General features: G+C 42.0%; 6 protein-coding genes across 10 annotated transcripts; 2 read left to right on the top strand and 4 right to left on the bottom strand.

Annotated features, from left to right (window-relative positions):
• Window positions 1-68,595: 68,595 nt before the first annotated feature.
• Window positions 68,596-100,382, bottom strand: galt (galactose-1-phosphate uridylyltransferase). Of its 2 annotated transcripts, none has more exons than XM_086187478.1 (11): window positions 100,247-100,382; window positions 99,518-99,687; window positions 98,981-99,056; window positions 98,223-98,271; window positions 91,531-91,660; window positions 91,174-91,230; window positions 85,706-85,828; window positions 80,098-80,230; window positions 79,289-79,372; window positions 73,688-73,842; window positions 68,596-72,972 (listed from the first exon to the last, which is right to left on the bottom strand). In XM_086187478.1, exons 1-11 carry the CDS (start codon window positions 100,281-100,283, stop codon window positions 72,907-72,909), a joined length of 1,080 nt encoding a protein of 359 aa, XP_086043604.1. In that variant the 5' UTR covers window positions 100,284-100,382; the 3' UTR covers window positions 68,596-72,906. The 2 variants fall into 2 exon arrangements, with proteins under 2 accessions (XP_086043604.1, XP_086043605.1); XM_086187479.1 differs by lacking the exon at window positions 68,596-72,972 and adding an exon at window positions 73,021-73,111.
• A 315-nt stretch (window positions 100,383-100,697) lies between these two features.
• Window positions 100,698-103,729, top strand: sigmar1 (sigma non-opioid intracellular receptor 1). Its single transcript, XM_086187199.1, has 5 exons — window positions 100,698-100,966; window positions 101,108-101,159; window positions 101,416-101,564; window positions 101,646-101,738; window positions 101,952-103,729. Exons 1-5 carry the CDS (start codon window positions 100,822-100,824, stop codon window positions 102,179-102,181), a joined length of 669 nt encoding a protein of 222 aa, XP_086043325.1. The 5' UTR covers window positions 100,698-100,821; the 3' UTR covers window positions 102,182-103,729.
• Window positions 103,730-105,071: 1,342 nt separating this feature from the next.
• katnal2 (katanin p60 subunit A-like 2) lies at window positions 105,072-111,955 on the top strand. 2 transcript variants are annotated; one of them, XM_086187815.1, is made up of 16 exons: window positions 105,072-105,208; window positions 105,717-105,787; window positions 106,078-106,244; window positions 106,342-106,378; window positions 106,479-106,575; window positions 106,655-106,744; window positions 106,883-106,933; window positions 107,910-107,987; window positions 108,337-108,435; window positions 109,177-109,240; window positions 109,311-109,429; window positions 109,636-109,727; window positions 110,206-110,316; window positions 110,410-110,572; window positions 110,691-110,793; window positions 111,282-111,955. In XM_086187815.1, the coding sequence occupies exons 1-16, from the start codon at window positions 105,158-105,160 to the stop codon at window positions 111,443-111,445; spliced, it is 1,557 nt and encodes a 518-aa protein (XP_086043941.1). In that variant the 5' UTR covers window positions 105,072-105,157; the 3' UTR covers window positions 111,446-111,955. The 2 variants fall into 2 exon arrangements, with proteins under 2 accessions (XP_086043941.1, XP_086043943.1); XM_086187817.1 differs by having other exon boundaries at window positions 111,306-111,953.
• A 44-nt stretch (window positions 111,956-111,999) lies between these two features.
• hdhd2 (haloacid dehalogenase-like hydrolase domain containing 2) lies at window positions 112,000-116,822 on the bottom strand. Its single transcript, XM_086187818.1, has 9 exons — window positions 116,731-116,822; window positions 114,733-114,842; window positions 114,369-114,471; window positions 114,054-114,159; window positions 113,748-113,832; window positions 112,925-113,090; window positions 112,749-112,799; window positions 112,519-112,582; window positions 112,000-112,406 (listed from the first exon to the last, which is right to left on the bottom strand). Exons 2-9 carry the CDS (start codon window positions 114,831-114,833, stop codon window positions 112,303-112,305), a joined length of 780 nt encoding a protein of 259 aa, XP_086043944.1. The 5' UTR covers window positions 114,834-114,842; window positions 116,731-116,822; the 3' UTR covers window positions 112,000-112,302.
• Window positions 116,823-118,298: 1,476 nt separating this feature from the next.
• On the bottom strand, window positions 118,299-119,789 carry ier3ip1 (immediate early response 3 interacting protein 1). Its single transcript, XM_086187501.1, has 3 exons — window positions 119,621-119,789; window positions 119,316-119,417; window positions 118,299-118,986 (listed from the first exon to the last, which is right to left on the bottom strand). Exons 1-3 carry the CDS (start codon window positions 119,709-119,711, stop codon window positions 118,931-118,933), a joined length of 249 nt encoding a protein of 82 aa, XP_086043627.1. The 5' UTR covers window positions 119,712-119,789; the 3' UTR covers window positions 118,299-118,930.
• A 559-nt stretch (window positions 119,790-120,348) lies between these two features.
• Window positions 120,349-133,091, bottom strand: skor2 (SKI family transcriptional corepressor 2). 3 transcript variants are annotated; one of them, XM_086187498.1, is made up of 9 exons: window positions 132,415-133,091; window positions 127,938-129,921; window positions 127,110-127,170; window positions 126,371-126,448; window positions 124,054-124,119; window positions 123,379-123,477; window positions 123,114-123,181; window positions 121,914-121,977; window positions 120,349-121,656 (listed from the first exon to the last, which is right to left on the bottom strand). In XM_086187498.1, exons 2-8 carry the CDS (start codon window positions 129,897-129,899, stop codon window positions 121,921-121,923), a joined length of 2,391 nt encoding a protein of 796 aa, XP_086043624.1. In that variant the 5' UTR covers window positions 129,900-129,921; window positions 132,415-133,091; the 3' UTR covers window positions 120,349-121,656; window positions 121,914-121,920. The 3 variants fall into 3 exon arrangements, with proteins under 3 accessions (XP_086043624.1, XP_086043625.1, XP_086043623.1); XM_086187499.1 differs by lacking the exon at window positions 132,415-133,091 and adding an exon at window positions 132,003-132,113; XM_086187497.1 differs by lacking the exon at window positions 132,415-133,091 and adding an exon at window positions 131,833-132,044.
• Between the last annotated feature and the right edge of the window lie 11,088 nt (window positions 133,092-144,179).

The following is a 144,179-nucleotide window of genomic DNA, read 5'->3' as shown; positions in this document are numbered from 1 at the left end:
AACTGACCATTATTGTTGGGACTGGCATCGCAGAATGTCAAAATATTTGGTTCTCATCAGAAAAGGAAATCGTGTTTCTGAAGCATCGTTCCTGTAAAACGATGCCAGAACCTGAGGAACCCCAAACGGCCAATGATGTAGTTCAGAATCATTTATCTGAACGGTTCGGATGTATGGATGACGCGTCTGCTCCACTGTAATGGCTTCACGGTCCTGGATCAGGACCATCATTCAAATATTCTTTTTGAAAAATATTTAATGTACTTTTTTTTTTTTTGAATAAAGAAAATCAGTGAACATTCCTATGGTAACAGCAGGCTCCACCAATCAGAGACCCACGGCTATACTTTGGTACCGTCTGCAGTGTGGTGAATCATTGTGAGATTGCTAATAAAGGGTTAGAGTAGCGTCACGTGACCACTCAATAAATACACTGGGATTTAGAGGCGATAACCAAGTAATTAAGACGTAATAACTGGGTAATACCATGTTATTGCTAGATAAAGGCCTGGAATTAACAGTTGGTATTTATAATATCTGACTGATAGAGCTGGTAATTAGGAGCCAAAATAAAAGACTCATAATGGGGAAACACATTTAAAAATAGAAGAGAGACAATATTATTCATAAAGTGATAACTTGCTAAGAAAAAGAAAGAAAGAAAATGCTGACCCAGTTTAGTACTTGAGTTAAAATGGCAATATACTGATATTAAGGGTGTAATAACCTGATAATGAAGTGAGGCTATTATATTTCATAAACTTTCTGGAAAGTGAAAATTAGTTATCACGATATTATATTGCTGGAATTCATCCTTCTTTATGTAACAGGGATTTGTTCAAAGGTAACACTGTTGTACTTCATGACCTAATTATTACCCCACTATTACTATGTTATTACCAAGCTTTCATGTAAATTTCCATCAAAACCTTTTTTTTTTTCTTAATATAATTTTGATATAATACAAATTTAAAACTGACAAAGCAAACCTGCTTGCTGGCGGTCAGTCTGCCTCGGGTGTTTACAACATCATCACCAATTTTAACTTTCAGAACCACACCGTTGAGCTCCAAATAAGGAGTTATTGACGGCAGATAAAAGGAAAAGGGTTTTCTTTTATTCTCGATCAAAGCTTATAACAGATCTACAGATGTGGCTAACACTACTTTGCGTCTCTTTCTCTCTCTCACACACACACGCACACACACACACGCGCGCGCGCGCGCCAACTAATCTGGGAACACACAGACCAGGCTGGCATAATAATTCACATTTGATTTTTGTCTTTATTTGGACTCATTTAGAAGCAGCCAGCGCTCAAACCGAGCTCCGTTTATTAGCTGCGGTGTGAAGATCTCATTCAGTCTAAATTCATTTAAGAGGAACTGACTGCTGTGAGTCACCCGGGAAATCAGGGATTACATTAAGGTACCTGCGTATTCCTGAAGGGGGGAAAAAAGTAACACATTACAGAGAGTATTAACAGGCTTGATGAAGGAGCGGGCCTCAGAGACGGAGACTTATAATGTGTTAGGAACACATCTAGGGACACACACACACACATATATGTCCTTAAATACCAGCCGAGTGGCTCTCAGAGACAGTGAGACAGTGACAGAGGGGAAACAGTCAGACCAGGACCTGATACACACCCTCTATCAGTTACTTTTTCTAACCTATTGAATACGTGTGAATTCAACTAAAATGTAGTCATTTACCATGTTACATTTTTAATATAAATGATATTATTGATATATCATTGTATTAGCTATTTCCTGTTCTCCTGTGGGGATTATGATTCAATGCGAGTCTGCTTCAGCTCCCTGATGTCAAGAGCACACAGAAGATTTGCAGTACAGGAAGTAGCAGAGGCATCTGCCAGTGGGAAATGGAGGAGGTCTTTACTTTTGGTTTGAATTTTTCAGTTTTGCTGAGTTGTACTTGTTCTTTGATGCCAGCTTGTATCAGCGGTGTCTTTTCTGCAGAGAGACTCGGGCAAATTTGGGGGACATCAGGGACGATGAAGACAGTAGAAACATCTGGTCGGTCCCATGAGCTCAAGACCTGCTACTCTGCAGTTTATCCAAAAAAAAAAAAAAAGCCGGTTTCCATCTTCCATCCTGGTTTCCAAACTGTTTTTCCTCATTCCCCTAAAACGAGGGCAAAAACATTTACTGAATTTAGAATTTCACTGTTTCCATCTGTAATAATCATAATAAAATTGGTTTATTTTGTTTGGCACCTTCTCTGTGCAAAGAACTAAATATAACAAGACCATAAAAAGGTCAAGCAGGAGCAATAAGGCCATTAGAACAAAAACAAGGCAAAAAAGACTGTAAAAAGGTTAAAAAAAAAAGGAAAAGAAAAAAGAACATAAGCCCAAAGGAAACAAAACACAAGGACAAACCTCTCCAGGTGAACCAGTTCAAACGGGCACCTTCTCTAATGCCGGACTTGAAAGCTGCATGAGATCATGTTTTAATCGTTAAATATTCATCCTGTGACCCAGTGAATTTATTATCATGGAATTTTAGTGTACAGCAGAAGTGAGACGTGCAGCCTCAGGACCTAATAGCTAAAAAAAGTGAATATTTAACAAACTGCACCTTTAAAATGTGCATGTGAATAAGCTGTTCCTCTCAGGTTTCTGGTCAAGTCTCAGCCCTTCACAACCAGATGGATCCTTGGAGATGGACTGCTTCACTACCCCTTCATCCTTGTGAGACATTTTAACAAGCCAGTATCATCTTAGCTGGAGGCCTGGGGTCTGTTTGACTCTGGAATAGCAACATTGTTGTGTTTAATTCCCACCAGGCTACGATGAGGAAATCTCTCAGGTTGAATAGAAACGGAGGTAGCAGGGTGTTTTGTTATAGCCCTGAGCTTGGAGAATGCTTGATTCCTTTCTCAGTTCATCGGTGGCGTCTGCAGATGAGGCAGGATGCAGCTGGATTTCCTCAGCCAGGTGGAGCCATGATGAAAGGATCAGACTCCAGATGGCAGACATCAGCCGGAGATTCTTCATAATCAGACAGCGTGGTGGGAGCATGGAGGGGACAGCGCTGACAAGAGTGACGGCTCTATCAGGGCGCCGCAGCAGACGACCGCGAGTGTCTCGGGTACGCCGGGGCTCGCTAGGCACCTCTTCACTGCAGGAGAGGCAGGTTTGTCAAGCTCAACCCTGGGCTGAATTTGATCAAGATGGTCTACTGTCACAGAAACAGAGAAGCGGATAAATATCTGGAAAGAGACAGAAGCGGCGGTGCAGACTGGCTGGGTGAGAAACAGTTTTATAGGACAGGAAGAATTACGCCCAGAGAGAAGAACTTAATGATACAACAGATCCAACAGCATCTAAATTCTATGAAAGGCTTGAAAAACAATAAATGAACAGATTCCAGCCACCTGTAGGCAGAGCCCTGAAAACACTGATGTCAGCCTTTCTTCATGCTCTCATCCCTGTGTGTGAACATGGATTAGTGCCAGATCCTTTCACAGTCTTTATAAAACCACCATCTGCAGTGGGATTAATGCCTGCTGTAAACTGGGGTTATGCCCATTGCATCATAACAGATAAAGGTTTATGACACCCACCTGTGCACCCAACCACCCACCTGCATTCCTCCAACACTCTCTGTCACTTAAACAATAAGTAGACACATCGGAATCTTGACAGGTCCAGTTTTTTTCCCCTTTAAATCCATTTTTACAGTTTTGAGTGCAGTCAGAGATGAAAAATCCATATTCTACAGACATCTACAATTAAATCCAAGTGTGTCCATGTTGTCAATTTCCCTACCGAGGGTCCTCAGCTTGGTGGCACAGTGGTGCAGTGGTCAGCACTGTGGCCTCACAGCAAGAAGGTTCCAGGTTCCAGTCCCGGCTCCATCACAGGATCTTTCTGTGTGGAGTCTCCATGTTCTCCCTGTTCCTGTGTGGGTTCTCTCTGGTACTCCAGCTTCCTCCCACAGTCCAAAGACATCAAGAGGGGACGAGGCTGATTGATACTCTAAATTGACCGCTGCTGGGATTGGCTCCAGCCCCCCCACGACCCTTAACAGGATAAGCAGTAGAAAATGGATAGATGAAAGGATGGATTGATGGATGGGCCCTCAGCTTTTGTTTTCCATTCCCCAACCTTTTTTTAAAAATTTTTACTGAATGTAACTGTTACATTCAACTGTTCAGGCTGAAATTGGGGTTTTCCATGCTCGAGAGACGTGAGACTAGACTTGCAAAAACTTGCAAAACATGAACTTTATGTGGAAATCTAGTCAAGCTCAAATGACAGAAACCTCATTGTGTCATGACCCCGTTTGAATGTTGATGAAATCTGATAGATTACAGATAAAAGTCAGGTGATGAGATGAAGTTCAGGGTTTTTTGGCCTGTGGAAATGGAGGTTTTAGTGTGTGCGGTGTGTCACGCAGGTACCGGGGATGAAAAGATTGCGCTACATGCATATAATGGTAATAACTGACATAGTCCCCATCAGATTACTTGCAGTACTGTTAGCTCTATTGCTAGCAAACAAAGAATAATATGGTGACTTTGTGTGAGTGTTCACCCTCATGACTTGGGTCCATTGAGTTCTCAGCTTGACATCGTTCTGCTGCAGCCTGTGTCTTCGAGGGAGGAGGTCACAGAGGTCATCAGGACAGTTCTGCTGCAGGCTGGGAATCTGCTCTCACATCTTTGGGACTGAAGTATGAGTATGCCAACATATGCTTGCTGTCCTAATAAAGTCTACGTAAAGTCTAAATCAACTATAGGAGAGTGTATTCCCGACTGAGATGACCTCTACCAATCCCACAGAAAAAAAAACAACCTTTTTGTTACTACATTAAACGGATCTAGCTCAAGATATAATATGCTCCTCCTTGGGCCACGCTACACCCCTCCAACAAGGGTGGTGAAAGTCAGCTTCATAGTTTTTTCATAATCCTGAGAACACAAACTGCACCAACAGCATGGCAGAGGCAACAAAACCATCCTTTTAATATGCAGATGCAGATCATCTTCTCGTCGGCTCCTCCCTTTCTTCTTGCTGTTTAGATGAGGATCTGAGGCCTTAGCCTCCTGATGAAGTGATTTCCCATCACAGAAAGTTGAAAAATCTGTTTGTTTTTCTTTAATGTTTCACATTTATTTGGTCCTTCATGTTAATTTCCTTCAGACCACCATTTGATAGGACTGAACACTTCATGCAGACAGGATTTAAAGTATCTCATTTATTTTAAAAAGAGGAAGAGAGAGAGAGAGAGAAAGAGAGAAAGAGAGAAAATGAATGCTCATTTTCATTCACTATTCATGTCCCCTCTTCAAAATGAGACATTAATTGGCCATTAGAGGTGACAGTACTTTGTCACAGACTCCAAATCTTCTTATTGGACTAAATGGATTCTCTGTCAAATGGCTTCATCCCTTAAATGAGAAAACCTACGATGTCTATGTCTCATCCAATCTCTGACTGAACACACACACACACACACACACACACACACACACACACACACACACACACAAAGCAATAATTCATTATTGGGCATTTGATTAACTACCCTTTGATTGCTGATGGGTTGAAGAGGTAAAGAGAAAAGAAAATGCCGATGATGCTGGGAAGAAAGAGACTGAATATGCGGCTTCAGTAAACAAATTGATAAAACATTTTTACAAGATATCGCACAATTCTCACTTATTCTGCAGAAGGAGTTTTTCATATATTAGAAGATGAATAAAGCAAAAAGAAACTAGACTGGCACAAAAACACTTGAATCCTTATCTGGAAAGTGACATTGGTGTCGCTGACATCAATGAGTCGCATCAATGTGAAACCTGTAATTACAGCAAAGAGCTGCCTCATGGACATTATTCCTGAAATGGGACTCTCTCTCACTCTCTCTCTCCCTCTCTCTCTCTCTCTCCCTCTTTCTGTCATTCTGTCTCTCTTTTTATCTTTCGCCCCTCCTGGTGTGATATTAATTTTTGCTAATTAAATCTATTTTGTACAGTCCGCACACACGCGGCGAGACACAATGGCTGAAGCCATCATTTTGTGTCTGCCGCTGTCCTCGTTCATGCATTTGTCCTTGAATTCTCCTCACTGTTGTTTGTTAATAAAACAATTAAAATTCAGAAGGGAAGGAGAAGAAAGTAGCTTTATCTTATTCTTACACATCAGTGCACACACATATACACAGATAAACACACACACACACACACACACACACACACACACACACACGCATAAACATACACCTTTGCTCACTGAAGGTGAATAATTCAGATTTTCCAAAACTTCGGATCACAACAACAGTTATTTTATTAGGCTGCAACAGCTGTCCAATACTAGAGAAAAGAAGATGAATTTCACACACATTTCTGAGAGCTCGAGAGTGTCTATGTGTGTGTGTGTGTGTGTGTGGGGGGGGGGGGGATAGCTCCTTGTCTTCCTACTAGTTGGCATCCGCTGCATGATACTTCTCCCACTGACGACTCACATTTAGTTCCACTCTGGTATATTAAAATACCACATTTTGAAGATCAAGAGCGATAGCCGTCAGAGGTAACTGCTGTAGCAGCTTCCAGATAAGTGTTGTGGCAGCAGACGTGCAGTGAGAGGATGTGAATCAATCACACACTCAACTTACTGCGATTTTACTTATACTCACATGTACCTGACTTCATCGATGTAATTACTTACTTTTTATATATTTGAAATTAACCAATTTAGACCTGATGTAGCACGTGGGTTTCCTCCCTGTGAGATGTGAGGCAGTTAAAATAGGTGTTCCTCATCCAACCATCCATCCATCTTCAACCACCTATTGGGCTCGCGGAGGTAGCTTCTCCAGCAGAGAACCCCAGACTTCTCTTTCCCCTGCCATGTTGACCAAATCTGACTGGGGGATCCTGAAGTGTCCCCAGGCCAGCGTGGAGATGTCCACCCTCCACCCGGACCCCAGTGTGCAGCCTCCTCCCAGCTGGACGTGCCTGGAACACCTCCCTCGGTAAGGAGCACCAGCTCTACCAAGTCCCTCACTAATGAATGAGCCTCTCAACTCCTCGGTGAGGGAGACTCCAGCCACCCTCTTGAGGAAACCCATTCCCCCTCATGTTTTCCCAGTCTTGATCAGTGCTCAGCTGTTTTTCATCAAATTGGTGCGGTAGAACGAATGCGAAACTGCTCCCTCCATTTCTCCAGTCCATCTCACGCTCCGTAGTCCCCTCACTCGATAACAGGACCTGGAAATACTTGGACCCTTTCACCTGTGCTACGGACTCGCTCCCTCCCTGAGGTGGACGATCCATCCACCATCTTCCTGCTGAGAACAATGTCCTCAGAATGAGAGGTGCTGATCATCATGCCAGCCACTTCCCACTCAGCCAAGAACCGATCCAGAGAGAGCTGAACGTCACAGACCAATGATGTCTTCTGGGTCACATCACCCATGAAATCTCAGACTGAGGAGGGACAATCTGGATTGTGTCTCAGTTATGGAACAACCAAGAGAGAGTCTCTGGATAGCAACAACAAGAGTTGTGCTGTTTTATGATTTTTAAATGTTTGTTGAACAGTTGGGCAAAGGTGAGTCATTTTACGTGATTTTTTTTTGTTTTTTGGATGCATTGTGGGCCACGGTCATCGATCCATCCCTACAGTCTTGTTTATAGATTATCCCAGGATGACCTTGAAAAGATTTTGATGGTCACAAGGTCAAGGTCAATCACACGTGCCATGATAATTGTGTCCCCTTCTTCTTAATGAAATGTTTAAGAAACACTTTGAGGGGTCTTCTTATAATTTGTAATTTGTCACAAATGTCCACTGGGATCCGAGGATGAACTGAAACAGTTCGATGGATCCCAGTGACCCACACACATCACCAGGGCCTACAACAACAAAACAGCATTTTCAGCTTATACGTATCATCTCTGTAACTGCAGCCAAGACGGAGAAATGCAGTTTTTCATAAAGCCTTAAGCCGTATGATTTTCGAGGCATTTTTTAAATTTCTAAGTTAAGGGCAAGTTTAAGTGAGCGAGAGAATGAAGGAAGAGAAGAATAAATACAAGCGACTGACGTGAGAAAGGACAAGCAGACACTGTGGACAAAGACGGGGCCGGGATGCACGGAAATGATAAATAGACAGCAGGACCCTGGGGGGGGGGGGCAAGAAAGAGAGAGACACTGACAAGAGAGAGAGTGCAGATCAAGCTGGAGCCTTGAATATGTAATAAGCTCATGATGGACGGCTGGTCAACAACCACATCTACTGTGTGTTACTTATGCATGCCATTAATTCAGGAGTCAACCAGCGCAGCAAAGTATAAACAATTATGATGAATGCGGACGGACAGTCTGGCAGGTAAAAAGGCAAACAGGGAGACAGACTCATAAATATGCTGGCAGGCAGAGCAGGTCAAATAATAAGGGACACGGGACAAATGAGGCAGGCTAATAGATTGGTGCGGCGTTCGCAGACAAATTTACCAAACAGCAAATTAACAATCATAAACTTAACATTTTACATGAAGTCAGTCAGACAGAGAGGAGTCTGGAGTCATGGCGGTGCATAAATGAACCAAAACGTGGGGAAGAATTCGAGCTTGTGCCCATGAATTCATCTAAATGTGAACAAACTGAAGCTCAAGTGCTAAATCTAGTAAATTGTGACCATCGCAGGGCTCTGTATTTTTGATTGTTGAAGCTTTTGACACATTAGAGGAATCATCTAAACTAGTAAGCATTGTTGAATATTCGTTTCCCTGACAGGGATTTCAGTGAATCGCATGAAGAAACATCCGTGGTAAAACTCCATAAAACTTTTTTAATGTTTGCATGAGACAGCAAAGGTTGAAGCAGACACTAATTGTCACCATGCAGAAGACAGAAGAATTGTAAAATTAGCTGTGGTGAAGCCATGAGTGTAGTTTTGTTTGTAGCAGAACGTTAGCTTTGCACTGTTAATGACAGCATTGTGCTTTAAGAATGGCGTTCATTTATGAAGACAGGGTTTGAAAACACAATATGTCACTCTCACAAACCTTTGTTTGCCACAGAGCTGATTTCATTAAATATCAAATGTAAAAATACCTCTAGATTTAAGTCAAAGGAAATGTGGGACAATGCTAATTTCTGTCATTGTCACTGCAATGACACTCTATGGTGCAGTGATATTTTAGAAAAGCATAATGACTTCATCTGTTCCTTTTCTGATGAAGAAAGTTGAAACTTTACCAGGAGCCCAGAGACAAGGCTGCAGGTAGCTGAGACAGATGGAAGAGCGCGTAGAGAATGAAGACGGACAGGTCGTCAAAAAGAGACCTTTGGAAACATTCGAAGAGCAACAGAAAAGTAAAACAAAGCAGTCTTTTAGTTATCGCTAAGCTGACAGCAGTGTAAGCATTTCAGTAGGCTCTGCAGGGTGTGTGTGTGCGTGTGTGTGTATGTATTACAGGTGTGTAGGTTGCTCAAGATTCACGCGTGCACACACATCATCCTTCTGCGTGCATAATTTACATGTATGAACCCTCTTACTGCCAAACTTTTATCAAGTATGACAAATTTGGATCAATAATGTGTGACATCAACATAGTTTGTTGTACATCTTATTCATGGTTTCATCATTTGTGGTGCTGCTGATAGATTCCACCAGACCTTCCTGCTAAGTACGTTCACGTGCTTTAGGAAATTCAACTTCTTAAAAAAAACAAAAAAACAACAACATCAGATTAGAGTCACATGGATGTGGATGTAATGGCTGGGCCAGCAGATCAACTCACAACACTATAACACCATGGTTATTAATAATTGATGAGTGGGGGGGAGGGCGGTAGGAGATGTCCCTGTGGGGTCCAGCTTCAGCCTACGACTGTGTAATCACACAGTAATACACAGTACAATGTGTCATGGGTGTGTGATCGCCACAAGTATAGAGACACGGAGTGTACCTTCAGATTTAAGGCATTAATTATTGAAGTCTTAGAGCTGATGGATCGTTAGTGTCGATGAGTGTTCTGTGTCCTGCACATTCAAAAGATTGGGTTGGTAGTTATTGTCCCCACGCATGACAAACCATCTGTCTAGCTCCCTCAGGGATGTGGAATATCTGGGGTTTTAATGTGTGTGTGTGTGTGTGTGTGTGTGTGCATATGAGTGCGTGCTTGCCAAATACTCCCACCTTCTCATTATCCAGTATGGTCAGTTTCACAATTAAGTCTCTGTATTATTTCTGCAATAATAACTTTGACTTGATACTGAAAATGCGGCAACAGGTAACGATTTTGCTCTTTTAATGAAAGAAAGCTCCATCTTATATTGACAGCCTGCAATTGAAGTAGTGGGCGCATTTACAGCTGAATTTAAGTGGGGGGGGGGCCTCCTGGGGGCTTGAAATTGGCTTTTATACACACACACACACATATATATATATGTATGTATATATATATATATATATATATATATATATATATATATATATATACATATATATATATATATTTACAAGCGAAATTCAATTAAAACTCGATTGAGGGGAGGTTTAAGACAGCGTGTTGCACCATGCACAGTTACATCGTTAAATAAGCACCAATCCAGCAATAGATGGCTTTTTCAACCCGCAAACTATTTTTTGTTGGGTTTTTTGTGTGTGTGTGTGTGTGTGTGTGTGTGTGTGTGTGTGTGTGACATTCCAACTTGTTGGAGAGTCAGAAAAACATAAACAAGCAACACCCAACGAATGCACTAATGAGTTTTTCTGCATGAACAGGAAGTAACACTGAGAGAGAGCATCATTAGTGAGGCAAGCGTGTGGTTCACCTTTGTTGTCTGCAGCCTTGTTGAACAGTTCACCATAAAGTTCATTTTTAGCACTGCTGAAAAACGTAATCAACAGCCGTTTCTGTGTGTGTGCTGTAACCTGTCATCTAATCATCAGTTTCAATGCATATTGGATTCTTCTCTCCTTTTACATCTCCACAAAGGCATCGATTCATCCTAACGGCACTCTGCCATCTGGTTAGAAAACTCTAGGAAGCTCCATCCTTTTTATTGTTGATATACTTTTAAATCACTCTGTCAAAATGGATATGCAGCTTCATATTTAGGCTCTCAGCCAAACTGAATCACTGTGATTCACTTGAAAAACTTGACAGCTTAAATAATAAATATCGCGCTTCCGATGGGCTTTTTTTTTTTTTTTCAGAAAATTGTGAGGCGTCGTAGCAAAAATGAAACATCGTCAGTGTTTCAGCCAAATATCTGTCATTAAAAAAAAGAGAAGTTGACAGAGAAATTAAAGCGATGAAACCAGAGAATTATTGACTAGCGGTTAGTTGATAAATGTTTCCAAAGCGAGGCCAAGTTTAGATTCTGGACTAGACTGTTGTGATTTAAAGACACTCACGACATTGATTTACTGTGTCAGTCTTACTAAAACTGGACTGATGCATAAACACAATCTTTTCAGATGGAGACTAAAACATCTCGATGATGCGGTTGAGGGATGGGTTTCCTCCCGACATGTGCGCCCATAATTGTACTAGAGATTCTTCTCATGCTGCATGTACAGAAGGTCCCGCTGTGGTATTTAACCCAGATGTCAAACAGCACACTAGGGTGGGTGCTTGGTCCCAGATGAGGCATTTCTGTACGCTGCTCTAAAGATGTATTTCCTTTTTAATTTCCTGCTTGCTAACTCGTTACCTATTTAGTATGAGACAGAAAGTCTGAATGCTACCAGCTTTAAGGGAGCATGACTCCAACCACCACTCCAGTATTCCAATTAAAGAGCCCCATAAATTCCAGCTCTGCATCTAATCCCAGAGACTCATTCAATCCAGCAGGATTAGAAACATTTATTTGCTCAACAATGACGCTTCGCCTGGCTGCAGTCGGCGCTGCATTCTAGGTTCCTTAGCACGGTCGTGTTCTCCAGGTTCTGTGTGTTGTTCTCTCGCGAGTTCGATCTGTTCTCATCAAGCTCATTCTGAGTCAGGTCTGACTGTACTCTGGTCAGGTTTAGACCAGGTCTTTCTGTCCTCGGTTCTATTTCTGATGAGATTTTTTTAATTGACGAATTTATGCATGTTCGGGTTTCTCTCCAGACATATTTGTTCAACCGTTCAGCCTCTGATCATCAGCTGCCAACACACCAGCTCAACTCTGATAGGACACGCTGTGCGGTTTACGAACCAGTGAAACTATGAATTTAGGGAAGAAACAGTCAGTGAATCTTGTTTCTCGTTGCCATTTATTGACACTCAGCGGGAGTTTATTAGTCCCCTAGTGAAAACAAGCTACACTCACTCAAAATCATCCATTAAGATTTGTAGGTGCAGATATAGTTACAACCCTGGGGAGCTCCTTCATATTTCATATTTAAAGAAGAAGTATTACAATCAGAGTTGAAGTATTTGGTTCTAAATATGTCACAGAGTTCTTTAATTTCTTGTATTTTGGCTGTCGGTGTTTAAAGAATCATGATTATTCTTATTTGATACAGCTCTGATTTTTAAAAAAAAACGTGGGTTTCTACATGCACACACATAAACAGCTTATGCCTGAGGTCAGTTGTTTTTGATTGGGACACGATTAAATAATTACTGCAATGAACAGCTGATATAGAAGCTATTGTTTGCCAGCCGAGTGCATCGACTCAAAAAGCTAATGAGGGGTTTTGCTAACAATCAACAATGGAGCTTTTAAATGAGGAAAGCTAATGGATGCTGATGGAGAGATGCAGTACATGGCGGGCGTGGCATCATTGATTTCAGTAAATACATATTTGCTCTCTAACAGTTTATGTTGATTGCCAATAAGAAAAATATAAGGAGAGCAACAGAGCATTCTTGATGTGAATATATGAAAAGGCCTTTAGTAGTCTGGCTAATGTGTATAGGATTTAGAAATATACACTTAAGTACTGCAGTACTCAGGCCCTCATCACGGTGACTAGTTGGTTAGCATTAGCAACTCAAGCTCTAGCCAAACTCTTAAAGATCTTCTCAAGTTTTTCACATCAAAAGTGCACAAGTTGCTTGTTACACACTCTACAAACTTCACGGTAAGGACTGCAGTTATTCAGTAATACGGCCGGTTTGTCTGTCCGTACAGGAAGTTTGTGTGGCTTGGATCTAATAATAATTAGAACTGGCACTAACCAACTGACCTGGAAGCAGCCAGGCAGTCAAGCATACACCTGGGTGATATAAATGTGGTTGCATTGAAAAGAAGAATGGAAGCTGGACGTGGCTTCTCAGCAGGACCTCCCTCTCTCTAAAATCAGAGCCCCGTTAAGCGAGAGGGGCCCAGGCTGGCTGCTAGCAGATGCAGGGTGATCAGGGGGAAGAACATTTTTTTGGGGGGGGGGGCATCGACAATGACAAAGGTTTAGAAACACTTTCACAGTTGCTAACAGAAGACTCAAGCCCAAATCCATCCAGACATCCCAAAAAAGGATGTTTCAGTACATTTAATTCAAATCCCACTGTTCTAAATGAATGGATGTATCATTACATGCAATCCACAGTAAAAACAAGCCAGATGCTGTATGTCATTTTCCCTCCATTTGAGTGATGCAACTGTTTGTGCCGCTTGTACTAAACACAAACTGCAGCGGGTCAGTAATAAACAACCTCAGGATTGAATACGCCGTAGAAAACCATTTAAAGTGTCATCAAGCAGACGTGCTCATTGCCTTCCACCAGCAGTTGGAAATGGTTAAAGGAAGGCAAACAGTAGTAACATCTGTCATTAAAAGGCTCAGCCAATATGAATTTGGCCCCTCCAAAATGGAAGTCCTGGAGCTGTGCCTGAAGAGGAGGAGGAGTTGTAAAAAGGGACAGCCTCTCATTGGTAGCCAAAAGAGAGAGACTGTCTCACATTTAAATCCGCTGTGCACATTCGTACGATCTGTCTGTGGGCGGATTTTGAGAACGGGAAGGGACTTTTATCAGTTCCTTAATTTCATCCCTTCCTCTTCCTTTTTGCAGGGTCTTCGCATTGTGAGGGGGACTCACAGTGAGAATTTGCAACAAACTCTGAATTAGCAAGCTAGTAGCATCATACACACCAATTCTGTAACTTTTGCCCTGAAATTACAGAATAAAGATTGACAAAACTGGGTGATACACAAGTCAGAGATTGAAGGGACAGCAGGGATGGATGGAGTCAGTCATGAATCTAAAGCAGGGCTGCCCAAAGTGGGGTCTGGGTGCCAAATTTGCCCTTATAAGGTTGGTTTAGCCTTTGAATGTAAAAATAGACAATAACAAATAAATTCAATATGATGTAAATCATTTATTCAGTTGGATTTTTTGTTATGACTTAAAAAGCTCTTTAAATATGCTGGATCCCCCAATCGTAGCATGTCAGAAGCAGAGACGGACGGACACGAACCAAAGGCATTTCAACAACACACGATGTGTTCGCTGTTGGTCCCCAGCCCTCCTTACCGTGAAAGATCGGTCCCTCCAGAGACAGTTTGGGCCCCTCTTATCTAATGTGACTTGACACAAAATGTTGAATATTCCAGTTTTGACCATCAAGAATCCATTTCCAAGTGAAATTTGAACCGGTAATTGTGTCTTAAACAGGTTTACGCGAGATCTTCTCAACAGACAGTTTGACAAATGCAGTAACGCCATTCTGGTGATATGATGCCTCTGTTTGCAGCTTTGCAGCAATCGTTCCAGTTGTAGCTGGGAACCCTGCACTGCTCTGCTGCAGCATACCAAACTTGAGTCTGGGTGTAGAAACACACACAAGCCTCTTGTTTGGGATATGTTTGGTATTTGCAAGCTAATGGCCCAGAGTGTCCTCGGCAAGTGGGTGAAAAGGTGTCGATCATTATCCCGACAGATGTTCCAGGTCTTGGTGGAGGGCTGTGAGCGCGTCCCACAGTTAACCTGATTATTTATTCTGTCCTCCTTAATACCCAGAGCTGTGGACTTCATACAGAGTAGCACTCCTTTGAAGTGCTGGTGAGGAGAGACCGCTAGACCAGGAGTGTGTGCCCTCGGAGCTTGTGGTGAGAGAAAAAGAGCTACATAATGCATTTAATGAGGCCGGAGGACAGCATGTGCACTAGAGTCCTCACCAGCAAGGTGCCGCAGACAACAGAGACGCCAGACATCTCTGAGTGTCAATGTTCCACATAAAACTCTGTTGTAAGCCTAAACTTCTTTCAGACAACATAAACCAGGGAAACAGCCTGAAAACAGGTTCCCGTGACACAGTTGTCATTTTGTCGCCGTGCAACTAAGTTGTTTAACTTGCAAACTCTCCTTCACCTGTCTGTGCACCCGTGGGTGTTAGTGGTGTTGTCACTGAGGCTTATCTTGAGCAAAGCGCTTGTGCACAAGCTCTAAAGTCTATTGTACAATATTTTCCTGCTATTTAAAGGCCATGTAATAGTCATGCCAATGAACAACATAAAGCAAATTTGGTTGGACATGGTAGTGCTAAACTTGACAGGAGGCTCGAGTGAAGAGCAAACTTTCCAAAGGTGAAACAAGTTCCAAGTAAAAGATTTAGCTTTTTGGACTGACAGGAAAGAAAGTTGTTTCCTCATCAGAAATCGCCGGGTCCTTCACTGAAACCACCATAGGGCACCCGTAAAGGTCTCTGTGACACCCACAACACACCCGTGATTAATTGGGAGACCTTTGCACCTTGTTCCGGACACAATAGCATTATATCAATACAACTGGGGTTTTTGGTTTGAAAGGTTTTCTGAAACTGTTCGAAGTCTAAGTAAACAAGCATATATTTACTTTCTTTTCCGCATTTGAACAGCCCACTTCCAAATCAGTGTTTTATTTTGTTGACATATGAGAGTCAAATGTTCCTAGAGAAGGATTATAGTTGTATCTTTAAAAATCCATGAATCAGACAACACTGTCACCAAAGAAAAATCTATTTCTACCATTTTTTTTAGGGATAAAATGGAAATCAAACCTATGCTGTGAAATATATGTGAACAGACCCCATCAGAAGAAAGATTAGGAGTAAAACTGGAACATTTGTGCTACTGCAATGCAGATTTGTGGCTCGGAGGATTAGAAATAAACAAAATGATCACATTTTAGTAAATACCCAAACAAAGCGTAATCATCCAGATTAATTGTGAATACGGAGCCATGACCAAAGGTTTCACCAGAGAACACATTTTGTTTTTTTAAGATCACCGCTCGTAGCCCCGTAGGTTGTGGGAGGCCTCGGGGCGACAGCCTGCAGGCAGAGCTGAGAGGTAGGGCTGCACGTCTCTGAGGTCATCCACCTGCAGCAAAGTGACGACTCCAAAAAGAAGCATGAACAGTCTTGCTATGGTTTTTATTTCAGATTGAAACAGGATTACAGAGACAGAAACTTTGATTTCTAGTTTAACTCTAAATATCCAGATTGACCAGTGCATGACTGGGAATATCTATGTGAGAGTTGATTTGTTCTTGCATTTTCAAGCAGATGAGGGATTTAACAGTAACAGATGGACTGTAAAGAAGTCGCTGTAGCCAAGCTGAACCGAGTGCTATGTGTTGGCACTGCTATACATTCGGATTTTTAGCATTTCTCTCGCTCTCTCTCTCGCTCTCTCTTTCTTTCTGCTCCACATTCACAGATAAACGACTGAGCCTCTTTTTCGTGTCTTCCTTGTTTCATGGTGGTCCCAGTCTGAGCCCAGTCTAATTCATTATTGTAAAGTCCATCCAGTTAATTTAACTGGGAGCAGTTGAGCTGTACAGAAAAGGTTTGTCTAATTGTTGGCTCGTCGCAGTCGGTGCCACCGCAGGCACTCAGATGGAAGAGAGGACGGGCCAAAAGCTCCCCACAGAGCTCCTGCTGGTGTTGTCAGCTGAGACAAAGCAATTAGCAATTAGTCTTCGCCGCTAAAGTGAAACTAACAGCTCCTGCTTCTCTGCTGCACCGAGAAAGTCTATTGTTTGGATTCAGAGGTGGAAGAAATACATTGATTAGAGTAGATTTTAGAGGCAGAAACACACAGTAATTAGCTTTTGTCTCTAAGCTAAACAAAATTGACACACACACACACACACACACACACACGCGTGTATGTGCGTGCGCATACGTGTGAACGCACATACACGTTTTAAGAATGACGTGTCATAAATAGAGCTGTGAAGAAATGTCTTGGTGCATCTTTTTTGTGTTTTATTTAAACTATTGTACAGAGCTGGATTAAATATATATTATATTCATTCATATACACACAAATGTATAAATGCATATGTATATACATGCATGTACATAAATATGAATATATATATTAATGTATATGTATACATATATGCACATATATAGATAAATATACATACATGCATACATAAATATATATGAATGTGACTTATTCTTAAAGTTCATTGACTAATAGTGTTTTTCTACTTATTTATATTTTCATATAATGAATAAAGGGTTATCTTATCTTACAATATTGTAAATAACCTGCATTTTTGACGGACTTGAAAAAAACCAAATAGTCTACTTAGATATATTGTTTACCTTCTTTTCTGGATGTACAATGTCAGGATACAATACATGCCTCACAATACACTACTACCATGATGTGATGATTTACTGTGATATTCTACAGGTTTGGTGTGTTGCTTGGTGAGTTTGCACATTGGCTGTTTCCTGAATCTCCAATAGCACCGTGACAAGGTTTACAAGTTTCTTTTTCCTTGTCCGACTCTTTGTTTTTATTCCCTCTGTTCACTTGGAGGCCAAAGTGCCTCCAAACGTCTGCTTTAAAGTTTCCAGGTGTTTTAAACTTCTCTGCTTCCTTGACTGCCTCGTTCACCACTACAGGAAATCCACCTACTCAAAACTGTATTGTATTTACAGTCTGTCTAAAACATGAATTACTATTTGAAGGAAATCAATATTAAGAGCTGGAATATTGATATTCCATTCATCCATCCATTTTTCTACCATTCATCCTGTTTAGGGTCACGGGGGGGGGGGGGGGGGGGGGCTGGAGCCTATCCCAGCAGCCTTCAGGTGAGAGACGGGGTTCACCCTGGACAGGTCACCAGTCCATCACAGGACCAACACATAGAGACAGACAACCATTCACATTCACAGTCACACCTACAGTCAATTTAGAGTATCAATCAGCCTCGTCCCCTCTTGATGTCTTTGGACTGTGGGAGGAAGCTGGAGTACCAGAGAGAACCCACACAGGAACAGGGAGAACATGCAGACTCACACAGAAAGATCCCGTGCTGGAGCCGGGGCTTGAACCCGGAACCTTCTTGGTGTGAGGCCACAGCGCTGACCACTGCACCACCGTGCCGACATACTGATACTGTATAGGATAAAAAAAGTATCCCGATGCGTCACACTCATGTTTTTCCCTGCCCCCATCAGGATTTGTATGATTTCTTTGTTTTGAAAAAGATGATGACAACATGTTTTCCGGTGTGTCTCTGTTTGCTCACATTATACCTTCTCATCCTCTGAGTCAGAAATCGTCACTCTAATACTGTCTCTGCGTACCACTTGTTATGAAATGTAGTAATTGAGTGGAGTTTTAGAGCAACTTCCTGTTTGCAAATGTTATCTTCATACACGAAGCTCAGTGGTTTATCCTTCACAGACGACACGCGGAGCTGAGCCATGAACACTGTGTGCCGCAGCGTGTCAGTGCAGTGGTTAAAACCGTTGAACGATTCAGTGAACCAATTATGATGAACGGATCTTTTAGGTAAATGAACAAATTAAACAGATGCACATGCACTCGTCTATCAAAGCCGTCAGATTCCAGGGTTCCAGGGCTCAGCAGATTTGTTTTTCTTTATTTGTTTGTCGGTGTAGTGTTTGCATGTACCAGTCATGCTACTGAAGTTAGCATGTCTTAGTTTCCTGTAACTTTTGCTGCCCTCTGGTTATTGGGAGTGATAAGTACAGGAGACTAACTTAATATGATTAGCAACAAATTCAACTTCCTGTGTGATGATGACTTGATCACCCCCCACCCCCATGCGTCTTGCAGCGTCCCCCTTCTTTCCACTTACCTTCTAATTTACACCACTAAAGATTCATCTGTCATGTAGATTCATCTGTGGAATTGTGATTGATCCATTTTGCCTTTCAACTCTGCAAAATGAATCATTGGCGAGTGACTCATTATCATTCGCAGCCAAACTCACAAAAGCTCCTATACAGGATAATCGGCAATCACAGGCAGAAAATGCCACTCCTAATTTAAAATGCTCTATTCCACAAAACAATAAAGCGGTAAAACGTTGTGTCATAGTGTATTTCATATAACAGTATTTAATGCCTATAAAAATGCTAGAAAAACCAGCTGGAAGGCCATGCATAATGACGACAGGGCTCTCTGATATTTCAGCATGTTCGTGGAGGACGAGGGCTGTTTCTAATGCAAAAGCAAAGGGACCAGAAGCCGCAGAATGTTAACTTTTTGCTGTTGAATACTACAAAGGTGGCAGACATGTTGAAAGTTAAATTAAAAACACAAATCACTCATATGATCAAATATCAAGCCACGTACAGTCGCCTTCTTAAAATAATCACCTCAGTCATTTTATTTCAAGTTTTTCAGAAAACACAAAAATAGGAGACAATACATCATAAGGAGTTGTTTTTGGCAAAAGCAATTTGTCAAAAAATGACTTGAGGAATTATTTTAAGAAGGTGAAAATATATGTTAATCAAGTTGATTGTTTAGGGGATTTTTAAGGTCTAATTAAAGCTGTTTTTCATGGCTGCCATGTCATTATTTTCTCTACCCACAGGTTCTAGTGTCATGATTCCTAAATCAGGTGTGTGTACTCCCTGGGTGTGTGTACTCCCTGGGTATGAGTACTCCCTGGGTGTGTGTACATCCAGGTTGTGTGTACTCCCTGGATGTGTGTACCCCCAAGGGTAGTTGTGTGTTCAAAAACATCTGTAGTATCCTCTCAAAATACACAATAAATGAAACTATTGTTTTTTTGTGAAGACCTCTCCTCTTCCTCTAATTGGACCTGATCCATCTCCCTTCACCTGCCTAAAATACTAGCCAATCAGAGGCAGAGTGAGGCAGTGGGCGGGTCCTCTGAGGATGAGAACCCAGTTAGACGCTGCCACTTTAGCATCCAGTATCTTGCCTAACAATCTGGCCCCAGGCCTGTGGGAGCAGCGGAGACTGTCAGCGGCCGCAGAACAACAGCTGGAGACTGAGTCTTTACTGCTCCAGAGCTCCCAGTACCGTGTCTGACAAAGCCACTGGTGGTGCTCGCACCATCTCTGGAGGTAGAGTGGGAACAGCAGGAGGTGGAATGTTTCTGAAATGAAACCCAGTTTTCCAGCAGTCGTATGTGGGCCAAAGCAGCTTCTGAGAACAGCGTTGAAACTGTTGGCCATTAATGAAGCCGTGGGTGTTTCAGTTGTCAAGTTTGAGGGTTTGGCAGGACTGCGAGTTAATGAGCCAAACCACAACAACTGTTCAGCATCGAACCCAGCACAGAGCAGCAACACAACAATATTCCAAATAAATCACCAATAATAAGCGACGCCTCTGAAGATAAGTTCCCCCATAATGATAATTTATCCAATTAATGTAAGATTCATTCTGTGAGCTGTCACTGCAGGGATGATGTCTTTTTTTGTGGGCCAACCAGGAAGTTAGCATCTCCATCAGTATGGTAGCTCTGACACAGTGAATCTGTAACTCACGTTGTTGGCCGGACATTCATACGTCTGGTGCAGCTCTTCTTCTACTCTACAGACTTGTTTCATGTTTCCTATGCCGCCATCTTCTGCCCACATTATGTGCTAGACATGGCACTTTATTCGTTACAGACAAGTCGACGTGAACACACCTAAGACACATTTCTTTTTCGTGACATTTCCATAGTTTGCTTAAATTCACTTTACAGTTACGTGGAAACATAACTAATGACTATGTCTTTGGAACTACGTGGTGATGCGTGACAGCTGAACGCCTTCAACCTGCCTCATGGCAGGTGATTTCATGGAATTAGAATTCAATTCCGCCCTCAGGCAAAATCCTGAGTGTGTGTTGAATCTTCTTAACTGCTTCTTCCACTCTTCATTCCTTGTTACATCCTCCTCTTCTTTTCTTCTCTTCTATCTCCACAACCTCTCCCCAAATGCCCTCGTCATCATTTTCAAGCCTTTTATTACGTCCCCTCTCATAAATTCTGTCCTTTTTTCCCCAGCTACTGGACTCAGACAGGCTCCTTTCTCTCCACTTCCTCTGCTGTTCTCAGGGCTCGCATTATCTCCTGAGGTTGACAACTTCTCAGAGCAGGAGTTTTATAATTAGATACGGAGAGATGTTCGCTCGCTGAGAGTCGCAGAAAACCTTGTTTTTAAATACTGAAAGTCACAATCAATGAAGAATCCCTTTTTCTTCCCTCGCTGTCTTTCACTTCTTTATCTTTGCCATTTCTCTCACTTACCTTTCAGTTCTTCTAATTAGACTGCTGCTGACACATTTCTGTAGTGTTTGCGTTGTATTCACAGACGAATCTATTCACTCTGTGTGCATCTGCAAGTGTTAATTGCCATCAGCGTGTTTCGTTAAAGGAGAGCACAGACTGTGGTGTTGACAAGCCAGCTAATTAGCTGTTTGGACAACAAATGTGTCACTAACAAGACTGTACTTGTGGTGGAAGCCCGCTTTTAGCAACACAACTTTGACAAACATTCGGAATATTGGAAGAGATAAGAAGAATTTTGCTCAACTTTGATTTACAAGGAATTCAAAAGGAAATCAAAGATGAGGTGAACGTGCCAAAAGTGTGATGGAGTACCACAGGTGCAGCGCAGCGGGGTAGGTGCTGTGTTCCGAAAACATACAGGTTGTGTACTGTCTGTCAGTATGTGAGTTCTGACCGGTCACTTCCTGAGTCCTGAGTAAAAATGAGCTGGTTTTGTTTGTTTGTTTCAAAAGCATGAAGTATATATTATCAACTAAATCTGTGTTTAACCCTATAGGTAAACTTCATTCCAACTCACTATTACAATTTGTCTGTTGCTTGATTGAATTTATTACCAAAAGATCTAATTTAAACAAAACTAAACTGAATTATTTTTAATGAGCTGGAAGTTCAAGGTGACCATGGACAGAAACGTCCAGATGAATTTACATCAGTAATGAATTGTAATGAATTTTTAGCTCGTGGGAATTAACGACGCTCCTGCCATAGTAAACACCATTCACCAGCGTTTCCAGATATAAAAGAATCATCAGCGCAAACAAACAGCCAAAAACAGTCCAAAATTTTTGATGGAAAACTATCCACTCTGGCAGCATTTAGCAGATTTGGGATCTTGTCTGCAAAACTATTGTTGAGAGGAGCCAAAAGGAGGACAGCTACTGTCCTGTTTTCAGCCAGTCCAACCTGTGGGTGGCGCTATTGTGTCCCTCTGGCAGTTTAAGAAGTCCTTCATCCTAAGGTTTTAATGTCTAATTGGACCCTGTCCATGTGTTTTTATGTTCTAACTTTAACAACTGAAACACCTTTGGGGAATTTTATTCCACATATCTCATGTTCAAAGGCAAGTGATTGTAAAAACACGTTTTTCATTGGATCAAATCTTTAAGGATGTTTTAGTTAGACTCAGCACGGATCAAATTTGTGAAGTGTCAACAGTTTTTGTGAGGTTTCAGCTATTTTTGAATGTTGCAGTACCACATTAGGTCATTCCAAATGATGTAAACACTGAGTAGAGGTTAGTATCCATGACTTGAAGAAATAACAATAATTCTATATTTCTATACCCCGCATGGCTTTAATTTACACTTCTAAATTAATTCAGTGGAAAGTAATGGAACATCTCTCCTCCATGAAAGGCTGATATGATAAAAGCTTAAATTAAACATTCACATTTCCATTCTTTCGTGTTGTATAAAGATGATCTAACACTTAATTACAGGCCGCCGGGTGATGCTGGACCACAGCAAATCTGACTCATCATTTCCAAAGAAGTCGGAATAGAAAAGTTGATTAGAAAGAGCAGAGACATGCTCACCAACAGATTTCAAACTCATTTAGCATTGTAATGACAGACCATAGTTAATGGGTCTGTTTTTGCACTGGGAGTTAATTTGCCTTTGGACCACCAGAGGAAATGAAGCTCCATCTTCTGTGGATACATTGTTTTTTTAATTCTCTCCAGGACCACCATGATTGGGACTGTTGGGAGATGGACACAGACTTAAACCAACCACTTAGTCCACTTAGCCGCTCTTGAAAAATCAAAACACACTTCGACAATACCTTTACAGATAAAACTTACCTTTTGTGGGGCTTGTGAAAGATTATTTTAGGGGTGGGGAGGGTGCTGACAGCACCCTTGAGACTTTCCAAAAGTTATCAGACCAAATGAATCCCATTCTGACAGTGAAACGAGTCATTTCGAGGGAGTTGTTTATATTAATATTAATTTCTCTTTCACTTTTACACCTGCATAGAGTCAGAAGGCAACGGCAAAACCTGTGACATAAGCATGTCAGCAATTGTTTGTAGTAACTGTCACTGCCAGAAGATGGAGACAACGGTGCCATGCTCAAGCTTTAAAAACATAAATGCTAACTGACAAAAGGACGATGAATTTTTAAATACTCTTAACGATATGGATTTTACTCAACACATCATGCAACCGCCTCACAACAGAGGACACACCCTGGACCTGGTCACCACCTATTGGCTGTCTCTGACCACTACTGTGTGTTTTTTTAATATCATGGTTTTTATCCAGCTGGAGACCTCAGTGAGAACTGTGGGGAAGCGTCATCTCACCCTTGAAGCGGCTGCAAGTTTATTCAGATTTTAGAAAAATTTCCTCCAATTGTTTTACCTGCAGGGTGGCACGGTGGTGCAGTGGTTAGTCGAAAGACATCAAGAGGGGACGAGGCTGATTGATACTCTAAATTGACCGTAGGTGTGACTGTGAGTGTGAATGGTTGTCTGTCTATGTGTTGGCCCTTTGATGGACTGGTGACCTGTCCTGAACACTCTCGTCCAAAAGGCGTTGCCATAGGCTCCAGCCCCCCCCCCCCCCCCCCAACCCTTAATAGGATAAGTGGAAGGATGGATGGATGGATGTTTTACCTGCCCCTTGTGATTTTATCTTGGATAATTTTACCAGTAAACTTAAGTGTGCTCTTTTAACTTAAGTTGAAAAAGGCTCACTCTAAGTCCAGAGCCCCGTGGAGAACTGAGGAAGTCAAAATACTGAAAAGAAAATGCAGAGCAGCAGAAAGACAATGGAGGAAAAGTCAAATTACAGTTAACTTTCAAATATACAAAGAACATGTAAAGGCCTACAGTTACGCAGCTAGAAATGCAAGAAATTCATACTTTGCCAAACTTATAACAAACCATAAAAACAACCCAAAAGTTCTGTTTTCCATCATTGATCTTTTTTTAACCCTGATTATATGAAACCTCAAATAACTCCTACAAACATTCTCTGTGAGGAGTTTGCAGCATGCTTGATGGGAAAGATTAGCGCTATCAGACGGGACACAATTCCAGTTGAACCACTGCTTTTAACAGGTCTGAGCGTCTGTCTTTACCTGAGGAAACACTGGACAGTTTTGTTGTGGTTAATGCTGAGAAGCTTGATGAAGTCTTCTCCTCAGTGAAGCCCACCACATGTCTTTTAGATCCAATTCCAATATCATTTTTAAAGTCATTTTATAGAACTTTTAGAGAAGAGCTTTTAAACATGATAAATTACTGTCAGTCTGGTTTTAGGGGAAACCATAGTACAGAGACTGCCTTGACAAAGATTTTAAATGATTTGAGATTAAATTATGATTTTATTTTATAATGATTCACAAAAGGTGACAGTGTTGGTTCTGCTGGATCTAAGTGCTGCCTGCAATACAGTCGACCACACTATTCTTTTAAATAGATTGAAACATCTGGTCGGCCTCTCTGGTACTGTACTCAAATGGTTTACTTCCTACCTCACAGACAGAACAGTCATGGTTGGCACATGCTCCTCCAAAGTCCGTAAAATCACATGTGGTGTACCCCAGGGTTCGATTTTAGGCCCTGTGCTTTTTAACCTGTACATGCTCCCTCTTGGCTGTGTCATCAGGAGACATGGAATCAACTTCCACAGTTATGCTGATGATACGCAGCTTTACATCTTCATGTCTCCTGATGACACCAGGCCTATGAATGCCCTTTTTAACTGCATTTTCAATGTCGGATCCTGGATGGCAGAAAGCTTTCTCCAGCTAAACCAGGATATACTGAAGTTTTAGTCATCGGTCCCGAGGCCCAGAGAGAGAAACTTTCCCCCAAACTGCAGGCACTGTCTTTCAACCCATCATTTCATGTGAAAAACCTGGGCATAATTCTTGACTCTGAGCTGACTTTTATTCCACACATTGAGAACATAACAAAAATTGTTTTTTCATCATCTAAAGAACATAGCCAGAGTCCACCCCATTCTCTCTCCGGCCAACATAGAGACGCTGATGCATCTTTTATCATTAGGATCTCCGGTGTTTCCTCCAGGGGAGCCCTCTGCACCCTGGGAGCGGTGGCTTTCTGCTCCTGGTGCAGGCGGCTCCTCTGATGGGCTTTCTCACTTTCTTGGCTGGTTCATCTGTACTCAGCCTCTCGTACTCAGCAGAATGTCCTCTATTTTAGTGTTGTGTTTGAGTGAAAGTGCGTGTGTGGGTGAACTGTGGCGTGGTTTGAGGGAATGCTTTTAATTGTTGATGTTATGCAAAGGTTAGGGTGGGTGGTGGAGTTTGAGGGAATTCTTTTATTTTTTTGGTCAATGTACAGCACTTTGAGTTACATAGATGTATGAAAAGCGCTTTATAGATAAAGTTTGATTGACTGATTGTAAAGATGGATGCACCATAATTAACAGAGAATCACCTGTAGTCCTTTTACAATAAAAAGTAAATACACAGGACACAATCAGAAATACACAATACCAAATACAAAATGCAACGAAAAAAAGCAGTGGCCATATTTACAGGGACCAGCAGTAAAGTGGTGCAAAGACTGTAAATGTACACCTAATTGTAAAGAATGTAGTTTGACATAGCAAGGCAATAAATTACCTAATAAGTCAACTTTCTTTTTTCTTTTTCTTTTTCTGTGTGCATATTCCTTTTTATTGTAGAATTTTCTCCGCCTCTGTACGTATTTGTTGCAGCAGCAGTGCTGGGTGGTGAGGGACTGACAGGAGAGATTAGTTAAGTGAGTCGGTCTTCAGCCCATATCACTGCAAGGACCCGGCAGGCAATGCAGCCAGCTGAGCCGCGGGGGTCCCAGGAGCTGCTCGGGAAAGTACAGGAGTCGTGATATGCACACAAAAACACACGAAAGGACACATGAGGAAGCTTATACAGACATACACACTCTCATGGGTTGCATCCGTCCTACGCCTCCTCTTCATAGGAGCTGTCTTGTTTTGACGAAGCTCATTTACCACCGCCCGAGGCTATCAGCACCACCCTTACCCACATCCACACAAATCCTCACACAGCACTCCTATCAGTTCCCCATCCACACACTCCCTCTTTTCCCTTTTTTCTTCACACATCCAGCCTCTGTATGAGCTCTGATTGCTCCAATTACACCAGACATATGCCTGGAGTCTGTAATGTTTGTATAACATACTCAGTTTGATAGACAGGCCTGCTGATTGGTTTGTGGGAGGCTAAATTGATATTTTTTTCAGCACCCAGACATGTCGAAAATCTTCAGAGATCACATAAGACTGCTGTTTAGCTCTCTTGTAGCTGCTAGCTTGTTCTGGGAGCACACTGTCCACGATCTGACTCAAATCACCAAGTAGGATATTATTTGTGGAAAATACTGGACTGGAAAATAGATGAAGAGTAGGAACTTGGAAATGACGTCAGGCGGTTTCCACTGGAAATGAGTTTACAGACTCCAACCATACATACAGTATGTGGAAACGAGGCGTTAAGTCAGTTTGTCCGACAGACTTTTTGCTTGTTATTTGTTTTAGTTTTGCATTTCATTTCTCACAGTTTAGCCAGACAGATTATTGTGCAGATAAGACATGTCCTTTTGATTCCCAAGTGTGAAGATTATAATATTAATTCTACCTGCTCTGCACACAAAAAATGAAGGATGATGGCTGTTCCCAACGGAAGTCTGAGGGGAACAAATGGTTTTCAATGATGATGACATGAAAGTCTTATATGTCTTATCTGTCCATCACTTTACTTTATTGTTGTTGTTCAGATGTCAGAAAATACTTCCAAAACTATAAAAAGACAGAAGCTGTCCAAACACAGAAATGGATGACAGGTTTTGTTTCAGTGGGAAAAAGTATAAGGCAGCACCATGCATTTTTGACTGGCGCCTGTGATGGATTGTCTGGCTTGATGCAGTCTTAGTACATCCAAGGACATCCATAGGAGGAGAGGGGTTTTATTATTATCATTATTATTATTATTATTATTATTATTATTATTATTATTATTATTATTATGTTTGAGTCTTTATATTTGCACAGATGCACAAGTTGATGGTTTACAGAGCTTTTTGTGCAAAATAGAGAAATTGTACATATTCATATTCCAATTTGGGACAGATTGTAACTCTGAAAAGAGATTTAGACTACTTCTACTGGAGCATGTAGTCCCTTTCTCAACAAACTCTGTAGGGGTTTATTCAGGTGCTTGTGTAAGCAGTAAACTAGCGTAGACCAAAACATGATGTATGAGACCACCTCCTCTAATTCATCTCGGTCTGTTGCTGTCACTGTTGCAGTGATCCGACTCCAGGAAGTCGGCCAAATTCACTCTAGATTTGAACAAAACAACAGGTCTGACTGACTTGGACTTGCTGAAACACACTGTTTGCTTGACATCTGGGCTGCAGAGTTCGCATTGTCAAGAACTGTATTCACACCCCTCGGCAAAGGTATTTTCTAAAATGTGCTTTGACACACTGTGAAACTGAGCCAAACTGAACTGAAATTAATCAAATTTAATTTGATTTAGAGACTATAGCTGTAAATGCGTCCTCAAACAAGTTTTTCATGCTGCAGAAAACACACTTTGATGTACACATCCAGTAGTTTCAGACACTGCTCATTAAATGTTAATGAAGAAACTGTCATTAAATATGTCATTGCCCTTGTTCTTATTTAATGAGAGAAATTTGCTTGAGCTGTTTTTGTGCCAGCTGATAATTAATGGAAATGTTTGGGTTTAGTCTATGTTGAGCTATTTATTATGCTGAGAGGGAAATTAATGCATTAAAATCCAAAATTACATCATATTGATCCAAACCATCTGTGGTAATACTTGAGCCTTTGTATAAAACTTACAAAAACCAACCTTTTATATTCACATTTTTTGGTCTTTTAGATGAAAGTTGTACCAATAAATTTGGAATATTGAAACGCTGCCATTCAGCTGAAGGCATCCTTGTTCTAAATCCCATGTTGGCAAATGCCTGGTAAAGTATCCTTGACTATGGCGCAGCTCTGCTGCCAGCTCCTCCTCTCCTTCCCCCTGCGCTTGCAGTGCAGCCTGGACCGAGAATCACGGATTGTGAAGTATTCTCCGTGTATAATACGCCACCTTGTTGGCCCACTTACTCTGTCCTCCATCCTACACCTCCAGGCTTTGCTGCTGTAATGACTCAATTTCCCCTCTGCCATGCCCCTCGGGGATCAATAAAGTTAATCTTATGTTGCCTTACCTTATCTCGTCTTGGATCCCAGCCTCATTAAGACATGCAACTTCTGCCATATGGGGGCTGAATAAAAGTAGGCATGCGGCCCAAAAAATAAGTGTCTGAGGCTCAGTTCTTGTGGCAATGTGGTTTAATAAATTGAGATCTTAGACTTGTGGGAGGTGAATTTCTTATTTGTGTCGCTGAGTGAAGGAGTTTTAATAACCCTGAGATTTGTGCGAGCCACGGGGCTTCCAGTCCATCTGTCAGACAACTGTTCATATAACAAAAGTTAGCTTTAATATAAGCTGGTACCAAAGAAAATAAATTTAGATCTTGTGTCATTAAATCCACCTCTGTCTTGGTATCCTGACAGGTAGTGACATATTCTTGTACTTCTCCTGCGTGTCAGTCCAAAAATTACAGTCCCACTCACCCCAGAGGCTGAGAGCTACAGCATCAGTAGTGGTGCAGACGCACAAAATCTCACAACCACAGGAAAGCCAGTCAGGAGAGGGGATGATCCGACCACACAGTGCATGATGGCTATGGCAGGTTGAGGTCACATATTTGCATAATCATGGTTCAGCATCAAATTCATTCAAATTAATGATCCTAAAATTTTGACATGATAACAATAAGGCTGTGTAAAAATGATGTGCATGTGTGGCTGAGTCAATGTTTACTTTATGTTTTACCTATTGGTTTATTTCTTGTTGTTATTATTTATTAACTTTTTTTTTCACTAAATTAAGATGATCATTCGTGAAGAGGCTGAACAGATGCTTTAGAATGCTGGTTCAGTATCAGAAACCAACTCTGCCCATCCTGATGTTGTGATTGTCGGCTATGGAGGAACTCAAGTCAGGCCCAAATCCATTCATAACCCGAAGATGGAAGTGTAGGGGTGTACATTCAGTGGTCCTGGGGCAGAAAGATCAGTTGGTTTTGGCACAAATGTCATTAAATATCTCTTGAAGCACTTTAAACCATCACCCATGTCTGGCAAGTGCTGTGAAAGCCTCAGCCTACAAATGCACCAGCGATAATGTTGTTTCTTAAGATGTTGTCTGGTATCAACATATGGAAAGGTGGCACTGTGCCAGATTTTATCTGGACTGTCAAGCTGGTGCAAGCAGTGACCCTTCTTCCAAAGCGAGAGCACCTGGTTTGGGGTAAGTTACCTGCAACCTCACCCTTCCCCAAAGGCAGCGCTGTTCTGGTTGAACCAACAAAAACCCAAATCTACACAAAAAACATCATTGTCTGTTGTTTCTATGAATGGTGAGAAATGGATCCCAATTAGAATCTTGAACACGTCTGACAAGGCTGTCACATTAAAGTGCCAAACCACGGTGGCAGATGTGTCCTCCTGCATTGCTACTGAGGATCTGGATGTGGCCTCTGAGCAACCATCAACTGCAGGGGTCAGAGTGCAGAACCTAATGTGCTGGTATGTGGTGAATCAGCTCACAATTCAGGTCCTCTACCATGTCTCAGCTTTTGTGACAGCCTGTGTAATGTGGGACTGGATGTTCTGGATATGGATTCATGAGAGATGGCAGACCACTGGCAGTCACAACTGTTGCAACTGATACAAAAGTATGAGGACATCTTTTCAAGGAGCAAGATTGATTGTGGGGTGGCTAAGGATTTTCTCCATCATTATCTATTTGTCTGATCAGCGACCGTTGAGTCTCCCATATCGGCATGTTCCACCAAGGGAAAATCACAAGCTCCAGCACGTTCTTGCAGAGATGGAAAACCGTGAGATCATTCGCAAGTCCATCAGTGAGTGGGCCCATTAGCGCTTATATGGAAGAGGAATGGGGATCTCAGGATCTGCACACACAGCCAAGGATGCACGTCTTTTGCCCAATCAATCTGACTGTCTAGCAGCTCTGGGAGGTAACAGCATTTTCAGGTCAATGGATCTCACATCTGGCTTTTATAACATTGCCAAGGCAGAAGAAGACAAAAACTCTCACAGGCTTCACAACACCTATGGGGCTTTATGAGTTTAATGGGCTCCTGCAGGGTTTATGCCTCATGAGACTCATGATGGACACATTTCAAGATCAGAACTTTGTAACTCTACTCTAGTACTTGGATGATGGACTTGCTTTTGCTCCAACCAAGCTGAAGCTCTCAGGAGGCTTGTGACAGAATTCGGCAGACTCTTTGTTCATGGATTAAAGCTAGCTCCCAAAAAAAAATGTCACCCACTGAGGAGAATTGTGATATTCTTGGGTCATATTGTGAATTAAAATGGTGTGTCAACCAACCCAAATAAGGTCAAGGCAATCACTTCCATGTCTGAGTCTGACCTCATGATGGAGGATGGTGCTACACCAGAAAGATCAAGTCATTTTTGGGTATGATCATGTACTATCAGCAGTTCATTTCCGATTGTTCCTGATAGATATTTGCAAGGCAAGGCAAGGCAAGGCAATTTTATTTGTATAGCCCGTTTTCACAAACAGTTTGTCTCAAAGGGCTTGCGCACCCTGATTCCAGTTGACCATTCATTCTATGTGCTGATGCCTCCCAGGATGGCTTAGGCACTGGGATATCTCAGCTCCGGGATGACGATAGCAAGGCCCATCCTTCTGCCTTCTTCAGTAAGGCACTGACCCAGGCTCAGTGCAACTATCCTGCACACTGCCTAGAGTTCTTGGCATTGAAGTGGTCTGTCTGTGACAAATTTAGCCATTGGCTAAAAGGGTACACCTTTACTGTTTGGACAGACAATAATCCACTGATGTACATCCTCACAAAATCAAAACTTGAGACATGTGAGCAAAGATAGGTAGACAAGTTGTTGCTCTATAACTTTGACATCAAATACATACCTAGCAGCAAGAACGTTTTTGCTGATTCCCTGAGCAGGCAGCCATTCATTCAAACCCATGTCAGCAAAAGTCTCTTGAAGAAGCCATATGCTGAGCTTTTAGAGGAGCCTCAACAAGTTCAAGAGGGTGTTGTTCAAGAGGTGTTCAGAGCGCTGCTCTATGACTGATGGTGAGGTTCAGAGCAACTTATCCCACCAGGCAAAACCACCCTGCCTGTCTTCTCACTTCAGGAGCTCCAGGATCAAAAGAGAAATGATGACACGCTGTGGCAGGTCATCCTGTTTGTCACCTGTGCAAGGCAGCCTTCAAGGAGAGAGTGAACTGGATTGTCAATATGGGTGCTTAAAACTCTGAAACAGTGTCATAGATTGAACATGCTTGATGGCATCTTAAACCAAGTGTGTAAGGATACAGTAACTAGGAGAAAGCGCTAACCACCTCTTTGGTCAGCAGTGTTCTGCGTGGCATTCACAATGATGCTGGCCATCAAGGTCAGAGCAGGACCTTGTCTCCGGCACAGCAGAGGTTCTCTTGGGCTGAGGTGGAGCGCAATGTCAGAGAGTGCATCAAGACTTGCAAGCGTTGTGTTGTCAGCAAGACCCTGGAGCCTGAAGGAAGAGCCAAGCTGTGTCAGATCTTCTCTTTGAAACAAACATGGACAGCAGCAGTAGAGCAAGCAGCAGTATGGCAGAGACTGGGCAAAGTAGTGTACAATCAGGAATAGGCGACAGTCAACCAAAGAGTCAAACAGCCAGGAGAGAAGCTACGAGACTAGCCTTAAAACCTGATGGACTGCCACCAAGTGACTCAGTGGGCCATATTAGGACAAGAGCAGGCAGGATTATGAGGCCAGTTAACAGACTGATACAGAACATGACACAGAGAAGCACAGGCACATCATATAGTCTCAGGACTTGCTAAAGCTAACTAAGTTCACCATTGATGTGTTTTTTTATGTGTAGCCATACAGTTAGGGTTACAGTCATCTAGTGAGCTACATGAGATAGTGTATGAGGCGCTTCCTTAAGCAAGGGGACATTAAAGAAGTCTGGCCAGCTTGTTTATGTTGCTTTCCCTTCTAATTGGGAGGCATTCATTTACCATCATTACCATCATTACCCATGTGCTAGCTATCATCCTATGCTGGAGCTGTTTTGAGAAGTTGGGGTGTGTGTGTGTGTGTGTGTGTGTGTGTGTGTGTGTGTGTGTGTGTGTGTGTGTGTGTGTGTGTGTGTGTGTGTGTGTGTGTGTGTGTGTGTGTGTGTGTGTGGCTGAGGCAATGTTTATTTTATGTTTTATTTATCTCTTTATTTATTATTGTAATTATTTATTTAGCTTTCTACTTAATTAAGGTGAACATTCTCAAAACTTGGTCAAAGCTAATATTATTTGAAAGGTTAAAATTGTATGCATTGCTTTATTTTGGTTCTATTCTTGAGCTCCGGTTCACCTGTAGCAAGGGGGAGCTTTATAGAGGTAACGCATGAAGTGGGCGCGTGGGTGACGTTGGACCAAAGTCCCGGGACTTTGGCTGCTCCTGTTGTGGAGGCAGACTGTTCCTACCTGCAACCCGTGTGTTTCCTGACACTTCTGCCCTGTGCTATTTTTGCAGAATAATGAATAATAAATTCCAATTCCTGGTGTGGTTATCCTTGAGTCTATACACAACCATTTAACAGCTGCTACACATGCACAGTCTTTGCAGCACAATAGCAGGGAATGAATATGAGATTTTGTGACAGGAAACTACACGAACTGCCAAAACAGATGGATGGATAATGTTCAGTATTCCGAGGGGATCACATGCCTTTTCAAGGAATCAAGGAAGATTACGATGCAGGCATTTGTGTTTACATGACCTGATATTCTTGTTAACACAGAAATATGCCAGTTGATTGATCCTAATTAATAAGGTGTTCATGTAAATGTAGTCAGTGATGATCTAGATTTAAATCGAGGCTGATGAGGCGTGGAATGTGGGTCTTAAAGGAGAAAACTAAAGCAGGTGCAGTAACAGCTTCTCCTTAGAGAATGTATGAAGGCTCCGTGCATGTATCAACTAAAAGGAACCAATAGTTGCAGAGCTCTCGAGTTCTTTAAGTCTTAAGGTCACATTTGTCTTATTTATTTAAGCTGCTCATTTAAATTATCTGAACATTCTTCATACAGGCTTTAAACAATCAGTGGGAATGGAAATTAAATTGAAGTCTCTGACTTCTGTTTCTAAAATTTGTGTGCTTGAGTTTCCATTTCGTTCTTGCATGTCTTTATAGAGCTACATTGATATTGTTGGGCCTTGCGTCTTTTACTCTGATCCTTGCCATCCCAGTAATCCATCAAGGCGGCTAATTAACCTCCCACATGCACACATCAAGCTCACAATACATGCTTGAGTCAACCCATCAACATGATTGCTGTCTTTTGGATACTAATGTGGGTCGGCGTTCCTCTGAGGTCAGCTGAACTTTGCCATGCTGTCTTGGTGCCGAGTCAAGCAGGCTGATCTCCAACCTCCAACCTCCCCAGAAAAGTCAACAGCACTGGCTGCCTCCTTCATTTACCTTGTTAGCTGACAGGGGGCTGTCTGGCCCGCAGCTTAAAGGACTTAATGAGCAGAGAGCCTTGTTAGCGCTGTGTGGATGGTGAGAGACAAATTAGCTTGTTAAGTCCAGGCTATACATATTCTTAATTAGCCTTTTGTACTGAGTTTGATAGCACACTGCGTTTTGTGTCAGACAGTAGAGGGGATGCGTGTGTGTGCTGCAGTGAAGACCTTAAAATACCCCTCCGTGTGGTTGTGTTTGTATGACAGAGGATGTAATAAAGCTGGATGTGATTTATTAAAATACAAATGCAGCGCAAACACACTGAAATGAGGCCATTTCAGACAATATGTGCAAACACACACACACACACACACACAGAGCCATTTATGCATGCAAGCGATTAAAGGAAATGCTGCAGAGAATATGAGCGACTCATCTGTGTATCCTATTTACACACGCAGACTCATTCACACACAGTCACTGGATCATGGTTGTCTAGATCAGTACTCTTTACCGCTAACCTTGATACATTTAGCAAACCAGTTAACATGCAATATTCATTTAAAGCTGAGCCCAAATGTTGTGTCTCTCTATTCAGGACTCACCTTCTTTAAAATGCTCCAATTTAATATAAATGCAGGTCAGCAAGTTCACACCTGCCACCATCTATGAGCAGGCTGATCCAGCATATACATAAGTGGTAATGTGGAGCTCTGAGGTGTCCAGTGCACAAACCGTGCATAGTGTGTAATCTGGAATCTCTAATGGAGACGAAGAGCTGGTGCTTGTAAGGCCCAATGAAACTGGTGTTAGAGTGATTTTCTTTCAGCATATTTATTTGTTAGCAGTAAAAATAGGAAACAAGCCAGACCAAGTGGATGAAAATTCAGATTATGTCACAGGAGTTGTGGAACACTGAAAACAGTTTATCCACAGTTTTATAGCTGAAACCACACATTGTTATGGTGAAACAATGGATTCAGCTGCTTCCTGTCGCTAACCTGAATGTGAAAACATAATTGATCCAATTCTGATCGTGATATGATTCATTTTGTGGGGTTTTTACATTTGATCAGCCGTCAATCAGACGCCTCTTTCACTATGTAAGTCAATGGGAAAAGTGTTTTGGGGCAGAAATGCATCATGTGATGGATGGGGGAGGATAAAAAACAAAACAGAAAACAAATATAGAGAAAAAAATAGAAAGGTAAAATAGAATCAACTTCAAATGAAAAATCTCAAAAAGATTTTCCACTGGATGCCAAAGCACAGGCGTCTGAGAGCAAGATGACTCATCAGATATCAGCGTTTTGAATTTATTTGCATATTTCCATACGTTGGTCCACGTGTGCCGGATCCTTAATGAAGAATTGCTTTAGTTGAAAATTCATCACTGCGCGTCCGCTGTCTGTCGGGCATCTTGGTAGGAGAAGAGGTCGTCTCATAGTGGAGGAAGTGGGTCGAGCTGGAGTTGTATCACATCTGCAAGAGGATCAAATCAAGGCCGGCTGAATCTCATCTGCTGTATCGACCCGTTTGGAGGAGGGGAACCTTGATAAGAACAGAACAGAGAGCAAAGAGGCAGGGAACCAACAAGAGAATCATTCCTTGTTGTAAAAAGACTGACCTGCAATTTGACTGTTTGTAATTCATAATATACAGACTGAGCATTTAACGAGCCTTTGTGGATTCGTCTCCAGTCAAAAGTTAAGTTTGAACTTAGTATTTATTTGTATAATGTGATTATTTTACATAGAGGATTAAATTCTGCTGGCATCTGTATTATTGGTGGGATTCAGACTTCTAGCACTGTGACTGTAAAGCCGTGTTCACACCGGACGCGAACGCGAATTTGACGCCGGATCATTTAGTGTCCATTTGTGTCATTCGCGCGAATTCGCTCAACTGCCCGACTAGCGAGTAATTCCGGCAACGTTTCCTTCCGCCATTTCACGATGAATATTCACAGAACTGTTGCCTTGTACCTGCCGTGGAAGGCAGAAATACGTCGGAAAACTAAACGCTGTCGTATCTGAGTTATCAACACCATCCAGAGGCGAGCTCAGCTCGGTGAATTTCCCCACTCGATTAACCGAGCTCCTCCAGAGGCTCCGTCTGGATAACCGCCTAACCGCTTCAAGCAGTATTTTCGGATTACGACTGGCCAGTTTAATGACCTGCTAGCTCGGATCGGTGACAGAAAGTAACGAATGGACACCAATTTATTCAACCGGTTCTTGTCATTTTGACACGTAGTGTCATATAGCAACGGGTTCCCACACATAACCACAATCAACTTGTCCGCCATCTTGTCAGTCACAGTCAGTCAGCCGTGACGTCGGGACATCCCCAACGCTGATTGGCTGTCTTGACGCGAATTTTTCGACCAAGTTCAATATTTTCAACTTGCGCAAATGGCGAATATTTAACCTCGTGAATTTCGTGGCGCGAATATTTCGCCTCTTGAATATTTCGCCTCTTGAATATTTCGCGACGCGAACTTGCGCATCCGCGTCATTCGCATTCGTGCGTTTGCATAGACTTTGAATGGAAACTGTTAAACACAGGGTTAGAGCACCTGGACTTCAGAACAGCCTGAGGAAATTAGGCTTGCAAATTAAATTCATCTTTTAAAGGGATTTAAAAGATGAATTTAATTAGGCTTGCAAATTAAATTCATCTTTTAAATCCCTTTAAAAAAAAACTCACTTTATAAACACATGAACCACTGAAGGTTGTTTATTTTCTGATGTGAGTTTGGTGATTTTTTTTTTTTTTTGGCAGAATTACATTTCACTGTGTCATGTCCCAATGAACCTGTCCAGGGTGAACCCCGCCTCTCGCCCGTTGATGCTGGGATAGGCTCCAGCCCCCCCCCCCCCCCCCGCGACCCTTAATATATAGGAATAAGCGGGAGATGACGATGGCTGGATGTCCCAATGAAATGTCCGTTTTTTGGGTTTTTTTTGGGGGGGGGGGTACACTTTGCAGGCTGATGTCTTCTCGTGGAAGATTGATTCAAGATTGGTCAGAAGCACTTTGGTCAGAGCTTGGTGACATTTCAGTATGAGAAGAACGAAGTCACATCTCTTCCAAACTTTTCCACAAATCTGATGAGAGTCCTGACCTGAAGACGTCGACATGCTGAATTTCGGTTGGGGGGGGGGGGGGCATCTATGCATAATACAGACAGTTCTATGTATCAAATCCTGGTCACTTAGGTGAAGCAACATCATCAGCAAGTCCCCAGAGGTCTGCTGGATTTGTGATTGACGTTTTCAACGGCAGAGAAAACGTGCGTCAACCGATTCTCTCGAGCTTCATTGTCCAGCAGCCTGACTTGCCTCTCCAACACCAGCAGTCCGTCCCTGCTCTGTTCGGTTCAAGCCAGGCTTCACGGCTCCCTACAAATGTAACTTGAAAGGTGCAGTAAACAGCGGCGAGCTTGATAGGAGTAAATTCATTTTCGCTTGTGTTTATTGTCAGCGAAATGCCTCCTGCTGTCTTCTTATCAAAGAAAATAACGCAATCCAGCATGTTTGACTGTCCACAGCATGTTTTTTATCTGCACAGGACCACCAATTAGCTACTTACGAGGATTTAAAAAAAAAAAAATTTCAGCCCGGTCTTTGTTTTGATGGCGATTAAAAGTGAAAACTTCAGAGACGTGTTTATTTATTATTTTACCGCTATTCCTACGACGCTGATAAAAGTAAAGTGCTACGGCTTGTGATGGTGTGAGACTTCATCATTAACGTGTTTGACATCATTTCAGGGGGGGATGGTGATAAATCAGTGTAAGCAAAGCCAGTAATGAGCTCCCTATGGTAATTGTGGGATGGACGTTTCTGGCAAATAATCAAATAAATCCTTCATTTTGGAGAGATGATGCCAAAAAAAAAAAAAAAAAAGTCACTTCTCTTCATATCATGTCAAATCTGTGTAATTTATCTGCTTTTCCAAGAAAATACATCATCATTTTTGGGAGTGAGAAATTTGTTTCCTTTGAATGTTTTCAGATTGTTTTCCATTCGCCAGTGTTTCAGCTTCTAAAGCCGACATGAGATGGATGCTCGTGTTTGTTCGCTTCTGCTCTGCTGAAGTGTCCTTGAGCAACATGGAGACTCCCAGCAGCTCCACGGGAGCGCCTCTGCTTTAGTAGCAACCACATGCAGCGTCTTTATTCCTTTATCCCTGAGAGAAATTAAGAAAAAAACAAAACATAAAAAGAACAGTCAACCCCGTGGTGATGTTACAGCTATTTCAAGGGAGACAAATCATGCTTTGGGTTCAAATCTTATTAATTACATTAATTTTGGAGTGGGAGCAGCAAAATTGTGTGCTCAGATTTTTGGTTATTAAAGTCAAACCTTAATTAGATTGAAACTGGAATTTAAAACAAGTGTAAGGACTGGTTCTTGGGGGCTTTACAGCTCCAGGCAATTTCCTCTCCTATGCCTAGGATTCTGTGGCCAGTTTCAATCTGGATTTCATGTGGGCTCCAGTCCCTGCAGAGACCTCCAGGTTTTGAGGAGTTTGTGACTTCAAGACCCCTGTTAGATATTCTGACAGTGTAGCCAGGAAAGGGAATCCTGCTGGGACACTCCAGTTGATAGCATGGGGCGGGGGGGTGATGTCCGCTCTGCTTTTAAATATTTGATGTTGCAGTGATAGAGTTAAGATTAACACACTGGTCTCTGTGAGTGGGGTTCCTGCGATTATTGCAGTCATGTGACCTTTACATGAACACAAGCCTCTTGACCTCACACTCCTCATTTCACTCCTACAATGAACATAGACATTTGGAAGTGCATAGAGGCTCATCGTGCTTGCCACCACAACGCTGACCCACCCACCACCCCATGCTCCTGTTTTAAAAGATAAACCCACTTACTTACTCAAATAATGACAAAATTAGTATCAGTTTTACTGCTTCCACTCTGATTAAGGTAATTAATTAATTATTTAAGTAATTATCCGCACGCCGGCACAGCAGCTAGCAGTTAGCATGCATCATTTGCACAACCATGATATGAAGCATGTTGTCTGTAGGCTCTAAAGATGACAAGTCGCGTCTGCGCTGCAGCATGTAAACAGGTGACAGGTGGGTTTGCTTTTTGTGCATAGGCGTCAATTCAGAGGGAGTTTCTCCTGAATATGTCTGCTGGGGTGTCATGTTTATGTAACCGGGCGGTACAATGGGTCATTATTGTGTTCTGTTCGAACTGTTTGTTTGTGTGTAGTGCCGGGTGGCGGCCGCTGGGTGGCAGTCAGTTTTCAAGCCCGGGCGCATCGCTTCGTTCTTCTTCGGGTTGTTTTTTTTTTCTCTCTTGTTCCTTTTTCCTACGCACGTGATCGGTCCAGGGCGACGCAGAGTGTGTGTCTGCGTGTGTTCGCTGATTCGGGACCGGATATTTTGCGAGGGGAGTCGTCGCGGCTGTCACGACGTCAAGCGAATGTTGTTTTGTAAGTGAAAAGTGTGTTGAGTGTTTTATGTCTCCTTGTCCAGCCACTGCCGCATTTTGTTGTACCTGTTTATCTTCATATGGTTTATTTTGTGTATTTGTCTGAGACCTCCTGGAAAACAATCCTGGTATTTTTGTTATTAAATTCAAAATTTACGCACACCTGTCCCCAGATTTCTTCTGTGTGCCGGGAGATCATTTTTGCCAGCCACATTTACATCAAGAATAGATGTAAATATGGAAATATAAATATGTACTGGGCAACATACAGAAGCTGTTGGTTCAACATCTTTGTCGACCCCTCTGGGACGTCCTCAGATGTACAAATATTGGGACTAAAGGCTGTAACACACAGAAACTGAACGTTTCCCTGATGTTACATGTCAGATGCAGAAAAGATGAAATTCCAGCCTGTCCCCAGCTGCCTCTGGGCGAGAGACGGGGTTCACCCTGGACGGAAAAGATGAAAATTACACCTTAAAAAGTCCAAATTGGAAGAAAATGGGAAACAGTAGGTAAATATAGAAGTGAGCATGGGTGAGTTTAAGAGGCTCTTATGAGCTGGTGGTTCTACAATTTGGCCTGATTGTTGGTGTAGTTAGATAAGTGCTGAGTTTGTCTTTTGTGTAACTTCATGTCAAGTTGACTAAAACAAGAACCTTCAAGCTGCAGAAGCACCAAAAGCAACTTGCCCTCATCTCAGCAGTAATTAGCGCACAGACACAAAATTATATATCAAATTAAATAACTGATAATGATTAACATTACCATTTTCATGGTTAACTGATAAAGCAATTAGCCATCTGTCGATGAAACACATCTCCGAACACATGCTGACTTACTCATAAACACACACCAGCAAAGATCAGAGGACACACAACCTCAGCATTCACCTCACGCCACGCTTTATTTAACACCGAGATGTGTGTGTGTGTGTGTGTGCGCGAGCGTATGATTTACACCTCAAAATGAGCCCTCACCATATGTTTCATTGTTGACCCAGCGAGTCACGAGCTTGTGCGAGTGTGTGTGTGTGTGTGTGTGTGTGTGTGTGTCAGGAAGGAGCCATCTGTTCTCCCACTTTTAGGCCACCATGTGCTCGAACAAAGAAACCGCATGGTGGTTCACTCACCTGACCAAACCATCTGACCACAGTATTTAACACAGAAAAAGATTCAATCTCATTGACTTTCTCCTCCGTGCTTTTTTGTGTTGCTCTTTGCTTAACATGACTTTATTACAGGTCATTGCATCTTCCCTGGTGTTTAAAGACTCTGCCGGGGAGCATAAGAGGTACGATAATGGTTATGAGCTGCTTTTACCGCGGGCAACTATAAATGTTCAATGGTAGTTTTTATCTTAAGAAACATTAAGATTATTGTTCTCAAACTGAGCGCAAGGTTGAGAAGGTGCAGTAAAGCTTTATGAGTCACATTTGAACCAACGCTGGCTGACCTCTCAAGGGTACGCACACTTGTAAACACATCATCGAAAGACAAACAGAGAAACCATCAGAGCACGCTCACGATACCGCCACCACCAAGCTGCAGTCGAATGCAAACACCCTCCAGCTCTATCCAAACACATACAAAATTAAAGGAACACGCCGACTTTTGGGAAATCTGCTACAGGATACAAACCCCTCTCTCTGTGCTACACTGAGACCCACAGAGACCAGCTGACCGCTAGTTAGTGCAGTGAATGCTAGTGGATGGGTGTGTTTAGCAGCAGATTATCTGGTAACAACCAACCAACTTCTCCACTGCAATCATAGTTAATATGTTAACATCATATTAGCACGGAGCAGGTGAGTGAGGGAGAAGTGCACTGGCCTATGCATGTATTGTAAAGTTTGTATCATATTGATGTTAGCATGTTGCTATCAAAAGAGTTTCTGAACTAAAGAATCAGAGTGGCAGAGAGCACAGAAGGTTTGATTGCAAGTGGAGCATCAAGACATTTCTGCTCTTCAGAGGCCCCTCTCACGTGCAAGTTTGTGGTGGTTCTGTCGAGCGAGAGGTAAACTTGATGTACATCAAATGTTTAAGTTTAACTCCCTTCTACAAACCACCGGGTGGCACCGTGGCCGTGACTTCAATCCAGTTTGCAGATCAAATGTATGAATTCTGGAAAAGATCTGACCATGTGGAGTCTGATTAGAACAGTATCCTGGACTACAGAGAAATTGGCAGCATCGCCACGGTAACGGTACTTACTGAAAACTCTGTCTTTCCAGTAAACCGTCACTTAGTTCTTCGGGTGCTTCTGACCACGTGGATCTGGTCTACCCCGGGCAGGATGACATCAAAGTGAATAAAAACACTTTGTTTTTTGTCCCAGCATCCAAAATTTGGGGGGTCTTCCTCAGCCCGTACTTCAACAGTGTAGTGAAAACTAGCGTCATAGTTTTTGTACAACACTACTAACAGACTTCTGATCACATGACCCACTTGGAGTTTATTTGCAACTGTTTGTCCATTTTCTCCTCTGACGCTGATTTTGACGTCCTGCCATGAATGTTAATGCAGCTCTGAATCAGAAAGTTGGCTTGTTAAACTAAAAACATTTCTTTTTTCCAAGAACTGCAAGGAAAACCCCTGTACAACACATTTCCTTCTTCCTCCTTGGCAGAACGAAGCGGCTCATCAGAACGTTGATTGCTCATCAGCCACTGATTACAGTCCACTATCACCCGAACTTCACCCACAGCACCTCTGAACAAGAGCACCGAGAAGTCACTGCCACTGTCCTTTGCTTTGACACATATTCACCTTAACTCACCTGTTACTCCCATTAATTGGGAGAAAGGTGCAATCAATACAAGACCTTCAAACTCAATTTCTTTTCCAAGTATTTATAACGCGCCGTCTGACAGGACACGTCTCTAAGAAAACTTTAGAGTCTCTTCTAATTACTTTTTCTGCGACTTGCAGCTGCAGGAAATCGTGGGGGCTGATGTATGGCTGGCAAGTGAGCATAAAGATGCTCTAATCCATCTTTGATGATGATGTGAAGGTTTCCGGTTTTCATTTTCCATCAGGTTTCCTTGAAGTGACCCTGAATCTGAAGTCCTGCCACGCGTCTGCTCCCGTCCTCACGTCCTCCTCCATCAAATGTTTTTCACCTTTTAAGCATTCTTTTTCTTTCAGCTCTTTTTTTACCCTCCTCATTCCTCATCCCTTTTTTTTTTTTACTGTTACTGTCTCTCCCTCGTTCCTCTCCTGCACTCTTCCTCTCCTCTTCCTCTCCTCCCCAGGCAGACAATTAATCTTTCCCTTCGCTAATTCCTCATGAGTGCCGTTTAATGGCAGCTCATCAGGAGGATCCATAAGGATTTAATGTGTTTATTAAAAGTTGGACTGCTGGTCGATGGAGACTTCTCTTCTCCCAGCAGCCCTCTCTCCATCTCTGCCAGCAGGACAACACACAGCGTGAGTGTGTGTGTGTGTGTGTGCGTGAACTCCTCAGGGCTGCTGCTTAGTAAATTGTTTTAAATGGCGGTGACACGCTCGGTGGCTGAAATGAAACAGGCGGAGATTGAGCATTTTATTACATCGGTCTCTACTTGATGGAACGGTGGACTTTTTTTATTATTATTATTTTGCCTTGGAATTGAATTTTGAAAAGTCATTTGGGTGACCAGGACATTAAATTGTGTGTTTCCATTTTAAAAAAACAACAACAATGTTATCAGTTAGCTGATGGGAATCATGCAACAACAGTGTCAGACATTTTTGCAGGGATATTGCATTTCCTGTTATTTTGTCCAACTTCTGTTTATTTTATCTTGCATCAACATTCATGTGACAACCTTGTTTATACCGTTTGGGGGAAAGGAAATATTTGAATTCGTATGCATGGAGTATTATGGCTCCCGGCCGTGGTCTGGTGAAGGTTTTGCGTTGGGTTAAATTGTTAATATTCCCCCTCTGACACCTCTGCAAGTCATCACTGTTGTTTGCAAGAATAAATCTGTTAACTGTGTGTTACATTATTTACTCGTGTGTTTGGATGACAATGTTTTATATGAGTTTATGTGACATTTCTGCCTGTTTTTTAAAGGAGCATGGCAAATCTGTAGCAATGCTCTTGTTGTCCATCCACCCCAGGAACAGACAGAGCCATAGAGACCACCAGGCTGCTAGTTAGCTTAGCACAATGAATGGTAGTGGGTGGGAAGTGTTAGCATTCCTCCTTCATAAGTCAAAAAATATATACTTTTCTCCAAAATGGCGGGTGTAACGTTCGTATTAGAAGAGTTGCCCACACCATTTTTTTTATGTAATAACCATTTAAGATTATTTAGAATCATGTCACAAAATGGTTCAGCTGATCAAGGCTGACTTTTTCAGCGAGGATGAGGAGAATTACCTCTGGACAAGCTAAAGCCCTCTCTGGTCAGTGACCTGTAATGGTATGCCAACACTTCCCAGCCACTATCATTCATTCATTGGGGCTAAGCTAACTAGCAGTCAGCTGTGGGCTTCAGTTCCCTAATGCAGCACAGAGGAGACAAGAGGATCTATCTTTTTGTCTGGCTGGCAGGATGGAAAATGAGAGAATTTCCATTTTCCAATTCCTTCAAGTTATCCTCTACCTTCTGCAAAGCTACACCTTTTTGTACCCCTCAGTATTATTCATCTCCTTTCATTACAGATCGAAACGTGGGATTAGCAGCATCAGGTGGTCTCAGCTCTTCAGTTGTTTAAGAGCTTTTTTTGTTGGTTTTTTTTTTTTTTTTTTTTGGTCTGCTCCTGCCAGAATTATTATCAGGCTCATTTACCATTGAGATTGAGAGCAATTTTAGAAATTACTGAGGAGTGCTAAGAACAAGAGAGAAGTGTGACCAGAGGTAATGGATTTTACAGCCAATTTTGGTTTTCTGTTGTCATGAGGAAGCTTTGAGAGGGTTGGCTGGCTCAGCAATGCCACAGCAAGGTTAAAGCTTTCTCTTTTCTTTAATTTGACTGAACATCCAAGTTAGTTTTGAATACATCTGTCAAATGAAGCAGGGACATTTGTTTTGGATGTTCTGAACATGAATGACTCCCCTTTTAACGGAATTTATTTTCAAATTTGCAACGTCGGTCAATAAACAAATTCTCTGTAAACCTCAAAAGGATGGCTGTAAACGACTACTTAGTGAGTGATGACGTCCTTTGTTGGCGAGTCATTAATCCTCAGCTGTACATTGACACTTTAGGGTCTCGTATCTCTTCACCTCATTTCATCGCTGAACTGCTGCCAGAGCCAAAGTTGGCAGGAGGGTTTTATCAGCCGCGGATACTCGTGGAACAAAGAACAACAACAAAAAAAGGTCCGTAGGTGTTCTCATTCCATCGCCCCTTGACGAGGATTTGAGCTCGTTTTCAAGTACGTCACCTAACAACGTTCATTAGTGGAGGTACAGTGAGATGAGAGGAGGAAAGCAAATCAGCATATAAATGAGCGTAGAGGCAGTTTGTGCCGCTGTCTCAGGGGTAGATGAACATTTACATTTGCTTGCTAAGCTTAAACTCCCCATCGTCGATTGTATATCTGTGTCGTTATGTGTTGTGTGTGGAAACGTACTGCCATTGCATCTGGGTGTAGTGTTTGTAGCTCGCTACAGGACTGCAGATGAAAACATTACAAATACACATTAATCAATACATTTTCACCTCATTGGTGGAAGACAAATGCATAAAAGTCTGTTTTCCTTATGATGTACTCACTGATGACTAAGTTTATACTAAATCAAACTTGTGTGTCCCGTATGGAAACTACGCAATTTATTGTTCTTCACTTAATCTGGGTTTCCACCTTTATTTTGGCACCTCTTTACTTTTATTCTGTACATGTGAATCATATCATACCAACTTAAATGACATAGCACTTTAAAAAAAATGGTTACAAACAACAGGAAACACAGCTGTTAACAAATCTCCTTCGGCAAACAAGCAAAAATAATCATCAAAATGACAGGTAGGATGAAGGCTGGATGAAAGTGATTTAATGCAGTTAAACACAGTAATGTGATAATGAATTTCAGATATATTGAGTTTAGTAGACGGCGCTGGTGCGGCTCCACGGTCATTTGAAGGGCTGGTAACCGTGAGACTCTGGATTCCTCCAGGATCCAGGCTCAGCACCACGGACAGTTCCAGCAGTCTGATTCTGCTAAATCTGGACAAGCGTGGGATCCATCAGAGAAACGGGACATGGAATATTCTCAAACGTAGATTTCACAATAACTGTTTTATTATTGTTTTCGAGAAGAAGGGGGGGGGGGTTGCATTTTAAGTACAATTTTGTTTTTTTCACAGCATTCCAGCACAGATGCATTGGTTAGCAACACGTTTCTGTCCAACCAATAATAAAAAAAAACCCTCTGCATTCATCGTATGATGCTAATGAATGTCGTCCATGACAGACACCCCAAGCATTTGGCCATTACATTACATCCATACATGCATACATACATAAATACATGAGTACATACACAAATACACACATACATATGTACATAAACGTAGCATGAATTACGCAGAGAAAAGTTTTACTTCGAAAAAGACGACTCACACAAGACAAAATGGAAGAGAAAGAGGGATGAAAAACTAACAAAGAAGAGAGGAGGGGGAAAATGCGTACTTTATGGGGGGGGGGGTGTAATAACCTGATGGTTTTGTAATGGGACACATTGTTTACCGTTACATTTCCTATTCCATTATACCTTCTAGAGCACTGTGCCACAAGTTCTCTGGGCAGGTGAACATAGATATATTTTAAATGGTATTTGATGCGATGTCCCTGCCAGGAAACGGTGAACCCCGCCTCTCCCTCAAAGGCTGCTGGGACAGGCTCCACCCCCCACCCACCCCCACAACCTTTGACAGCACAAGCAAAATAGAACATGGATGGATGGGTGGAAAATATGTTTTAAATTAGTCTTCAACTAATTTACAGTTCACAAAACTTCTGCAATATTCTAAGCTCTGTTCCAGAGCCCCCCTCCCCTTCCCCCCGTTGAAAGTGAAATTTAAATAATTTGTGTTATATCTCTGCCCACATACACTCACACAACCTCACGTCCCTCCGTGGCAGGGTCTTGTTGAGTGATATCATCTGCCGGGGGACAATCTGTCAAAACCAGAGCAGAAAGTTGGCAAGAGGAGAACAGCAGGACAATGCCAGACACCAGAGAGGAACATGGCCAAGAGGAAGAGGAAGAGGAGGAGGAGGAGGAGGAGGGGGGCAGATGGGCTGACAGTCCAGCCAGACAGAGAATGCAAAAGTGAAGTTTAAGGTTTAGTTGTGGGCTGCATGATGACGGAGACAGAAGCATCAGTCAAACAGAACAGCGGTTCTGGAGGGTTCTTAAGACGATAACAAAGTCTCTTACTTCAATTTTTTTTACTCAAAAAAAAGAAGAAGAAGAAAAAACCCAGTAATGCACTTGTGGAGAGTTGTCTGTGCCAAAAGGAATTACCACCGAAGAACTAGAGTAAAGCATATAAGGATGATTTCTGGTCTGGTGCTGCAGGTCTTTAATAACACTGGTCTCAAGAACATTGTTTTACTGGGCATTAATGTATAATTGAACATTTCTCAGACCACAACAGAGATGCCCCGGAGCAGCCAGCAAAACCATAAGTGCACTCTTACATCACTGCAACAAGATAAGTTACTCTTTAATGTATCTGCCAGATGTTTTTAGATATAAGACTTGAGTTATTGGCTGCAAACCAGTTCAGTCGCAGTTTCCGTCAATGTTCGTTCTGATTTATATCATTTATCGCATTCAGCGGGGACTCTGAACAGGATTAAAAGGTTTTTTTCTCTTTTTGTTTGTGATATTGAACTTTTCTTTAGCCATTGAATGACTTGTTTTTGCAGAACATGACGATGTCACATCATAGTTTGATGGAAAACATCATGATTTCATGCTTTTATCAATATTTCTGTGTACAAGCATGGAAATCCCGTTATTCTTGAGTCATATTTGCCACATCTGAGAAAAATTCCCTCGAGGCAGAAGCACCTATGGACGGACGATTCCAAACACAAACCGCCTCCAGCCATGGAGGTCACAAGCCCAGCGGCGTGAATGTGTTCTTCAGTGAATGATAATTGGGGCTTTACAAGGTTTTTCCAATGAAACCCACACATTTTTGAAATGAGGTCTCTTTCAAAATTATCTATGAAAATGCAAACTCAGAATGATAAATCAAGAAGAAAAAAATTTGGTTTTATCCTCGTGATATGATGAGCGCACCCCACTTCTGGGGGGGCGGGGCTTCACTGACTGCTGGACAAAAACACGATACTGACGCCACGTCCTCCAGTTGCTCTGCTTCACCTCTCCAGGATTTGTACTGTTACCTTCAGGGCTTTTAAAGGCTGATGTGAACGCTAAGTTGCTAACTGTATCGGTTCAGCAGTTTCCCAGTGAACTCGCTCAAATAAACTCAGAACCCGACGCGGGGGGGGGGGGGGGGGCTAGTTTGGTGACAGGAAATCAAGCGCCACGGATATGATGCGAAGTTAGCTACAGTTAGCTGTGCAGCTAGCATTGCGCGGCCCTATTTCCTGGAGTTTCAGCAGCCCCTAAGACAACCACTCTAGTTCTGTCTCATCACTCCTGGTCACCAGACCGGCCTCTGTCCAGCCCCTCTAACGTTTCAGATCAGTCCAGTTTTAATATGCGCGTGCCTGTCGTATAAGAGTTCATCCACCAGACTGAGCAGTCCATTCCCTGTGTTTGTGCTCTGCAGTTTCCACATGAAATAAGTGGCACGTTGTTACAAAGACAAACCACAGCTGAGCTCCCGTGACGCTCATATTCTCTGATGAGGCGACGTTTCGATCTCCAGAAAATCCCTCGAGCAAATGTGACAAGTGCCATTCTTAACAGAGGTGCCAGTCAGCTGCAATCATTATGACCCCTTACACAACAAAGAAACCAGGACGATACGTATAAACGCCACAAGAATATGGAAATAAACAAACACCTTGGAAAGCAAAAAAAATGACGATTTTCATAAATGCTAAGAGTGTTAACATCTTCCCCTATCAAAAATGTACTTATCATTTAATGGTTCTTAAATGCCAGGAGGTGAAATATTTCAGTATCAAGAGAGAAAATGTCAGTTATTTGGCATAACAAAGTGCAGTCGTAGAACACGAAACACTGGCAGAGAGCAGACGAGGTTTTAGGTTTTCGAGACCTCGTGGTTATAAAGTTGAAAGTGGCACCACAATTTATTTACACAACATACTTGTTCATTTAACTCAGATTAGACGGGAGCCTGGAGAACCTCTATTTTCTATTGGATAAATGACTAAGGTGTCACACACACACACACACACAAATGTCATTACAACACAGTGAAGCTCAAACGTGAGACGACGAAGACTTTAAAAGTGAGTAAAAGTAACGGCCAAATTTATGTTTTAAGGCGTTGATGTGACTGTATCTTGTACAGTTGTTCCGAATGCGCTGAAAGTTTACAGGAACTTTTTTTTTTACTGTCTCCTTTGCCACAAAAACAAAGTTACAACCAGCTGAGAACCCATTTTGGAGAGCTAATGGCCTTTGTAGCAGCCATCCGGCCCGGGAACAGCTGGAACATAAAAACTGATGGTAGCCTATATTTATAAAGTGCAGGCGGATGAAACTACTGTAGACTGTCTCTGGCATCATGAAGCCACGATGGCTGCCAACATCTGTACAACCTTTTCCAAACTTGGAATCAAAAAATATGCAGGTGTGTTTATTATGTAGATTAATACATCAGAACTAGCAAATTAAAGAATAAACGAGCAGGACAGGAACTTGGATTCGTCAGGTAGCCCAAAATAAAGCAGTTCATTTAATATTCTAACCAATCAGAAATGAGCTGCTATGTACAATAGAGTGTGCAACGCAGCCAGGACGGCGTGAAGGTGTTGGTCAGTGACTCGGCTCCTCTGAGATCTTCTGTTCACCATCATTACTGAGCAGCTGCTCGCACAAACACGCCGAGCATCCAGCCGCTACGGCGTGTCGGCGGTGGAAGGTAGAAGGCTCACCTTGATGGAGTCCTACTTTGTCTTCAGCTCCATTTTTGTTCTGTTAGTTCTAACAGTGAGTGAATTCAGTGACATTTACAGTGTGTGTGTACGTGTGTGTGTGTGTGTACGTGTGTGTGTGGCAGAGACGGAGCATCTGAGCCATAGATAGTTTTGAAGTGTGTGTGTGTGCATACAGTATGTGTGTGTGTGCATGCCCTTGCATGTAAGGGGAGGCACAAAGCCTTTTTTTACCCTTATGCTTTAAAGCAAGTACACACTGGCTATTGTATATCTGTCTCATTATATATATATATATATATATATATATATATATATATATATATATATATATATATATATATATATATATATATATATATGTGTGTGTGTGTGTGTGTGTACTCTTATACAAACACACAGCTGGTCATCCTCAGATAACTAAACACAATGGTGGGAAATTGGAGGTGTGAGCATACCAACAATTTTCATCAAAATGGTCTCTTCCTACATAGAATTTGCATAACATTTTTTAAGGAAAAAAAATCAAAGGTATGAGACATTGTAATTTTGGAGGGCCTGTGTGGGTTCTCTCTGGTACTCCAGCTTCCTCCCACAGTCCAAAGACATCAAGAGGGGACGAGGCTGATTGATACTCTAAATTGACTGTAGGTGTGACTGTGAGTGTGACTGTGAGTGTGAATGGTTGTCTGTCTCTATGTGTTGGTCCTGTGATGGACTGGTGACCTGTCCAGGGTGAACCCCGCCTCTCACCTGAAGGCTGCTGGGATAGGCTCCACCCCCCATGACCCTTTACAGGATAAGTGGTAGAAAGTAGATGGATGGATGGATGTTATTTTAGAATCACACATATAGACAGAACTACTTTCCTGACTCTGGCTAATAATACAAAATGTTTGTTTGCAGCCAATATCCTCAAGCTTAGCTACAGTACTTAATTACTTTTGACGGAGGTACGCTAACACCTACTACCCACTACCCTTCACTGTGCTAAGCTAACTAGCAGTCAGCCAGTCTCTCTAATGCAGTGCAGAGGAGAGAGGGCAATGAACAAACAAGCTTGTTTCCCAAAAAGTTGGTGTGACTTAAAATCCAAACTTAGTGGAATGAAAAGAACTTGTAATGAGGACTAAGAACAAAATCATTGTTTTTGTGGCTGCTGGACATTGGTGTTTTCATTTGAACCCTGAATAGTAACTAACTTCAAATCAATTTCCTTTCATTCTTATTGTATCCTGCTGTTTTAAAACAACTACAGTACGTCAAACTTGCTAGAACTTTTTAACAGAATGTGACATTTGGTGTGTGTGTGTGTGTGTGTGTGTGTGTGTGTGTGTGTGTGTGTGTGTGTGTGTGTGTGTGTGGATGACAGTAAATGACAGCTGCTGGGTTGTTCAGGGTCTCAAAGCTTGTTAAAGACTGACCAGGGATAATAGCTGCCAGCTAGATTCACTCTGCGCGCGCACACACACACACACACACACACACACACACACACACACACACACACACACTCAGCTGCCACTCTAAACACACACTTCATTTAACACGCCCGTACACCTTGTTATGAACAGGCATGCACGCTTATCTCTGCTGCAGCGTTTTCACACACGTACACACAAACACATTCATCTAAGTTGATGGGCTCATCAATTTTTTAATCTGCATTGTTCATTGGACAGCAATTACAGACCGTCCCCCTTGTCACATCGCACAATAAAAATTGGTCACACAGGGTGAATAGCTTGTTATTGCAGTAATTACATACAGCGGTTTTAATTCTCTTTTCACCACTCGTCTGCTCTCCGTCAGTTTCCCTCTTTGCTTTTCCCCTTCGGTTCCTCCCCTTTCTTTCCTCTCCTCTTCCCCTCATTCCACTTTTCAGCTAATCGTGTCTCAGCTTGTTTTCCAAAGAGCCACTGGTTGATTTTTAGTAGTTATGCTTATGGTGTTATAGCTTAGTTTCATGGTTTGTAATGTGCCGAATTCTCACAAAGAGATGTTCTATTAATTTTCGGTGTCAGGGGAATCACATAAATCGCATTTTTATATTTTTAAAAGAAATGGCAGTTCTTGCAGTTGAAAACATGAATGAGTGAAATGTGTTTTTCTGTGGAAATGAAAACCTGCCGCCGATTCTCATTAATTCAATTCATTTCCAAACAAATACAATTTGGTTCCATTGACTAAGGCTGCACAATTAATCATATTAAAATTGTGATTCAGACCTCTGTGCAATCTGTGAATGAACAACCGAGCGCGCCGTCTTTCTCTCTCTACAAACGCCATCACAGCGACGCAGCGCAGCAGAAACTGTGAGGAGCATCAACCCAGAAAGACCCGGCGAATAATAGGGAGAGCGAGAAGTTATGTGAGGACAAATGAAAATAAATGAATCCAGACAAAACTCCAGCTGATGGTGGTGAGAATGAGATGAGGAATCTAACAAGCCCAAAGCAGCTGGAAAAAAAGGTCTGTGATGTGGTATTTTTTTATAGTCATTCTAATTATTATTATATATTTTTATCCATACAAGAGTGTAAATGTCAAGAAGTCCTATTAAGCACCATCTTAATTGTCGTTTACTTCAGGTAAAGGAGTGAAACAAACAATACATGGAACAAAATTGAGAGAGAGAGTTATACTGAGGGAGGTTTAAAAACTAAACTCTCAGCCTAAACTAAACTAAACCTTGTGTGAGTCACTTAATAGCAGCTGTATCACAAGTAACCTGATCGGCTGAATGAGGTATTGAAGGTATCAGTTGTGTTTATTGAGCCTTTACTCATTGAATCTGGAGTTACAAAAAGTTGTTGGTCTAATTTGGCAATGGTGGCCTAAAGGTCGGAGAAGCGGAAGCCTCAGGATCTTTGGTTTAATCGCCAGGAACGTCGGGATAAATCTGTGTGGTGAAAGAGAAGAGGCAGCGCCTGTCCCACCCTCACTACCACCACCCTTGAGCAAGGCCGCGAAACCTGACTTTTCCAGTCGAGCAGGAGCGCAAAGTACAACTGCGTGGATGGCTCAGCAACCTCCTGTTTCTGTGAGATACCCCTCAAGATTAAAGACGACTGTGAGGATGTCGGCGTGGAACAGGAAATTGACTCTAACCTTCGTCTGCGCCTTTTTGCCTGGCTGTAATTGAAGCCAGATCCAGGGATTGTGGTTTACAGCAGTTTATCAATCGAGGAAACCATCAGTCATGAACAAACTCAGGGGACGACTGCAAAAGTTATGGGGCTGGTGGTGTTGACCTCCTCTGGTGTCCTCCTGGAATACTCAACGGTCTTCAGAGATGCGTGACTGGATTGTTTCACTTGGGAATGCAAAGAAACTAAACTTAGACAGTCACAGAAGTGTTGTGAGATTGTATTTCAGCCAATAGGTTCTACTTCTTTTCCTCTAATCTCTATTAAACATATAGAACAGATATCTGTTTATAGAGATTAGTTCTTGATTAACCTGGACAGCAGGGTGGCAGCGTTCTGGCGGGAACAGCTGCTGTGGAGAGTTGGTATTTTATGGCTGTCAGCTTACTGTCTGGAACACGTAGCAGAGGCAGGGAGAAGTGATTAACTCTCCAGCTACTCCGGTAATCTGGAATAAAAATATGTAGATCTCATGCATGAGTAGGGCTGTGTGAAAATCACTGTTGTTTTTCTTTTTCACTGAAGTTTCTTGACTACTTGAGACACTCTCTCGTGAGCAGGGGGTGGACTAGAGGACCGCCGGGGTGACCGGTGTTGAAGGAGTCAGTCAAGCTAGCGGTGGTAGCTTTTCTAATATTGTGGGTGAAGCACATTTCTTGGCAATTCATCAGTAGGATTCATCTTCTGGGGGCCATTATGGTCTCAATAGGACAATTTGATTTTGGCCTGGATCAAAGTATGGGATCGAGAGACCAACCGTCGGAGCCATCTGTCGAGACACGCCGCCAGCGGGGCTAAACAGAAAACACTTGCTTGTGATGAAAGAGGGGAATATATTCAACACACATCATGAAAACTAACGCCAAAGCACATTTTGTGCATGGCAGTTGTCTGGATCAAATAATAAGTCATCCACAAACACACAATAACTAACAACAGTCCTATCGATGTTAGATTTTATTTGTCAGTGTCTGTCTGCATGCATGGGAAGCTGAGTCATCTGCATTTATGCATCCAAAATAAAGATAAAGATGTTAGAGGGATACAGACTTGTGAAAAAATTATATTCATCTTGCGTGTTTTTGTTCGCAGGATTTTCTACTTTACCTTTTCTACTTGATGACCTCATGCTTCAATGCCGACCGTCATGGCAGCAACAGGGAGACGCCGAAACTCCAAACTCTTTTCAGGAAACCAGCCTTTTAAAGTGGTGTTTGCTTGAAATCTTATGGACAAAAATGACAACGCATGGATTCATGACCCGTTCTAATCAGGATCATGATGTTGATATTTCAGCTCTATTTTCATCAGTTTATTCCTATTTAGTCAAAACACAATCGAAGTTAGAGGCTGCAGTCACCCAGACATGCTGGACCTTACACAGGGGGGTTCTAGACACTCTGGGGGCCCCAAGCTGAAGGGCATCTTCTGGTACTTCAGATGCTCAAAAATAAAATAGAAACAAGCAAAATTAGAACACAAAAATCATCCAACTAGCTGGTGAAACCAAAACTGGTTGATCTGAATTGAAGTTAAGAATTTTCCCGCAGTGGAGAAAGACATTGAGAGTGATGAGTCCTATGGTTAATGGAAAATATTAATTATTTCTTCAGTAAAAATCCCCGATGGAAAGCACCTGCCAACATGTTAGCAAGTTCACTTGTTTGTGAGTTTTCCTTCGACTCCGGAAGAGATCATTTAGAATCCTCCATGGCACGTCTGGCTTTCTGCTGGCTTCCTGTCTCAGGGACTGGTAGCTACCTGGCGGTGTCCAACAGCTTCAGCGGCTGGTCACAACAGCTGCTGGCAAGCTAGGTGGCTGCTAACTGGCTGTTGGCTGGCGGAGGGAAGGAGACTGGCTGCTGGTGCACTGTTTGGCTTGTTCTCATGTTTAGGGACTGAAAAGCTGAGTAAAATGAAATCAGAGCTTGGGAGCTTGAAAATCACCCAAGAATTTTCATGAGCATCTTTGTGAGGCATCTGTGACCGGCTCGTTTGGCAGGAGACCTCAAATGAAAACACAAACATACGGCAAGCACACAATACGTATGAATATGCATGCTGTATAATCATATTTTTATGGTTCCAAAAAAAGGGAAAATTCCATTATTTTCCAACCTGGGCCTTTAACTTAGTTCATGAAGACCTAAAAAGGAAGCAGAATCTGCTGTTGGCCAGTCAGGCCAGAATATCCCTGTTGGAAAGTGAGAATTTTGAGAGCTCTAAGAAGAAGGTTTGATGTCAAAACATGGCAGCGCTAGTAGTAAAAGTTAATTTGTTAATTTTAGCAGTTACTTAAGCTCATAGCCTCCTAATTAGCACAGGCAATTGTGATGTAAAATGATACTTCAGATTATCTTGGTCATGTAGCCAGTTTTTGTGGAGCCAGTGTCTCATGTTAGCCTTCCAGTTAGCTAGTCAGACGGTTGTATTAGCATTAGCATTATTGCCGATGTGGTTGCATTTGTCTGAATTCTGACAGATGAAATAGAGCAAGAAGGGAACTTTAATTATTCAATGTGTCAACTATGCTGGAGTTTAGGAAAACATTGTTGCAAGCAAAACAAGCGCCCAATGAAGTCCACAGCCTCTGTTAGCATTAGAGAGTTTTATAGAAAGTTTAATGTCATCGTTAAACTTTACTGTTTTGTTCACTCTTGCAGAACTGACCTCATTTTGTTGTTTTTACCTGCAGCAGGCACATCTAAAACCCACTGTAGACTACCTGCCCTGTACCCTATCAGCCAACAGATGTAGTTAGAGAGGAGCTGGGGGGACACGGCGAAGAATTTAACAACTAAAGAGCCGGATATTTCCCTCAGGACTTGAAAGTGTCCGGTGAAAGAGAGTGAATATTGGACTTACATTCGCCAGGAGGGTAGTAGAGCTGCTGCATGTGTAAATAAAACTGTTCGCCACGTCATTAAAAAGTAATGATATGTCAGTGTTGTGTTCCCCAAATGGCTAAAATATCAGTCATTTTAAGGTGTGTGTTCAGCAGCCGAGCACTGATTCAGTATCGAGTCTTCAGTTGTGACTCAGCGCGAACAGACGCGTGTGAACCGACTGTTTATCTGCTGAGGGGAACGTGAACGGATGTAAGTCTGCATATTTCCAGGCTTGGCAGATAACAACTATATAACTAATCCAAATCACAGAGCAACATGATTTGTATGACATCTGAAACTACTACGTGACACAAATGGTTTCAGGTCAGATTCTTGTGGGAAACTGATCATTGCAGGTGTTAGTTGTTATTAGGTGAGGGGGCCTGGTGGGGAGGTGACCCAGGGTGTGTTCATCTTCGGCTGGATGAAGTTTATTTGGATGTGGTATTTCTATATATACAGAGGATGAAGTTTATGAAGTCTGTATTTATTCATTTATTACAACAATGAAGGTTTGGGGTTTACTGTATCTGATGTAGTTTATACTAGTGGTGATTGTATTAACTGAAATGTATTGTTTTTATTCTCTATTGTCATGCACCGAAAAAGCAGTGCTTAGAGCCGGCGTTACAACTGCGTCGTCAAGCAGTTTGACCGCCGTGTGCATAAGTAAAAAAGGTGCTGCTGCAAAAAAAAAAAAAAAAGATTCCAGTCAGAATTCATAGTGGGATTTAGGTGTTTCAATGTTTCCAGTGCACCTCAGCCAAGATGGCGGTGCGTTTGTGTGTGTGCAGTGTGTACACTGGCTGTTTTGGGGGAATAACCATTAGAATTCAGATTGAACTGGGGGTCCTGGATCACAGGCTGACATTTCCTGCTGCTGGTACAGACATCGGGAGACATAAGCCACTCCACTGCCTGTACTTATCATGTACGGGGCAATAAAAACATCACCAATAAATAACAGCGTGTCTCAAGACCTTTCCGCTCCCTCTTGAGTCTAAATCTTCCATAAGGTCACGTGGAGAAGTGCACTATAGCGACAGCAGCACGTTGTAGGTCACCTGACGTGATTGTGTCTTCGGCGGCTCGGATGGACGCGGATGTGTGAGGGATGCGGAGTACGACAACTCCAGCATCGCCTCTTCGTCTCTGCCTATTCCTCACTACGATCATCGCAGGTGAAGCGTTGCAGCCATTTTACATTTTTTCGGAGACTTTTATGAGCAAACCTTTTTCACTAGCGCTCATTTGGGAGACGCAATATGACACATTGGAGTGATCAGCTCCTCTCTCACTGTGATAAAAATGAATTGTGTGAGTTTAAATCAAGGAAATATCAACTGATTTTCCTTTAACATTTTTCCCCCTGCAGGGAATTAAAAAAACAACAACAAAAAATGGACTTTCACAAAGATTTAAAGGGAAATGGATTAGGAATCACAGTTGCTCAGCGTGCCCTGCTGTCACACATGGCTGGTGGGTTGAAAACATATGCATCACCAGGCGTTCTAAATAAATCTGAGAGCAGCACACAGAGCAGAGCTATCCCTCGTTTGGAAGAGACAAAAAGGTCAGTGCCTTCTACGTAACAGTCCCCCCGGGAGAGGAAATAGATTTAGTTATGGGAATTCAGAAGTGTAATCAGATCACCCCCGCGGGGCTCAGTAAAACTGAGTTTCATCTGTTCTTTGTGGAGTACTGCAATGATAAAACAAATTGTACAAGACAATAAATGGCACAGTAAACAACAGAGAGTGGGCAGTGAGATAACATCAGTGAGGATGGCTCCAGTTAACAGGAGTTTGTTTAACAATGCTTCAGAAAACCAGATAAAAGATTGTTTGCTGTTGGATTTTTCTGGGCGGCAGATTCCAAAACTGGTATTACTATACGTCTCTTCCTCTCTTGATTTGACCAGCGTTGATGCGATCACCTTTAACCTCTCAAGGTGCCTGCTTTGGTAAAATGTGTGTCTTTTTCTTGGCCAGCACTACGAAGGGCTTCGTTGCCGAGTACGTGAGGGTAACAAATCAACTTCTAGAGTTAAATACTCACTTTTTTTTACTATTAATTTTTGAATTGGCCTCAACAAGATCCCCTGAAAATCATTCTCTTGACCTGAGATCCTGTGAATGAATTATTTGAGAAATTTGCTGTACTGGTTGTTCACTGGTGGGAAATCTTGTGCTGACAGCTTGATGGTGTTGACAGTGTCTGCAGACTTTCCTGGAGTGAGAGTGGGATTGTGGGAAGTGTAGTTCTTCAAACACAGTGCATAGTGACAAGCTATCTCACAGAGCCGTAAGTGAATCAGTGCTTCAGTGCCAACAGAGCTCTCGTCTTTTTGGACCTTATTTTGGACTGGTAAGAGTTCAGTTTTGGCCTCTTACATTTGGATTATGATGGACATCAGATTTAGACCTTTCTCTTCTTTCTTGTTTTCCTTGGTGTCAGCACTATGTTTCTCCTTGATCTGACTTTTTGTCAGTCCTTTTATTTTGAAAACTCACTTCCCTCCCCTGTCTTAGTTTGGTGTTCTTCCTTTCCTGCCTTTTTCACGTGTTCACCTGTGCCTCATCATTTATGAGTCCTTGCCAGCCCCAGATCCGTTCCCAGTTCCTAGTGATTTATGCTGGATCTATGGCAGCTGCTTCTCTGTCCTCGTGCTCTCTCGCCTGTTTCTTGGATGTTTGGTTTGTACTCTGTTTTTTTTGTTTAATGCTTCAGTCACAGTTGGATCCTGCTTCTTGTTCTCTGTTTCTCTGGTATCGTTAGTCCGGTTTAGTTTGGGTTTCTCTTTATTCCATTGTGGCTCTTTCACCCTGCGACACCTGCTCCATGTGAAGTTCTCAACAGATTAAAATACACCTCAATTAAATAATGTTTTCACGCTGTAAATCCATTTCTGGTCCAGCAGTGTGATTGTCATAACACACATGTGGTGTGAGAATGCAGTTGTCAGATGGTGATGTCAGCACACTTGTAATTCATCTCCCCACTTTTTTTAAGATATTACCTGTTAAATTAAAAACACAGCAACAGAGAACAACTATAAAGTTGGTCCTCATAAATATTGAAAGATTAATCAAGGGAAGCATTTAATGTCTACTGATTCCAATCAAATATCAATCACTCTAAACATCTACAACCACCATCACGGATGTGTTTGTTTGCAGCACTTCGTTTTAAACAGTTTAGCCTCTGCAGTCGAGCTCTCGGAGGAGCACAAGAGCAGCAGAAGACCTGCGTGAGGATTTAATATGCAGGAACTGTAACATAGACACTCTGACCGCCCCTGACTAACTGACCACTTTTTTTTGCTTCTCATTTTTTCCAAAATACCTGTTAAAGCATGTGATTGTTCCCTCCCTCCCCGGTGAGACTGTGGAGATTTCAGGCTTCGTCCCGCTTACCTTGCAGAAATGAATAAGTGCTCTAATGCAACAGACCTGGGTGGTTTTATGAAGTGGAGATGAGGGAGTCTGGCATGGAGTTAGTGCTGAGCTGCAGAGAGCTCCTCAAATCCATCTGCCTGCTAATTCTCGCGGTAGCTATGAAACTCCTCCGCTGCCCACCGCGGCTATCGATTTTATCTGTTTCTCACATAGATGTTTTGAAAAAACACACACACACACACACAAACACAAGAACGCTAACAGCTGCTTGGTCAGCTATAACAGCGATACGCAATCAGTGGGATGGAGGAGGAGGAGGATGGAGAGAGTAGATGTTAAAGGAAAATGAAGGAAAAGATGGGGAGAATGTTGAGGAAATGTAGAGTAAATGTGGGAATAAAAAATTAGATCAAGTAAGAAAAGGATGATAGAAACATATTTTCTCTTGTGGAATCCACACTTGGTCAGTTAGTTGAACCCTGTTTTACTCTGAACAATCTCCTCTATGGGTCTATGCATTACTTACTGTCTTTCTTTGTAAAATTATTTTTATGCATTTATTCTGTTTTTCCACTTAGTTTTTTTGTTTTGTTTTACTACAAATGGTATTTTTACTGGCAGTGAAATATGAACCAGCTCCAGCTCTGGGCTATGAAATATAGCGGATACTGGTGGAATGTATTAATACAAATAATAGAAGTGGATGATTACATTGACATACGCCTCCAAAACCACGTGGCTCCTACCACCTGTGTAGTATTTCACCACCTCAGCATGGAGCCCTGAAATGGCCATAGAGACTTTATTTTATTTTGAAGGCTGCAATATAGAGCATGTTTCCTCAATTTAAAGTAATTATTATTTTTGACCAAGTTATATCTTGTGTACTCAAAATAACTGTAATTGCACAGACGACCATGAGCTATAACTTGCTCACTCAATTTAGTTATCTTATATTTCACTAGAAGTTATATTTTGTAGCCACAAATGAATGTAATCAAGGGAACAATTCATACCTTATGGCCTCAAAATAAATACCGTATTTTCCGCACTATAAGGTGCACCCAAAAACCTTGAATTTTCTCAAAGTCCGACAGTGCGCCTTATAATCCAATGCGCCTTCTATGTGGATAAATATTGGTTAATTATGGCTACCGTAGTCAGGGGGTGTCGCCGAAGTAACGGTGGTAAAAACGGTATTGTCCCTGGAATGAACTGAAAGAGTGAGCTTTACGTGTTTCTTTCACGTGTTTACAACTGAACGAGGCTGGGAGATATCGTGAATATGGACATTAACATTTGAACAATGTTGAATTATTTAGTTATTGTTATATTGTTGTTGCTTTGCACTATTTCGAGTTACTATATTGTGATTGCACTAACGTTTGATTTACTGACTGTTTCTTTTACGTGTTTACTGAATCAGGGAAAAGTTCCCCTCCACGTTTGTGAATGCGCTAACTTGTTTTGGGAGTGAACGGAGTTGTCAGAACGTTGGTTTGTATTCTATTAATAAAGTTTGACTGACTGACTTATCTGACTGTTTGTTGACGTTCCCTTTAGCGCAGCTCCATCTAGTGGATGCATAACGCAACCCCAGCAACTACAGTCGTTTGTATTCTTTGCGCCTTATAATGCGGTGTGCCCTTTATATGAAAAAAGTTTTAAAATAGACCATTTATTGGGGGTGTGCCTTATAATACGGAAAATACGGTACATTTCATGGCAACAATTATTTGGGGGCCATAGAACTTAGTCCCAAAATTTAGTTCTCTTAAATATTTAAAGAAGTTATATCTTGTGGGCTTATAAAATAAAATAAAAAATTTAATCCCATATGATGAGAACGCATATTCTTGATTATAATGTCACCAATAATCTCTCTGCTGCATCACTGTTGCTAGGCAGTCTCTGGCACTTATCCCCTTTAAGCAGACAAGAGTATAAAGACCTCACCATGGGGGGTTGGATGGATTTTGCACAGTTACAGTGATAACAGTGCCATGGGGGTGTCGCACGTCTGCCATGAAAACCGTCAATCTTTGTTCATTTTCATTACAGCAGCGCTGCACGATGCTGGGACCCAACTGTGAAGGTTTTCAGCCTTGTTTGAAGTCTGCTGTTTAAAAAGGAGCTCCAAGGCAGAGCAAAGTCATGGTTTCCCTGAAAAACTGAAGGTTGAAAATGATGCATGCTTGCAAGTTGTGTTTCTTTTAAAGGGTCTTTACGTCGATAGGTCCAGAGATAGCCTTTTAGAGCGGAATTGTGATTAACTGCAGTGCAGCGGTGCTGGTTTAATCATGTTTTGGATACATTTTATTCAAACTTTTCGCCCATGAGAGAGCCCCTGCAAGAGAAGAAGGGGGAGAAAAAACTGTTTACTTCAATTACAGCTGCACTGTGTGGTTAGAATAACCAACTGTGAAAGTTTTCAGCTTCGTTTAACTCTGCTGCTGATCTGATTTGAAATGGAGCTCCAGACAAGTCATGGCTGGTGTGAGAATTTTTAAAAAATGCACAAGAGGTAATGCACACACTCAAGGGAAAGTTTGGTTGTAAGTTTATGGCTGTTAGTTGCCTTTGCTGGTTGACAGTTAAATCAATTGTGCCCCCTAATGGGAATACGAACTAAAAATCAGACATTTCTACCATGTAAGCCAGACAACATGATGTGCTGCTGCTGTGTGCTGTAACTTTACCTCTCAGTAACATCCAGATACAGATGCCTTCTGCCCCATGAAGAGGATTATACCACAGCCCACTACTGCAGGAGCTTATATGTTTTCGATGCATCAAACGACTAAAAAAGTAATACATCGAATATTGGAAAAACTTTCAGAAAAGTAGCCTGCCGCTATGATGAAAAACTGCTGGTTTTTTTAGCCTACTTTAGGTCATTATTTTGGTTACTAACCTTGTTTTTATTTAAAAAAAAACAAAAACAAAAGAAAAACAGGTCCCATATATTCATCAATAGTAAAAGCACCACAGCTGTGTTTGCAATTACAAAATGATAGAATCCAAAAACCCTGCAATAAATCCTCTCCTCATGAGGATTGTAATGTCCTCCTTCAGTGAATATTTTTGACAGATGCACTGATTTATTGTAATGGTCATTGTGGAGGCAGTAGGCCCATTTATATGAATTACAATGAATTAAGCGAGGTACTGGAACCATTCCTCTGAGATATTGGTCCATTATCCTGTTCAACAAACCAAAATATCCCTCATGTCATGACACTACCAGCAACTTAAATTATTGATACAAGGCAGAATGGGTCAGAAGCCTTCATGTTGATTATTCTGATTCCACCAGTAGTTTTAATGCTGCAGGAGAAATGGAGATTTATTAGACCAGACAATGTTTTCTCTCGGGCCGTGTATAGTTGAAGGCCATGAGAACGGCCCTATTAAATATAGAAATGTATTTCATTTGCGTCAAACTGTGTTTATATGATCTGCTCTAACAACCAAAGGTGCTGTCGTATCCATGCCAAGCCTCCAGTTGACAGGGTACCTTTGTGGTGATGAGAACAACCTGCACCAGTGCATGAGCCGGTATTCTACAGAGCAGAGAGTGCAGACAAGGAAGACGGTATTCCATGATGTGTCGTCCCCGGTCACAGTAGTGCTGCAACAACCTCGTCCTCTCTTGATGTCTTTGGACTGTGGGAGGAAGGTGGAGTACCAGAGAGAACCCACACAGGAACAGGGAGAACATGGAGACTCACACAGAAAGATCCCATGCTGGAGCCAGGACTGGAACCCTGAACCTTCTTGCTGTGAGGCCACACTGCTAACCACTGCACCACCGTGCTGCCAGTGCTGCAACAAATCTATATTTTGCTTGAGAAACATCAAAAAACTTAACTATTGTCGTATGAATTAAGGCCAAACCACTACAGAGGTTTTCTACTTTTTTGCAAAAACTAGCACTGTGGAACCAGCCCCTCAGTCTTCTGTATGTGGGAGTACCTGTGCTCAGTGTAGCCCCCAGTGATGCCCTCTGTTCTGCAGTGTTGTTTGAACTCCCGCACATCCTTCTGACCGGGTCTAGGTGCCTAGCAGACTGCCACAGGCATGATTGCAGGATTAGATATTGGCTTTAACAAGCTGGTGTACCTACAAGTGGCTGGTGAGGGTCAAACTGTGGTCCCGGCCACCTGGCTGTTCTCCCCGATGCCAGATGGGCTGACCTAGTTAAGAGCCGCCTCCACCACCACCAGCAAAGTGGACCTCTGACATTACCAGTCCATCTGGCCATCCAGTGAGTGCCCTTAATGATGATGCCAGTGTCGTGCTAAACCCTGTTAGCAGCAATGATAGCATTAACTATCCCCCAACACTGACATTAAAGTGTAGTGAGGATGATGCAGAAACACCTCCAGGCACTTAAAACTCAACAATACATCTGACTTTGCAGATAATGTGTATTTATAATTTCATAAAAGAAAGATGTATTGCACGATGTAAGACTATGTTATGAGTTATTGAGCCTTGTGAATATGCTGAGTGCTCCCGGTCCTGATGAGCGTGTTTTCATTACAGATGTCCAGATGGAGAGGGAAGGTGTTGTGTCCCTGTATCATAAAAAGGTACACAACTTTATATGAAGTGTTACTGAGGTTGTGCTATAGAGTTCATGTTGGTAATTTTCTGTTGAGGGTGGATGTTTAAAAAAAAAAATACAATGAAGTATCTCTGTGGTGTCCTTACTTCCTGCCACCTCACCCCTCCTCCTCCTTCTGCTCCCCTCTGTATTTTCTGCTCTCTCGTCTCCCTCGAGAACCCTCTCTCCTTTCATACTCAGCACCCAGTGAGGTGACAGATTAGTGGGAGAAAGCCTTGCTCACGCCTCCCTCTAATTGGAGTCTACTGAGGTGTCAGCTCCTTATTATCCTTATTTCGCTCTCCAAAGCCAGGTGAGGTGAGGGGAGAAGAGGAGGGCAAATTGAAATTTTATGGTTGACAGAATTACGCCTGCATGATTGATAAGTTGGACTTTAGTTCAACAAGTTGAAAGATACACAAATAACATGAATGAAAACACACACAACATGCGCCTCACCATGCCATGAGGGACAATCTGATTAATTGCCTCTGTAAGTTATGTGGTCCAGCATCAACGCACAATGCAACTTTAGTGCATTCATTTTGTTTACAAAAGATACAGCAACCACATAGTCCTGATGAAGCTGATTGAGTTTAATACCGTTATTCTTTTAAAATATTTCTCGATTAAACATTGATTGTTGCTTTAGGCAGAAAATGAGGCTTTAGAATCACTGTAGAATAACACACATGCAGCACACACCTAAATTTTAGGGCTGATGTTTTGATAGCAGATTTGCTTCTTCTAATTTTATAAAAGAAGTGGATGATAATAGTGTAGTTATTGCACCCTGGATGGGTTGCTGGTCCATCGCAGGGCCAAGACATAGAGACAGACAACCATTCACACTCACAGTCACACCTACAGTCAATTTAGAGTATCAGTCAGCCTCGTCCTCTCTTGATGTCTTTGGACTGTGGGAGGAAGCTGGAGTACCAGAGAGAACCCACACAGGAACAAGGAGAACATGGAGACTCCACACAGAAAGATCCTGTGATGGAGCCGGGACTTGAACCCAGAACCTTCTTGCTGTGAGGCGACAGTGCTGACCACTGTACTGTACCACTGTGCCGCTCACTACATAACATGTCAAATGAAAAAGTGGAAACAGGAGACAGAAGACGAGATCGAAAGAAGCCCGGTGCTGAACACACTGTTGTGCAGTGCCACAGTGGAGACACTGCCAGTCCCTGTCCAAAGTAGGCTGGATGATGTGGTACAGTAGGGCGAACATCCATGCCGCTTGAACAGTTTTGTGATCATGTGATACACGCTATTGACAGATGCAGGGAGGATGAGAGACGAATGCATGAACAGGACAAAAGCATGCAGAGGAGGATTGCACAACTGCAGCTGGACGAGTCCCAGGGAGAAAAAACATGGCAAAAACACAGACTGCAGTCAGGGCAACAAAAGACACTCACGTCATCAAGGAGCAGCAAAGTGAACTCACGGCACCCATCATGGTGGTGGAGGTGAAGACCTCCCCAGCCAATGGGACAACCGCCCCAGCCGGTTTTTGCAGCTCCCCAAGCTCAGCTTCACCAACAACCACCCGACATGCAGCATTGCAGTAATCATTATCAGGGGTCATACTGACCTCGGGTGTACAGAAGAGGTGGACGTGGTGGTCGCCCAAGGGTGTGTTGGAATTGTGGTGAACCCAAACATTTTGCTGATCAGTGCCAACACCCTCAGGCTGGTGTGGATTTTCAAAATGGCCACAGCCGGTCGCGGCAGGGTGGAGACAGAAGCCCAGTAAACCCATGGGCGGGGTCCAATTATGGCTACTAGGGGTGCCCAGAGAATCCTGGCAGTTGGGGTCAGTTCCCAACTGTCATCATAGGGGCTGATGAGGAATCAATGCTGCAGGTTCAAATAGAAGGCAAGCAGACGCCTATGTTGGTAGGTACTGGAGCAGCTTACACCTGTGTAGGTCCAAAGTATGCAGCGCACCTCCCCAAGTCCAAAACAACTGTTGAGACAGTAGGATTCTCTGGAAAAAAGCAGCTGATTCCAGTGTATGCTCCAGTGAAAATTACCACTAATGAGGCTGAAACTGAAATTCAAATATTAGTGTCTAGCCAAACTCTGATCAATCTATTAGGAAGACATGCCTTGTGAGTGTATGTGGATGAAGACGGCCTGGATTATCAGTTGATGATGAGAAAACAGGCTGAACAGGCTAAAGTGTATTGGCGGGTGGAAATTTCTACACCAATAATGAAGGTGTTGGCGAAACGGTAAATCTCTTTATTCACAAAGACCCTACTAACAGCGTATTCAGGGATATTTTCCAACGGTACAGAACGTGACATATCTTTCTACACTGAAGACAGGCTGTGTGTGTGTGTATGTGCTAGTGTGGCGTGATGATCTCATCCTGTTCATCAGATTTTTATATCTTCAAGTACCAGAAAGGAATGGGACATTCCCCAATTAAGCTTATCTCGGACCTTGGCCGTCTGTACGTGGGTGTCTCTTCACAGCGTGTGTGTGTGTGTGTGAGTGTGTGTGTGTGTGTGTGTGTGTGTGTGTGTGTGTGGTGTACTTGGCTTGTTTCCCAGATGTTTCCCATTTTTGTTCGTTGGGCTGACACGTTCGGCATCAGTACAGGTCATAGTGATCTAGCACTCACTTCCTACTTAAATCTCATTCTCCTACACTTTCTATGCTAATTATACAATTGTCCATACCACTATCTATGCTACTTTCCATGCTAACTATGCTAGTATCTCTGCCGCAATCTGTGTTGCTATCATTGCTATTGTCTGTGCTGCTATCTGTACTGATTTTGATGCTATCTATGGTGCTATCTGTGACGCTATCCGTGCTGCTATATATGCTATTGCCTATGCTGCTATCTATGCTGCTGTCCCTGCTGCTTTTGATGCTATCTATGCTTCTTTGTATGCTGTTATATGGGCTCCTTTCAATACAATACATGTCATTCCAAACTGATCCTCTTTTTCTTTTTCTTTTTTTTTTGCTGTAAAGATGATGAAGACATATTTAGGAGTAGAGTCATCTGCAACCTTTTCTTGAGGCTGTTTCATTAATAAGAATTACTGCAGATAATGTCGGAGATTTGATGCCAAGTTTTCTAGTGATTTAAGACGGAGAGTATGTAAGAGGAGAAGTTTTGTGCGAGGTGTTCTGAATCGACGTCTTCTTATTTAGGCTGATGAAAAACTGTTTGGCCCAAGTCACCACAGTGATGTAATAAATCAGCGAGGACTGATCCCTGCGCTGTGGGAGCTGTTTTATTTGTGGTTTTCTGTGTTTGCTTAATTCCAGCTCAGCACCTGTCATCTTTCATTTGGATGTGCGTGGATGTACATCGGTATACCTAACAAAATTAAACAGGGGAATCAAAGGTATATGAGGAGGAGTGGATCGAGCGTGGGTGACAGGAACACGTTCACTCCTATAGAAGTAGCTTAGTGGAATATTAAGCCCCACAAAAGTTTGACTTGTGGGTACAAGCTCCTGCACTGTGTGTTAGGAGACCGAATGGGTGTGTTTAGCTTTGATGCTGATAAAATGATACATTCTTCTAGACTTTCAAAAGGTTATCGGACCAAGTGGTTCAAATTATGAATGACAAACAAGTCATTTCCCTGAAAACAAAATAATGTCCATCACTTTTCAGCCGTTTCTCTGAAAAGCCTATGGATAAGTAGGCCTGATAATTGTGTTACCGTGGTTTGGACACACCCAACACCACTTCTGAAGACTGACGTGTAATGCCAATGAGGGTCAGTTAACACATCCCGTCTCTATGTCTAAACAGCCAATCATATGTGATGAATAATACATGCAATTTATATCCTTGTACATTTACAGCAGAGCGGAAACAAGTGAGTTAGTCATATTAATAACAGTTGGGAGAAACCATTTAGCTGCACTCAAATTAAATTTTAACCTGCATGATGCTGGTGGGAAATAAATATTATCTAAAACTTTATTATTGTGCAAAGTCACAAAACTTTTTAAATGTTTTTCTAATTGAATTGAATTATACTACTGTTATGGAGTTTTAATGTTCTGGTGATCATTAAAAGTGGAGTTTCTCTCCCAATTAATTTAGATAGGTGTCATAGATTGAAATAACTGCCTGGAGGTGTTATGGTGGCTGGCGAGCTGCGAGACTTGCCTAGAAGGACTTTCCTCAAGTCAAGGGTATGGGTGAAATGGCGTCGCAAACAAATATCAAAGAGTGCAAATTGGAAGATTTGTATTTATCTCCAAGACATTTGAACAACTCACCAGTTCATTCTTTTGAGGTTTTGATGAGTAAAAACAAAAGAAATTACTTATTTTTCACAACACCTCTTGTTATGATTACAAAGTAATTCTGCTGCCTTAATAACTTCAAATTCTGATCTGATTTCTCAAAGCACGTTTGACATTGTTAGCTATTCTCGACTTGAACCGTGCAGGAAAAGACAAACTATCTTCTTCCTGCGAGGAGATACATGGGGATGTTAGACACAAGCACACACACACAGTCTCATTCTTCAATGCTTGTGAAGAGAAATAAATATCTTGAATACACACAAAAGCACACAGTGTCTCAACGGAGTGATGAAATAGATGAGAAGAGGATCCACGCTGAGCCTGGAGGACTGAATAAATATTGACCTGAATGAATGAGGTCTGTTGCAGTACATAAAACGGACAGTACGCAACACTGTCTCCCTGACATCCGCGCCCTCTCGCTCTATAAAGTATGCCTGCATATTTTCTCTGTTCAAATGTATATTTTAACAAAACCTGGAATCAATATTAATATTTATAAAGGGACCGAGATTGAGTTTCACTATCAGCCATATAAATAATTAAAGCGGTGTGTGTCATTGCGTATGTGCCACTGCAAGTACACTCACATTTACCCACTGGAGATTCAGACCCACCAAAAATACAGAAAGAAGATGTGATGAAGACTGGTGAAGAAAAAGTTGTTAAAGAAATATGGCAACTTTTCAGGAAATATGCTTATTGCCCACCAATTTAGTGCCAGACAAGCAGGCTGATAAGACGGAATATTAAGGCCACACTTAGGAAGGAAAAAACAGTAAAACTTTGAGAACAAAGCTGTAATTTTATGAAGAAAAAATACATTATTTGACAAGAATGACGTTGTAATGGGGAAATTAAATTATTATTAAGACTTTGAGAGTAAGATCGTAATTCCATGTGACATGTTATAAAATTACAAGGATGGATCTGTAATTTTTATGAGAGGAATACATTATATTATGGTACTGCAACATAAGTAAACCAAAAAATGCAAGAGTACATGCAGCCTTCTTGGAAACCCATCTCTGGTGCAACTCTCATATGGTTCTGTTTTTGGGATGGATCCAATTTCCAACATATTCTTTTCAACTTCCTGTATTTCCTTATTTGGGAAACCAATACTGAAGTTCAGTTTCACAAAGCACTCCGTGACCCTCATGTTAATCGTTACTAAGGTCAAGTATTAGACATTTGGTGATGACGAGATGCTTCTACTTATCATAGCAGACTTTGGAGGAGAGGATGAGGAGGAAAACATTTGGACAAACCAGCATATGGATCCCGATCAATCTGAAGCTGTGGAACTGTAGGATGCAGGATGGGAGGCGGCGTAGTTCCACTTATGCAACTGATAAAATAACAGCATCCCATAATTTTCAAGAATTTTTTTTTAACCATGAATATTAAAAACAAACCTACTTAAAGTGTATTTGATGACCTGTGAGACAGCTTTCTCTGCTGCCCCACTGCTAGCGTTCATTGCAGCTAAGCTAACTAGCGGTCAACTGCCCACTGGGGAACCGAAGCTCTGTCATGCACACAGAGAAACGAGAAGGCTGCTAGTCATTTGTCTGGCTCTTAAAATGATGGCCACTAAGTGTACTGTCCATGAAATTGTCGTTTTCCATTAAATATAGATGAATAACAAGCTTTTTAGTTAACAATAACTGCCACATTTGTGTGTTCATCTGTATCATATCAACATATTTAGTCATCGAAGACTTTCTGTTGCTTTTCATTGTGTAATCCTTGGTTTTGCTATTTCTACGTGTGTCCCCTCCCACTCCTTGGCCGAGAGACTCATGGGCATTAAGAAACCATTAAATACTCAATAAATAATGAGAAGATGAGTAGAAGTACAAGCAATAAAAAGAAAAGTTCTTGTATTTCGCATATTAAACTACAAGTGCGCCAAGGTTGAGCCTTGAATGGTAGGAACTGCAAAAAAAGAAGTCTTGCTAAGTATATTCTCTACAAATATATTCATCCTCTCACGTATTTTTCCAGTTTGTAATAATTTAAATATTCTTCCAATGGATAAAAGAATTTGAAATAAGACCATATGGTTTGACCACACTCCCTTCCCAATCCTCCATCAAACAAATGTGAAATAAATAGCGACACAATCATCGTTTTATCTTCATTATCTTACTTTTAGAACCACTAAAGACCAAAGCTTTGAGGACAATAATGAAGAAAAAGAAGGTTTGTGTTTCTCATCTTTGAAAGCTCCTCAACTTTCTTGCAGCTGTCATGACTTTTACATGAAACCTAAACCAATTCTGACCCTAAATCTCAGTCTTAACCCAAAAACAAACGGTTAATCTTGCAAGTCAATATTCCCGTGTTTGCATGTTTGGAATGCCTGAATATAGATTGCAGCCTGTCATTCAAATGTCCTTGACTTGAATATTGAGCAGCTGCGTGTGATTTAAGGCAGGTAATCTGTAGCCGACCCTGACCTACAAGCTTCACAACTATATAGAAAAGCTGTTGATTCAAATGACAACATGAAATAGGGAGATAACACATAAGAGATTGTCTGCCTCAATACAAATGCTTACTATTTAAGCAACATTGCCATCTTCTGTTGCTATGGTGAGAGCGCAACTCATTTAACATGTGAAGGGTTAATACTTGTTATTCAGAAATGAAGAAAAGGAAAATGTTTGGCCCCTTTTAAAACCAGCTATGTCAAACAGCTAGTGGATGACATAAATTTAATAATCCACATGAAACTTTTAGCTACATCTCATCAGGAATTACCACTCATGCACATGTCGCGAAGCAGCTGATGTACAATAAATACTAGTAATTCAAATTACTCCAAATGAATTCCTCAGAGTGGACTTAATGGGTACGCACCCACGTGGAACCCCTGCAAATCTCATCTGAATCACGAAATCCCTGTTATTCTGGTGAACTGACAGATGACGAGGTGATTGTGCGGAGGAAAAGAATGCTAGAGTTTTAGTTGTGGCTGAATTCAGCAAATATGGACAACACCACTGTCAACATCCCATCAGTTCTTTCAGCCTAAATGTGCAAGTATTTAGGGTTAGAGTGTGTGAAGGTAAATGTAGACGTTCTCACGCGTCTGCAGTGCAGCCAATTGGTCTCTCTGCTGTGCTGAGACACGTCAGTAACGTCTGCGGTGCGTCTCTGTGGTCAGTCCCTCATTCATTCATCAACTGACCACTTCAGGCCGATGCTCTCGTGGTATTTCAGTCATTAACCAGCATCATTATCAACATCTTCCAAGCCTGTCAGTCTTGATGGAGAACAAAGAACTCCAGTCTGTTGATCTAAATGACTCAAGTCATGATCTACTTCCATATAAAATCAAACAACAAACATATTCTCACATTTGTGAAGCTGATTACGGTCAATACCTGGAGAACAAATCCCAGTGGGTGAGCTAACGGAGTGCCTCATTACAAATCAAGTTAATAAAACAGCTCATCTTTGGATAAAAGAAAATATAAAGGAGAAAATGTAATGTTATGCTAATGTAGCTAAGCCCTTTTAATGCCCTCATAATGGATTGCCTTCATTTTTTTTGTCGTGACAAAAACAAATGGATGTCTCCTCTCATTCCTTTGAAAAATAATGAATTCATGAGTGATGTTCCATTTGAAAACGTTCAGAGAAAACAAAGCCGTCCAGTTGTGTTGATGGGAGACATGCTTTGTGGTTGAAAGCTTTCCAACACAACCAAACAACAAACAAAGTTTATTCAGACATGAGGGACAACCAGGATAAATAATCTTTTTTTAATTGTCTCTCAGAAAAATGGGTGGGTGGGATGGGGGTGGTGTAACCAGGTAACCAGCCTCAACCCAGCGGGATCATGATGGCGGTAGGAAACCCTCTGAGGAGGAACCCCACCGGGTGTGGGTACTGAGACCATAACAAAATACAGAGTCAGGCCATACGTGTCTTTTCAAGGTGGAATTCAACAAAATAATCTTTCGAAGGGAAATGCTGGCAAGCTGTACGATTAGGAAGTATCTTCATGATGTTTAATCAAGAAGTTTGTGATTAATAAGCCATTTTATGATGTTTAATTAAGAAGTGTGTGATTAATAAGAGTTTTTATGATGTTCAATTAAGGTGCGATACTTTGTATGTGTTTGATTATCAGATGATCTTTCGAACGTGACTGTGTGTGTGTGTGTGTGTGTGTGTGTGTTTGTGTGTGTGTGTGTGTGTGAGACCTTTTGACACAAAGTGCAAACTGTATGCGGCAGGGAGAAAAACGCACGTGGAGCTTGGTTTGAGTACGGAAAGAGCGACTCTTCAATCGACAGCAGTGAAACGCTATTGAATGAGCCGAGGAGGAGCCCCTGATGCAGAGATCACCGCGTTAAGATTTCACTCAAGACTTGGAATTTTTTTTTTAGACCTGCAAATTTCTGTAAGTGTCTCCTCCCTTGCTCGTCTAAAAGAACGGGTCCATGATTTATTTCTGTTATTCCATTTTTCTGTCATGACTCCTGATTTCACTCTTCATGGTGAGAGCTCTGGTGGTTATTGGCGTAGCTCATTATTAATCATGCTACATTATTTTATTTTCTCTTTTTTTTGGTGACTTTTTTAAAATCGCAATCAAATGATTGAATAATTTGTTCCATGAGACAAATAAATGAATGAATTTGGCCATGTTTGTGTTGTTATATTAATGAAGCAAAGAAAGTTGAAATTGTGGACCAAAATTATCTCCCTTTGTTATCTTCACTATCAGGTCGGCGGTGTGTGTTCGCGTAATAACATCTGCGCAAGTTCCTACTGGTTTCCAGCTTGTGACGTCGGGGATCGAAAGGATCAAACAGGGTTTACAGCACATTTAGTTATTCCAGAAAGGAGCCTTGTATGCCGAGAAATGGATCACACTGGTTCGCATTTATTCGTCCCATTCACTTTTGCTTTCTTCCATCTTCCTTTACTCTTCATCCTTATTTTTCCTGGTTCCCTCGGTTCTTATAGTGCTCTTCCGGTAGATTCCGTAGCCTCTCAGCGGCCTAACAACACAGCAACAGTATAAAGACAGATTCAGATATCGAGAGTGAATCCGTTAGTCCCGTTGATTTCTGTGTTTCTCGGCAGCTGGCGCCCTCTAGTGGGCCAAGGGAAACTTCATTGGTAAAGCAGAATATTTATCTGAAAATAGGATGGAAATTACATGTTTAAACCCTATAAAATGCATTTAAAAACTATTGGAGTGGTCAATACTAGCTCTGTCAAATCCATTTCCAAACAAAATCACCAATCTGAAATAGTTTGAAAAGCTAACAGGTAATGTAGCTGTTTCTTTTTAAATCCCTTTCTTTTTTCTTTTATGTATACTTCTGGCATAATTCATTATTTAAAACAATGTAGGACAAAATATCAAAAAGTTTGTACATAATATATAAAGTCCATTTTCCAAACATACCATCAATTTCAGAAACTTAATTTGGCAAGCTAACCCCAAAGGGAAAAACGACAACTATGCATTACTATTTCACTTTTCTTTTTTTTCCATCCCAATTTCATAATCAACATCCTGAAATATTGTCAGAATTTGTTCTTGGCCCTCTGATGGTTTCTGTGTGAAAAGTCTGGCTTCTTATCTGTAACTGTAATCTCTTAAACTGCTGTATGATCAGTTTGTGACCCCCCCCCGGTCACTGACCGCAGTGCTGGAATCATAAACAGTAACCCCAACCAACCAGGTGTGCGTGTCCTATCACGCACCTGTTCAGGGGTGAGGTCTCTCTGCTCCTGCGCCAGCATCTCGTAACCCACCATGAACTTCTTCACTGTAGCCGAGCGCAGCAGAGGAGGGTAGTAGTGAGCGTGCAGCTGCCAGTGGGACTGGTCTTCCTTTGAATGGGGGCCAGTCGGGGCTCCTGAGTGAAGGGAGAAGGTCAGACAGGAGGGATTGTTTTTACTAATTCTTGTATGTCAATAAGCCTTCATCTGACAGAGGGATCAGAGTTATTCATCATCATGTTATTCTCCAGCTTGACCTCTGGAATGGACCCGTCAATACGGAAAAGCGAAAACACGTCACTGTTGTTATTATTAATATTGTTCAGTAAATCACTGCTCATGTTGTTTTCTTTTTCTGGAGAGTTAAAAGATCTTAGGTGAGACCAGATTGTACATTCATGTAAGTGACGCCGATAAAAGGGATGTTTTAAAATTTTACCAACAATTGTAATTTAGGTTTGCGGGTGACACCCTTCCTCTTCCCGTCAAAATAACAACCGCCATTAATTTGTGCAGACAGTTCCTCTCTCCATGGGTGCTCTGCCTTCTTTTCTTTCCTCCGTTTCAGCAGCACACAAACAAACCAAACGATAGCAAAACCAAACACTGAAGTCTAATTAAGAATACGCATCACCGGGACTCAACCAGCTCATTTATCTCGCTGCCATCCACACAGCATGAGCAAGACCCTATGCTCATTAAGTCCCCACCCCCCCATCCCGATCCCCTCCAAATAAGTAAGCTAACAAGGCAAATTAAGAAGAGCCAGTGTTGACTTTGTTGGCTCCAAATCAATAATCTTGCAAATGGAATAAATGTAATTACATCATGATAATTTTCTTTATTTGGGAGAAAATATTGTTTTATATCACAATGGGAAAATGGCGTCCATTAATTGCCTGTAACAATTAAGAGAAACGTCTGGCTAAATGCAAAACAGTTGATTAACAGCCAAACAAGAAATAATGAATGCTTGATCGTTCCTTCTTCTCCCCTGATGTTTTTTTTTTTTGCCTATTTGTTGTGCAAAGCTTTTAAAAAAGTTCCCACCTTTAAGTTGCCAATTTTTATTGCCGAAAGCTGCATCATAAATGGCATTATACGTCTGTGGATAATGTCCAACAAAAGAGACATCACCAAAATATATTTTCAGCGATGAGTGACCGTTCTTAAGATTTAATGACCTTGTTTATGGCCTGTTCTGCTTTCTGATCTTAGTGGAGGGCAATGAGGTGAGAGGGGAAATGAGCTTATCTCCCTTCAAAAACAAAAAAGAAGGTTAAAAATAAATCTCTGGAGGTATTATCTGGGTCTTATCAGCCTGAATAGTCAGAAAGAGACGACAGGAGGCCAACATAAAGGAAACGAATGGTTAGGAAAGGAACAAAGAGGAGACTGCGGAGTCCAGATAAGGAATGATTAGAAATGGTTGCTCCTATTAGTGGACCATTAGCGACTTTTAAAATTGTCTTTATGTGTTTTACTGTATTCTCTGTGTGTAACGATAACACAGTGTGCATAGAGTAGAATTAGCATAAATATTATGTAGAAGGGGGCGGCACGGTGGTGCAGTGGTTGTCTGTCTCTGTGTGTTGGTCCTGTGATGGACTGGTGACCTGTCCAGGGTGAACCCCGCCTCTCACCTGAAGGCCGCTGGGATAGGCTCCAGCCCAGCCCCCCCCCCCCCCCCCCCGTGAACCTTAACGGGATAAGCAGGAGAAAACAGATGAATGGATGGATGGATTATGTAGAAGGGAGTGAGGAAGGTTGCCATGGCAGTGCTGTGCGTTTCAGGTTGAACAAGAACCAAAATTTTTAATTGTATTCACCAAACGTTTCAAAATATCACAAAGGGAAAATACCTTTTTTTGTCAGAAGATAAACTTATTGTCCATGCTCCCCAGAGCCAGACAAGAAGACAGACGCCCTTCACTGTTTTGCTTTAGGGAGCAAAGACCCTCACTGACCTGTTTACTGCTTTTTAGCTTAGCACAATTAATGGCAGTGAATGGGAAGTGTTAGCATATTTCCATCAAAAGTCATCAAACAGATCAGGTTCCGGTTCTTGATTTATCCACGAGTCCTCATCCTCATCCTCTCTTACCAAGTCAGCCATGATTAGGAGCAGCAGCTGCTCTTCTAGTTGTAACCAAATGTCTTGTTTTGTTGGCGGGAGTTCCAACATGGGTGTTAAGATCTGATCACTACACTCAGCGATGGCGTCAGGCAAGCGGTTACGATGATGTGTCCGATTCTTACGTTTCAATGACAATTTTGAGCGGTTATTTCATAACAAATGTGATGCTATCCATTTTTGGGAGAAAAGTATTTTTTGGTGACGTTTGACAGAGGTATGCTAACACTTCCCATCTTCTACCATTCATTGTGCTAAGCTAACAAGCAGGCAGCTGGTCTCACTAATGCAGCACAGCGGACAGAAGGGTACCTACGTCTACGAGTTCTTAATGTTCCTTTAACCTTTATTGCTATTATTTTTGGAGGTGGCGAGAGCATCTCAACACAGCTTGTTCCCATGTTCTCAATGGTCAGCGACGGAACAGCGTGGCTTCCTCGACAAACTGTCCCTTGCACTTAACTGCTGTGTTCAATGGCACCGACATTGGCAAGGTGACTCCAAACAGAAGAGCAACTGCAAAAACTCCTCACATTCAGAGACACTTCATGAATCCATCTATTGCACTGATTTATTACTTTTTCCATACATCCAGGATGAGCTTATGTATTTGATTCATGCCTGAACGACTGTACTTCTGAGTACTAGTCCTTCACCCAGCCTGTAAAACCTGCCTGTTTAATGCTGCGTGTTTTCCTCCTGAAGGAAAAAAAAAAGCTGCAAGCTTTATCTAATCTATGATTTCCCAGGTGACTTCTCCACGGTCCAACCACTTCTCCCTCTACGCACTTCCACTAATAAGCCTCGCGCTAAATAAAAGCAGGCAGCTAAATGATGTAAAATAAAGCATAAACACAGATGGGGAGATAACTCAACTCATTATGTGAGCCAGGTTTGTGTTCTGGGGACGTAAATGAGGGACTCGGCTCCCTTTGTGGACCGGTCTCCATAAAGGAAACAGTGGCAATTTAAGGTTTGGGAGTAGGTTTTGCTGGAACTGAGGTTATTTTCAAGGAAATAGTGGTGAGCCTCCGGTTTATATAATGGCCTTGAAACACAGCCGTGTGTGTGCAGTATGTGTGACAGACACTATGTTAGTTCCTGCAATTACAATCCCTCCCCTCAATTCCCCTGATGATCTTAAAATAACACCATTATTCACCTCCAATTAAAGACACAGTTGGAATTCTATCCCAAAAAAAAAAGATGAAAAACACACAAAATGGAACGATTCCAGTCAAATGGGAAACGTTAAACATTCAGTATCTCTGAATCTGGCCGAAAGTGCAAACTAAGAGTCAGTGGCCCGAGACATATTAGGCGGATGACAAAGAAAACATCATTCAAAGAACTTGAGGGGTAAAAGATGATGAAACACTAGAAGGAAAAAATGCTGAAAAGCACAGCAGCAACAATTTTAAACAGATCAGCATTTCAGAAGCGATCTGAGTCTGTGGCGATTTATTCTTCTTATTTGTTGTTGTTTTTTTAATGCAGTTGGTTGAGTAGGTTTTCCCTTTGAATGTGTATTTTTCTTGATCTTTGCTCATCATCTTTGCCTTGGTAAAGCAGAGTTACAGCCAATAACTGGTTATTCTTTTTTCTAGATGCACTGCGGTGAAGTGTCCTTCTACAACACCACAGCAGGGAGAAGTGACTGCAGGGACTGAACCCGTAGCCTCTGAAGGTCCAGCCACCACGGCACAGCTCTCCTCTCCGTCACATATCACTCACCGCATGGCTGCACTCTGCTAACCTTTGTTCCGCTGTCAACCCACGGCGAGGTGTTTCCTGGACAACCCCTAGCACCGGGACATGCCCCACGCTGTGTTTGAGCGCAGATAAATATCAAGTGAAGCCTGTGTTGAGCTTTGGATTCACAAGAGGAGCAGCTGTGTGGGAGGTAAACACCTCTCAGTACAAAGCTTTCACTCTTTTGTATGTTTGTGCAAGCTGTTTCTTCAGAGCTGCCCAGCTGAGTCCAGCAGGCTAGCCAGAAACAAGATTCATACCCACATCTTGTCTGGTGGGATGAAAACATTGATGTTTTGTGGATTCTGTAGCACCAGTGCAGTGCCTGTTGTTTGAGGGGAGGGGCCATGGGTTGTGTGACATCACAAAACCTTCCTGCCATGATCTGATTTCTTTTCAGAGCCCGAGGACTGTCTTCATTGATCTCTGATTCCTTTGATCGCCACATGTACACACGCATACTGTACAAACAGAAATCATCAAAGCTATTTAGACTCTTGTCTGTCATCTCAAGCACTGTGACTGTCATCTCAGGCACTGTAACTGTCATCTCAAGCACTGTGACTGTCATCTCAGGCACTGTGACTGTCATCTCAAGCACTGTAACTGTCACCTCATGCATTCTGGTGCCCCCTTAGGCCTTCTGACTACCACGTAAGGCATTCTGACTGACTTCTAACTGAAAATGAAGTACCTTCATGTCCCAGACTTCTTCTTCCCTTGTTTGTATTTTTCCACTGCATATTTAAGCCCTCACAAATTGGATATAACCATGCAAAATTTTCTTGGTTGAAAAATACATTTTAGTTGTTAAAAACTGCAGCTAAATCAATTTTACATCCCCTCCAGGTGACAATATCTAAATCCAAATCTTGTTTCTGTTCAGCTTGAACAAATCTTGTTTATTCTATAAGAGCATCAAATATCACGGGATATATAAAAGTGCACCAATGTCACATCTTTGATATAGAGGAAAAGAAATAAGCATTGGTACCCTGGACTTAGATGTTTTCACAATAGAAAACATTATATTTTGTATAGTATACTTGAGGTAATCTATCGAGAGTCCCACTACCATGTTGGAGTGATAGCTGGTCAAAAAAAGCTCCAGCATTAAAAAAAAAAAAAAAAAAAAAAAAAAGCCAAATTTGTATCCACATATTGATGATGAGCGGGCTCATCTTTTAACCACGATTCCTTCTGTGTCAAACACTCTTCTCACATTGGTGTATAAACAACAACAAAAAAAGGAATAAAAAAGGAAAGTGTGTGAAGATGCGTAAATAGGAAGAAGAGGAGTGAGAGTGGCGTTGCTCGCAGTGTAAGAACAGAAATGATGCGATGTCAGTAAAGGCGACATATGGAGACGCGGAGGGGGGATTTAGTGTAGTCCCTGGGGTGCTCACCCAGGACTTTGGCTTCTGGCGTGACAGCATTTTAAAGCATCTCTGCCTTCCTTTTTGGTCCTGTTTAATTTTCTCTATCAGAAGCCTTTCAGTTCGTCATATATTTCAGGATTACGCTTCCAGACGAGCTTTCTCACCGCCATCAGACTACACTGGAGCTTCTAAGTGGCACGAAATGGGAGAAGTTTGTAGCGTCATCATGCATTTTAAATTGTTTAATCCCTTCCGTCACTCCACAGAGAACGACTGAGGCAGGTTAAAATAATTACACCACCCCTCCCTGAGTCTTACCGTGCCATCCCATGGAGTAGGGAAAGGACACTTCAAAGAGATTGTCATACTTGGTCAGCAGTCGCTTCATAATGTCAGCCAGGCCTGGTAAACAGAGAGGGTGAGATGAGGTGAGTCAAAACAGAGCGGGGCTTGTTTGTTCTGAACGGCAAGAGGGAAGGGAAGCAGCCATATCAGAGTGAAAATGGAGGAAATAAATAACAGCTTCACTAAATGGGAATTGGGAATATACAACTCCAAAGAACGTACGATGAAAAGAAGATTAAACTTTTTTGTGTTCTTAAGGGGGGAGGCGATAAAATATAAAAGAACGCCTGAAAATATGATTAATAAATCAGACAGACCAGGAAGGTAGAAAATGAAACAAAAAGACAAGAAGAAGAATCTTTCTTGGACTCAAAAGAGAACTGATTATTGGCTGTGATTAATAAATCATTATTTGCCCAAAGCTTTAAAAATACATGTTTTTCATCCACAAAAATCATTATAACTTGTTCAGCCAGGTGAATGGTAAAAGTAGAACAATCCATGACTGCCCAATATCAGTTCATGTATTCCTTGAAACGACAGTTATGAACTTATAACTACTGGTGGATGATACAAATAATTATTATATTTAGGTTTAACTCTCTGGATTACATCTTAGTGCTCATAGTGTGATAGAGCAGTAAAAAAAAAAAATTAAAGGAAAGAAAGTTACTAAGGTGTTTATAATGGAGTCTTTCACACACACACACACACACACACACACACACACACACCTGCCCACTCTGCTCTATTGCTGACTATCAACAGTCGCACACACTCACCCTCCCTCTCCTCTGCGGTCAGGTCGTTGAGTCTGAGGACATGTTGTCGTGGTAACAGGAGCAACTGGTAGGGCCATGTTGCCCAGTATGGAACCACTGCCAGCCAGTCTGAGTTCTCCACCACCACACGCTCCTGGGAGGACGATAAACTTCGAATGATTGTCCAGGAAAGCGTTAACCAATACTCAAGAACCATTCAGCCACTAGAGAACACCCAAGGTTCTGATTCCAAAACCAGAAAAACATTCATATTCATGTCCACTTGTTATGGAAATAATGACGGACCCATCAGCCTCACCTGGTTGGCCAGTATACTGGATGGTGCATTTGTCTCAACGGAGATGGACCACTTCTGTAAAGGAATTTATTTTTCCCGTTCTATTTCTAACTTCGACCAGAAAGTGTTGAATATTCTGTTAAAACTGACCACTGTGTACATTTGTGTGCGTCCAGGTGCAGGTATGAGCAGCTGCTGACAAAAGTATTCATGGTTATGTACATAAATTTAAAAAACGTTGTGGAAAAAAAACAGGATATGCAGGTTGACTCAGTTGAAATTGAATCATTACCAAGAATAAGTTCTTTGTTAAACTAGTTAATGAGTCTTACTCATTTTGTTTTGCGTGATCATCCACACTGACGAATGCCAGTGTCAGGATTTTTGAAGCATCAACGCATCTGTTAGCAATACAAAGCTAGCGTTAGGCTATGAACCTGCAGATAAGTGACTTCAGCGTTTCTGCAACAACCTCTGCATTTGCATTTAGCCGCTTGTTAGCAGCTGATGTTTCAAGACATATGAGCACGTCAAAATTCCAGAGAGTGGCAAATATGGATGCGCGAACTGCAGATCTTGCTTCATACATTGATATCCCGGAAGTGTATGTTCAACAATGCTAACTCATTAACGGGTTTGGACTCCTACACCACTCTGTACCAAGAGACAATCTCACTCACGGAGCATTGGTCTGGATGACGTCTGCTCCATATGAACAGTTCTTGAGTCTTTGCTACATTGGAAAACAGGTTTAGGTGAATTCAAGTGTCAGATCAGATTATTAGAGTGCCGTGTTGTCACGTACAAATTTCCCATGAGGTACGTTAAAATATGCTGCCATCAAAAATTCAAAATAAAAGGAGGCGACAGAAAATTCATGGAAACATTCAGGCACAGAACTCCCTCAGTATTCGCAGCCAGTTTATCAACCACATCGGAGACTTGTGTTGGTCTCAAAGGTTTCTGCTACTGCTTGACTTGTTATCTCACCTTTTTCCTCATTTCAAGATTCTGTATCTGCTTTTCTGGTTCAGAGTATTTGTTGTTGTTGTTGTTGCTTTTTTTTTTTTAAAAAATTGATCTGGGCATGTGTGTGTCACTGACATATACACTGTCTTCCAGCACAATTGTCAACTACTGGCCGTGAACCGAATGTCCTCATTTATAGATACGCACATAAACTCGATCAGAACACAGAACCAGGACAACTTGTTACAGATGTGCAATGCTAAGTGAGATTGCATTTAATAACATCCATCCATCTATCCAGGGTTCACCCTGGACAGGTCACCAGTCCATCACAGGACCAACACATAGAGACAGACAACCATTCACACTCACAGTCACACCTACAGTCAATTTAGAGTATCAATCAGCCTCGTCCCCTCTTGATGTCTTTGGACTGTGGGAGGAAGCTGGAGTACCAGAGAGAACCCACACAGGAACAGGGAGAACATGGAGACTCCACACAGAAAGACCCTGTGATGGAGCCGGGACTCAGACCTGGAACCTTCTTGCTGTGAGGCCACAGTGCTGACCACTGCACCACCGTGCTGCCCTCATTTAATAACATTCTGAATGATAATAATGAAACAGGAGTTGAGCTGTTCCTTCACAGTAAGGAACCTAATTATCATAAACTGTTTAAATGCAGAAGGTGTTGGTAGCTGAGATTTAACAAGCTGATGAGTGGGCACAAACACGACCTGCCCTTGGTATTGCAATCCATCAGAAATAGATTAGCTCAGTGTGTGTGTATGAGTGTGCGTACGTGTGTTCGTTTAACAGCAGAAGAACGAATTTGCAGTAAGTGAAGTCCAGACCTATCCCAAAACACAGCAGACTAATCCTCTCCGTTTCTGTTTCTTCTTTGAATTGATTTTTTTTTTTTTTTTTTTTTTTGGAGTAACATTGTTTTTTGTTTTTTTTGTGCTCGGGTCAAAAAGAACTCCACCATAAGATGAGAAACAGACAGCCCTGAGAAATCAGCACATTCCACACTTGTTACGGCTAACAGATTAGCAAGCTAAAGCCTCTTTGCTGTACGTTTGACACTTCGGGAGATTTATGCACAAGAAGCTTGGCTCTCCGCAGCGAGTCCTCGCTCAGTGTAACCCCGACCAGTTCCACCGAAAAACCCACTGTAGCCTCTAAAGTGGGTATCAATATTGGTGCTAACATTCATTAAGTGACAAATGCTGGTAGAATTTCAGTTTGGCCTTTTATTTATGTCCTCCAAGAATATCACACCAACCATAACTGTAACTAAACAATGAAAGAGTGGGGCGGGGCTTCACCGGCCCGCTGCTCGCTACTGTCACCAGGCTAATGTGATGCAAGCTGAATTAAGATAGGCTGTATCTGCAATTGGCTTTCAATTCAATTTAATTCATCCGTGAATAAAGAAAAAAATAATAGTTTGTGACACTTTTTTTTTGTTGCCTTGTTTCAACTTGAATGCACCTCACGAAAAACTCTCGGTCTGCTTTACTTTCCCATTTAAAATAGAATTTATTTATGAACCATAAATCAGCATATTAAAATATTCAGTTTGAAATCATCATAATACTTTATCATCTTAATGAAATACTGAAATGAATGCAATAGAAAAGAGCAATTTATTATTTTTGGCTTGTGAGTTTTTAATCAGCCAGCCACCTTGACAGGTGAGTCAAACAGTTCATTTCTGATGCTGCCCTGCTTCATCATCTATTTTACTTTTAGAACTGAGCAAAACTCACTAAATTAACATCCCCAAAGTAAAAACATGAAATCAGCGACTGAGACAATAAATTCTGGAGGACAATGTTTGATTATAAATGAAGAGCTCTCTCATGGACTTTGACAAACGGACCTGTTCGTCAACCGGTGAAAGTCGCCACCCTCTGGTCATTACAGAGAATGCAAGTTTGACACTGGCTTCACTTTTTAGTTACTAACATTTCTTTATACCCGATTGCTGAGCTCTGGAACCACCTGGAACAACTGCTACCTCAGAAAAGGACTTTTTAACAACATATATTTACAATACTTAAACGGTTAAACTTCAGTGTCACTTCGTGTTGCTTTCATTTGGACACATATTTTGAACAAAACAAAATAAGCAAAAGATGAGGATAAAATTTTATTAATGTCATCCATCCTCAATATTTGAAATCCTCTTTATTCTTGATCACATTGCAGCTTCTTCCTTAATCTTTCATCTTGACCTGCACTCCTTTTCCAATGCACTTGTTCTCCTCTGACTTTAAGAGGATTAAAAAAACAGCAGCAGAATAAAGATAGAAAAATAAATGAATGGGACACAGGACAGAGAGGAGAGAGACTGAGGAGGAGGAGGAAGAGGACGAGGAAGTGAAGGATGCTGTAAAACCTCACAGTCCACAAATCCTGACGAGATTTTATTCAATTAGCTCAGAAAGTTTTTGTTTCAAAGTCAAGAGTGTCACCTGGGAGCTAAACCCCAATTCAAACTCCTCCAAGCACTGCAGAGGGCCAATTTACGGTCCTAACCTTGGGTCAGACAGACAGGAGCAGATAGAGACGTGGACACACACACACACAAGTGGTGGACAAGAAGAAGTAGTTGAAGGCATGCTTGCAAACACACACACACACACACACACACACACACACACACACACACACACACACACACACTTATGCACACACACGCACACACAGCCTCCACTCTCATTTTATAAAGGTCAGCCCCCATGAGTGGCTGTCTCGGAGATTCAAGTGTCTCCTCTTCTCGAAACATTAATGCGATCCTCCCTCACAGTTGCAGCAGAGCAGGTATCGCCTGGTTCCCTGAACCAATCAGCAGTTGTCGGATTTCCCTTTTCTTTCTTCCCCGACTCGTGTTTTCCAACTGATAAAACAGCCATTTGGTTTCTTCGCCGGGACCTAACCAGCCTAATGAGCAGAGGTCTAGCTCTCCACCACCCTCCATTAAATCTACACTTCAATCAATCGGTGTTCCTCCCCTTGAAGTGACAAAGTCCGGCCACAGCATCCTAATACGTGTGTGATCTCAGCTTTATCTCAAGTTAGCTTTAGACCTTAGATAAATAGTTATCAAGCACAGGACGATCTCGAAATTGAGTCACAGCGGAGGTCCCTGAAAAGCCCATATTTCGCCCTTCCACCATGTTTGGTGTAAACCGGCCTCATAGTTCTTGGGTAATCTTGCTGACACACAGACCAACGGCACAAACAACATGACCTCCCCGGTGACAATAAATATAAACTCTTCTTCTTCTTCTTCTTCAGGTACTGAAATACGGTACTGAGCACAAGAGAACGGCGGCTCGTGTTATTGATCTTGATGTAGCTGACCGTGTCATCCAAGCTTATAGACTTCACGTTAGCGGCCTATCAGCTGATAGACAAGGGTTCTGCAGCTCCCTGGACCAGGTCACGCTCTTGAAAAACAGATGTTAACCTCATTGAGACTTTAACCCAGTTTACTTTTGTAACTTAAAATTTTTTTTTCCCTTTTTTTCCCCCTCTTCTCTCCTTTCATCCCCCGACTTCACTTCCTCCATCCTGCGTCGCGCTTCAACTCCTTTGGTTAACGCCACACTTTATCATCAAGCCCATTCTCTCTCTAATCTTGAGAAGAAATGGATCACTTTTCATCAGATTATTCAAAAGAACCAGCTTTAATTGAAGAGTGGCAGGGGGAAAAAAATGACATAAATGCTTCTTGAGACTGAAATGAAGTGGGGTTCCAGCTTTATGTGTGAAGTGGCTAATCAACAAAAGTATCAGCTTTTGTTTCCAGATGGAATAAAGTGCAAAAAAAAAAATTCCTTCAAAAGTAAAGTAAGTAAGTAAAACAGGAAAGTTTTTAGTTTCACTTAAAGTAACAGGACTTGTTTTTCTTTTTCAAGTGACTCTTTAATGAATAAAGCACCCACTCCCACCCAGAAACCTCCCGGCAAAACAAAAATCCAAGCAGAGGGCCATGGCTCTGCAGCAACAGTTGCCACACACAAGTGAAGATTGAGCCAGATCAATTTAGTACGAGTCTATATTTTCTCTTTCAAGAGAACGTGGCAGACAACCCCCCCCCCCTCAAGTATTTGCAATTTAAACAACATTTATCTCTACCTAGGAACGAAACAGGTTCTCAGTGGTGTGTCTGTCAACACGATTACAAAAACCACAAGAAATTAATTGAATCTGGTGGAGGGGAGTGGCATGGACCGAGGTAGAACCCTTTCAGTTTTGGAGTAGATCTGTTTCTTTACCTTGAGTTCGCCTCAGCGAAGGTATGCGTCCTCCGAGTACCCTCTTGTTGTGTTTGTATCGGGTGTACTGTACCTTTCTCTCAGCCTCCTGCTTGGCGTACTGCAGCAGCAGTGGCTCTCTGTACTTTTCATAGTATTTTCTCTGACAGCGATCCGACAGAGCCGGCTCATTAGGCAGGAAATTGCTGGCCCAAACCTATGATGTAACGGGAAACAGGGAGGAGACGGAGGGAGACAATGATGAGACATGACAGAATTGTGGAGAAACCATGTCGTTAGGTGCACCACCAACTGGGTAAAAGTTGGGAGCGTAAACAAAGTACATGAAAACAGAAAGCAGTGATCGAAGTTCCATTCCTAGCAGACATTGTGCCACTCAGGCCTGCACATTCCTAACACACTTTCGATGAGGGCCATTTCGAGCTTTAAATGATGATGGGGAAGGCTCTCTGTCATCCAGGCCATGGTAACTCTGGTGCTGGGTCGTAGGCAACTGAAAAGAAGATCTAGGCCTCTTGGATGAGAGGCAAAACATCTTCAAGCAACTGAAACAAGTCCAGTTGCCTGTAAAAGAGCACTTAAGAGCTTTTAATCATGAAAAAATCGAATAATGTTCCAATGTTGCTGAAACAGCAGATGTCAAGAGGTGATTTGTTTTGTCTAAAAGCAACATCCAAGACAGCTGTCGTCTTTCAGGAGCAAGGATGGGATGAGAATGTAATTTGCTAACGAATGCCTGCGAGTGGATTCGGATATTTCATCTTCTACAATGCACAGCATCCTTGACTCAAGAAATCTGGAGGAACTTTTGTCTTTTGGGACAAACGTAGCCTGGATTTCCATGATCTCCACATGGATCCACCACATGTTCTCAGCAGATCTTGGTTACGTTCAGTGGCCACTGATATCTACCAGTGCCACTTAAAATGTTCGCGTGCAAAAACCAGGGAACCTTATGTTAACATGTCTGGAGGCTCCGTAGACTCAAAGGCATCCGCGATGGACCATCACATACAGGAAGTGTGTGGTCAGATGAGTTAGAATTTCAGGTCTTTTTTGGGGGGGAAAAATGGACGCCATATGTGTCAGGTCCAAAAGCCGGTCTCCATCATGGAACTGGGTTGTGTAAGCGCCCTTGGCAAGAGGAAATTCAGGGGAACATGTGTTGGTTTCAAAGCAAGATCTTTTCCTGGAATGTTCATGCACATTTTATCAAACTGGCGTCTTTAGTCCATAAAGAGGTAAATAGTTGCCCCGACTCTTTTTTTTTTAATATTATATATGTGTGTGTGTGTGTGTGTGTGTGTGTGTGTGTGTGTGTGTGTGTGTGTGTGTGTACACAGTATATGCTTGGGTTCCATGTTTCTAATGTTTGCAATTGCAAGGACCCTGCTTTTCAGGTCATGTGACTAACATCTTTTTGAGAGACGGCCGTCTCTCGAATTGAGGGGGAAAAAAGGTGACGTGTAAAAAAACAAAACTGTAGTAATATTCCTTTTTTTTTTCATTTGCCCTTTTTGGTTAAAGAGGCAGCAATGGCTCTTTTGTGTTTTGTTTTGGGGGTTTTTTGATGAGAAACTAAAAGAAAAAAAAATCACAAAAACTGGTCCTTACCTTCATTCGTGCATTTCTTTCAAGTGTAAAAACAAAGTGTCAAAAGGTACATGGACAAAAAATTGTATTCAACATAATAATGTGCTATTTGCTGTCCTCAGTGTTAAACAGAAAGGGAGACAAGAGCGACCTGACTGTTTGATCCAGCTGCCATTATTCTGAGGTTTCATAACCCACTTCCCTTCCATGCTTTTAAGATCACTAATTGAGTTTTCCCTGAAAGCTGCTAATTTTCATTTATTCAACCGAAACTTGAAGACACTGAGACATAACGGAGACAGGGACTTTATCGTAGTTATCAGCATGAGCTGGGATTCATTAACTCAGCCATTAAAAGCTCTGAAAGCGTATTTTCTGTATCAGTTTCAGATAGAAACTGGCGTCTGTTCTTGTTTTTGGGTTGTTTTGGTTTGTGCTCATCAGGACTTTTGATATTTTGCTTGGGAAAAAAAAATAAAAGCATCTAAGCTTATAACCTGTATTTAAAGACCATATACACTCTATGTTGAACTAAATTATAATGAAGTTGCACACAAATTATTGTAGATTTAATATCACAGACATGTTAAAGTTTGTTTCATCAGTAACTGGCGTTTTCTGGCGTTTATCTGCGATTTAGCGGCTCATTTTCCTTCATATTCTCATATCCTCACCTTCTTTAAAGAACTGCCCAGGTCCTTTTTAAGCAATTTTTTCTCTCTCGCTTAAATCAACTCCTTATAACGTTTTGTTTCCAGTTTTTTTGTGTTTTCTGAAAAACCTCGATCAAATCACTGAGGCCATTATTTTAAGAAGGCGGCGATACGAAAGATGTTCAACTCTGTAAGTTAATATCACAAACGGCTAAATGTTTCATTTTCAAAACACACTTTTAAGCTAAAAATGGGTTCATAATGTAGTTGTACTTCATTTTATGGACAAAAGTGAACCAAATGACTGAGATTCTTGTTTGTGTACACTTGCACTCTTAACGATTACAAAAGCAGGCAGGACTGACGAATCATTTAACGACCGACTTGCTGGTAAATCAGTATTCAAGAACGCAGTTAACAAGACTTTTGAATAAGAGGGATTAACATATGAGGCGTCTTTAAGGAAAATGTCTCCAGCCCGAGACCCACTCGGACCCTGCTGAATGCTAGTTAGCTTAGCACAATGAAAGGTAGTCAGTGGGAGGATTCCACCAGAATACTGATGAGCTATTTCTGCACTGGGTAGCTGATTGACAAGCCTTTCTGCTGCTGTCCTCAATTATTTGTGCACGTAGACCAGCCTTGATATTATCGTCTGTTTCCTGGAAGCATTTTTGCCTTTTTTTTTTTTTTTTTTTTTTTAAAGAGAGCTTTTACAACTGACAGGAAGCAGCTTGTGTCATCGGGGTTAAACAGTCCATCTCACGGAACAATCCCATTTCATTCTATGCTGCTTTTGTTTACCAAAGCAACACAGCTTCAGGCAGAGCGGCAAACTGTGCTCTGATTAAGTCATTTTTCACCTGGAATTCAGCACAGGATTTGAACTGTCAGAGGTAGCGTATTCCATTTTCCTTTTTTAAGGGTGTCATTAACACGCGTCCTCTTTAAAATTTGTGAATAATATTGACATGAAATAAAATGACCTGTAAAACAAAGCTGTAAATCATCAGAGTGGCAGCCTTAAAAGCGTTTGTATGATTCTGTACACAAATGAGAAGACGCCAGCTGAGAGGGATGTTAATATTGAATATTGGCTAAAGGCAGCAGCATTTTTATGGTCCTGGAGGGACAGAGGAGACAGACACGGTTGGTGTGTGAAGAGTATCTGTAAATACTGTAAATCTGCATGACGCCGGCTGTGTATAATGGTGTGTGTGGATAAATCTGCCGAGATCTGTCACTGTGGGTGTGTTTGTGCACCTGTGCTTCTGTATACAGCGCATCTATCTCCCATCCAGCAGCAGACAGTTGATTCTCTGAGACTATGAGACACGGTGCCCGAGAGAAAAACGAAGAATATCCTCGAGTCTCACGAGACTGGCTCTGAGAATATGAGGTATTTACGACCCTATCGCTCCTTCTTAACTTCAGAATCCGACTGTTGCTCTTCATAAAATATGTACTAAAAAAGGACTCGATAATAGTCTGCGCCTGAGAGGCGAATACTTCCAAACCCATTAGGAGCACTCCACAGATTTAATGCTGTATAAAGTCTGGGATACTTGCATAAAAAAAATGAATATTACTATTCCAGAGGCATACATTTTTCTTCTCACACTTACAAAAAAAAAAGAAAAAAAAAAGAAAGTTTTGTTCCTGTGAGACCAAAGTCATCAGATGCAATGCTGCCTAAAGTCCATAATTAACATTTTGTGTTCGTTATTCAAGAGTTTCAGATCTATGCTTCTTACTTTTTGGCCTGCAGGGACTGTCTGGCTGAACACACACACATTTACGCTGCTCTTTCTTGGACAATGATTTGGTAAGAAAAGCAAAAAAAAAAAAAAAAAAAAGGAATGAAACTGCTGGGATTCAGGTTTGATTTTTGGTGGGTTTGAAATTCTTCTGTTTTCATGTGCGATGAACAACAAATACGATTCAAATAAGAGCATTAATTGCTTTAATTGATTTTATCCTCTTCTTTATTCATTGTTTGTCCGTTTTAAAAAATGTATTTGAGCTGCCTGAGCAAATGAACTTAACAAGGAAGCATCTATGATACAGAGGGTTCAAGTCGGTTTTTCGGAGGCCCAAGACTGCCCTCTGTTGTTAGGGTCTCAATAACCTCCAGGACCTCGCAGCACGCTTTGTTTCCCCTGACGCTGCTGTTGTCATAGTCTGAGTATTTCCTAGATTTGACATGTTCTGGATCAACAAGTAAGTAGGATTTACGCACGACTTGACTCCCTGGCAAACAAAAGCAGGTCTTTGGTTGTCCCTCTGAAGGCTGAATGACGACTTAGGGAGGCCATGACCGCACATTCAGGGTTTCATTTCAGCTGGAAGACCTCTTCTTCTTTTTTCTTTTTTTTGTTGCCAGAGACAGCTGGAAGGTACAATCAAAAACTTCCGCACCATAATACAGACGTCGGGTTTTTTTTCTTTTCTTTTTTTTTTACATGTACACATATTGTGAAATATAATGTGAAATACGCCAGCGTCTAATGGCAGGTGCCAGGGAGTTTTTGTGATTACATTCTTCTTGTGATTGTTTTGCTTCAGGATGTAGCTACAGATGCTCAGAAGTCTGTTCTTGCAAGTGCGGATCCCAATTTCACATCTTTTCATTCCAATTTAGTTGTCAAGTGACTTTAAAATTAAATGACCTCTTCTGATTCGCTCCCAGGTGCCAAATGGTGCACACAGCAGTTATTTCATTTGCGTTTTTACATCTAAATGATATGACGACTGGCACACGCGTGCTGGTGCTGCGGGGGCCACGGTTCTGTTGCTGCAGCATCAGATGCGAGAGGATTCACACAAAGGGGAGGGAATGCTGCTGAGCTTGTCAAGAAAGTTGCTCAAGTCCAGTCTAAAGGCAACTGATAATGAGCTACGTGGGTTGATACAACATGAACGTGTATGGAACAAATATTGATAGGGGCAGGATGTTCTCAGTGATTTGAACTGAACCACATGTAGTCTAAAATACAGGGACTTCAGAGGCAAATTGACATCATTTTTCTTAGAATTTTCTAGCTTATTCTATTTTGAAATTGAATTGAAAAGTCTGCAAGATTTTTGTTTTGCTTTTTTGTTTTTCCTTCATTCTCACCAACACATTCTCACACTAATTGGCTCTTTCTCAACATCACACAGATGACAGGACGACACGAGCTGGCAGGTGTGAATATATATATATATATATATATATATATGTAAAAATAAATCACATCATCTCATTGATAGTTGGTATGGTAATGCGTGTGTGCGTGCATGCATATTTGCTGACCTGACAGTGAGGATGTGGATTTGAACAACCCATCGTAGCTCCTTTATTCTCAAAGATCTACAAAAATGAGGAAAAGTAAGTTAAAGTTACGTTTGTGGTGCTTAAGAGATAATAGAGGAACCGTGATCCTTAACAGTAAATTATCAGATGATATAGGCACACTTTGTTAACGTTCAGAGAAGAAATGGCAATGTTTATGCTGATATTTGGTCATTCGTACTGTTTTAAAATCTCTCAGCTTAACTATTATGAAAAAATAAAATTATACGAAAACTGTACTTTGTCCAGACATAATCCTGTGGAGGGACAACTGGAACAGTACTTTGGTGTTACAGAAGTTGACTCTACATCGCATACCTGAACCCAGTGGTAGGTGGGGCCTAGTTCCTCCATGAGCTCCGCCCACTTGTCAATCACCTTGACAACCTCCTCTCTTTTCATGAGCGGGAGAGTGACATCAGACCAGGGATGGAAACACATGACTTTACTGAAACAGAGGAAGAAATAGGATGAGAGCATCTGAATTAGTAAACCAGTTAGCCATGTGTATAGCGTTGAACTAAAAGCACAAGTTAGCAAAACGTATTACCACTGAACTCTTAAGTTAGCAACATTTATGAAACTGAACTCATGTTAGCAACATTTATAACACTGAACTAATAAGTTAGCAACATTTATAACACTGAACTCATAAGTTAGCAACATTTATAACACTGAACTCATAAGTTAGCAACATTTATAACACTGAACTCATAAGTTAGCAACATTTATAACGATGAACTCATAAGTTAGCAACATTTATAACGCTGAACTCATAAGTTAGCAACATTTATAACACTGAACTCATAAGTTAGCAACATTTATAACACTGAACTCATAAGTTAGCAACATTTATAACACTGAACTCATAAGTTAGCAACATTTATAACTCTGAACTCATAAGTTAGCAACATTTATAACACTGAACTCATAAGTTAGCAACATTTATAACACTGAACTCATAAGTTAGCAACATTTATAACACTGAACTCATAAGTTAGCAACATTTATAACGCTGAACTCATAAGTTAGCAACATTTATAACACTGAACTCATAAGTTAGCAACATTTATAAAACTGAACTCATACGTTAGCAACATTTATAACTCTGAACTCATAAGTTAGCAACATTTATAACACTGAACTCATAAGTTAGCAACATTTATAAAACTGAACTCATACGTTAGCAACATTTATAACACTGAACTCATAAGTTAGCAACATTTATAACACTGAACTCATAAGTTAGCAACATTTATAAAACTGAACTCATACGTTAGCAACATTTATAACACTGAACTCATAAGTTAGCAACATTTATAACGCTGAACTCATAAGTTAGCAACATTTATAACACTGAACTCATAAGTTAGCAACATTTATAACACTGAACTCATAAGTTAGCAACATTTATAAAACTGAACTCATACGTTAGCAACATTTATAACACTGAACTCATAAGTTAGCAACATTTATAACTCTGAAATAATAAATAAGCAACATTTATAAAATTGAACATCTATAACACTGAACTAATAAAAGTGTTAGGAGGAAAAATTCCATTTCTGGGTAGCACAGTGGTGCAGTGGTTAGCACGTCACAGCAAGATGCGAGAGTCTCCATGTTCTCCCTGTTCCTGTGTGGGTTCTCTCTGGTACTCCAGCTTCCTCCCACAGTCCAAAGACATCAAGAGAGGACGAGGCTGATTGATACTCTAAATTGACTGTAGGTGTGACTGTGAGTGTGAATGGTTGTCTGTCTCTATGTGTTGGTCCTGTGATGGACTGGTGACCTGTCCAGGGTGAACCCCGCCTCTCACCTGAAATCTGCTGGGATAGGCTCCACCCCCCGTGACCCTTAACAGGATAAGAGGTAGAAAGAGGATGGATGGATGGATAGATGGATGGGTTCAGTATAAAAATTAATAATTGTACTACCAGCTAGTTTGTCTGGCAGGATTACGTGATAAAAATGAGCCCAACTTGGTGGAGGGGGTGTTTTTACATGACTCAACAAAGCATCAGTTGAATTTGGAACCAGATCAGTTCAACAAGAAGAAAAACTGCATTTTCTAACTTTGGAGTTTGGCTGCAGCCACCTTGGCTGGTGTACGGAAGGTGAGATAATCATGCTACTGCGCCACAGTAACATCATATTTACAACACACTTTTAAAAAGAATCAGAATCTAAAAAAAAAAATCAATTACCAGACAATTATCAGATGATGTATTGTTGTTTTTTTTTAATCATAAAAATCACAAACTGGTAGTTTGGAGCGATAACAACATATCTTTATGGTTTTTTTGCTGTTTTTCCCTAACGAGGAGAACACAGTGAACCAGTGGAGCTTTAGATTCAAGACTCAATCACTTTTCACCAAAGTGTGTGAGCAGAGTTCAGTACGTATGTGTGTGTGTGTGTGTGTGTGTGTGTGTGTGTGTGTGTGTAGAGGAGAATGTTTATGTTTGCTCCCTCTCCCCATCCTCCTGAACCCGAGAACATCACCTCAGCTGTCAGTCAGGGAACATGATATTTCAATCGACAGGGTGGTTCCTCGAGGGTCTGAGCGGCTCGTACATGATCAATTATTGATCGTGACTTTGGTGTTTGTGCTCCAAAAAAACTGAATGGTTGTAGTTATGAAATGTTCATGAGTGTTAGAAGGAGATCCAGCCCCCTACTACAGTGTACTTCATCCAGTCCAAGATAAATTTACATACACTTATATGAATTCAACATCAACGCATTGGAAAAAATTTCATTCTGAAGTCTTGGCTTTCAAACTCCTCTCATGTATCTCTTAGATCTCACACTAGCACACCTCATTAGACTTAAGTAGTATTGACCCAACATTTCAGGAAAGCTGTGATAAAGAATTGATTCGAACAAATCTTGATTAAATGATGCATAAATCAAATGACTCTCAGATTTGTTTCAAAGTGTTTTAGTGACTCTGGAATGAAAAAACAGGCGCAAGCAACAAGTTAACATGTACTTTTGGACCCTGTTTTACTAGTTTAATCAGTTCTGGGTCAAAAAAAAAAAAGAAAAAAGGAAGTTGAAGACAAAAAACAAAACATTAAAATCCTAACAGTCCAAAACTAACATGACGCTACGAATGAGGTCACAACAGGTCACCCCAACTAACTTTGTCCCTCTGTTTTTTGGCGTGATGGAAACCTCTAGTGACCTTGAGACAAGGGAACCAATAGCTGAACAATGCTAACTTACTGTCACTCTACGGGCCTGGTTCATGAAATTTTCTTAGGGACAAACCCACGTTGAGCGCGCGCACTATGCGTCCTCCTGACAGACGACAAACTCCATCACCCAGTGTGAAATGCAGAGATGTACCTGGCTGCTATGAGCGTAATGAGCCTTGTGTGAACTGATCTGACAAGGCCTCGAATGTAAGGAACCTTTATTATCTGAGAAGAGCAGTAAATGGGAACAAAGACATGGATCCATTTAAACCTATAAGTACCTTTTTTAAACTGTATGTCTGCCTGTAATTTAAGCCCAGGCAGTGTTATGTGGATTGTCACTTTCTAAATGGCCTGCCAAAAGCCAAGACGTCTTATCTAATATGAGCCTGTCAGAGACAAACACAGCTCGGAGGGAAGAAGCACACGATGTGCTGCAGATATAGCAAAAGAAAATACGTGCCGTTAAACTGCGAGGAATAATGAATAAAAAAGCCTCATTCTGTCATTTTTGGTTTCTGTTTGTGTTCATAGTCAAACTGAAAGGAACTGAACCAAGGAGTGAAGGGGCAGCACTCAGGTGGGAACACGACTAGAGGTACGTATCTTGCTACAGAGAAACGTAATTTGCGTCTCTGATCCATGAGTCAGATCACCTTCGAGAAGAAAAGTGGTTCTTCTTTGGCTGATGCTCCATCCCTAAAACAAGCTGTGGCTGGTAGTTAGTGCACAATCCTGCTATTAGAAAACGGGTAATTATCAAGTATTCATGATGTTTCATTGGCGGAAACTTCATGCGGAATTTCCATACGAATCTGATTTATAATCTAATATAGAAAACAAAGTGTTTCTGAATCTTTATTTCATGGGAATGAGAGATGAGATGGAACATACACCGTCGATCAATAACAAACATTCTCACCTTATCCCGTCTCTCTTTTGTCTCCCATGACCCAAATCCGCAAAATCCTACGTCCCATTTTGTTTGCCCTCTAATTGGCTCTCTGAACGTTGCTGCAGGGCAACAAGCTTTGTTTCAAGTTCCCTTTACTTGGCAACAACAGTGAGTGAACTGAGCGGACTGCAAATACGCTACCTCAGAGGACTGCTGCACAGCGTTTTTGAACAAATATGCATCTTGAGAGGAAGGGAAATGAACAAACTCACAGAGACTGAAGAAGAAAACCCCGATACTTGACGTCAAGACGGTGCAGCGTGTCAATCAGTGCTGGTTCTCTGCCAATTTTCTCCATGAGAGTGTGTGGGGGTTTTTTTTGCACAGCAAGCAATAATTGGCAGCCTCTGCTCCTGCCAGTGCATGTGATATTAACACACAGTTCACTTTTCCACACGCCGTACAGTGTTTTGATTGAATCTATTATTCAATCGTTATGTAACTCTGCTGTCAGGCAGAATCACTCAAGTATTCCTGAAATGGCAGGATGGTTCAGGAAAGATAAACATTGTCTGGCAACAATGTATCTTTGATATCATATAAAAACGTGGGATGGGTTTTGTATGTGTTTGCAGCCATGAGTTGTTACTAATGAGTGCCTGACGCCGCAAAAGGGAAACAAAAACTTTTACTGAAAAGCTTTTGTGCGACTCGGTTGACTGTGGATGTGGTGACGGTGCATCTTGTGGGCTACAGTGGAGGTGAGTGACAGGCGCTTTTCACAGCAGGCATTGTGAACACAGGTGTAGCTGATGAGCACAATCAAAGCTGTGTTTGGTGTTAACATCCGAGCCCACCTGATTGGAAGCGGGTCATAATTCATAAACTACACCTGTGTTTAACCTACAATGCCTGCTGAGAAAACACAATTCATAACCTGACTATGCTATGCTACAGCTATTCAAAGGGCTTTTCAAATGATGCTTTTTCTATTTTTAGATTTATAACACAACAGTGTCCTTAGGTTTCGCTTCACTGGAGTTGAGCTGATTAGTAAACCCAAGTCTCTCCTCTCCTAAATACATTTTTGTTTTTTGTTTTTTTATTCTTTTTGCTGCTAATTTGGTTTATGCGGTCAAAAAGACAATCTTGGGATCCAAGTCATTAGGTGGACGGGCCGTGGAGACCAGGGTGTCACCAGCGTATAAAGCGATGATTATAAATCAAGATGAATAGTGACTTTTTAGGCACCGAAAGTATATTAAATTTGAAATAGTCAAAGCACATTTACCAATTGATTCTGTCTGAGCTCTGACCCTTGATTCAAGGAAGGAACATCTCCCTTTTAAATCTTTTCAGTTTTAAAATACAGTAATAAGTCAGAGCCTACATTATCAGAAATAGAACATTTCAAAGTCATCTTCCACATGTAGAAAAGATATTAATGAAAAATGTACTAAATTGGCCCCAAAAGTGACAAAAAGCACTATGTGAGATATATATATCTATATATAGATATAGATATACAGATATATATTTAGATATAGATATAGATATGATAAATGCTAGAGACATTTTATGATCATTGTCATTTGTGTTTGAACAGGAATGCCGCAGCCCTCCATGTAACACAGCCCAAGGGAGAACCAATTAACTTTGAGGTCAGGCTCTTGAGCGTAGCAAAATCAAAATGATATTTTTTACACTTGGTTTGGCTTTTCTTTGGGTGTTCTGTAGTCTCTAAGCTCCTACAACACATCACATCACCTTGGCAGAATATTTCCACGTTCCTTCTGGTTAATGTAGTTGCTCAGTCAATGATCTCGACAAGGAATGTTGCAGGCAAAGGCGTAGAACTGCACGGAAATGGTCAGTTCACTCAAAGAAGTTTCTGGTTGATACCATGAAACATTATAATGGCACATCTTTATGAATAAGGTTCAGTAATAAAACCTATTCCCCACTCCCTTGATTTATTACAAAAAGAATGTGGGACTGAGACAATATATGTCACCATATTCTCCATATATAAAATATATAACATCACACAGTACATTCTGATGATATATGACTCATTCATATTCTGTATTCATATGCTCTCCTTGATGGAGGTACTGTGTGTACTCTGAGTACTTTCCAGTTGATACTGCATTTGGTTTTGTAATGCCTTGTAATGAGTAACACTAATATTTTAACTGGTGTAAGTGATGTTATTGTATTTACATATGTATGACCATGCAGGAAGAGTGGTTGTTGGTAGCAACTACTGGGGACACAAATAATCTCAGTTTAATTGTGAACTGAATCCTCTTCCATCATTCCATCCTGTAGTTTCTGCAGAAGCACTGATGAGGAAACATTACCATCTGCTGGTGGCACAGAGGAAATACTATAACGTGCGCGCTGTGAGTTGGTGATTTGCATAGTTCACCGTGTCCTGAAAAGAGGCTGCATGTGGTACTTTGATTAAAACAATTAACTTCACCTAACAGCTGATTAGAAAGATGATGCTTAGCAGCAGGAAGTGGCAGCGCCCCAGCAGGACCACTTTGATCACACACCCCAGTGCACGTGTAATTATTCATATATTTAAATGTATTATTGTTTTTAAAAAGGAGCGCTGATCAAGGTGCATTGTAATTACCTTTCAAACACATGAATTTTCTATGCATGTGTTTAACTCTCACGCCATTATCAGCGAGGTACAGGGCAGGATAAACGCTGCTGTGTGATGTATTGCCTATCTAATGTTCATCATCAGTCTCGGTGTGTTTTCAAAGTAGAACACACAGTTTTTAATCCGTCTAAGAGACGTGACAGATACCGACACGCCAACAACTTCTACACTGAGAGGCGGCTGAACTTCCAGGGTCCAGTTTGTGTCGTGACTCAACATCAAGCTCTGCTCTTACCAGACGCCCCTGGCAGCTCTGGACTGGAACAACGCGTGCTGATCTGAACCTGAAGGACACAACAGCAAACATGACCTGGTTTTCATTTTTCTTTTTTGGGTGAAAAAATACAACACGCAACAACAACAACAACGCAAGACAAGTGTGACACAAACAACAGTAACAAGACAAAACACTGAACATAAAACACAGTGTTGCGTCGTCATAAAATATATCAAGTCAGAGTTTGGTGGAGGCGGGTACCCATAAGAAGAGGTCGTAATCATCATCATCATAATAGATATCATTGCAATCATATTATAAGAGTAAACATACAAAATGAAATGATTTATTGAGGCTTTCGTCATAGGTGTATTTAAGAACAGGTGTCAACTCGTTTGCTGCTGGGGATGCACCATATTGGAGTTTTTGCCGATATTTAATTGCTGATCATTTGCGACTGATTTGGCCGACAACGGATGTTAACCGATACCCACCCATATATACAAACAAATTAATGAGATATTCATATTTGAAAAACATATTTCAGCAACGTGAATTCAAAAAGCAGTGTATGTCTTTAATGCACAAACATTAGGAAGAGCATAAATCATATCTATATAAAATTGCTTCCTCAAGACGATGAATGATGAGCAAGACGAACAGACGTGCAAAACTGGGCTGGCTTTGTATTTTCCTACACAGCTAAAGTGCTGCGAAAAGCAGAGGATTTACAAAAGACAAAAACAATATCTAACAGGATGAGGAACGTCTCTCACCGGGATCCGGAGCATCTGGCTGCAGAGCAGGAAAGTCGTTCTCAAAAACAAAAGTGTTATCGTAGTCTGGATTCACCTGAGGAGACACAGGGATGAAGATGAGAGAGAAAGCCCTGTAACATCAGAGGAAGTAATATTGACTCAGTATTGCTGAAACTCTTCTCGGTTTGGTTTCATTCCTAAGATCAACCGCTCAGTGCACTGCTGCATTGTGTGTGACTGCAGTTGACATCCGTTGTTGACTACAGGCTACAAGGAGCCACAGCACGCCGCCTGCTGGGGATTGTAGTGCAACACGCTGTAAGCTACGAAGAAATAATGAGTCAACATCGAAAGTAAACTACATGCAAGTGGTTTGATGTGACGAGGACCCCCATGTCTCTGGAAGACCCGGGTCAGGGACGGGGTTGCCAGGGGTCGAGCGTGTAACTGTGTGAGCATGAACTTCAAATAAAACCCACCAGCAGAGGACCACATGTAGTTGTCCTGATTCTTACTAAACTAACAGTCGTTCTGTGTGTGTACGTGTGATCTCACCTGCCCATTAGCACGTGTGTTACCAGGACAGAGAGGATTGTGAGGGTCATATCGTGGTATTTGTTCCTCAGGAGGTTTCTCTACTTGGCCAGCCCAGGGTCTCTTCATGCGGTGGGCAGATACCAGGACCCAGCTATCCCTCAGGGGGTTATAACGCAAGTGCTGGTGCTCTGACGAATGCACACCATCAATCAAAACAAACACACAGACACACACACACACACACAGTCGCAAAAGAAGGCAAAGGTTCTCTCGAATGCAAAAAAAAAGAAAGAAAAAAAGACAATGGTTATGTGCTCTTCCAGCAACAGGTTGCACAGTGTTGTGAAATGTTGGCTGCAGTAACTTTCATCATCCAGTGAGTATTTTGAAAGAACATATAAACGCCTGCAGTGACAAGATTTGAAAGCTGCCAGCTGCAAAACTAAACGTCAAAACCTGCAGCAGAGGCAGAAGCCTGCCAGTCACGAGACCGCTCAGGAAAAAAAAAAGCCAAGAGTGAAACTTTATCAATGCAGGAAGAACTTCCTAAGTTTGCTTTCCCTTTAGACAATGTCACACAAATACAATTTCTGTTAAAACAATTGGTCGACATTTCTTGTATGCAAACAGCATCTGTAAAGGCTCTTAATAAAACTGTAGATTTAGTGCGGATGAGGACTAACAGCAGCTTCAGAGGTTCAATGTGAGAGATCTCTGTCACGTCATTCATTTCTATCAAGTCCACACCTTTTGGATCGAAACTGACTCCGTCGTTGACACTCATGACGACAGGCTCCTCCGTTTACTAATTGCACGGTTTAGTTTTACTAAACTTTGGCAGCCAGCTAGCTAAGCCCTGCAGAAGTACCTGTTCGGAGTGAACGCTGCTCGGTGGTGAGTTCCTGTCCAGAGGGGCGGGCTCTTGTGAACATTCAAGTATGTCTGCACGTAAGAATATAATCAATAAAAGACCCACAGTAAATATAGAGACGGACAAATAATGAACTAATTCAACTGAACACATTTCGAAAATGTAAAAACGAGAAAAAAATATTGACTTTCAAAACAAATCCCGATGTGTTGTTATAAAATTGAAAATACTTAACGGGGGATTTACATAGTCCACTGGCAACACCGCTGGACAGGCGATCGTCTCGTCCTCTGATTGGCTGAGCAGTCCGTACCGCCCCCACGTGACCAGGAAGAACCTGTCAGTGTCACTCTTCTGCCGGTGGCGTGTCAGGAGCAATATTATCTCCCTCACCCTCCACATGTAGCCTCTCCTGTCGCCGTGTCTGTGTTTGTTGGTTTTTGTTTCAACCATGTCTGTCGTCCAAACGAGTTTAAGACTGTTGGTGTTCGCCGGAGTCACCGTCCTCGCCGTGCTGCTGCTGCGACACTGGATGGCCACCAAATCTTACGTTTTCAATAAAGAAGACGTCGCCAAATTGGCCAAACAGTACGCAGGTGAGTTAAGCGGGAAGGAATGTGTCTTTTAAAACGAGTCCACACGCGTTCTCAGTGTCGTCCAAAACGCACATTTACGTGTTAGCTTGAGGGTTTAATGGCTCTGTGCTGTGAGTGTTTACTGTGTGTTTGTATTCTCAGGGCAGGATCATGAGCAGGCCTTCAACAAAGTGGTGGTGGAGCTCAGGAAGAGGTAGCGACACGGTCACACGCCAGATATTAACATACAGTAGCATGGCAACAGTTCACACACATGACATTTCTGTTCCTCCAAACATCATAAAATAGGCCAACTGTTGAAATGTCATGTGATGATGTGGGACAGCTCCATTGGCACATATTATTGCTATTAATTATTATCGAACATGTTTAGATGTTACTAGACGAGGAGCTAAATGTTGGATTGTGTGTTTAAACCCCAGCTAATAAAGCGCACTGTGTTCAACTAGGTATCCAGGCCACATCCTGCCAGACGAGGACCTGCAGTGGGTGTTCGTGAACGCTGGAGGCTGGATGGGTTCCATGTGTGTCCTCCACGCCTCGCTTACAGAGTACGTGATGCTGTTTGGCACTGCGGTGGACACGGGTGGACACTCAGGTGAAGACACAAGACATATTTGAGAGTCTTTATCTTGGATCTCTTCCTCCGGTATTTCTGCATGCTCTTTCTCTCTGTCAGGTCGTTACTGGGCTGAGATTTCAGACACGATCATCTCCGGCACCTTCAGACAGTGGAAGGAGGGAACAACGAAGAGTGAACTTTACTACCCTGGTAATACGGGAACGCGCTCTAATCTTTGTCTGACCTTTGTCTTCCTGTCAGAGGGATTATGCAGAAACACTGAGGCTGAATTTTTATGGCAAAGTTGTTAAACATGGTGAAAAACTGCATTTATTTACATCAAGTTTGGCTGAGTTCTCACAGTGTATTAGAACGGGGGTAAAAGCGAGACTCGGTTTTACTGACTGTCACGTAATCCTGCAGGCGACACCATCGTACACACCGTGGGCGAAGCCACATCGGTGCAGTGGAGCGCCGGGACGTGGATGGTGGAGTACGGCCGAGGTTTCATCCCCTCCACACTGGGCTTCGCGCTGGCGGACACCTTGTTCTGCACCCAGGACTTCCTCACCCTGTTCTACACTGTCCGCATCTATGTCAAGGGTCTGCTATTGGAGGCCGGCACCCTACTCACAGAGGCCGGCGTTTTCTGAGGCATGGTGGAACCTGGGGACACTTACAGGTTTAGGGACATAATAAATTGACCTATTTGACATGCGCCATGTTTTTCCCCTCCATCGTGCAAGGGGGAAACGTGATACCTGATGATTCAACAGTTTTTACCTGTGACTGAAAGGTACGGTTACGGTACTGGTATGTACGGTTTATCTCATCCAGTCTACAGATGGAAACTTACAGAATGTTTTGTTTGAACTCATTAACATCGATAAGAATGGCCTCGATTAAGAACACCGAATCAAACCCTGACCAGCCCCCCCCCCACTCACCTCAAGCATTCCTTTTCGAGCTCTTAAACTGCCCGTACTGTCAGTGAAGTTTTTGGTACCTCTAAAGGGAAATCATCTCGGCTTAAAGAATTAAAAGAACCTTTTTGTAAATGAGCTTATTGTTTATCCTCCCCAGAGCCAGGGAGGAAAACAGATCCCCTTCACCCCTCTGTGCTCCATTAAGAAGCTGAGATCTTCAGAGACCATCAGATGCTAGTTAGCTTAGCACAGTGAATGATCGTGGATGGGAAATATCAGCGGGGGCGGGGGGGTATCTACCTTATTGTGCGCCTCTGGGGAGAAAGGGCGATAAGAGTATTTACCCAAAATGTGAGTTCCTTTTAAGGTATTTTGGCTTGAAAGAGTCTTTTTTTTTTTAACAACTTCAAAGATGAAGCGCTGGAGATCAAACTGGCTGTCACAGTTTTGAGGATCGATCTACCTGATGAAATCGTCACCGAACCTAAAAACTATGAAACCAAGACGTGAGATTTTCCCAAAGATCCGCATTTGCGCTGAAGTAAACCAGCTGTGTAATAATGTACCCTCACTTGTCGCTCCAATAATGAGCCAATGATGTTGACTGTCTTTCAGAGCTACGGTTCAATTCTTACATTTCACCTCATAGTTTTGGACCTGTGACTTTTCTACAACGTGTCACAGTCTGAGGAGGAAGGTTTTATCCCACCTACGGCGCTGGAGCAACAGAAACATGTTTGTTCATGTCCAGTATTTTTGTTGAAGATAAACACTGCTGTCCTGTGCTGCAGGTCCTCGCGACGCGCACATCTGATAGCGGACGTGTCATTCGTGCCATAAGATGAACTGAATTTGTAAAATGTGAGTCCATTTAAAAAAAAAAAAATCAAGTATTTTTACAAGTTTTAAAAGGACTTCAGAGATCCTCTTGAATGAATTTTACAGGAACTTTGCACTACAGCCTGGCGTTCTCTCTTCATAACAAAACCCTAAACACAAGCAGTGGTAAATCAAAGATTTTTGGAAGTACCCTACTTGGGGATTATACTGTAAATGCAAATTACTGCTGCTGGGGAATTTCCCACTTTCTTCCTTTTCCAATGAAACTCAACTGATGCGAGAACCCATCTCGGACCCCGTGGGACCCCTGCAGGAGAGGAGTGTAAGCTGCAGCTAGCAGCAGCAGTGTGGCGTAGGATGGGTGAATGTGCAATTTACTGTAAACTCAAGGTGGAAGCTGACAAAGCCAGAAGGAATAAATGTTTTTTGGCAATGACACAAGTCTGTTTCATTACTTTATACCGATTAAAAAGTAAAAGAGGGAACAGGGACCTTTAGATGTTAGAGGTCAAGTGTTGCTATGGGACCAAATGTTAATAGATGACAATGGTGCTTTAAATGATGCTGGATTCAGGACTATTGTGTTTTGCAGCAAAGTCTATCAACTGCATATAAATAAACTCTTAATGCTGCACTGAATGTAATTAAGCACAGATGGTTGCACCTACAATACAATCACTGGGGGTGTATTTAAGGTGGTAAACAGAATTTAAATGAAATAACAAACATGGCACCCAGGAGAGTTAAACACAGCGATAAAGTTAGGGGTTGTGCAGGGATTCTACGTGAACAGATGGTATTATTCTATAAAACAGGTCGTACAGACAGAGCTTCGTCAAGACAAGCAGACAACCTGATTTTCTCTCATCTTATGAGTGAGGATGGATGTGTGTGTGTGTGTGAGTGTATAAAATATACTCAAACATACAGTTCAAGGTGATTAGTTACAGAGACAATCCAGTCAGATGTGGTAGATAGACCGAATCATTCCATCATTATTAAACAAAACATCAGAGCTCTTGGGTGGTGCAGTGGTCAGCACTGTGGCCTCACAGCAAGAAGGTTCTGGGTTCGAGTCCCGGCTCGGGCACGGGATCTTTCTGTGTGAGTCTGCATGTTCTCTCCGTGAGTGTGAATGGTTGTTCGTCTCTCTATGTTGGCCCTGCGATAGACTGTCGACCAGTGCAGGGTGGACCCCGCCTCTCGCCCGTTGACGCTGGGATTGGATGGATGGATCAGAGCTTTTCCCTACCCTCTAGTGGACAGTTGAAGTATAACATTCACGCGTTGTCCAGGATATAACAATGTGTACGTCTCAGCGCATATAAACTCTAAATGAGACAAGAGCAATTTACAGTTTACTGTATTTGTTCTCAGCAGGCTCTTTTCACAGCAGCCATCTTGTCAGGTCGTGGCAGGTCTAATTAATAATATTAATTATGGCCGATGTTCCCTGTAGGTCTGGGTCTTTACTTTGTACATGCTGGCTAATTTGAGTGGCTGCGACAGTAAATGGAACAGGACCATAATTTAATTTGTTCCACCTTAATTTAGTCATTTTGGAAACTACATTTCACTTTTTCCCAATATGTTTTTTTGAAAATATCACTAAAATTAATCAACTTTAATGTAATTAATTAAATCAAAGGGACAGGTTGCCCCCCCCCCCCCCACACACACACACACACGCAAACACACATTCTCAAATACCTGTTCTTCTTAATGATGCTGCATAGCAATGAGGGTGCTGAGAGAATATACGGAAAGTCCCGAGGGACAAATCCCTAACACTATTTTTCAGTTTAGCTGACAACAACTAAGGACCAGCAGAGAATCGATTAGAATATTGTGAAAAAAATCACAATGGAACTTTCATATCAATCCATGAAAATCGCACATCAAGCCCGGGAGGCGGTGAGTGAGAGATGTTTTCGTTTGTGGTGTTTTCTTGCAGTTTTGTTGAAAACCTTTGTAAGCTAACAAAGTTTAGCTAGCGTTGACGCTATGCAAAAACGGACCGTGCTTCTGCCCATCACGGACAGCATGTCTTCAGGGAAAAAGACGGTATGTTGCTCCAATGTTGTACATTATATAACATAAATTATCACTTCAATCTTGATTTTTGGGCTGATTGTGCTAATAGAGTATGTGACTGTGAGCGTCCCCCGGTTGCCGTGGTTACCTGTCAATCTGTCATTTTCTTTGGTGATTTGTCGCCCTCTAGTGGCTTTAATGATGTTCTTTTCAAAGTTCTGAACGTTCGAGGGGGAAAGTACAGTTTCATGAAACTACACGTCTTTTTTCAGTCAGACATGTGTTACTTTTCAAATCAATATGTCATAATGACATTAGCTATAATTAATAGGATAGAATGACTCATTTTGAACCTGTCGGTGAGTTTGTTGGTGTTGTTGTCAAACAGGATGAGCTGAGGACTGAAATGAGGAGGAAGAGCCTCCTCATCCTCATCTACCACCACCTCCTGGGACAGGGGTCAGTATAAAACATTTACCGTGCAGGTGTGGGACATTAATGCATCTTAAAAAAGGAACTATCAACAAAAGAAAGACAGAAATACCCGCATTGTGAGTTTAGAACTTTTAACTGTTGGAAAATCTAGTGCTTATCACGGTAAATGAAGGTAGATTTAAATTGCAGTCCTTCTGTCTGTATCTAGGCAGAAAAACACCTAAATTTATCAGGCTCTCAACACAGAGGGCGGACAAAGTCGACCTTGGTTGTAATCCCAACAGTGTGTGAGTTGAAGTGTGTCTGTCCTCCAGCTACGTGGCTACGGCAGTGGCCTTGGACCAGGAGACGAATGGGAGCGTGAGGAAGTTCGAGGTTTGTGATAATATTGATCTGGAGATGGCGCTGATGGAGTATGAGAGCTACCACTACGTCAAGTTCCAGAAATATCCCAAACTGATCCGAAGAAAAGAAGAAGCGGGTGAACGCAGCAGGAACGCAAAAATATCAAATCACATCCTTCAGTGGGATGTATTCATGAAATATGTGGCGTTGCATTTCTTCTTTTCTTTTTCAAGGTGAAACTAGATGTGTGAGGAGTGGCGGAATAAAGAGGCGAGTGTGTTTCTGGGGATGAACAACAACATAACAAGTGAAGATGCATTCTTCCATTGACAGCTCTCTCTCTCTCGCTCGCTCTCTCTCTGTCTCTCAGGAATTCTTCCTCAGCTGTGAAGCCTCTTCCTAAAATCAATGCTCCTCAGAGAGTAAACTCTGGAGCCAAAAGGATCGCTGCCAACGCACATCCAAATGTACTTTTCAACATGAGGTGACCCACATCGGTTTATTAACGCGTTTATTACACCTTGATGATGGTTCTCCATTTCCCAGGAGGACGGTTCCTGGGTTCCTCCAGAGTCTTCAGACTTTGGTCTCAATGTTTCCTCCATCAGGAATGAACCAGCTGCCACGCACAGGAAGGTAGAGTGAGGACGATGGTTCATTCATTTGTTCTTCAGATATCGCCTCAATATCTGGATATCTTCTGTATCCTGCTTCAACTTTTCATCCTCCCTCCTTTTTTTTAAGATTTCAAACTATTTTCTGGATCTGTTCCAGGGCCAGTTGACTGACGGCAGAGGAGCGGGCTGCGCCGACTCTGACCAAATGGTGACACCAGTGAAGCGTCTGAGCAAAACTACAATATAAACTGAGAAGTTCTTGTTGATCATTATTCAGAACGCCAGTTTTTCTTGTCAGTGATGAGAACAAAGAGTAACACTGCAAAGTGTAGAGGCACAGTAAAATAAAAAACATGGGATCACAACAGCCTTTATTGTGAAAAATATTTATATTGAATGTCAAGAGATAATAATCTCAGAACTTTGAAATAAAAGTGTGAAAATCATGAGATTAAAGTTACATTCATGAAAGACAGAAGTAATAAAATAATAATAAAAAAGCACAAATGATACGTATTATTCTGTTACGTTATAAATTAAAATAAATCAAAATTATGATAACTGAAAAATGATGATGCCAGGAAATGAATTCATGACATTAAAAGTCATAACTATGCGATACCACATATTTATGAGATTGAAAGAAGTCAAAATTAGAAAAGTAAATTATGAGGTAAAAAAGTAGATGAGGGGTGAGATAAACAGTATAAGAATTAGACAATGAAGAAGTCAAAATTCAGAGATGAAAGTGAAACGTAGTGAAACGTATAAAAGGCTCTAATAAAGACATACGTTGAAGTTATGAGATTAAAAAATCCAAAATATGTAATTAAGAATGAATGAACATGATGAGATCATTTCTAATTCTCCTCTGCTTATCTGTTTAGTTCATTATTTCGTTTTTTTTTTTAATCTCATAACCATGATTTGGGAACGTAGAAATTACATCACATTTGTTTTTTTGTCTCCTGATTACAATTTTGCATCCGATCATTTCAAGTTTTTCATCCATGAATGGTTTTAGATTTAGATTTTTACTTTTTATGACAGAACTTTCATTGTGTTGTTAAAGCATTTTTCATAATTGTGACTTCCCATTGTTGTGTTTGATTATCAGGTTTTGTCGAATTCTTTTTAGATTTTCCAGCAGAAATGAGCTTCCCTGTCATTGTGTGGTGTTGTAGGAACGACTGCTGAAGCCCCTCAGTGGCTTTTCTGGAATGAGTGGTGAGATGAAAGAACTGGCGACAATCATCAGCAGGGTAACACACGCACATGCACACACACGCGCGCACACACACGCGCAACAACAACATGATTTCTGAGCTGGTGATCTTATGTCTTGAATGTGATATCAGGAACTGACCACTAGAGAGCAGCAAAGAGCTTTATTGTGAAAGAATAGATGCGGCGTATTAATGAAGGCTCATGTTCTATTTGTTTCCCTTATCTGATGTTTCACTCTAAAGGACACCTATTTACGCAAGCCTGAGTGTGTGTGTGTGTGTGTGTGTGTGTGTGTGTTTCTAGCTGATATGTCCCTCATGTATCACTCATTCTGTGTGTGTGGGTGTGTGTGTGTCTGTGTGTGTGTGTGTTCACCTCCTAAAGGACATCTATTTGCACAGCCCAAACGTGCGATGGGAGGACATCATTGGCCTGGAGGACGCCAAGCGATTAGTCAAAGAGGCCGTCGTCTATCCTATTAAGGTGCGCTCGCTGTCCGAGGACGCTGGTATTTCAGCGCCGCTCGCCCAGCTTCGATTCTGAATACATCTCCTTTAAAGGGTTTAAAGAGAAGGAGGCCGGCGGGGTCAGGCCAGTCCGTTAGTCTGACATTAAATCTATATCTGGGATAATACAGTAACACACAGATGGATAGAATCGTGGCAACAGGAAGTGACACACCTGGCGCCACACGGGTGCGATGCTGTGTTAGCGTTTCAACCAGCTGCACACAGTTTTATGCTGCATACACAAATAAAAAGCTACCATACATGTGCAGACACACGCCTCTATCATCATCACGCACACCTTCCTGACGGACACCACAAATCAGGTGGTCTGCATCGTCCTGACATTTGCAGACAGAGATGAGGACGGATGTGTCCATCTTCTATTCTGCTGCTCTGTTTTATTGAATAACATCTCCCCTCCACATTCCCATAATCCCCGTCCGTCTCCATTATTATTCATCCTCTGGGGTAGAAGGTCAGAGTGGTGATTTGACTGGGCCTCTGTTTATCACCCAAGATTCATAGCAATTTACGGCTGGTGGTATTTGCAGATCTGACTCGGTCATACATCAGGCTTAGCACTTTTCTCTGAGTGTGTGTTGTTGCAGGAAGTTGAGAACCTCAAGTGCGTGTTCTCCAAATGAGCATTTAATGTTTGTTTATCTTGTTGGTCTAATTCGGCCCCCCACCCCCACCCCTTCCATTCACTCCACAGTATCCCCAGCTGTTTACAGGCATCCTGTCACCCTGGAAGGGTTTACTGCTCTATGGCCCCCCAGGTAAGACCTCACCTTTGTCACCTCTGCGTGCAGGAAGCTGTTCCCTGATGTGTTTCTCTCTCACACTCAGGTACAGGTAAGACGCTGCTGGCCAAAGCTGTAGCTACCGAGTGTAAGACGACCTTTTTCAACATCTCAGCCTCGAGCATCGTCAGCAAGTGGAGAGGAGACTCCGAGAAGCTGGTCAGGGTATGTGAGTCTTCACCTGATCTCACACACAACATCCACCAGCACAAGTCGGTTCAGTTCTTGCTCAGGGACATTTGGTCAGGGGCTCTGGAGGAGGCAGGAATCCCATCTCATAAACCTTGATGAATTGAGATATATGTGAACGCCAAACCACGTCGTGTTGCACTGTCCCATGTCAACTGTGTGTGTGAACTGTGTGTTCTCAGGTGCTGTTTGAGCTGGCCAGGTACCACGCCCCGTCCACCATCTTCCTGGATGAGCTGGAGTCAGTGATGGGCCAGCGAGGGAGCAGCCTGGGGTGAGCTTGTGTCCAGCTGCAGGACCGATTACTCACCCTCAGTGAAATTAATAGAAAATACACATTTTTTTCCCCTAACTTTAAGAACCCAAAGAGCAGATTCACCCTTTTAGATTAGGTATTTGCTGTGATCTCAGAAAGAGCTGGAGCCCCATATTTAGTGGCCTCAAGAAAAAAGTTGTTCCCACACTTTGATGAACAGAGCAGCCAGAAGTCACATCTCATGGCTCCAAATTCCTCTTGAAGGAGCGTTGCATCTTTGAGCCACAACTCCTCCTCTATCTTCACTCCTTGGCTCTTTAGAAGATGTACAAAATCATTACATAAAAATATTTTCTTGAATAGAATTTTAAATGCGTGATTGCAAAAGAAAAAGAGTAGTCATATTTAATAAACAGCCAGACCCCCCCCCCCCCCCCCCGCCCGCCCATACTCCTGTGTGTGTGCGTTTGTGAGTGAAACATTGCTATGTGATCAGGGGAGAGCATGAGGGCAGTCGCAGGATGAAGACGGAGCTGCTGGTTCAGATGGACGGACTGGCCCGATCAGACGACCTGGTGTTTGTACTGGCCGCCTCCAACCTACCGTGGTAACACATTAACTCTCACACACACACACACAGGTATTTTTCTCGATCAACCATCTCTGATGACACGGTGAGGTGTTCTCGCTCGTCCTTCAGGGAGCTGGATCACGCCATGCTGAGAAGATTAGAGAAGAGGATTCTGGTTAGTCTTCCTTCTTCGCCAGCTCGCCAAGTCATGATTTCTCATTGGCTACCTCCTCTCAGCTCCCCGGGAGGGGTGGAGCTACAAACTGAGCTTGACTACCAACTTCTAGCAAAGGTGTGTTCGTGTAGGCTGCGTTATTGGCACATTTCTGTTGTTGACGCAGGGTGAAATTTTTCCGAGAGGAATCTTTTGTTGGCTCTGAGAGGTTGTGTGTGTTTGTGTGTTGTTTTAGGAGATGGAGGGCTACTCTGGCTCAGACATCAGACTGGTGTGTAAGGAGGCCGCCATGAGACCAGTCCGCAAGATCTTTCATGCTCTGGAGTCACATCAGGATGGTAGGACCACACACACACACACACACACACACACACACACACACACACACACACACACACAGAGCAGAGTTTTCCTTCTCAGCTCATGTATTCGTGCAGCTTTGTGTGTGTGTGTGTGTGTGTGTGTGTGTGTCGTCGTGTGTCATTTGAGATCATTTTTATTTCTATCTGGATGCTGCTGGCAGACTGGAGGAGCTAAAAAAAGCAGGTTGTTGTCTTTAACGTACACACAGTTCCAGTTTAACAGCTCACCCTTTGAACTGAGAGAAGAAATAAAGGGACAGGAGGGGAACAACAACCAAGTGCACTCACCACTTCCTGGTCCACTTGCTAAATAGGATTTATGAGTTGATGAAGATGGCTCCACTGTCACTTAGTTGTCATTCTTTGTCGTGAGACCCGTCAGAAGCCAGTGCAGCAACAACGTTCATCACAACAGCTCCTGTTTTACATAAAACACCCTGAATTGAGCCCACGTGTCCCTGCAGCCTCACCACGACTCTCCTCCACAGGAGACACTGACATGCCCTCCATCCAGCTGGAAACCGTGGCAACGGTGGACTTCCTGGAAGTGATCGCACACACCAAACCATCAGCCCGAAACCTGACGGAAAGATACACGGCCTGGGAGAGAGAGTTCAAGTCTGTGTGACTCCCACAGAAATCTCCCCTGCTGTGGTTTGACACTCCACTGAACCGTTACAAAATGAAGGATGACTCCAGGAGCATTTCAACCCTGACAACTCTCATTTCAGAGAATAAATACAATCATCCAACACTTCTTTCCTGTCAGGTGCCAGTTTTGCCCTTTCAAATAAATCGTAGACTTTTTTTCCATGAGCAACGCAGCTGCAGGACAATTTAGAATTTAAATTTACACGTGTGTGAATATAAACCAGGGCTGGTTGAAGTGAGGCCCAACATCAGCACCGATTTGACCTGCAACATGTAGTTAATACAAATATAAATAGACCTCATGATTGAAAAAAATGTAGAAATTGATGTGAATCACTGTTATGTAGGATTCTAATGATTATATTTTCATTATTTGATCAGGCAGCAGAGTCACTCAAGTGCAGTAATGACTAATGACATCTCTGGAAAATGGCTGTTCGCTGAGGCGGTCAACAATCTCTTGTAACATATTCCAAGCTTGTGCTACTTTTTCTACTTTTTCTTACATTGTATTTTTGGGTTTCTTTTCAAACATAAAATAGAGAATTACCAGCAGAATATTTTTATTCACATTTAAATTTGTACATGAGGGAAAAAAAACAAAACATTTATTTACATGATGGCAGCAGATGATTCCTTTAACTTTTCCACATTCTGGACTTGACAGGAGGAAACAGTTTCTGGGATTTTTTTGGGGGGAAATGTGAGGGGTGATGAGTGTGTGTGTGTGTGTGTGTGTGTGTGTGTTTAAACACCAAGATGGACAACTGATGATTCCAGAGTATTGTTCTTGTGCAGGATGAAGAGGGAACGACGTTCTAGAGCTCGCTGTTCTTATAGCAGGTTCTTCAGGATGTGTTCTACAGCGTCGGGGAAGGAGTCACATGTCAGGTGGGGGGGAGGGTTGATCTTGCACTCGTCTCCTGCTCTGTATTTACCTGGAAGATGAGACAAGAGAAGCTGCTGATGGTGTCATATCCCAGAGTCCCATGGGGCCATCAAAGAGGAAGAGGAGGAGGAAGCGGAAGGGAGTGACTAAAGTGATCTCACCAGTTCTGACCAGAATCCCCAACATTCCAGCGTTCTGAGCTCCTCCCACGTCGTCACGAGCGTCCTGTCGAAGACCGACTATTACTAACCTGTACACACATTGTTGGACTCTTGATCTATTGGAGCTGATGCAGATGTGTACTTCAGTACGGCTGTGTGAGTCGCTCCCATCTCAGTGTGTGCGAGTCTGAAGTTGATTTAATTACTTTGCTGTAAGAGAACACACTTACATCTCCTATCATGACGGCTTCGTTAGGGTGACATCCCAAATCAGAGAGAGCCTGTTCAACGAGAGAAATGAGACGAAAAAAAGAACATATCAATATATACAGTACACACGTGACCCTCCCACAGGTAAAAATAAATATTTGTTCGTGAAGAGAGACAACAAGAGAGACTGTGGAACCTGCGTGAAAAATGTCTTCTCAGGCTTCCCCACCACAGTGGCTTTGCAGTCTGTAGCGTACTCCAGCCCTGTGACGAAGGGCCCGGGGCCGAGGGCCAACCCATCCTTTCTTTTATAGTAGCGAGCCTTGTGGATGGCGATGAGAGGAGCACCATCCAGAATCATTCTGCAGATAAATAAATTTCAAAAACAGCAGGATAAGGAAGAAAAAACTACGACAGGAGGAGATGAGATCAACAAGTCATTTTGTGATACGTCACATAGAAAATGAGGATTGTTAAAGGAACACGCAAACGTTTTTATTGTCCAATTTCTCCAGTGCCAGAAAAAAGATAGATCCCTTTCTCTGTTTTGTGCTGCATTAGAGAACCGAGACCCACTGAGTACAGTTGACAGCTAGTTAGCTTAGCACAATGTATGGTAGTAGATGGGAAGTGTTAGCATAAATCTGTCTTGCCTGATCAGGCTTCAAATCAGTGGCTCCTCCTCTGTGTATTCTGGTCCACTTCCAGTTTTGGAACAGAAAGAGACGCTAACACCATTCATTGTGCTAAGCTAACTAGCGGTCAGCTGGTCACTCTGGATCTCAGCTTCCTACTGCAGCACAGAGGAGAGAGGAGGATCTATATTGACGTCTGGCTCTGTGAAGGATGGACAATAAGTGAATTTCCAAAAAGGTTGGTGCGTTTCTTTAAAGCAAAGCCAGACAAAAACAAGTCATCCGTCTAACCTGTCGGAAAACCTCAATGTCAAACTGATTAAAAATATATATATTTTTGTAAGGATTTTGCAATATAACTGCCTTCACAAATGGAGTTTTTACCTGAAAGCCTTGTTTAATGTTTGGTAGTTAAAGTGATCCGGAGCGAGACCGATAACAACGGCGTTCGGTTCAGACGTGTCAATACCTGCAAAATGGAAGAATACACTTTCCTTACTGCAGTGGTAGGAAACGGCAGTTTGAACCGATCTTTTTCTTCATCCATGAGGTCGTTAACTGAGCACCAACAGTTTCACAAGTGTAGGATTACATAAAAACTCTGTGGCCAAATTTCATCCAACTCAGTGCAGCGATGTAGCATGGGCCAATGTCTCACACACACACACACACACACACACACACACACACCAATGAAGTCCTCCAGAGCGCTGTCCTCCACGAGCAGCAGTGGTCGGTGTTGTTGCTGCTCTAACAGGCTCCTCGCTGCACTCAGAGATGTGAAGATCTCTTTATCCTGCAGGGTGACAATAATTTTCTAAATAAATTACAGTTTGGCCACCAGCGAGTAGGAATGCATTATAAAGCCTCCTCTACAATTTGAATTGTAAAAAATAAAACCACGCGCTGCATTATTGCCATTTCCTGGTTTTACGAGGACTAGCAAGATAGATTTAGAAGACCGGAATTATGGATTTATGAAATTATTACAGAAGTGTGCGTCACCTGGAGGTCAAAGTTGAGCCTTTGCAGTCGCTCAAATAAATTCCTCTTACTCTCTTTTGTTGTGTTGGTCACAAACTTGACAGCTACAGAAGCCTGACGTAACCTGGTGAAACAGAGAGGCAAACGTCCGGCGTTCAGAGGCAGAAGTGGGATGTAACGTTGAGAACTCTGTTTCTGTCCTGGGAAACTGGCCTGAGATAAAGAACTGTTGTGTTCACAGTGGACTAGAATGGGTCCTGTGAACCCACTACGAACTGTGGCCTTTTAGCAACTGCAGGCATTTTATGGTTCCCATAGTTTACTGAAGCCAGCTCCCTACTCTTGACCCTTGACCCCTCCCTCTGGTCTGGGGGCTGTGTCCCACCTGTTGAGGGCGTCCTGCGCCCCGGGTACAGCGGCGTCTTCTATATGAAGAGTTCCACTCAGGTCGATGAGAACGGCCTTCAGAACCCGTCGTCCTGCCATTCTGGAGACCTGCAGGGGAGAACGATGAACGTGAGGCAGCGGGAACGTTGTTAAGGGTCTTTTAGCCTTTATTTCTTTATTTTAATAGAATAATTCCCAGAAACGAGTTGAGGCTCTGAGTGATAATGACTGCTTGCTTTTTAATTGACAAACAGCTCATAAGAATAATCAGAAAAGTAGGGCTTGACAAAATATATCTGCTTCGATTTTCACCATTTGAATGGTTATTACTTTTTATTTAAGATCCTGTTGCCGATAGAATAAATTCATCTAAAAACGTACAAAAGCTGCTGTTTGATGTATTCATTTTAAATCTTAAATAAATGCTGAGAACTCTGCAGTTTTGTTCGGAGATTGTGTTGAAACGTTCTCCTGTGTTTAAATTTCATTTCAGCGTTATTGTGAATTTTCATACAATTGTTTTCATTTTAACTGCAAATGTGTATCCGTTCCAAATATTGGTGATTAGTCTCCTATTACTAAAGTATCAGCTGTAGGTATAAACACCCGCTGAAAAATAGCAGGTTTCACTCTCTTCATTTGTAAGAATGTGCTCGTCCTTTCATTTACTCTGACCGAACGTGAAATAACAGCTTAGATCCGGCGCTCTGCTAAAGCTGCTTGGCCTACAAGTCTCTGATTATGTTTTTAGAAACTGTAAATGGAGCTTTGCTCAGTTTAAAAAAGCTTACTTTTCCATATTATCATTTTATTCAAGATTATGTACTCATAATCATAACGGTAGTGGCAGAATTGAGCAGATTACTGTTTTGTTCAAACCTCCATCAGGACAAACAGAGGATTATTGACCCGTTTCTTCCCTCAATTGGTGGTTTTCTGCCTAGAATGCAGATTTGGGGATTTGGTTTGATTTTGGAATTTGACCATGTGATCCACTTTTATTTAGACATGCTTGGATTTCTGTCATGTAGTTATCAATCACATACTGCCAGCCTCTGGGTCATGGATCTATGATTTGTATTTAGCTTGGATCATAACGCAATAAGCTTACGTCTCTGTGGCGGAACTGAGGCTGGACAAGCGTTACATTTCTCAAAATATTAAAAATCTTTTTCAACTTCACTGAATTTAAAAACAAAGCAGTGCGTCCGTACCATTTGTTGAAGGAGGAGGAGGAGTTACCATGGGTCAAGTCACAAACAGTGTAAACTTAAATTTCAAATATTTATTATCTTTTTTTTTTTGTTCACATTTAACACAATTTTTGTTATTCTAATATGTTTTCCTATATATTCAAAAAAATCTGTTTTTTTAAGATGAAGGTGTTGTGAGTCTGATAATTTTTTTTCTCTTATTGTTAATCACAGTTATTTTCAGCTTGAGTTCAACAGAAGAGGAATGAGTAGGAACAGTTCCTGACCCTGATTTTGATTAAATATCCCCATATTTTTCTATTTATTGTCCTGTAGGAGAGAACAAGGTTATAAAACGCAGCAAATATTGTTAAATGTGCGACGTTTCGTTTTAAATTTAAAGTTAATGTTAATGGGAAAGTTCTATAATGGATGATAGCATCAACAAAGAGTTTCATTAATTGTTCTTAACACTCATCTTACCGCTGGCTCAAATACGTTATCACATATTACACAATTCCTTATGCCTAAGTTTGTTTAATGTTGATTTAACGGTGACTTTTTATACAATTCGTACATTTTTAGCCCACTTTACTGTGTAACTGACATTCCTACTGTGTGTGCTGTCAAATCCAATAGCATACAAAGCTAAAAACGGACAGCTGGTGGTTTTAGCTTCTGCACATGAAGCGACTTCCTCCATGATAACACAGATTAAACAGTTTTAATATTTTCATTGTAAAAACGGACCAATAACTGACAGAAGTGTGTGAGTTAACACAGTAGGCAAACAGCTAGCTAACCTTTAGCAGCAGCTTCTCCTATATCCTGTTGACGTCCTTCTTCTTCTTCGTGGATTTAAAGTTGGTTTCCAAGAGGACAATGCCGCCCCCTCCTGTTCTTTCAGGTATTTACAATCGAAGCACTCGCTTCGTTGACCATTGTTTCTATTTTTCTCTGCCAATTTCAAATCCATAATCAGTTAAGAGGGTTATCTTTAACCACCTAATCGCTCATTAGAATAATAAAAAGACATATGTGTCTCATTCCACTAACAACGAGCAGCTGTATCGCATTAGCGTGTCCTCTAGGCCATTCAGATTGATTTAATATGGTATTATCCAAGTGATCAAACCCTCCTGTCCCCATGATGCCAGTCAACACTGATCAAATCCTCTTTTCATGTTACTTCTATATTGTCCATCCATCCATTTTCTATACCGCTTATCCGTAATGGGGGGGGGGGGGGGGGTGGGCCGGAGCCTGTCCCAGCTGACATTGGGTGAGAGGCGGGGTTCACCCTGGACGAGTCTCCAGTCCATCTCAGGGCCATCAGGAGCAATTAGGGGTTCAATATTTTGCTTAAGGATACTTGGACATGGTCACCGGGGAGAAGTGAGGATCCAACTCAACCTCTGAGCCATGCTGCCCCACTTCTTTATTGTGAAAGTTTTTAGTTTGTTTGCATTAATATCTCGTGTTATAACTGTGGAAAACTGTGTTGAAGATCAAACCTGTAAACATCTTTGTCTGAGGGAAGTTTCTACATGAGCTCAGCTTTAAAATCAGTCCTTCCAACAACAGTTTGAGTGACCTTTGCTAGGATTTTACTTTCATTTTTATCGTTTTTGATGCTTTTTCAGTCCTCCAACTGTTCTTTCTGCACGTCTATGATTAATATCTGAATGCTTGACATGAACAATTAAGATTTTGCTTGATTTACAGCTTTTTTGGTGTCATTTAAAAACCTCAAAGGCATAGCTTTTTATTCAAATTAATGATTCAAAAACAATCTCATCTACATATTAATCTTTGAAATAAAAAGGTTCTAAAATTGTTTTCTAATATTTAAATGGGAAAACTTAGACTTTTTGAATTACATTAATTTTAAGAAGTGTTTCAAAGTCTCAAAAGGACAGACTAGGAATAGGAACAACTTTAAGTGTAAAGCAACTAAGCCATCAACCTTGTGATTTATTATTGACAACCGGGGAGCCAAACGGCACTCTGTGACCTGTGAGATGCGGCTGCACATCCACGCACACTCGCCTGTGATCACTTACAAATATTATCGGGAAGCCGAAGCTAAACTCGGACTGGTGACGGATCAAAGTGGCTTTACTGTGAAAATCCTCCTGATAAACATATGCTTCTAATTCCAGCCGATCCCACAGATTTAGGATGAGAAGTTGCGTTAATAAAAATGTTTGTGTAGCTCATCAGGGCAGGAAGTGGCGATAACTCACAACATATGGGGATTATTAATGGTGGTGGTGGTGGCGGCAGTGGACACATCATTTGTCAATATTTACACAGTAAAGGTAGAAAACTTTTCCCTTCTATTTTCACACTTTTGCCGACACACTTGCCAGAAGACAACACATAAAGCAGTTAAATAGATGACACGTTTATTTTAAGACCATGTGGAGTTCATTCAATACAAAGTTGTGTTTGGCATCAATATTTCACATTTACACTGTGTAGACAAGAAAGTCATAAGACATTTACTGGTCAGGAAGTACACAGCTTCCAAAAACAACCAGCTGAATTGATTTTTTTAGGTTTTCAATGTCATTTCTGTAATTTTTAGATTTGATTTTCCTGCTCAGTGGCCTAAATGGTTCTTGAGATTGATGCCAACTCCTCTACAGATTCCACATTTCCAGAAACACCAGTCAACATTAGCGGTTTGTTAGCAAGTTCTTTTTAGAGACGGTAAAATAAAATACATGACGCATACGAATATGAAATCCTTCAAACAGGCTGACAGCGAGCTGCTAAAAATATGTGATAAAATTAAAACAAACCAAAAAAAACCCTCTTTGGAGCACCAAACAAAGCCCCGATGAACAGAGAATTAAGCCAAAGTTAACAGCAACTAAAGCAGTGACAGATGTCTGCTGTCAGATGGAAAATGAGGTTCCGTGTGTGTGTGTGTGTGTGTGTGTGTGTTCCTTGGCTTGTGCGCCTGCTCCCAGGGTTTGATGAATCGACCGCTCGCCTTCAACCAAACAGCAACAACAGGACAATACAGGCTGAATTCACTATTATCAAAGGCACTGGGAACACAAGAGAGGAAAGACAAAAGAGAAATAAGATTCAACCACAAAATAAAGCAGAGTGCTGCTATTTATTTAAATGATATTGTTTTTAATCTAGGAGAAAAAATAACTGAATAAAACACTGATGCATGAAAGAGGCTTTACCTATTTTGGTCATATTCTATCTAATGACTCAGATGGGCCAGAACTCATTCCTCTTCTTACTCTCACCGATATTATTGTACTTACTGGCCCTACAATGACTTGGGTCAACTAAGTCATCAGCCCCGCTGAATATTTTAGACCGAAATTTATAAGAGATCAGGTTTTCATGACGTGGAACCAACCTCGCATGACAGTTCGGACCGAGCGGATGAGAGTGAGGACCTGGGCTTTGACTCCCGGGTCATCCCCAAAACCCCCGACTCCCTGGTCCACACCCCAGCCGACTGAAGAGAAACACACAACCAAAGGAGGATAAGAAATTGGAAACAGAGGGGGAAAGAGTATGAGCCTCCCATCTTTATTTCCATTTAAACAAGTTTAGGGTTTAAAAACAATCTTATTTAGCTCAACTGCTCGCAGCGCCTCAAGCTAACGCTAGCTAGCTGCTTGTGGCGAATATAAAACGTTCCGCGAATAGCACACTTACTCTTGCTGAGAAACCTCTCCTCATGCAACACGGCGATGGCGTTTGTGCAAAGAATTGCAGTCTGAATGAGCGAGTACAGAGTAAACGCCATGCTGGCAACTTCTTCTCCTCCTCCTCCTCCTCCTCCTTCTCCACTTTCCAGATGCGGATGCCGTAAACATGCACCGGTTGTCGTGAAACAGAAGTGAAGGAGTCGGTCAAGGTTCTCAGTTGTTCCGGTCGGCGTTGGACACTGGATTTCTTTTTCTAAATAACTTATAAATAATGACGCCTTTTTACAAAAGAAGTCCAGTTGCCTACGAATAACTCTTGGACAGAAGTGAAGGGGGTCCACCCGTCTTGCTGGAGCTCATGAATGAAAGGACGAACAGCTGTTTTAATATACTTCAGCTTGAAGAATGTTCGGAACATTATTTCATTTGGATTACTTGTGTATTTGTTGTGCTTTTCCCAGGTTTATTAACCAATTGTCACGTTTACAAAAAATTTTTTGGCCCTTTTTCCGCATTTATGTAATTTTTCGCAATATTCTCTTTTGACTCAATTCTTTTTGGGGGTTTTGTCGCTAATATGAGCTGCTTGGTTTGTGTGCCTTTTATTAATTTATTTTGAGTGAATTTACCCTTTAGTGTTTTATTTTTAAGATTTGTATTTCACTTTTAATACAGCGGTAACATGTTCTCCTGCCGTATTTTTTTAAATAAATAAATTAAATTTGAAAGCCGTTCATGAGTGATACCACTTTCTGGGTTATGTATAGACTTTTAATTTACACATAAATAGTAGAGAAACTACAAGAACATGTGGTATTTAAATACATCTGCATTAACAGTTTATACTCGTAACATTTTTCTCAGTAAATGACAACTTTAGCCATTCATTCACTTCATTCTATAAATAAGAGGGGCGAATTCTCATTTGAACTCTCTCTGACATACACGCCATCTTTACCATGTCTTTTTGTTCAACATTGCAATAAATAATATTCTCACAATCAGGGTCTTTGGCCCTAAAAGTCAAATAAACAGACAGACAAACACATATAGACAGACGGAGGGTTCAGTGTTCTCACTTGGGACATTTTGTACAGTTGGTTGAAGTATTTTACAGGTTAATATACAACAGAGACATTTCCGTTCCTTGCAGCCTGGACAATCTTTCAAAGACCAGAAAGGACACAAGAGTCCATTCACCATCTGCAGGCACTCCAAACACATGATAAAGGCAGACTCGGCAGCAGACCGTTACTGACATTCACCTTCGGGTGAAACTGAAGCTTTGAAGACGTTGGTGGGGAATAAAAAGAACCTTCGAGCTGCTTGTTGAAGAATGTTTTGTAACCACATAGATGCTGCGTCAAATGTTCACAGTAAATAAAGGTTGATATGTTTTTTCTTTTCTCTTTAGGGACCCTATTTGGGGAAACCACAGAAACAACGACAAGAACAACAGTAACAATCTTAGAGTGAGGACCGTCCTCATCGAGTCTGCTGTATTTACAGTTCAGCCAGCAGCAGTCAGAGTCATGAGCAGAAACATCCCATCTTACTGAATCGGACTCCTGGTCTGTCAACAGTTCGGTTGGTCTGAGGAAGAGTGAGTCCCTGGTGGTCTCCACAGAAGGAAGGTGGGGTCCCAGAGGGTTTGGCCCTGGTCGAGTGCAGCAGACGCCCGACGTCACCAGTTTGTGTCCCTCTTCAATTCAGTCAGTCTTAGGACATAAATCAGACCCGGAGAGCAGGACAAAGGCGGATGAAACTTTCACCAGCATGCTACCTCGCCAGTCCGAGCTGGTCCAGACAGAGGAGTTTAAGTTGTATTAACAGACGACCATCGTCCCAATGTTGCATCATATATGTCATATATAGAGAATGTCACACTCGTCAGTCTTTTTATATAAAAAGACTGACGAGTGTGACATTCTCTCTTTCGTTTGTCTTTAACATTTTTTGGGGGGATTGTTTTTGTTTCCTGGAATTGATGGCATGATCCGGGTGGCTGCCACCTCCTCCTAGATGAGATGTAGACGTCTCAGCCTGTGCAGACAATAATCAAACAAACATTAGTTCTTGTTCAGGGTTATAGAGACACTGAGGCTGTGCTGCTGTAATTAATGTGCTGCACATATAAGAAGAAATAGAAACAGCTGGACCAGCATCATGAAGTTACATGCAACCATCAGTTCCATTTGATCATATCCTTGTACACACACAGCTGAACCCACTGTGCTTCTTTCTAGTCAAAAACCCTCATGTGCCTGTGTTGATATATTCAATAACTGAAAGACTGTCACCTTGTCGCTACTTGTTAAGATGCGAGCTGATCTTCTCCTTTCTGATGATGTTTGCGTAGGGAATCTAAAAAAGAAGGAAAGTTTGAGGCAAGTTAGAACAATCCTGAAGTTTTGGAAGTCACTTTTTCTGTTTTGTGGTTTTACATGGTCTCCAAACAAGGGCATGTGCCTGAGAGCCGCGTGTTTCATAAAGTAAGTGTCTGAGTCTGCCTCGGTGCTCGTACAAAATCGCTCGCAATTAATGAAAGGTTAAGTTCAGATTGAAATAATAATATACAAACAGAATAATGATTAAACACAACCAACAAAAACACATTTCAAAATTAATCTTTTTTTTTTTTTTACTGTATGTTGGCTCTGCTCGCTGATTGTTAACGTTTATTGTTGTCAGGCCCCAATCAAGATCTGATCTAATCTCTCAGTTACACTGCCTGATTAAACAAAGATTAAATCCAATTTTTAAACTTTAAAATGAGAACATTAGAAATTCAGCTCAAGATGTGTTACTTTGCAGCAACATACGAAAAGGAAATCACTTGCTTGTGTGAGAGTGTCATTACTCAGATCCATCTGCTGCTTCTACAGACGTTTGTCAGTCGTGAACGTTTGGTGCTGATAAATGAGCCTGATTTCCCGCTCACTCGTGTGGCTTTGCGGTTACATGCGTGCTCTCTTCTTCTACGTGTGCTGGAATTGTGCTCATGTGCGCACAAGTGTGTACAGTTGCTGCAAGTGTCAGAAACAGAAGACGAATGCCGTCTGTCATCATGTCTGCCAGCTGCTCCGATGATTGATGCGCAACAAAACCCTCAGACGGCAGCGGAGGGACTTCTCACCCGTGAAAGACAAACTATGACTGGTTCTGTTATTTGGACACACAAATAAGCAGCAGCAGACGTGTCCAGTAAACTATTTCATTTCTTTTCTGTCTATAGAGGACAGAGTGTGTCTACCACACTCTAATAATAGCATTCTTATACTTCCTCTGCTGTTGTTGTGGTTCTTCCTCTCCTCAAACTGTTTAACTATATTGAAATGTTCATCATAATTAGATATAATATTTTTCCTCTGAATTTATACTGAGCAAATAGGGAGGCTTTTTAAATGCTTCCATCTCTAAAACGATGTTTTATTTGTCATTTATAGGCAGAAAAAGATATTTATTTTCCATCAGTCTTCTTGTATCATTAGTCCTCTTACCATCTGTAACTGCTGGACCATCTCCTCTCTGTAGGCGAGCTCTCGTTTCATCTGGTCTTGGAAATTATCTGAAATTATTGTAAAAATCTATGATTAGCCGCAGCAACATTATCATTTGAGTTGATGAGGGATGAAGACAAGTGGAAAATATGGGAAGGGGAAGGTAAGAGAGGGAAAGTAGGTAAAGGAAATTGGAGACAGAGAAGGAGAAGTTGCCCTTCAGACGATGAAAAGGAAAAGCAAGGTTAAGCATAAAGGAACTCACGAAAGACAGGAAATGGCGAGGTGCCCTTCAGAGCGTGAAACTCCTGCTCCAGTCTCCTCCGGAAGTCTATCTGCTCCAGGAGAACCTTCTGGAGCTCCTCTGGAGGAACAGGAAGGAGAACGAGGAGACAGAAAGGAGAGAATGCTACGGTTAAAACTCACTGAAATATATTTTCTTGTCAGAACATTATTTGAGCACAGTGGCACTCATTTCATACAGGAATAGTTTCTTGATAAAAAAAGAGTATTAAAAACAACAACAGAAAAATCAGAAAGGTTTTTAATCGCGGGCTGCACGGTGGTGCAGTGGTCAGCACTGTGGCCTCACACCAAGAAGGTTCCGGATCACAGGATCTTTCTGTGTGGAGTCTCCATGTTCTCCCTGTTCCTGTGTGGGTTCTCTCTGGTACTCCAGCTTCCTCCACAGTCCAAAGACATCAAGAGGGGACGAGGCTGATTGATACTCTAAATTGACTGTAGGTGTGACTGTGAGTGTGAATGGTTGTCTGTCTCTATGTGTTGGTCCTGTGATGGACTGGTGACCTGTCCAGGGTGAATCCCTGCCTCTCGCCTGAAGGCTGCTGGGATAGGCTCCAGCCCCCCCCCCCCCCCCCCCCACCCGCGACCCTTAACAGGATAAGAGGTAGAAAATGGATGGATTTGAATCCCTCTTTACCTTTCTCCATGTTTTCCACATCCTTCTTTAGCGGCACAGGAGAGGCAGCCTCCTGGTTCTGGTCACCTGATAAGATGAAGAGGATTTCACAATTGTCTCCTACATTCAAAGCTATTTTTTTACACATCACATTCTCTCCATATCCCACAACATCCTCTTTTTATTTGTATTGTCCCAAGCTACCCTCTGATCCACATGTCAACGTCCCCTCGGATAGCGCAGTGCTGTAATTCACTCTTAAACCTCTAGATGTCAGTGTAGGTTTGTGTTAGAATGCAGATGTTTTCTGCCTCCTTCTCACGCTCTGCTTGCAGCAAGATCATATTGCTTTCCATTAAGAAAAGAACATTACCTGCCTTCAGTAATGAGAATTAACTGATTTTGTAGCTCTTGACACAGAACTGAAAGTGGACTGTTGAAAAGTGCTCAATTCAAATGGTCAGTTTAAAAAACAAGAGGCGGTTAGAGAATTTGTGCAGTACTTCTGCATTAAAATGTCAATTTTAAGCTTCAGATGGTGGATTACTACAAGAATGAGTAAGATGTGACCAAACAGCTCAAGTCCATCAAAAACTTAAAAAACAAAAAAGCAGTCCCCACCACACCCAGCTAGTATTTTTTGGGTGAAATGTTTTTGACAAATGCTTGAGATTTTGTCGGCTGGTGCAAGAGGATTGAAAGAAGTCAGTTCACCTAAAACAATGATATAATCATGCAGTGCTTCATGATGGTGATAGTTTTTATTAAATTTCATTACAGCAGCAGACAAAAGTAGTTTCCTTTTCCTTTAGCAGGTTTCAAATTCACTAGAATAAAAGTATATTGTTTTTATGTGTGTGTGTATTGCTAAACTGACGTTGAGGCAGTGAAGGCGCTGAATGAAGCAATCCAGCACACTCGATATGTATATTCTCCTCCAGTCATTTCATACCCAGGCTTCTTAAGCCCTCCTATGCTCTTTTCTCTCATTTAGAGCAGCAAGAGTTCTCCTCGCCTCTCTTCTCTCCTTTCCTCTCCTCTCTCTGTCTCATTTGACAAGCAAATTTGCAGACAGTGCCCGAGGATAACAACCTCGTTTGACAGTCAATTAACCGTGAATAGTCAAAGCCAAAGCGGTTTGCATTACATAAATGGAAAATTAGATTATTTTTTCTCCCTAGAAACAGAGGGAGAGTTTAAAGACAGTGGAGGGGGGGTGGGGGTGGGGTGGGGGGTACTCGGAGGAATCAGGCCTTCTAATCACGTAGAGCTTCCCACCGCCCAGGGAGACGTTTGGCAATCAGGGGAAAGGTGGTCTCATTTAATTTGTTTCGTGTAATTTTTCGAAATACATTACACATTATGCACAGGGATCATTACGGTGTGTGTGTGTGTGTGTGTGTAGGGGTTGCGGGTGTGTGTGTGTGGGGGGGGGGGTTGTAGATATAAATGTTGGCACAGATGTCATAAAGCACTTTTAATGTCTTCCTGACAGATATAAAAAGGCAATAAGCTGTGATCTTTTTCAAACAGGAAAGGTTTTGTAGCACTGAGGAAGAGGGTAAAAAGGCAATTATGTCTGCGGCGATATTGGTCTAGGATGGAGACTGCCAGCGCTGCTGCTTATTTTTGAGCTGATGTGTTCTTGTTGAACTATAACGGCCCCCCTAAGAGTAACAGCCACGGCGACAACGCCGCTAAAGAGAGGAGCTTTGGCAGAGTGGCGGCACAAGCAGCTTTACACTGCTGTTTCATCTCTGTGTGTGTTTATATGAATCTCTTCACTCACTGTCAGGAGGAGCAGGAGGAGGAGGAGGAGACTGAGTTGATGAAGCTAAAGCCTGTCTGGCTGAGGGAGAAATGTCACCATAATTCATAAATTAAATCCTACATTTCCCAAGTGAGGTTTTTACAATTCATTTTCTTAAAAAATAATGTGTGTATTGAATTTCAACACTTTTTGGTGTAATCATATCTCATTTTATAGCTACATAATAGGAATTAAATTATGAAATAGTCACAGTTTTGTAGTTTGCAGTTGAGATTATTGTCATAAATTGTTAAAAAAAAATCTGTTTATTGATTCAGAAAATTAGCATTGCTTCTATTCAATTTAGTTTTTTAAATTTATTATAAAATTATTTTTTATGTTTATAGAGTAAGAATTAATAGTATGAATATTTTAAAATCTTAGTTTATTTCCTATTAAATGAAATAATCTGAACTCTAATGAAGATCCCAGATTTGCTCTCTTAAGAGTTTTCTATTGTTTTGATTTTTTTCATGAGCTCAATTGTATTTGTGTGTTTGTGTGTGACCCTTTGGAGAACATTCGTACCTGAGCTCTCCCTCCAGTAGTCCGGCGCCGATATCTCACTCTCTGCTACAAAGAAACTATTCTGCTCCTTGTTTTCATCTGAGAGAAAATGAGACAGAAAGAGACAAAGCGAAAGAGATGGGGGGGGGGGGGATATTCAGTAAGGCCCATTGGCTGAGCTGGTTATCCATACACATGAAGATAACCCAGTGTGTGTGTGAGTGTGTGTGAGTGTGCGTGTGTGTTTGTGTGGTCCACGTGGCCATGCAAGGGTAGGTGTGTGTTTGCATGAGGCAGACATCTTCCTCAGTGAAAGGGTCAGAGTGGGAGATGAGAGCAGCAAATGAAACATCACAGGGAACATGAGCCTCGCAAGGACCGCGAGACACATAAAACCACTCAGTCAGACACTAAATGAAACAAAGACGCTGTAATACAACTGAGGAAAAAGTGTGTAACAGTTTGGAGAAAGAAGATGGCGTAATGCTACTCGGTGACAAAAAAAAAAAAAAAACACTTGATGAAACAAAGTTATTGTAAAGTATCGGCACTGAAAGAGGAATTAATAAGAGGTTGTATTCCAAATACTGAGAGTGTTTTGGAGTTTTTAAAGTATGCCATATATAAATACCTCATTTGTGTAAGCAATCATGTCAAACTAATTTGATTTTATTCTTTTATTTAATCGTTCATCGAGTGTTCAGTCTGCTCTTGCGTGTATCAGGAATGACATAGAGGAGAGTGAAACGTCAGCGCTCACCAGCATTGTTGGACTCTTTGGTTACGTATGCAGGAAGTCCTTCATCTTTGTTTTTGTCAACCTGGAAATCACATGAATTTGGTTAGTATGTCATTTACAAGTCAACGTGTCATCATCTCATATGTGCTATTTTTACCTACACAAAGGAGATCATATTTTCTTTGCTGTTTGTCTGTTAGCAGGACTATGCAAAAACTATAATGCCAATCATCCCAAAACTCTGAACATGGACGAAGGAGGAACCCACAGGGACAGACCTGTTTAACGTTACAAAAAATGACATTTTTTTTTTACAAAGGCTTTGGCTGAGGTTGCCTTCGCGGTGGTGTGTGCTCTTGAGTCCCGTCTTATCTGGAGAGTAAACTTCAACTAGTTACCTATCAAATGCAGAGTGCATGTTTGGCTGTCTTAATTTTAAATTATCTGGTGACACATTTCTCTCTCTTTGCATCTCTGAAATCAATAACATTTGTACTGCGGCACTCACTGGGATATTTTTCTAGTTTAAAAGAAAACAAACGTGTGCATAACTCTGCCTCAGTGGCTCCCTCCTCCTCCTCCTCTCACAGAGGCCAGGTTAATGTAGGCGTCGACAGGTTAAAGATTAGAGTTGCCCTAACAGGCTGGGGTTACAGAGGGAGAACAAACACACTGTGGCTATTAAACAATCCACGCCAGGTCCTATTAGCTGGGATCAGAGTGGGGTGACTGTTTTAATTTCTACAGGGAGAAACAAGCCTATCAATCTGCTTATGCAGATCACATCACTGCCTGGCTGCAGCACCATTTAAATAATAATTAGCTAATGTGGCCTGAGGGGATATTTACGTTTTTGTAAGATGGGTCCTCTCTGTGGGGTGGGGTGGAACTGGAAAGAGGCAGGCTGGCAGGAGGAGAGGAAGGCAGGCTGGGGGACTCCCGCTGGATGGGGTCCGAGGAGGAGGGAGTGGAAGCGCTGGGATACACTGCGCCACTCCTTCTCTCCTTCCCTCTTTCCTCTCCGGCACTGTCGCTCAGCGCAGGTAGATACAGGTTGGTTTGTGGCGGCCTGCTTGTAAAGCCGCCCTCCTCCTCCTCATCCTCCTGCTTGGATGACTCCACATCTACCTCTCCATCCTCCTCGCTCTCCCCTCCCTCTGCTTCTCCATCGCCTCCACTTTCACTCCCGTAACTGCAGCTGCTGCTGGGTGACAGCCGCTGGTGACGATCAGACCCAGGAACCATGACCCCCAGCTCTTCATCTGTTGTGACTCCTCCACCATTACTGTGGAGTTTAGCGATGCTCTCTGCATCCTTGATGACGGGGCGGAAGGCAGAGCCGTAGCTCGGCTTCCTGGTTTGGAGTGTTGGCGTGTCCAGGAGTTTGAGCCAGCCCTCTGAAGTCACAGGGCGAAAGTCAGGGGTCACCATCGTGCACTCAGGGTCGAACAGACCAGATCGAGCGGTGGGGGCCCCGTTTCCGGGCGCCATGGTTGTGCTGACACCATTTGCAGTGCCAGCTCCAGGCTCACTGGGGTCAGATAGATCCAGGAAAGCCTGCCTGAGAGAGGGGTTGTCTGTCAGGGAGGAGAGGGCGCTGGGCTGGGGTTGGAGGTAGGTGGGGACAGGGATTCCACCTGCTGCTCTCGGTGGCCAAAACATGCAGAAAGGGGGATAAAAAGTGTCTTTACGGCCAGGCCATAAAAGTCCTGACAACCCTGCCCCTTTATGTCCAGCTGAAACATCACTGTCCTCTTTTTTCTGCTGGCAGAGGCCAAACGCTGGGAAGGGGTACGGTGAGGGGAACAGCGATGTGGGAGGGAACTTTTGCAGCATACCAAAGCCTTTGCTTGGGACGGGGATGACGGGGTAACTACGGGTGGTCTTACGAGGAGACAAACCATCTCCGTCCAGATCCTCTTCATCTTCAAAGTGGGCTCTTTTCTGAGCCCCCAGGTCAGCGCCCATCATGTGAGGTACCGGGAGTGTCTTCATAGGACCCATAGAAGGACACTGGGCTGCAGAGGGCAGCGCTCTCTTCCGGCTGCCTCCATTGAACATCGCCTTGACATCTTCCCACGCATAAACCAACTCATCAGGTGGATGCTTGTCAGAGAGTTTGAGGTGTCGCCGCCAGGAGTTAAAGTTAGCGGCGTCGGGCTGGGTGTATTTGGCATCAGGTGTACGGTGGGAATGAAAAATGAACTTATTTGGGGAGAAGTACATGTTGCAGAAGGAGCACTTGATGCACTTGGCCCGGGAGCTGTTATAACGTGCTGGGATGAAGTTACCACGGCAACCCCAGGCGCACTCATGACTCACATCAAAGGCAAAGTTGTCGGGCAATTTTGGTGGCATGTTCTCACCCAAGAAGGACTTGCAGAGGCGCTCGGCTTCACGCTTGGTAATCATACCACAGCGGCGTGATGAGATGGGCATGGCACCAGCACGGCGGAGGATCTCCAACTGAACTGGAGTGCACTGGACACAGGTGATGCCCAGCGCCACGCGCCGGTTATGGATTTCATTGTAGCTGTAGTTTTTGAGGAGTGTGTTGGAGATCTGGGCCAGGCAAAGTCTCTCAGTGTTATCAATGACCAGCGATACGATGGGAACGCCGTACAGGATGACCTGACCGACCTGATTGGGCTTCAGAGGCGAAGAGGACGACGACGGAGAGGGAGAAGCTAAGGAAGAGGAAGAGGAGTGGAGATGGGTGGGTCTGGGTGGAGTCAGACGTTCCTGCTGGTAAGGGCCTGTTGAGCTTGTCATAATGATGTCATTAGCGCTGGAGAGATGGGTCTTATCCATACTGGGAGGATATTAGAATGGCCTGCATGGAAACATAGACAGAATGAAAGAAAGAAAGAAATGAGAGAAAAATGAACTTGTGTTGATGCTGCAGAAATGTTAGAAATTATCATAAAAATATGAAGTTTACACTCACATGCCCTCGCCCTCTGTATCAATATCAAATGGCTGAATAATCTTTATGAAACACACTAATTCCACCATAATGTGGATAGAAAAATATTGAGCATATTGTAATATATTCTGAATTAAATGAAAATGAATTGAATTGATTACCAATTTACTGATGAGTTCCAAGAGTTTTAAACAACTAGCTGCATTGGGAAATATTTCAAAATATATCATGAAAGAAAAAGTTAAAGTTGTTCTCTCAAAAATGGATACGAATTGCTCTTACAAAATATTGCGAGCACAAATAATTTTGAACTAAATTATAATACCATCAAACATCAGAGCTTAAATGAAACACAGGTAAAACAAAATATTGAAAATACCTCAAACAAAATGCATTTTTTTTTACATTTGACAGTCTAAATATAAAGTACTGACATTTTACAATGTACTCTCTAACTCGTAGCCCTTATAAGGAGTGTGTGTGTGTGTGTGTGTGTGTGTGTGTATGTGTGTGTGTGTGTGTGTGTGTGTGATTTTGCGTGAATGTGTGTGACTGACTGACATGAATCATAACGCAGTTGCAAAATAATTATTCAAGAAATACAAGACTCCCTTAAACACATATTAATGGTTATATTTTGTACTGGGAATGTTTAAACTATACATTAAAAAATGTGTAACTGAACTTTAAATCAGAAACAAAGACAAAAGTATTAAGCTTTGATTTTTTTTATAACACTGCAATCTTGTTCTGTTTTCATCTCATAAAAAAGCTGAGCTCTAAAATCATTAAAAAAAACAGTACATTAAGATAGAGAGTCAAAAGGTATTCTTTATATTTCTAAAATTCGAGAAATACTTTAATTGAGCTCATTGCTGGTGATTTAACGTGATGATAAACTATTTATCTGTGTGAAATCTGCAAGTGTTTTTTTTTTGGATACATTTATAATGCAGCTTATCAGCTTATTTTACGTGCAAATATAACGTGACGTTTTGCACGTTTTATATCATGCATTTCCCACTTTTTTTTGCACCTTTTAGGATGTAACAATAGTGAAACTTTATTATTTTACCAATTTAGGAACGCACGTAATTCTGAAACATTTAAACGAAGAGAGTTGGCCCACGGCTTTCCGTTGTTAAAAAAGGCCCTTTTTTTACTGAATAAATTGCATTTAAGATGTATTATTCGGGGATGGTTTGAAAATACTTGGACCCTATTATTTTACCATGATATTAAAATATGACACGGCATTACCGGATGGACTTATTGAACCCACTTAAGAGGAAGCTAGAAGATGAAATGATATCGGTTTGACTTCATTTTGAACAATTTATTTCTGCGCCACTCTAAAGGCCGAGCCCCAAAATCATCAGAGGCCAATTAAGCAGTAACTCGAGGGTTCGGATTTCGCTTTTAAATCCACGTTTCAACCTGTCGAACACTGATCATCTGTGTCGATTCTGATCGGTTCCAAGTTTTACTCCTGGCGAACAAACCGTGGCCTCACATATGAAGTAGCCTGGTATTTAACTTATCTAGGCTACGGGACATTTTTTTTACACCTAAAATAAACGATAAGAGCTCATCAAGGGTCTGTTGATTGGTGAAACAACAAGTAAAACTGTGATTAAAAACGAAAAATACAAGGCTTTACAATTTTGGACGTATGACGGCTGAAAAAGCAACGGAATGTCGGCTTCATTCGCGCATTCTCTCCAGGCTCTGTATTTAATCGTGTCACACTCACAATTTTCGTTTAATTGCACTTGTGTCCCTGCATTTTTGCACATTACACACCCGGAATCTCCTTACCTCCGAGAGTAGTAATCCCCAAAACGGTGTTTAAAAAATATCCCCTTCACGTACAAACTCGCTTCATCCTAAACAGCGTGAAAAACTTTTTTTTTTCTCTTTTAAATCAAGTAAATGAACAAATTTTCCGGGTATCCGATAACCGCATGCAGTTGGTCCCGGCTTTTTACCTCCAACTCCAGCTGTACTGTACCCCTGCTCGTGAGGTGTGAGTAAACTGCAACGCTCGCGCCGGCTTTATTCGCGCTTCAGATGTACCACGCGCCGTCCTAATCTCTCTCTCTCTCTCTCTCTCTCTCTCTCTCTCTCTCTCTCTCTCTCTCTCTCGCTCTCTCTGTCGCGCGCGCACCTGCTTTGAGTTTGATTGGCGTGTGGCGCGAGCTCAGCCCACCAGCCGGGAGACACGTGCGCCTTCACATTCAAAGAGTCTCGCTCTCCTTCACGCGCCGGGACTGCTCCGTCTACAGCCCAAACGGCTGTCACTCAAAGTGACACGCGAGCCACGGCTACTGAACACACACACTAAAACGACGATAAAAACCGAAGTGACCATTTTAGAGACCCGACCTGTAATATACTTACGTGATTGGGACTTTTCATACACACACAACCGAATTGTCGTGAAGCAAAGTGGCTAGCATAGCAAACGTGGCCGTTGAAGACTCGGGAGTAAAAGTTAAGCTAGCAGGAGCTGGGCGGCTAAGCTACTGAATAAATGAATAAATGTAACGAGGAAGGCTGAGACAGCAGGGGGGAGACGCCGGGAGGGTGTGACTGTTGTAGCCGAAGCCCACACTCAACACCAGGGAGGCTCCTCCAAAGAAGTTGTTCCCCGGAGATGGAGCCAACAGCAGGAGGATAGCGCAGCTCCTAAGGTGGGCCTCGGAGATGGAGGCTGGATCCACCTCTTCAGCCGGAGACTGCTGCTCCTTTACTCCCACCTTTAAACATTCGTAGCCAAATTACAAATCTGAAAGAGCTACAATGAAGACAGTGACCCGGATGTTACAGCGCCATGAAGCGTCTGCTGGGGAGGGAGAGGAGGGACGTTTCTATCAAGCCGGTGCTGCTTTCAGGCCCGATTCACGCAGCTGTAGACGTCAGCCTGGAATGGAGAGGAGCAGAACACGCAAACTGTTACGAGAATTTGTCACGACTGTTGTGACAGAGACTCTTTATAACGCCTCCTGGACAAGTTGTGATTTCATGTTTATCGTGTTCTTTAAATAGGAACCTGCGGCGGCCCCCCTCACTGCTCCTAAAACATTTCCATACTCATCCAGTTTGTCATTAGGGCTCATTTTCAAACACTGCTGCCTGCTCACAAACTCAAAAACAAGTTCATTAAACGAGATGTATTTAGAATTTTTATAATATCTATTTAATTTTAAACGTTGTGTTTGTGTGTCCGGGCAGTTGACAGAGGTTAAAGATGCAGGTGGGTCCGTCCCTCTCTCCATACACCACCACAGAATGAGCCTTCACCCCCGGTCTCGTGTGTGTGTGTGTGTGTGTGTGCGCAACAGAAGAGCACGAGACCCATCTGCTCCATTTCAAACCAATTTACCGTGTCTCCGCGTGCGCGCGCGCGCGCGCGCTGTTGTCTCGCGGACAGGAGGAGCTGCCGCGAGCTATAGTTTACGCACTGACGTCACAATAGAGAAGCAGTATTAGCATACAAAATCCAAGCTAGCGCGCTAATCACAAACCACGGAAAAAAAACACGTCCGTCGCTATGATAAAGAGTTAATATTTATCAAACGTGGCAAGAAAGTCTTTATTTTGTTAAATGTGGTATATATCTTAATTATTTATGTCATTAATGCTGTTGGCTCTCCCGCTCCCTACTGAAGTTTAGGTTTGTAACAATTCTCCTGTTCCTTTTTTTTAATATAAAAATCCTAATAATTAAAGGAACTGTGAATGAGCAAAATGACATGTTATCAGAGCATGACTAAACACACGAAGCAGGAAAAAGGCTTATTGGAATACAATAGCGCTATTAGCCCCTTCGGAATACATTTCACTCTTTTCATAATGCATTAGCCGCTCGCCCTACTGAGAAATTAATCATGCGTTTAAAAAAGAGCTGCAGCGCGACCTCGGAGGGTCAAACTCAGGCAGGAAGAGAGAGGGAGCTCCAAACATAATAAATTAAGAGCTACAACACTAAGTGAGCTTCAGACATTTAACATCAAATCTGTCAATAAATGAAACACGCCCCAGGTGAGAGATTACCATATTGAAATGCCGCCCCCCTCTCCAGAACACTGCCTGAAACACCACACAGCATCCATTTATTCCTCTTATAAAGGAATTAATTTAATTTTTAAGATTTAATCAGGTTTGATACGTTGTTGTTGTTTTTTTTAAATTTTTTTTTATCCTCACTCAAAATGATCGAGTATTTTTTTATTTATTTAAAATGAACCACACAAAAACTACCGTTTCGCCGCGCAGCGACTCCGGGCTCAAGCTCTTAATTGTGGATTTAAAGGATGTAGGCTACAATGCGCCGCTCCCGTGTTAATCCTTACTTAATGCTGCACGTCTTTTACTGAATGGAAGTGCATTACAATTAACACACGTCTTAAGTACATTGGAGGATCGTCACAACGCGGGGTGTAACTCCCCTTCTGGATCTGTGTTGATTGTAGTTTTAAAAGTAAAATAATACACATGATATTAAGTTGTTGAAGTTTATGTAATTGTTCTTCATATGAGTTGCACCAGTACACTTTGAGTCTTTATTTGTCATCGCGTCTCTATTTCCCAGTGTTCCCATGAACTAGACAGAGCCGCAGCCGTGTGAAGGAGGCTGTCCCCGGGTTGGTTATAGATGTGGGCTCGCCTAAGGCGCTTGTACCAATTAACACAGCACACCGACCACTAAAGATCCCCATATTTCATCCAAGATCTGGAACATTAGTCACGAGTGAATTATTAAAAAATGTTCATCTTGGGGAAAAAAAATATGTTTTTTTTTCCTTGTAAAATATTAATATTATTGGCCCTACAGTTGTTTTTATTTGTGTATTAACGTTGTTTTAATGTTTTCATTTTTGTGTGTGTGTGCGTGCGTGCGCGCGCGTGTGTGTGTGAAAGTAACCCACCAACATTTCTGGAGTAATATTTAATTTGACTATAATGTAATCAAGACAAGCTACAAATACTTATTTTTCTAATCTGCCTAATACACAGCAGGGCTAATTATTTTTTTGTTGGTTGCTCTTTCCTGTTAAAATATGCATGAAAGAATTCCATGCGTTATGTAAGCCTATTCAAATCATACAAGATAGGAGAGACAATAAAGTCAGGAAACAAATTTGAAGAAAGTAATTGCAACAACTGGCTACGTTAAAAAAACAATGAATAGAAACTTTAAAAAAAAGGACCTTCCAAAAGGAACTGACATCAATATGTTTTAAAAAAAAATGTTAGAAATACAGTCATTGGAGTCAGAATTGAGTACCAAGTTTAGAAGCCCTGGAGCTTCTGTTCAAGACAGATTGACTGCAGGTTAATGAGAGGAGGTTCTCCTCGCTCCAGCATGTTGATTAGAGATCTTGCTAAAAACCTGTCAGCGCCAAAATGAAGAAATCACAAATCCTTACCTTTGTTACAGTAACACGCACAGCCAGTAATGTAGACGGTGTGTAACTCATTGTAATTCGTGTCTTTATTTACAATGTTTGGTGTTTAAACACACGACATGGATGTGCACAGATGAGTACACACTTTACAATTTAATAAAATATTTCCATATTTATACGACTTAATCTTGACAACGTGGCATCACCAGTTTATATTGGCTCCATAACACTCAATAATAGGGTTTTAAGATCCTTATGGAATCTGTGTGTTTCCCGTTACCACTTAGTATTCATGCGTGTTTACTGCTTTCATGTTTCTGGAGCATTCGTGGTTTTAGTTCTTGAGGAATTTTGTGAAAGACTAGATAAAGATCCGGATCATTCCGAGCTGTTGGGGAGATGCTGATTTACTTACTGAATGGTTCATAATTAAAGGCTTGCTAAACTTTTAATGACCCCTGAACGCAAGCAAACTTGTGGAAGTTATTCTAAGTGGAATGAGTAATGAGACTTTAACAGTGAACACTGAGCTGAAGCCAATTAGCTGCAGTGCAGACAGACTGCTGGGCGCTACTGCATTTTAAAGGCGAGCAGAGAGCCTCCAAGGTCAGAGGGGGTGGAGTGTGTATGAGGGAGTGTGACAGCATTTAACATGTCTGACAGCATTGTTTAGAAAACCCATCCCCATTGGTACGGTATAATATAATGTATATTTATTATATAATATAAGAAAGTTACACGATGAAGGAACTGACAACCTGCCACTGAGTATATGGCGTTAAAGTGACACTTCACCAACAAAGACATTATCCGTTTATCAGTTTCTCACTGCTAGATATCTTGAATTCATGGATAAGTTTTTACATCCCATAAGACTTCTGATTGAATCCTGAAACCAGAAGAGTCGAGTTACAATGAAGCTAATGGAGATCGAAACCTAACAACAAACCTATTGTCTTCCTTCTGGTCGGTTCTGCACTCTCCTGCTGGACGCTCACATGGTGGGTAGCATAACTGTAAATGTTCCCTTGAGGACTTTTTCACCAGTTCACCAAATATACACTGCACTGTACGGCCCCTCCTGTTCTATTGCCTGATACGTTCTCATGGCTCAACAGGGGAACAATAGAGGGTTCTGGTAATATTTAATGGATGATTATCGGAGTTGAAGTTCTTTTAAGTGGATGTAATTTGATGGAATAATGTGGGAACATTCCAAATGTTCAGGAAACTTTTAGAGTAGGATGTTTCCTTTATGCTACATTCCAAGAGCACCTGCAGAACCTTTAAGAGACAAACCCATAATGTGTTGTTGGGGTTTACACACAATCTTGCATCCTGTTCCCAAAAACATTAGCATGATTTTTATGAGACAATGAATTGACATGAGGCCTAGGGGGACCTTCCTGAATACATTCCACTAAAACATTCCCTAAATGTCACAGAACATCCTGAATGTTCTCAGAAGTCCACCAACCAATGTTTTCCCAACCTTAAAGAAATCAACATCGTGAACTTTTCAACATCTTTTACACCTGCAGACATTCTCGGATGGAGTCAGAGTTCACGTTATGATAGTCTATCGGTTAGTGACGATGTCACTGAACATGTCAGTCTTTGACTTTCAAAGCACTGAGTTTGAGATGTCAATAATATCTTAATTAAAGAAAAAAAATCAGTGAAACCTGTTTATTTGATTTGAACTGATTTGTTTCACCCAAACGAACAGAACCATATTTGTTTGTAGCTGATTGGTAAATGAGCCAGAGCTTTGCAGATTCCCCATAGAGAAGAACATACAATCTCCCAAGCCCATTACAGACACTGGCTTCAAAAGTTGCTTGATATGGAAATCCTTTAATGTATTTTTGGAGTCAGAAATATTAGATTGTACAATTCTGTTGTGACACTTCCTTGTTTTTCTCAATTGTTATATGCAGGTCTAATTATTATTTTCAGTATTAAACAGCCCTAAACATAACTTTTTTGGATCAGGTTTGTAAAGATATGAAAAAAAGAGAGAGGCATCTTCAGCGAGCGATACACTGTATAAGACTATTATCCCTTTTTCAGGAGAATCATTCAGTTCTCCGCGGGGTGTCAAAGCGACACATCGCGGCGGGGAGAAGATAACTAACCGAGATGATCTCACAGTATCACGGCTTAATTTTCTTTACTGGGGAATATTTGATGGTAATGTAACTTAAATAGGCCATTGTGGAGCGAACGGCATCGTTTTATATGGGACATAAAATCATGGAAACTCACCAAAAAGGAAGATTGGCACTTAGGCCTGCAGAAGGCATTAAAATGGATTCTGAATGAATTACCACAAATGTTGTCCCATAAGGCCTGTACTGTATGTTTGTAACAGTGTGTGTGTGTGTGTGTGTGTGTGTTTGTGTATGTGTTTGTGAAAAAGAGAGACAGAGAATGGAAGAGAGCGAGAGCTTGTTAGCTTGTTTCTTGTCAAAATCTTCACCGTTATTAACATTATACTCCTATCAGATGAGCTAAATTCCTAAATGTTATGACTGCATTTGGAAAGATATACCATCTGTTAAGTGGTTAATGTCATTAATGGAAAAGTCTTTAACATTTTGTTTGTGTGTGTGTGTGTGTGTGTGTGTGTGTGTGTGTGTGTGTGTGTGTGTGTGTGTGTGTGTGTGTGTGTGTGTGTGTGTGTGACAGAGAGAGAGAGAGAGAGAATCTTTGCACATCAGGCCTCTTTTCACCTCTAGATTGTCAAAGAATGAAAAGCATGGGACTTTCCTCAAAGGAAAAAACAACCAAATAGGTTGTAAATACAAGCTTCCCAAATCCATCTATAGTTAAGTAAATATATTTAAAGTAGGAAATTATTGTTAAATTAACAGAATGATGACATAGGGAGGAGGCTGTGGTAGACTGATATTTGCTCAGATTTTAATTTTTCCATGTGTGAATAGGATTATCTAAAAATTAAGAGGTGGATTTTCTGCAAATTGATGGAGGAGTGTCATTCAGTCCAAGGAAGAACCCCTTAGATTTTGGGTCAAATTAGTAATAGCGCCACCTGGTGACAACAGAAAGTTCCATGTTACATAAAACTTTGATGTAGTTCCCTTGGGTTGATCAAATTTGGACAGAAACGCCTTAAAAACTTGGTCATGAGTTATTTTGAAGACTACAGGCCTTATTTGAAGCAAGCTGGCGCTCAGTCAAGCACAAGTGCCATCGTGAGTTTCAAGTCGCTGCATATGATGTTTTCATGCCATGCGCTCTTTAACTAGCACCTGAGGTTGCCCTCTGACAGGTGCATGAGTATGCTAATGAGGTGAGGTTCAGCGCGACTATGGCATTTTGCTAGTTGTGGACATCAGAAAATGTTTGCGCCATAGACCAAGAAGAGGCTGGTGTTTGTTCAGTGGTGTTACGTGTGAAGTGCTGCTTAAAGGGCCCATCAACCAGATGAACAGATGCAAGTGGTTCTATTGATGTGCGACAATGTGGGAACACTGACCGCCACCACCTCCCAGACCTGCTTCACCTCCTCTGGCTTCACTGAATACCTGCTGCTCCCGTATATAAACACTAGACGTGCTCTCACACCTTCGCTTGGTGCAGGAGGAGGTGTGTTTCTCAGGGAAGTGCTCACTTTTCTTGAGTTGAAATGCGTGCGCCAATGAAATAGTAACACGCCAAGTCTTGGGATGCCCCCCCTCCCAGGATGTAAAGGGAATGACACAAGGTACTCTGATTGGTTTGACTGATGTCACACCTGAAACCCACCCATGAATAATTAGGTGTCTAATGCCTGCCTGTTTGCACTGTGCTGTGGTTTGTGCTCTGAAAATGGCCTTTGTGGAGGTGCGCTTCCTGAATGCCCTCTAGTTTCCTTTCATTTTTTTTTGAATGTTGCATATTTCATCTTTTTTATTCATTTTAACAATGGCCTTAAATTCTTTACAAATGATCTGTTTAATTTAGACAAGGCAGTCAAAGAGAACTGGCCTCCAACGCATTATCAGCCCCACAAGTAACAGCTTTGGGACATTTGACATCTACAGCATACACTGAAATTCTAGCGAACGTACTCGTGGCAACAGTTGGTCGACGATCTCCTGTGAGATTTATCAGTTTTGTGTGGGGAAAAAAGATTCCGACCTCAACTCCTGTCAACATGTGATAATCGCAGACAGGCTTTATCCCTCACTGATGCTGGTGAAAAACTGCCGGAGTGTAAATCAATGCAGGTGCCAAAATCTTGTCAAAAGTCGTCGAAGGCTGTCAGCAACAACTAAGTTTAATCTTCGTTAACCACCGTCCTCGTTCACATGACCACAAGCTAGCAAGGCTGTGCGGTTTATATGGAAGTACATGTTCACCACTCATTACGCCAGAAGCATTTATGTGTCTTGCCTTTCCGCTCGTCCATGTTTCTGACTTGTCAGTCCATCTGCCTGAGTAAACAAGAGCTATGTTAATGTGGACGTTAAGGGGTCTATTAGTGCTGCAGACAGGAAGCAGAACTACCCAGGCTTTTTCTATTCGTTTATTATTAATGAGGACTGGAGGTTAATTTACCGCTTAATCACCAGGCAGCACAGAGAGTGATGTGGAGGCAGAGCAATGGACGGGGTGAATAAAAGTAGAGAAGACTTGATTTCCCACAGAAATAAAAGAGAGGAAGAAAGAAGATGCAGGCATTACCGAGCAACTTGCTAAATGACTGTTTGTCCTCACATTTAGGAGCGGGATTGGAGGCCTGTAATTGTTCCAGTTAGCTCAAACACGTGCCTTAATGCACCGTGGATGAAGTGTTGACCGTTGTGTGGAGTTCTTTTAAGGTTTCATACAAACCAGAGTGGCAATTTAGACTGAAACTAGAGGGCACTCAGAGAGAGTAAACCTCCACCATGGTGGTAGGAAATCATCAGATCCGCTTCTGTGTGATTTCCAAAAACTGAGTCAGTGAGCTCTGTGATCATCCATCCATCCATCCATTCATCCATCCATCCATCCATCCATCCATCCATCCATCCATCCATTTTCTACCTCTTATCCTGTTCAGGGTCGCAGGGGGGCTGGAGCCTATCCCAGCGGCTTTTGGGCAAGTAGAGGGGTTCACCCTGGACAGGTCACCAGTCTATCACAGGACCAACACATAGAGACAGACAACCATTCACACTCACAGTCACACCTACAGTCAATTTAGAGTATCAATCAGCCTCGTCCCCTCTTGATGTCTTTGGACTGTGGGAGGAAGCTGGAGTACCAGAGAGAACCCACACAGGAACAGGGAGAACATGGAGACTCCACACAGAAAGACCACGGGGCCGGGCTCCATGGACAGCAGTAGTTTTTTTTTTAACTTTTATTATGTGAGAATGGTCTAAGGCACTGTGCTCAGGTCGCAGTCTCCCCTGGAGGCATAGGTTGGAATCTCACTTCTGACAGAGAAGTTTTTACCAGGACAGAGCTCAACTCAAACCAGTACAAAAAAAAAAAATGAACCACATGCTTAGGGAAGCAAAAAAGAAACACAAAGAGACAATAGAGGAACAGTTTACTGTTAACAACCCTAGGAAAATGTGGGACACTGTGAGGAGAATCACTAACATGACCTGCTCAAAAATGTCTCAGTGCCCTAAATGACCTGCAAAGGGCAACGGAGCTGAATGACTTTTATTTAAAGTTGAAACCCAGGACTTCTCCTCTAAATGCGAGGCGGTCCTGTGGTCGATTCCAGTGACTGAGGGGAACCCAAAGCTGGTGATTCATCCCCATGGTGTCCAACCTGCTTTCAAGTCTGTCTGCACTAAAAAGACCACAGGACCAGTTGGGATATCTGCCTTCCTGCTCAAATCCTGCACAGAGGAGCTCACAACAGCTTGGTGCCCCATCTCCCAGAGATTTGCGGACTCACACATCATCCTGAGTCTCTGGAAAAAATCAATCATAACTCCTGTTCCTAAAAAACAATGTCCTGTGGCCAACAATGACTCCAGGCCTGTGGCTCTAACATCCATAGTCATGAAGTGTTTTGAGAGGGTGATGGTGACTCTGCTCAGGAGGGAAGTGGATGCTCATTTAGACCCCTTTCACTTTGCCTACAAGCAGGGTTGCGGCACTGATGATGCTATCAACAGCATCACACATTTGGTCAGCAAACACCTCGATGACGCCAGAGCTTATGCACGCGTGTTGTTCGTTGCCTTTGGCTCAGCATTCAACACAATGCAGCCACACTTGCTTGTGGGAAAACTGAAAGAGATGAATGTGAACTCCTACATCCAGAGGTGGTATCACTCCTTCCTGACACATTGCACACAGCAAGTCAGGGTCAACAGCGCCCTCTCGGAACCTAGATTAATAAGTACAGGCGCATCACAGGGCTGCGGCAGCTCCCCGGTCCTCCCCACACTGTACACAAATGATTGTGTAACACAGGCCAGCCGTCAGTAAAAACAAACACATCAGCCAGGTGGGTTCATACAGGTATTTGGGGGTCCTCGTTGACACCGTACTCAGAAGGTACATGTCGGAAGTCTCTGCTCCAAACTCCAACAGCGTCTTTACTTCCGACACAGACTCAGGGTCTATGGAGTGGAGCAGAGGATCATGTTGCTGTTCTACTGGGCTGCACTGGAACGTATCATCAGATACGGCATTGTGGCCTAGTGCGGCAACCTGACTGTGCAGTCTAGTGCGGACTGTCATGAAGATCATGGGGGTCAGGAGCCATCCTTCCCTCCAGATGCTTTATGAGCAGTCTGTCCCCAAACAGACACAGAAAATCGTGTCTGACCTGACTCACATTTTACACCACGACTTCCAGCTACTACCGTCTGGCAGGAGACTCAGGGTCCCAAGAAACAGGCTGAACCGCTACAAAAACTCATTCCTGCCAACATCCATCAGGCTGCTCAACAACCAACAATAACTGTCGGTGCAATAAGCTACACGATGCAATGTTTCATTTCTGTGCAATATGATCTTTCTCATGTGTATTTCATACATTGTGTGTATACTTTTTTCCATATTTGCATCTGTGAAGTACGTCACTGCTTTTTCCCCTTGGGCTCTATTCCGTCACTTGTAAACTACAACTGTGTCCAGGAAAATTTTCCCCCACACAATAAAACAATAAAAGCACATCTTATCTTACTTACCACTGCACCGCTGTGAGTAGTCAAAATCCACCCATAATTTCTTGAGTTATCTTAACAGAAAAAAACAACCACAATCCCAACCTGGTGCTGTATTCTGGTCCTAGGGTGTCAAGGTGACACAGTGACATGACCTTTATTATACTTACTAGGATGCTGCATTAGTGGCTACCATGATGAAACAGACTGCAGCCAATTACTGTACTTCTCCATGGATGGGGAAATCAAAGTGTGAATAACTAACAATCATATTGTAGAAACATGGATATTAGCTACTTTAATGTATTGGATGCTAGCTTCAATATTCCCATTTTACTAGCAAGTGTGGCAGCATGGATAAATGCTCCTCTCCCTCTTTTCTATAACCTTTGCCAGGGCCGTGGTCAAAGCATCTAACATGATCACACCTGGATGCTGCTTCCCCCAAACCTAATTTTGGAAAGTCACTCTGTGCCATGCCAGATAATTTTAGAGTGAATAAACAGATACACCTGCATAGTTTTCCAGCCCATTTGTAAGTTTCATAGTTAAATTGTGGCATGAGATTACATGACCTCCATCTGCAATCAACTGCACTAATTCACTGTCTGAACCAAACTTTGTGTGATCAAAATTAAAATACGTATATGGTAAATAAGTTGGGGCTGCACGGTGGTGCAGTGGTCAGCACTGTCACCTCACAGCAAGAAGGTTCCAGGTTCAATTCCCGGCTCCATCACAGGATCTTTCTGTGTGAGTCTCCATGTTCTCCTGTTCCTGTGTGGGTTCTCTCTGGTACTCCAGCTTCCTCCCACAGTCCAAAGACATCAAGAGAGGACGAGGTTGATTGATACTCTAAATTGACTGTAGGTGTGACTGTGAGTGTGAATGGTTGTCTGTCTCTATGTGTTGGTCCTGTGATGGACTGGTGACCTGTCCAGAGTGAACCCCGCCTCTCACCTGAAGGCTGCTGAGATAGGCTCCACCCCCACGACCCTTAACAGGATAAGAGGAAGAAAATGGATGGATGGATGGATTGTAAATAAGTTCTTTATTTCATGTATTTTGAACCTGAATAGTATTGAACAATTCCATGTTATTCTATTGTTGCATTATAAGGTTAAAAAAAGGGAATGTGGACGCCATACTTTGATTTCACAGGACTCTCGTAAAAAACAAGTTAATGATAAGTTAACATTTGTGTCTCTATGACTGCAAATAAACATCCCTCTTCCTGGATCAACCTGTTTTAACAGGTAGTAAAAGAGCAGATGCTAGCATGAACTTGTGCTCACGATGTCACATCAGCACTGACCCCAGACAAGCTTTAATTGTTTAATCCTGTAACCCTGCTTGTAATCCAGTCAAACACACAGTACAGTATCAGAGATCTCTGCCAGATTACATCATGTGTAGTTGATCTCCATTTATTGTTTACGCATTGTTAAAAAACAAAAACACATTGATTTGTATGATCATTGCACATCCATCTACTAGTCAGGTTAAATAAAGCAAATCAGAAATACATAACTGCATTAGGTCCTTCCAATTTATTGAGACATTTTCGACAATGATTAGGTATAAAAAATAGAAAACAATATATATGCTTGTCTGAACACTAAAC

The sequence above is a fragment of the Aulostomus chinensis genome, chromosome 19 (assembly GCF_037954235.1).
Source record: "Aulostomus chinensis isolate RoL2024-O1b breed Wild chromosome 19, RoL_Achi_v1.0, whole genome shotgun sequence".
In the NCBI taxonomy this organism is placed as follows: Eukaryota; Metazoa; Chordata; class Actinopteri; order Syngnathiformes; family Aulostomidae; genus Aulostomus; species Aulostomus chinensis.
This window is presented reverse-complemented; position numbering and strand designations above follow the sequence as displayed.

Coding starts and splice junctions, on each gene's coding strand:
- sigmar1 (XM_086187199.1), top strand. CDS start 100,822: ATGTCTGTCGTCCAAACGAGTTTAAGACTGTTGGTGTTCGCCGGAGTC. Junction 101,160..101,415: donor GTGGTGGAGCTCAGGAAGAG/GTAGCGACACGG, acceptor GTGTTCAACTAG/GTATCCAGGCCACATCCTGC. Junction 101,739..101,951: donor GAGTGAACTTTACTACCCTG/GTAATACGGGAA, acceptor GTAATCCTGCAG/GCGACACCATCGTACACACC.
- skor2 (XM_086187498.1), bottom strand. CDS start 129,899: ATGGATAAGACCCATCTCTCCAGCGCTAATGACATCATTATGACAAGC. Junction 127,171..127,937: donor AGGACCCATCTTACAAAAAC/GTAAATATCCCC, acceptor TGTGATTTCCAG/GTTGACAAAAACAAAGATGA. Junction 123,182..123,378: donor CTCGCCATTTCCTGTCTTTC/GTGAGTTCCTTT, acceptor CAATAATTTCAG/ATAATTTCCAAGACCAGATG.
- katnal2 (XM_086187815.1), top strand. CDS start 105,158: ATGGAACTTTCATATCAATCCATGAAAATCGCACATCAAGCCCGGGAG. Junction 106,576..106,654: donor CTGCCAACGCACATCCAAAT/GTACTTTTCAAC, acceptor TCCATTTCCCAG/GAGGACGGTTCCTGGGTTCC. Junction 110,573..110,690: donor ACTACCAACTTCTAGCAAAG/GTGTGTTCGTGT, acceptor GTGTTGTTTTAG/GAGATGGAGGGCTACTCTGG.
- ier3ip1 (XM_086187501.1), bottom strand. CDS start 119,711: ATGGCGTTTACTCTGTACTCGCTCATTCAGACTGCAATTCTTTGCACA. Junction 119,418..119,620: donor GGAGAGGTTTCTCAGCAAGA/GTAAGTGTGCTA, acceptor GTTTCTCTTCAG/TCGGCTGGGGTGTGGACCAG. Junction 118,987..119,315: donor GGTCCGAACTGTCATGCGAG/GTTGGTTCCACG, acceptor TTGTGTTCCCAG/TGCCTTTGATAATAGTGAAT.
- hdhd2 (XM_086187818.1), bottom strand. CDS start 114,833: ATGGCAGGACGACGGGTTCTGAAGGCCGTTCTCATCGACCTGAGTGGA. Junction 112,583..112,748: donor AAGCCGTCATGATAGGAGAT/GTAAGTGTGTTC, acceptor GGTCTTCGACAG/GACGCTCGTGACGACGTGGG. Junction 112,407..112,518: donor GGGGATTCTGGTCAGAACTG/GTGAGATCACTT, acceptor CTCATCTTCCAG/GTAAATACAGAGCAGGAGAC.
- galt (XM_086187478.1), bottom strand. CDS start 100,283: ATGAGTGTCAACGACGGAGTCAGTTTCGATCCAAAAG. Junction 85,829..91,173: donor ATCCACATCCTCACTGTCAG/GTCAGCAAATAT, acceptor GTTACATCATAG/GTTTGGGCCAGCAATTTCCT. Junction 72,973..73,687: donor GAGACCTCACCCCTGAACAG/GTGCGTGATAGG, acceptor CTGTGTTGTTAG/GCCGCTGAGAGGCTACGGAA.